Raw genomic sequence first — 105,000 nt, 5'->3', positions numbered from 1 at the left:
CTGTCCTGGGAGTGTTTGATGGGGACAGTGTAAAGGGAGCTTTACTCTGTATCTAACCCTGTGCTGTCCCTGTCCCTGGGAGTGTTTGATGGGGACAGTGTAGAGGGAGCTTTACTCTTTATCTAACCCTGTGCTGTCCCTGTCCTGGGAGTGTTTGATGGGGGGACAGTGTAGAGGAAGCTTTACTCTGTATCTAACCCCGTGCTGTCCCTGTCCTGGGAGTGTTTGATGTGGGGACAGTGTAGAGGGAGCTTTACTCTGTATCTAACCCCGTGCTGTCCCTGTCCCTGGAGTGTTTGATGCGGGGACAGTGTAGAGGGAGCTTTACTCTGTACCTAACCCCCTGCTGGGAGTGGTGGATTCCAACGCTGGCTGGTAAAAACAGAGATGTGATTTTGATCTCCCCCCCACCCCTCCCCGTTTGGCATCGGTGTTCCTGAGGGTAGCGGCTGGATCTACCTTCAAAACACCAGGATATACTCGTTGTGGAAACGGCTTTAAGTGGGGGGTGAGGAAAACAGCTCGGACATTTCCTGAGCGTGCCAGCGGTGTGGAGGAAACGAACACTTTGTACACCCTCGGTCGCACATCTGCCTGGGCTCTGAACGTAGAATCTGCTGGGTCTGTACACAGTCAGTCACGAACAAGGGGCAGAGAATTACAGGCAAACTCTCCTCTGCCTCCTCACAGGAGCTGCACCGTGCTTCGCAATGCCAACTGGCCTCATGCAAACAGGCAACAGGCCACTCTGCCCTTCCAGCATCTCCTAGCCACCGCTACCTTCAGTTTAGCCAAGAAATAATCCCACCATAGGCTCCACTCCGTGTCGTTTCAATTCCCAGACTAGACAGGGAACTTGCTCCCACTGCGTCTGGAAAAGGCATGGATACTCTCTGCACCACTGGCAGCCCTGATGAAGGGCTCCTGCCCGAAACGTCGATTCTCCTGCTCCTCGGATGCTGCCTGACCTTGCTGAGCTTTTCCAGCACCAGTCGAATCGTGGACTCTGCAGCTCAATCCATCACACAGACAAGAGCTGGCGGCTCATATTACGGTAGCACATGACATCGGTACAGCCGGATTTGGAACACCGCACACGGTTCTGGTCACCACATTAACAAAAGGGTGGGGACGCTTCGGAGAGTCCCATAGTGCCCAGGGATGTGCAGGTTAGGGTGGATTGGACGTGGGAAATTGTCCCATAGTGACCAGGGATGTGCAGGTTAGGGTGGATTGGCCATGGGAAATTGTCCCATAGTGCCCAGGGATGTGCAGGTTAGGGTGGGATTGGCCATGGGAAATTGTCCCATAGTGCCCAGGGATGTGCAGGTTAGGGTGGATTGGCCATGGGAAATTGTCCCATATTGCCCAGGGATGTGCAGGTTAGGGAGAATTGGCCGTGGGAAATTGTCCCATAGTGCCCAGGGATGTGCAGGTTAGGGTGGATTGGCCATGGGAAATTGTCCCATAGTGACCAGGGATGTGCAGGTTAGAGTGGATTGGCCATGGGAAATTGTCCCATAGTGCCCAGGGATGTGCAGGTTAGGGTGGATTGGCCATGGGAAATTGTCCCATATTGCCCAGGGATGTGCAGGTTAGGGAGAATTGGCCGTGGGAAATTGTCCCATAGTGCCCAGGGATGTGCAGGTTAGGGTGGATTGGCCATGGGGAATTATCCCATAGTGCCCAGGGATGGGCAGGTTAGGGTGGATTGGCCATGGGGAATTGTCCCATAGTGGCCAGGGATGTGCAGGTTGGGGTGGATTGGCCATGGGAAATTGTCCCATAGTGCCCAGGGATGTGCAGGTTAGGGTGGGATTGGCCATGGGAAATTGTCCCATAGTGTCCAGGGATGTGCAGGTTAGGGTGGATTGGCCATGGGGAAATTATCCCATAGTGCCCAGGGATGTGCAGGTTAGGGTGGATTGGCCATCGGAAATTGTCCCATAGTGCCCAGGGATGTGCAGGTTAGGGTGGATTGGCCATGGGGAAATTATCCCATAGTGCCCAGGGATGTGTAGGTTAGGGTGGATTGGCCATGGGAAATTGTCCCATAGTGTCCAGGGATGTGCAGGTTAGGGTGGATTGGGCATGGGAAATTGTCCCATACTATCCAGGGATGTGCAGATTAGGGTGGATTGGCCATGGGAAATTGTCCCATAGTGCCCAGGATGTGCAGGTTCGGGTGGATTGGCCATGGGAAATTGTCCCATAGTGCCTAGGGATGTGCAGGTTAGGGTGGATTGGCCATGGGAAATTGTCCCATAGTGCCCAGGGATGTGCAGGTTACGGTGGATTGGTCATGGGAAATTGTCCCATAGTGCCCAGGGATGTGCAGGTTAGGGTGGATTGACCGTGAGAAATTGTCCCATAGTGTCCAGGGATGTGCAGGTTAGGGTGGGATTGGTCATGGGAAATTGTCCCATAGTGCCCAGGGATGTGCAGGTTAGGGTGGATTGACCGTGGGAAATTGTCCCATAGTGCCCAGGGATGTGCAGGGTAGGGTGGATTGGCCATGGGGAAATTGTCCCATAGTGCCCAGGGATGTGCAGGGTAGGGTGGGATTGGCCATGGGAAATTGTCCCATAGTGTCCCAGGGATGTGCAGGTTAGGGTGGGATTGGCCATGGGAAATTGTCCCATAGTGTTAGGTATTCGTCAGGGGTAAATAAAGGGTTGGGGAATGTGTCTGAGTGGGTTAGTCTTTGGAGCGTCGCCGTGGATATGTTGGGCCGAAGGGCCTGTTTCCACACTGTAGAGATTCTAATCTCATCTTATTGTCTCTATCGACCGGAGACATCTTGGAAAAGTGTGTGTTCTACTCAGAGCTCATTTCCATTTTATTGACCTGACCTTGCCACAGTGACATGTCGAATATTGAAATGGTTAACGTGGGTAAAGATGGCTCCCTTCTCCTCACGGGTTGGCCGGGCAACCACGATGGGGCGCAGTTTAAAAAGAACGGGAAGGCCGTTGTGTCTGAGTTGGGAAGAAATTATTTTACTCGGGTTGGGGGAGGTGGGTAGTGAATGCTCTACCCAGGGTGGGGTGGGTTGAGCCAGCTGAGTCCTTGAGGATATTTAAGGCAGACATTGCTGTCCCACAGAGTGCATGGTTGGTCAAAGGATGTTGCCAAGGTTGGAGGATCTGAGCTACAGGGAGAGGCTGAACAGGCTGGGGCTGTTTTCCCTGGAGCGTCGGAGGCTGAGGGGTGACCTTATAGAGGTTTATAAAATCATGAGGGGCATGGATAGGGTAAATAGGCAAAGTCTTTTCCCTGGGGTAGGGGAGTCCAGAACTAGAGGGGCATAGGTTTAGGGAGAGAGGGGAAAGGGACCTAAGGGGTAACTTTTTCACCCAGAGGGTGGTACGTGTATGGAATGAGCTGCCAGAGGAAGTGGGGGAGACTGGTACAATGACAGCATTTAAAAGGTGGGTGGGGACATGAATAGGAAGGGGTTAGAGGGCTGGGTGCTGGCAGGTGGGACTAGATTAGGTTAGGATATCTGGGACAGCATGGACGGGTTGGGCCGAAGGGTCTGTTTCCGTGCTGTACATCTCTCTGACTCTAAAAGCACTGAAATTCCCACTCAGCTATATTGCCGGCTCGATGGACAGAATGGCCTCTGCTGGTCCCTTTGCTCGCTTTAGCAGAGTGTATTATTTCTCCCGGTTCCCCAGTCTCTGAAGGAGGTAAGAGGCATTGCTGAACTCGACCCAGGAAACATCATAACCTTGTGTTCACATTTTATAATATTTTATTTCATAATCTATAATTACATTCAGTTACAAAGCAGATCTCTTTACAAATTATTAGAATATATTAAGAAATTACACTTCCGTTTTAACAGTAATAATTAGTTTAAAGTCAACAGGAACCTTTACTCAGTAGGGATCAGGCTGAAGTGTCCAGCCTTATGTGTATCTCATCTACAATAGCGATCAGGGAGAGCTCGATACACGTCAGGGGTAAAGGGAACTGCCTGTCAGGGGGCTACAGCAGGTCACATTCTCAGCTGGACGCCTCACACAGCCAGTGTTCGTACAGGCCGTGAGAGGCAGGAGCTGATTACCTCCCCCCGCCCCCCCAATCTCTCTCTCTCTAGCAGCTGGAGAGCGAGGGGCTTGGGATGGGGATGCTCGTGCAGCAACCGTGTTTGAGAGTTAGCAATGGATGGGGACAGGGTAGAGGGAGCTTTACTGTGTACCTAACCCCGTGCTGTCCCTGTCCTGGGAGTGTTCGAGGTGGGGACAGTGTAGCGGGAGCTTTACTCTGTACCTAACCCCGTGCTGCCCCTGTCCTGTAAGTGTTTGATGGGGGGCAGTGTAGAGGGAGCTTTACTTTGCATCTCACACTGTGCTAAACTGTCCCATAGTGCCCAGGGATGTGCAGGTTAGGGTGGATTGGCCATGGGAAATTGTCCCATAGTGCCCAGGGATGTGCAGGTTAGGGTGGATTGGCCGTGCTAAACTGTCCCATAGTGTCCAGGGATATGCAGGTTAGGGTGGATTGGCCATGGGAAATTGTCCCATAGTGCCCAGGGATGTGCAGGTTAGGGTGGATTGGCCGTGCTAAACTGTCCCATAGTGTCCAGGGATATGCAGGTTAGGGTGGATTGGCCATGGGAAATTGTCCCATAGTGTCCAGGGATGTGCAGGTTAGGGTGGATTGGCCATGGGATTTTGTCCCATAGTGCCCGGGGATGTGCAGGTTAGGGTGGATTGGCCATGGGATTTTGTCCCATAGTGCCCAGGGATGTGCAGGTTAGGGTGGATTGGCCATGGGATTTTGTCCCATAGTGCCCAGGGATGTGCAGGTTAGGGTGGATTGGCCATGGGAAATTGTCCCATAGTGTCCAGGGATGTGCAGGTTAGGGTGGATTGGCCATGGGGAATTGTCCCATAGTGTCCAGGGACATGCAGGTTAGGGTGGATAGGCCATGGGAAATTGTCCCATAGTGCCCAGGGATGTGCAGGTTAGGGTGGGTTGGCCATGGGAAATTGTCCCATATTGCGCAGGGATGTGCAGGTTAGGGTGGATTGGCCATGGGGAATTGTCCCATAGTGCCCAGGGATGTGCAGGTTAGGGTGGGAGTGGCCATGGGAAATTGTCCCATAGTGCCCAGGGATGTGCAGGTTAGGGTGGATTGGCCATGGGAAATTGTCCCATAGTGCCCAGGGATGTGCGGGTTAGCGTGGATTGGCCATGGGAAATTGTCCCATAGTGCCCAGGGATGTGCGGGTTAGGGTGGATTGGCCATGGGAAATTGTCCCATAGTGCCCAGGGATGTGCAGGTTAGGGTGGATTGGCCTTGGGAAATTGTCCCATAGTGTCCAGGGATGTGCAGGTTAGGGTCGATTGGCCATGGGAAATTGTCCCATAGTGCCCAGGGATGTGCAGGTTAGGGTGGGATTGGCCATGGGAAATTGTCCCATAGTGCCCAGGGATGTGCGGGTTAGGGTGGATTGGCCATGGGAAATTGTCCCATAGTGTCCAGGGATGTGCAGGGTAGGGTGGGATTGGCCATGGGGAATTGTCCCATAGTGCCCAGGGATGTGCAGGTTCGGGTGGATTGGCCATGGGAAATTGTCCCATAGTGCCCAGGGATGTGCAGGTTAGGGTGGATTGGCCATGGGAAATTGTCCCATAGTGCCCAGGGATGTGCGGGTTAGGGTGGATTGGCCATGGGAAATTGTCCCATAGTGCCCAGGGATGTGTAGGTTAGGGTGGGATTGGCCATGGGAAATTGTCCCATAGTGCCCAGGGATGTGCAGGTTAGGGTGGATTGGCAATGGGACATTGTCCCATAGTGCCCAGGGATGTGCGGGTTAGGGTGGATTGGCCATGGGAAATTGTCCCATAGTGCCCAGGGATGTGCAGGTTCGGGTGGATTGGCCATGGGAAATTGTCCCATAGTGCCCAGGGATGTGCAGGTTAGGGTGGATTGGCCATGGGAAATTGTCCCATAGTGCCCAGGGATGTGCGGGTTAGGGTGGATTGGCCATGGGAAATTGTCCCATAGTGCCCAGGGATGTGTAGGTTAGGGTGGGATTGGCCATGGGAAATTGTCCCATAGTGCCCAGGGATGTGCAGGTTAGGGTGGATTGGCAATGGGACATTGTCCCATAGTGCCCAGGGATGTGTGGGTTAGGGTGGATTGGCGATGATCAGGAGAAGCCTATCCTCACTGTATCACCCAGTACCTCGTTGTTTATCGATGGTGCCATGTCTCTTTTCAGAAGTTGCTGATAGATTCCTTAGACCTGGTGTTACAGATCACTCCCACTCGGTTTGTGTGAGTGGGATGACATCTCCCTAACTCACCCTCAGGAGATGATTACAGAATGACTGAGGAATGACTACAGTGTTCTCTCTCTCTCTCTCTCTCTCTCTCTCTTTCCCACACACTCCCTTGTCTGTCTCCAAGGATATATTTGGAAACATGATCTTGCGATAAGCGAGTTCTCTCCAGATACGCCCATCCATCACAGCCCCTGGTCTCCCACCCCACACCCTACCCGCACCAACTTCATACACAGTGTCGCCAACACGACAGGGACAGGGACAGCACGGGGTTAGATACAAAGTAAAGCTCCCTCTACACTGTCCCCCAACAACCACTCCCAGGGATAGGGACAGCACGGGGTTAGATACAGAGTAAAGCTCCCTCTACACTGTCCCCCAACAACCACTCCCAGGGATAGGGACAGCACGGGGTTAGATACAGAGTAAAGCTCCCTCTACACTGTCCCCCAACAACCACTCCCAGGGATAGGGACAGCACGGGGTTAGATACAGAGTAAAGCTCTCTCTACACTGTCCCCCCATCAAACACACCCAGGACAGGGACAGCACGGGGTTAGATACAGAGTAAAGCTCCTTCTACACTGTCCCCCCATCAAACACTCCCAGGACAGGGACAGCATGGAGTTAGATACAGAGTAAAGCTCCCTCTACACTGTCCCCCCATCAAACACTCCCAGGACAGGGACAGCACGGGGTTAGATACAGAGTAAAGCTCCCTCTACACTGTCCCCCATCAAACACTCCCAGGGACAGGAACAGCACGGGGTTAGATACAGAGTAAAGCTCCCTCTACACTGCCCCCCCCATTTGTTTCCCTGGTCTTTGTCCCACGATGAACTCAGTCTTCTTTCTGAACGTGTGCCTGACAGACAGTGTCCGTGACCCCTGGTGAACTCTGGGGTTTAGCAGCACAATGGGAATTAATCTCAGCGATGGACTGAAACAAAACTGCTGGGGTCTAAATCCAGACACAACATTAATCAACTCACTTGCAAGCATGCAGGAACAGCAGGAGGCCATTCAGCCTCCTTCACCAGCCTGTCCCTCAGGGGGAACAGCAGGAGGCTATTCAGCCCCCTTCCCCAGCCTGTCACACAGGGGGAACAGCAGGAGGCCAGTCAGCCCCTTCCCCAGCCTGTCACACAGGAGGAACAGCAGGAGGCCATTCAGCCCGTTCCCCAGCCTGTCCCACAGGGGAACAGCAGGGGGCCATTCAGCTCAGTGCATCATTTGGAAGGTGAAACTCCACTTTCTGCTCTTGGGCCTACACCTCCCTGCTACCCTCTCCTTGCCACAATTTACAAACGCAGAGTCCTGGCCCAACAGCTCCCTCCTTGTGGGCCCAGTGGGTGTGGGGTGGGGGGGAGGAGGAAGGGTTGGGGGGGGTTGGTGGTAGGGTGTGGGCGAGGAAGAGGAGGGGAGGACAGTAACAGTCTGTTCCTCAGTTGCCTCCTGCTGACCCCCTGCAATGGAAGGGAGCACACTGGTAACTCCAGTGGGCTTCAGGAGGATCCCAAGGACCTGGGGATCAACCGAATCAGCTCCCTCATCAATCCAATGGGAGGTTCAGCAGAAACATCATTTCCCCCAAAGCGTGTAAGGGGTGCGGAGCCCTCTCCCACTGGGAGCTCGATCACATTGACTAACTGAGAGGGGGTTGGGAGCTGGGAAAGCATGCGAGCCAGTGGCGTTACGCCAAAGAAACTTCCAGAACACTGAGCAGCCAGTGCAGCCCTGCTCCTAACCCGTCACGGGGACATCCGCACACGGAACTGGACTGCAAAGCGAACGTCGCGGTTGGAGCGCAGTTCCACTCTCCGACCAGCAGGTGTGGCTGGAGGCGGATGCCAAGCTGGCATCGCCGTCACTGCTGCCGGCTCTCGACATCTACAGGTGGAGGGGGAACACTGCGACAAAAAAAAAAAGAAACAGCCCTTTTTACGCACCGCCCACCCGGTGAAACATTGGGATCAGCGCTCAAGGGTTTCTGGGTTTTCTCAGACCTGGGAGGGTGACCCACTCCCTTCCAGACAATCCCCCTTGTGGGCCAGTGGCTCACTCCACTCCACCCCAGCATTCCTCCTCCCAAGGTCAGAGGTCGGTTGGCCATCTTCTGGCGGCTGCTAGCCGCGGATTCCCCTCTCTTTGATAGACATTAGGATTTGGGTTGGGTTGGGTTGGGTTGGGTTAGGTTGGATTGAGTTGAGTTGGGTTGGATTGAGTTGAGTTGGGTTGGATTGGGTTGGTTGAGGTTAGCGTTTCGATCAGAGTGGCGCTGGAAAGCCACAGGTCAGGCAGCATCCGAGGAGCAGGGAAATTGACGTTACGGGCAAAAACCCTTCATCATCAGGAATGAGGTTGAGGTTGGGTTGAGTTGGAATGGGTTGGATTGGGTTGGTTTAGGTTGGGTTGGATTGGGTGGGATTAGGTGGAATTGGATTGGGTTGGGTTGAGTTGGGTTGGATGGGATCGGGTTGGGTGGGATTGGGTTGGAGGAGAAACTGAGGGCTGCAGATGCTGGAGATCAGAGCTGAAAATGTGTTGCTGGAAAAGCGCAGCAGGTCAGGCAGCGTCCAAGGAGCAGGAGAATCGACGTTTCGGGCATAAGCCCTTCTTCAGAAAGGATTGGGTTGGGTTGGGTTGGCGGTGTGGGTGGGTTGGGTTGGCGGTGTGGGTGGATGGGTTGGGGGGGGGGCGGGCATGGCCTTGGCAGCGAGGCGTCTTACCTCAGCTGCGCCCCCCTCAGCTGGTTCCGGCGTGCTCGGTTGGACGAGAGGTTGGTCTTCAGTTTGCTGAAGTCACGCACAGAACGCAGCGACCAGTTACTGAGTTCCACCAAGAGATGATGGCCCCAGACCTTCCTATCCCAGTCCTTGGGGGTGTCAACGTTGGGCACCCTGACTGAGGGCACGGGCAGCCCCATGGCCATCGTCAGCTGACTGATCAGCACCACAAAACTCTCCGTCTGCGTGTAGAGCTCCATGATGGCGTCCGGCAGGCGCGGGTACTGCCCACATTCTGGAACGTTGTTCAGGTACAGCCGCAGGTAAGTGCTGAAGATCTTGTAGGCTCGGAAGTTCTGGTTGAGGCGCTCCTGGTCGGAGAGCTCGCTCCAGCGACTGGTGCCCGCCAGGGGGATACCGTCCGTCTCAGATAGGCTCAGGTTACCAGTCACTTTCTCCGTCAACCCCTGGCACTGGTCCTGCGGAACGACAGGAGGGAGGAGAAGGTGGTCAGAGAATGCAAAACAAACCAAATACAGGATGGGCAGGAGCTAGGACCTTTCCAATCCCTCAAATGTGGCTCCCCGTCTTGACCAAAATAGAGTTTCGTATCAGTTGACCAAATTCTCCTTTCTGTTCCTCCCTTTACGCTGTAGTTTGGGTGAGTCGGAGAGAGCTACAGCACCGAAAGAAGCCGTTCAGCCCATCCCACCTATCTACTCTTGTCCCTCTGGCATTTCAAGTTCACATTTGTGCTACCTCTCCCTCACCTCTCGGCAGTTTCCCATCTCTGGGTGAGAAACTTTCTCCTTCATTCCCTTCTAATTCCCTCCCGCCCTCGACCTGAAATCTAAGCCCCCTGGTTATCCACTCCTCTGTCAAGAGCAATTGTTTATTCCTATTCCCCACGCTGTCCATAATCATACACACCTCGATCAGGATCCCCCCCCAACCCCATCAACCATTCCTGCTCTAAAGAAACCAGCCCGAGCTTATCCAGCCTCTCTCTCTCTCTCTGTCACTGAAACACTCCATCCATGGAGGTGCAGTGGACAGCGAAGAGGGTTCCCTCAGATTACAACAGGATCTGGACCAGATGGGCCAATGGGCTGAGAAGTGGCAGATGGAGTTTAATTCAGATAAATGCGAGGTGCTGCATTTTGGGAAAGCAAATCTCAGCAGGACTTATACACTTAATGGTCAGGTCCTAGGGAGTGTTGCTGAATAAAGAGACCTTGGAGTGCAGGTTGATAGCTCCTTGAAAGTGGAGGTGCAGGTCGATAGGACAGTGAAGGCAGCGTTTGGTATGCTTTCCTTTATTGATCAGAGTATTGAGTACAGGAGTTGGGAGGTCATGTTGCGGCTGTACAGGACATTGGTTAGGCCACTGTTGGAATATTGCGTGCAATTCTGGTCTCCTTCCTATCGGAAAGATGTTGTGAAACTTGAAAGGGTTCAGAAAAGATTTACAAGGATGTTGCCAGGGTTGGGGGATCTGAGCTACAGGGAGAGGCTGAACAGGCTGGGGCTGTTTTCCCTGGAGCATCGGAGGCTGAGGGGTGACCTTATAGAGGTTTACAAAATTATGAGGGGCATGGATAGGATAAATAGACAAAGTATTTTCCCTGGGGTGGGGGAGTCCAGAACTAGAGGGGCATAGGTTTAGGGTGAGAGGGGAAAGATATAAAAGAGATCTAAGGGGCAACATTTTCACCCAGAGGGTGGTGCGTGTATGGAATGAGCTGCCAGAGGATGTGGTGGGGGCTGGTACAATGACAGCATTTAAAAGGTGGATGGGGACATGAATAGGAAGGGGTTAGAGGGAGATGGGCCAAGTGCTGGCAAATGGGACTAGATTAGGTTAGGATATCTGGGACAGCATGGAGGGGTTGGGCCAAAGGGTCTGTTTCCGTGCTGTACGTCTCTCTGACTCTAAATGGGACTAGATTAGGTTAGGGTATCTGGGACAGCATGGACGGGTTGGGCCGAAGGGTCTGTTTCCGTGCTGTACATCTCTCTGACTCTAAATGGGACTAGATTAGGTTCGGGTATCTGGGACAGCATGGACGGGTTGGGCCGAAGGGTCTGTTTCCGTGCTGTACATCCCTCTGACTCTATGAATAATATGGGGATCAGTAAATTACAAATCGATTTGAACTTTGATTGAAATTAAACCGATGTGGAGGGGCTGGTGTTGGACTGGGGTGGACCAGGTCTCAAGTCAGCAGGGTATAAGTGCAGCGGGATTAGCTGGAACCACAAGGTTTCGGAGCACTGCCCCTTTGTCAGGTGAAAGTGGACGGTAAGATCGGATGATTGTAGCTGTATGTTTGCGAACGTCACGAGGCAGATGGGAAAGAGGTCAGGGAGGGTCTGCAAAGGGATACAGATGGGGTCGGTGAGCGGGCAACAGAGTTACCAGTAGAGGACGAACGAGGAAGATGTGGGATTCGGTCCCAACGGGAAAAAAACCGGGCCGTGATGAAAACGTGACAGTTGAGTGAACCCGGAGATGCAGCAGGAATTGAGTGGGGCCCTGAACATGGAATCGCTGCAGGTTAACATGGGGGCAACGCAGGAACGGGGTCTCGCTATAATTTACACAAAACAGATCCTCACTTGTGAGACTGTGCGACAAGGATGCGGCATCAGGGGATTGAGAAGGATTGTCCAAAACTGGGGAAGGATTCGTCTTCATTTTCCCAAGGTTACAAGGACGGTGGTGATCACGCAAGTCCCAGAAAAACCACCATCTCCGAACACTGCTCCTTGATGGTTATGCCATCACTGGAACCCACCATTATCAAACTGGGCAGGAGTTTCCTGTTGGCCAGAAACCAAATTGAACTCCTGCAAGAGCAGGGGCAGAGGGTGGGAATCCTGCAGCGAGTAACTCCCCTCCTGACTCCACCCAAAGCCTGTCCAACAAGGCCCAAGGCAGGAGGGTGAGGGAATACTCCCCACTTGCCCCTGGATGGCGGCAGCTCCAACAACACTCAGGAAACTCCACAGAATCCCGGGATAAAACAGCACCCCACCCCCCCCCAGGATTGACCCCACACCCACAAACATCCCCTCACAACCTTCCCCCCACCAACGCTCAGTAGTAGCAGTGTGTACCATCCCGGGATTAAACAGCCCACCCCACCCCCCGGGATTGGGACCACACCCACAAACACCCCCTCACTCCCTTCCCCCCCACCGACGCTCAGTAGAAGCAGTGTTGTATCAGCTACAAGATGCACCGCAGGAAAACCCCACAGACCCTCAGGCAGCACTTTCCAAACCCACGGCCGTTCCACCCAGAAGGACAAGGGGCAGCAGATACATGGGAACCCCACTATACCCCTCCACCCCCGCTGCAGGTTCCCCACCGAGCCCCTCACTTGGAAAGCTATCGCCGTTCCTCCCTGGGACAGAATCCTAGATTCCCTCCCTCAGGGACACTGTGGGTCTACACTACAGCACATGGACTGCAGTGGTTCAAGAAGTCAGCAAAACCCCACCTTCTCAAGGGGGGGCAAACGGGGACAGGAACCATAAATACTGGGCCAGTGATGCCCATGCTTTCCGGGTAAAAGACCACACACACTGTTACTTTAAATAGAGGGGTTTAAATACAATGCCACACTCAAAGTCAACATTAAGCAGAGAAGATCACATTTTTTCTCTGTCAATACGACACAGGGGAGTTTAAGTATATTCCCACACTCACTGTCAATATTACACAGGGGAGTTTAAGTATATTCCCACACTCACTGTCAATATTACACAGGGGAGTTTAAGTATATTCCCGCACTCACTGTCAATATTACACAGGGGAGTTTAAGTGTATTCTCACACTCACTGTCAATATTACACAGGGGAGTTTAAGTATATTCCCGCACTCACTGTCAATATTACACAGGGGAGTTTAAGTGTATTCTCACACTCACTGTCAATATTACACAGGGGAGTTTAAGTATATTCAAACACTCATTGTCAATATTACACAGGGGAGTTAAAGTATATTCACACACTCACTGTCAATATTACACAGGGGAGTTTAAGTGTATTCCCACACTCACTGTCAATATCACACAGGGGAGTTTAAGTGTATTCCCACACTCACTGTCAATATTACACAGGGGAGTTTAAGTGTATTCCCACACTCACTGTCAATTTCACACAGGGGAGTTTAAGTGTATTCCCACACTCACTGTCAATATTACACAGGGGAGTTTAAGTGTATTCCCACACTCACTGTCAATATTACACAGGGGAGTTTAAGTATATTCACACACTCACTGTCAATATTAGACAGGGGAGTTTAAGTGTATTCCCACACTCACTGTCAAAATTACACAGGGGAGTTTAAGTGTATTCCCACACTCACTGTCAATATTACACAGGGGAGTTTAAGTATATTCCCACACTCACTGTCAATATTACACAGGGGAGTTTAAGTATATTCCCACACTCACTGTCAATATTACACAGGGGAGTTTAAGTATATTCCCACAGTCACTGTCAATATTACACAGGGGAGTTTAAGTGTATTCCCACACTCACTGTCAATATTACACAGGGGAGATTAAGTATATTCCCACACTCACTGTCAATATTACACAGGGGAGTTTAAGTGTATTCCCACACTCACTGTCAATATTACACAGGGGAGTTTAAGTATATTCCCGCACTCACTGTCAATATTACACAGGGGAGTTTAAGTGTATTCTCACACTCACTGTCAATATTACACAGGGGAGTTTAAGTATATTCAAACACTCATTGTCAATATTACACAGGGGAGTTAAAGTATATTCACACACTCACTGTCAATATTACACAGGGGAGTTTAAGTGTATTCCCACACTCACTGTCAATATCACACAGGGGAGTTTAAGTGTATTCCCACACTCACTGTCAATATTACACAGGGGAGTTTAAGTGTATTCCCACACTCACTGTCAATTTCACACAGGGGAGTTTAAGTGTATTCCCACACTCACTGTCAATATTACACAGGGGAGTTTAAGTGTATTCCCACACTCACTGTCAATATTACACAGGGGAGTTTAAGTATATTCACACACTCACTGTCAATATTAGACAGGGGAGTTTAAGTGTATTCCCACACTCACTGTCAAAATTACACAGGGGAGTTTAAGTGTATTCCCACACTCACTGTCAATATTACACAGGGGAGTTTAAGTATATTCCCACACTCACTGTCAATATTACACAGGGGAGTTTAAGTATATTCCCACACTCACTGTCAATATTACACAGGGGAGTTTAAGTATATTCCCACAGTCACTGTCAATATTACACAGGGGAGTTTAAGTGTATTCCCACACTCACTGTCAATATTACACAGGGGAGATTAAGTATATTCCCACACTCACTGTCAATATTACACAGGGGAGTTTAAGTGTATTCCCACACTCACTGTCAATATTACACAGGGGAGTTTAAGTGTATTCCCACACTCACTGTCAATATCACACAGGGGAGTTTAAGTGTATTCCCACACTCACTGTCAATATTACACAGGGGAGTTTAAGTGTATTCCCACACTCACTGTCAATATTACACAGGGGAGTTTAAGTATATTCCCACACTCACTGTCAATATTACACTGGGGAGTTTAAGTATATTCCCACACTCACTGTCAATATTACACAGGGGAGTTTAAGTATATTCCCACAGTCACTGTCAATATTACACAGGGGAGTTTAAGTGTATTCCCACACTCACTGTCAATATTACACAGGGGAGATTAAGTATATTCCCACACTCACTGTCAATATTACACAGGGGAGTTTAAGTGTATTCCCACACTCACTGTCAATATTACACAGGGGAGTTTAAGTGTATTCCCACACTCACTGTCAATATCACACAGGGGAGTTTAAGTGTATTCCCACACTCACTGTCAATATTACACAGGGGAGTTTAAGTGTATTCCCACACTCACTGTCAATATTACACAGGGGAGTTTAAGTATATTCCCACACTCACTGTCAATATTACACAGGGGAGTTTAAGTGTATTCCCACACTCACTGTCAATATTACACAGGGGAGTTTAAGTGTATTCCCACACTCACTGTCAATATTACACAGGGGAGTTTAAGTGTATTCCCACACTCAATGTCAATATTACACAGGGGAGTTTAAGTGTATTCCCACACTCACTGTCACTATTACACAGAGGAGTTTAAGTGTATTCCCACACTCACTGTCAATATCACACAGGGGAGTTTAAGCATATTCCCACACTCACTGTAAATATTACACAGGGGAGTTTAAGTATATTCCCACACTCACTGTCAATATCACACAGGAGAGTTTAAGTGTATTCCCACACTCAATGTCAATATTACACATGGGAGTTTAAGTGTATTCCCACACTCACTGTCAATATTACACAGAGGAGTTTAAGTATATTCCCACACTCACTGTGAATATTACACAGGGGAGTTTAAGTGTATTCCCACACTCAATGTCAATATTACACAGGGGAGTTTAAGTGTATTCCCACACTCACTGTCACTATTACACAGAGGAGTTTAAGTGTATTCCCACACTCACTGTCAATATCACACAGGGGAGTTTAAGCATATTCCCACACTCACTGTAAATATTACACAGGGGAGTTTATGTATATTCCCACACTCACTGTCAATATTACACAGGGGAGTTTAAGTGTATTCCCACACTCACTGTCAATATTACACAGGGGAGTTTAAGTGTATTCCCACACTCACTGTCAATATTACACAGGGGAGTTTAAGTATATTCCCACAGTCACTGTCAATATTACACAGGGGAGTTTAAGTGTATTCCCACACTCACTGTCAATATTACACAGGGGAGATTAAGTATATTCCCACACTCACTGTCAATATTACACAGGGGAGTTTAAGTGTATTCCCACACTCACTGTCAATATTACACAGGGGAGTTTAAGTGTATTCCCACACTCACTGTCAATATCACACAGGGGAGTTTAAGTGTATTCCCACACTCACTGTCAATATTACACAGGGGAGTTTAAGTGTATTCCCACACTCACTGTCAATATTACACAGGGGAGTTTAAGTGTATTCCCACACTCACTGTCAATATTACACAGGGGAGTTTAAGTATATTCCCACACTCACTGTCTATATTAAACAGGGGAGTTTAAGTATATTCACACACTCACTGTCAATATTACACAGGGGAGTTCAAGTGTATTCCCACACTCACTGTCAATATTACACAGGGGAGTTTAAGTATATTCCCATACTCACTGTCAATATCACACAGGGGAGTTTAAGTGTATTCCCACACTCACTGTCAATATCACACAGGGGAGTTTAAGTGTATTCCCACACTCACTGTCAATATTACACAGGGGAGTTTAATTATATTCCCACACTCACTGTCAATATTACACAGGGGAGTTTAAGTATATTCCCACACTCTCTGTCAATATTACACAGGGGAGTTTAAGTGTATTCCCACACTCACTGTCAATATTACACAGGGGAGTTTAAGTGTATTCCCACACTCACTGTCAATATTACACAGGGGAGTTTAAGTATATTCCCACAGTCACTGTCAATATTACACAGGGGAGTTTAAGTGTATTCCCACACTCACTGTCAATATTACACAGGGGAGATTAAGTATATTCCCACACTCACTGTCAATATTACACAGGGGAGTTTAAGTGTATTCCCACACTCACTGTCAATATTACACAGGGGAGTTTAAGTGTATTCCCACACTCACTGTCAATATCACACAGGGGAGTTTAAGTGTATTCCCACACTCACTGTCAATATTACACAGGGGAGTTTAAGTGTATTCCCACACTCACTGTCAATATTACACAGGGGAGTTTAAGTATATTCCCACACTCACTGTCAATATTACACAGGGGAGTTTAAGTGTATTCCCACACTCACTGTCAATATCACACAGGAGAGTTTAAGTGTATTCCCACACTCACTGTCAATATTACACAGGGGAGTTTAAGTGTATTCCCACACTCAATGTCAATATTACACAGGGGAGTTTAAGTGTATTCCCACACTCACTGTCACTATTACACAGGGGAGTTTAAGTGTATTCCCACACTCAATGTCAATATTACACAGGGGAGTTTAAGTGTATTCCCACACTCACTGTCACTATTACACAGAGGAGTTTAAGTGTATTCCCACACTCACTGTCAATATCACACAGGGGAGTTTAAGCATATTCCCACACTCACTGTCAATATTACACAGGGGAGTTTAAGTATATTCCCACAGTCACTGTCAATATTACACAGGGGAGTTTAAGTGTATTCCCACACTCACTGTCAATATTACACAGGGGAGATTAAGTATATTCCCACACTCACTGTCAATATTACACAGGGGAGTTTAAGTGTATTCCCACACTCACTGTCAATATTACACAGGGGAGTTTAAGTGTATTCCCACACTCACTGTCAATATCACACAGGGGAGTTTAAGTGTATTCCCACACTCACTGTCAATATTACACAGGGGAGTTTAAGTGTATTCCCACACTCACTGTCAATATTACACAGGGGAGTTTAAGTATATTCCCACACTCACTGTCAATATTACACAGGGGAGTTTAAGTGTATTCCCACACTCACTGTCAATATTACACAGGGGAGTTTAAGTGTATTCACACACTCACTGTCAATATTACACAGGGGAGTTTAAGTGTATTCCCACACTCACTGTCAATATCACACAGGGGAGTTTAAGTGTATTCCCACACTCACTGTCAATATTACACAGGGGAGTTTAAGTGTATTCCCACACTCACTGTCAATATTACACAGGGGAGTTTAAGTATATTCCCACACTCACTGTCAATATTACACAGGGGAGTTTAAGTATATTCCCACACTCACTGTCAATATTACACAGGGGAGTTTAAGTGTATTCCCACACTCACTGTCAATATTACACAGGGGAGTTTAAGTGTATTCCCACACTCACTGTCAATATTACACAGGGGAGTTTAAGTATATTCCCACACTCACTGTCTATATTAAACAGGGGAGTTTAAGTATATTCACACACTCACTGTCAATATTACACAGGGGAGTTCAAGTGTATTCCCACACTCACTGTCAATATTACACAGGGGAGTTTAAGTATATTCCCATACTCACTGTCAATATCACACAGGGGAGTTTAAGTGTATTCCCACACTCACTGTCAATATCACACAGGGGAGTTTAAGTGTATTCCCACACTCACTGTCAATATTACACAGGGGAGTTTAAGTGTATTCCCACACTCACTGTCAATATTACACAGGGGAGTTTAAGTATATTCCCACACTCACTGTCAATATTACACAGGGGAGTTTAAGTGTATTCCCACACTCACTGTCAATATTACACAGGGGAGTTTAAGTGTATTCCCACACTCACTGTCAATATTACACAGGGGAGTTTAAGTATATTCCCACAGTCACTGTCAATATTACACAGGGGAGTTTAAGTGTATTCCCACACTCACTGTCACTACTACACAGGGGAGTTTAAGCATATTCCCACACTCACTGTAAATATTACACAGGGGAGTTTATGTATATTCCCACACTCTCTGTCACTATTACACAGGGGAGTTTAAGTGTATTCCCACACTCACTGTCACTATTACACAGAGGAGTTTAAGTGTATTCCCACACTCACTGTCAATATTACACAGGGGAGTTTAAGCATATTCCCACACTCACTGTCAATATTACACAGGGGGGTTTAAATATATTCCCACACTCACTGTCAATATTACACAGGGGAGTTTAAGTATATTCCCACACTCACTGTCAATATTAAACAGGGGAGTTTTTTGTATATTCCCACACTCAATGTCAATATTACACAGGGGAGTTTAAGCATATTCCCACACTCACTGTCAATATTACACAGGGGAGTTTAAGTATATTCCCACACTCACTGCCAATATTACACAGGGGAGTTTAAGCATATTCCCACACTCACTGTCAATATGACACAGGGGAGTTTAAGTATATTCCCACACTCACTGTCAATATTACACAGGGGAGTTTAAGCATATTCCCACACTCACTGTCAATATTACACAGGGGAGTTTAAGTATATTCCCACACTCACTGTCAATATTACACAGGGGAGTTTAAGTGTATTCCCACATCACTGTCAATATTACACAGGGGAGTTTAAGTGTATTCTCACACTCACTGTCAATATTACACAGGGGAGTTTAAGTGTATTCCCACACTCACTGTCAATATTACACAGGGGAGTTTAAGTGTATTCCCACACTCACTGTCAATATTACACAGGGGAGTTTAAGTCTATTCCCACACTCACTGTCAATATTACACAGGGGAGTTTAAGTATATTCCCACACTCAATGTCAATCTTACACAGGGGAGTTTAAGCATATTCCCACACTCACTGTCAATATTACACAGGGGAGTTTAAGTATATTCCCACACTCACTGTCAATATAACACAGGGGAGTTTAAGCATATTCCCACACTCACTGTCAATATGACACAGGGGAGTTTAAGTATATTCCCACACTCACTGTCAATATTACACAGGGGAGTTTAAGCATATTCCCACACTCACTGTCAATATTACACAGGGGAGTTTAAGTATATTCCCACACTCACTGTCAATATTACACAGGGGAGTTTAAGTGCATTCCCACATCACTGTCAATATTACACAGGGGAGTTTAAGTGTATTCTCACACTCACTGTCAATATTACACAGGGGAGTTTAAGTATATTCCCACACTCACTGTCAATATTACACAGGGGAGTTTAAGTGTATTCCCACACTCACTGTCAATATTACACAGGGGAGTTTAAGTGTATTCCCACACTCACTGTCAATATTACACAGGGGAGTTTAAGTGTATTCCCACACTCACTGTCAATATTACACAGGGGAGTTTAAGTGTATTCCCACACTCAATGTCAATATTACACAGGGGAGTTTAAGTGTATTCCCACACTCACTGTCAATATCACACAGGGGAGTTTAAGTGTATTCCCACACTCACTGTCAATATTACACAGGGGAGTTTAAGTGTATTCCCACACTCACTGTCAATATTACACAGGGGAGTTTAAGTGTATTCCCACACTCACTGTCAATATTACACAGGGGAGTTTAAGTGTATTCCCACACTCAATGTCAATATTACACAGGGGAGTTTAAGTGTATTCCCACACTCACTGTCAATATCACACAGGGGAGTTTAAGTGTATTCCCACACTCACTGTCAATATTACACAGGGGAGTTTAAGCATATTCCCACACTCACTGTCAATATTACACAGGGGAGTTTAAGTATATTCCCACACTCACTGTCAATATTACACAGGGGAGTTTAAGTGTATTCCCACACTCACTGTCAATATTACACAGGGGAGTTTAAGTGTATTCCCACACTCACTGTCAATATTACACAGGGGAGTTTAAGTGTATTCCCACACTCACTGTCAATATTACACAGGGGAGTTTAAGTATATTCCCACACTCACTTTCAATATTACACAGGGGAGTTTAAGTGTATTCCCACACTCACTGTCAATATTACACAGGGGAGTTTAAGTATATTCCCACACTCACTGTCAATAATACACAGGGGAGTTTAAGCATATTCCCACACTCGCTGTCAATATTACACAGGGGAGTTTAAGCATATTCCCACACTCACTGTCAATATTACACAGGGGAGTTTAAGTATATTCCCACACTCACTGTCATTATTACACAGGGGAGTTTAAGTGTATTCCCACATCACTGTCAATATTACACAGGGGAGTTTAAGTGTATTCTCACACTCACTGTCAATATTACACAGGGGAGTTTAAGTATATTCCCACACTCACTGTCAATATTACACAGGGGAGTTTAAGTGTATTCCCACACTCACTGTCAATATTACACAGGGGAGTTTAAGTATATTCCCACACTCACTGTCATTATTACACAGGGGAGTTTAAGTGTATTCCCACATCACTGTCAATATTACACAGGGGAGTTTAAGTGTATTCTCACACTCACTGTCAATATTACACAGGGGAGTTTAAGTGTATTCCCACACTCACTGTCACTATTACACAGGAGAGTTTAAGTGTATTCCCACACTCACTGTCAATATTACACAGGGGAATTGAAGCGTATTCCCACACTCACTGTCACTATTACACAGAGGAGTTTAAGTGTATTCCCACACTCACTGTCAATATTACACAGGGGAGTTTAAGCGTATTCCCACACTCACTGTCAATATTACACAGGGGGGTTTAAGTATATTCCCACACTCACTGTCAATATTACACAGGGGAGTTTAAGCGTATTCCCACACTCACTGTCAATATTACACAGGGTGGTTTAAGTATATTCCCACACTCACTGTCAATATTACACAGGGGAGTTTAAGTGTATTCCCACAGTCACTGTCAATATTACACAGGGGAGTTTAAGCGTATTCCCACACTCACTGTCAATATCACACAGGGGAGTTTAAGTGTATTCCCACACTCACTGTCACTACTACACAGAGGAGTTTAAGTATATTCCCACACTCACTGTCAATATTACACAGGGGAGTTTAAGCGTGTTCCCACACTCACTGTCAATATTACACAGGGGGGTTTAAGTATATTCCCACACTCACTGTCAATATGACACAGGGGAGTTTAAGTATATTCCCACACTCACTGTCAATATTACACAGGGGAGTTTAAGCATATTCCCACACTCACTGTCAATATTACACAGGGGAGTTTAAGTGTATTCCCACACTCACTGTCAATATTACACAGGGGAGTTTAAGTATATTCCCACACTCACTGTCAATATTGCACAGGGGAGATTAAGTATATTCCCACACTCACTGTCAATATTACACAGGGGAGTTTAAATATATTCCCACACTCACTGTCAATATTACACAGGGGAGATTAAGTATATTCCCACACTCACTGTCAATATTACACAGGGGAGTTTAAGTGTATTCCCACACTCACTGTCAATATCACACAGGGGAGTTTAAGTGTATTCCCACACTCACTGTCAATATTACACAGGGGAGTTTAAGTGTATTCCCACACTCACTGTCAATATTACACAGGGGAGTTTAAGTGTATTCCCACACTCACTGTCAATATTACACTTGGGAGTTTAAGTGTATTCCCACACTCACTGTCAATATGACACAGTAGAGTTTAAGTGTATTCCCACACTCACTGTCAATATTACACAGGGGAGTGTAAGTGTATTCCCACACTCACTGTCAATATCACACAGGAAAGTTTAAGTATATTCCCACACTCACTGTCAATATTACACAGGGGAGTTTAAGTATATTCCCACACTCACTGTCAATATTACACAGGGGAGTTTAAGCATATTCCCACACTCACTGTCAATATGACACAGGGGAGTTTAATTATATTCCCACACTCACTGTCAATATTACACAGGGGAGTTTAAGCATATTCCCACACTCACTGTCACTATTACACAGAGGAGTTTAAGTATATTCCCACACTCACTGTCAATATTACACAGGGGAGTTTAAGTGTATTCCCACATCACTGTCAATATTACACAGGGGAGTTTAAGTGTATTCTCACACTCACTGTCAATATTACACAGGGGAGTTTAAGTGTATTCCCACACTCACTGTCAATATTACACAGGGGAGTTTAAGCGTATTCCCACACTCACTGTCAATATTACACAGGGGAGTTTAAGTGTATTCCCACACTCACTGTCACTACTACACAGTGGAGTTTAAGTGTATTCCCACACTCACTGTCAATATTACACAGGGGAGTTTAAGCGTGTTCCCACACTCACTGTCAATATTACACAGGGGGGTTTAAGTATATTCCCACACTCACTGTCAATATGACACAGGGGAGTTTAAGTATATTCCCACACTCACTGTCAATATTACACAGGGGAGTTTAAGCATATTCCCACACTCACTGTCAATATTACACAGGGGAGTTTAAGTGTAGTCCCACACTCACTGTCAATATTACACAGGGGAGTTTAAGTGTATTACCACACTCACTGTCAATATTACACAGGGGAGTTTAAGTGTATTCCCACACTCACTGTCAATATTACACAGGGGAGTTTAAGTATATTCCCACACTCACTGTCACTATTACACAGGGGAGTTTAAGTGTATTCCCACACTCACTGTCAATATTACACAGGGGAGTTGAAGTGTATTCCCACACTCACTGTCAATATTACACAGGGAGTTTAAGTGTATTCCCACACTCACTGTCAATATTACACAGGGGAGTTTAAGTATATTCCCACACTCACTGTCAATATTACACAGGGGAGTTTAAGTGTATTCCCACACTCACTGTCACTATTACACAGAGGAGTTTAAGTGTATTCCCACACTCACTGTCAATATTACACAGGGGAGTTTAAGTGTATTCCCACACTCACTGTCACTATTACACAGGGGAGTTTAAGTGTATTCCCACACTCACTGTCAATATTACACAGGGGAGTTGAAGTGTATTCCCACACTCACTGTCAATATTACACAGGGGAGTTTAAGTGTATTCCCACACTCACTGTCAATATTACACAGGGGAGTTTAAGTATATTCCCACACTCACTGTCTATATTACACAGGAGAGTTTAAGTATATTCACACACTCACTGTCAATATTACACAGGGGAGTTTAAGTGTATTCCCACACTCTCTGTCAATATTACACAGGGGAGTATAAGTGTATTCCCACACTCACTGTCAATATTACACATGGGAGTTTAAGTGTATTCCCACACTCACTGTCAATATCACACAGGAGAGTTTAAGTATATTCCCACACTCACTGTCAATATTACACAGGGGAGTTTAAGTATATTCCCACACTCACTGTCAATATTACACATGGGAGTTTAAGTGTATTCCCACACTCACTGTCAATATCACACAGGAGAGTTTAGGTGTATTCCCACACTCACTGTCAATATTACACAGGGGAGTTTAAGTATATTCCCACACTCACTGTCAATATTACACAGGGGAGTTTAAGTGTATTCCCACACTCACTGTCAATATTACACAGGGGAGTTTAAGTGTATTCCCACACTCACTGTCAATATTACACAGGGGAGTTTAAGTGTATTCCCACACTCACTGTCAATATTACACATGGGAGTTTAAGTGTATTCCCACACTCACTGTCAATATCACACAGGGGAGTTTAAGTGTATTCCCACACTCACTGTCAATATCACACAGGGGTGTTTAATTATATTCCCACACTCACTGTCAATATTACACAGGGGAGTTTAAGTATATTCCCACACTCACTGTCAATATTACACAGGGGAGTTTAAGTGTATTCCCACATCACTGTCAATATTACACAGGGGAGTTTCAGTGTATTCTCACACTCACTGTCAATATTACACAGGGGAGTTTAAGTGTATTCCCACACTCACTGTCAATATGACACAGGGGAGTTTAATTATATTCCCACACTCACTGTCAATATTACACAGGGGAGTTTAAGCATATTCCCACACTCACTGTCACTATTACACAGAGGAGTTTAAGTATATTCCCACACTCACTGTCAATATTACACAGGGGAGTTTAAGTGTATTCCCACACTCACTGTCAATATTACACAGGGGAGTTTAAGTGTATTCCCACACTCACTGTCAATATTACACAGGGGAGTTTAAGTGTATTCCCACACTCACTGTCAATATTACACAGGGGAGTTTAAGCGTATTCCCACACTCACTGTCAATATTACACAGGGGAGTTTAAGTGTATTCCCACACTCACTGTCACTACTACACAGAGGAGTTCAAGTGTATTCCCACACTCACTGTCAATATTACACAGGGGAGTTTAAGCGTGTTCCCACACTCACTGTCAATATTACACAGGGGGGTTTAAGTATATTCCCACACTCACTGTCAATATGACACAGGGGAGTTTAAGTATATTCCCACACTCACTGTCAATATTACACAGGGGAGTTTAAGCATATTCCCACACTCACTGTCAATATTACACAGGGGAGTTTAAGTGTATTCCCACACTCACTGTCAATATTACACAGGGGAGTTTAAGTGTATTCCCACACTCACTGTCAATATTACACAGGGGAGTTTAAGTGTATTCCCACACTCACTGTCAATATTACACAGGGGAGTTTAAGTATATTCCCACACTCACTGTCACTATTACACAGGGGAGTTTAAGTGTATTCCCACACTCACTGTCAATATTACACAGGGGAGTTGAAGTGTATTCCCACACTCACTGTCAATATTACACAGGGATTTTAAGTGTATTCCCACACTCACTGTCAATATTACACAGGGGAGTTTAAGTATATTCCCACACTCACTGTCAATATTACACAGGGGAGTTTAAGTATATTCCCACACTCACTGTCAATATTACACATGGGAGTTTAAGTGTATTCCCACACTCACTGTCAATATTACACAGGGGGGTTAAAGTATATTCCCACACTCACTGTCAATATTACACAGGGGAGTTTAAGTATATTCCCACACTCACTGTCAATATTACACATGGGAGTTTAAGTGTATTCCCACACTCACTGTCAATATCACACAGGAGAGTTTAGGTGTATTCCCACACTCACTGTCAATATTACACAGGGGAGTTTAAGTATATTCCCACACTCACTGTCAATATTACACAGGGGAGTTTAAGTGTATTCCCACACTCACTGTCAATATTACACAGGGGAGTTTAAGTGTATTCCCACACTCACTGTCAATATTACACAGGGGAGTTTCAGTGTATTCTCACACTCACTGTCAATATTACACAGGGGAGTTTAAGTGTATTCCCACACTCACTGTCAATATGACACAGGGGAGTTTAATTATATTCCCACACTCACTGTCAATATTACACAGGGGAGTTTAAGCATATTCCCACACTCACTGTCACTATTACACAGAGGAGTTTAAGTATATTCCCACACTCACTGTCAATATTACACAGGGGAGTTTAAGTGTATTCCCACATCACTGTCAATATTACACAGGGGAGTTTAAGTGTATTCTCACACTCACTGTCAATATTACACAGGGGAGTTTAAGTGTATTCCCACACTCACTGTCAATATTACACAGGGGAGTTTAAGCGTATTCCCACACTCACTGTCAATATTACACAGGGGAGTTTAAGTGTATTCCCACACTCACTGTCACTACTACACAGAGGAGTTCAAGTGTATTCCCACACTCACTGTCAATATTACACAGGGGAGTTTAAGCGTGTTCCCACACTCACTGTCAATATTACACAGGGGGGTTTAAGTATATTCCCACACTCACTGTCAATATGACACAGGGGAGTTTAAGTATATTCCCACACTCACTGTCAATATTACACAGGGGAGTTTAAGCATATTCCCACACTCACTGTCAATATTACACAGGGGAGTTTAAGTGTATTCCCACACTCACTGTCAATATTACACAGGGGAGTTTAAGTGTATTCCCACACTCACTGTCAATATTACACAGGGGAGTTTAAGTGTATTCCCACACTCACTGTCAATATTACACAGGGGAGTTTAAGTATATTCCCACACTCACTGTCACTATTACACAGGGGAGTTTAAGTGTATTCCCACACTCACTGTCAATATTACACAGGGGAGTTGAAGTGTATTCCCACACTCACTGTCAATATTACACAGGGAGTTTAAGTGTATTCCCACACTCACTGTCAATATTACACAGGGGAGTTTAAGTATATTCCCACACTCACTGTCAATATTACACAGGGGAGTTTAAGTGTATTCCCACACTCACTGTCACTATTACACAGAGGAGTTTAAGTGTATTCCCACACTCACTGTCAATATTACACAGGGGAGTTTAAGTGTATTCCCACACTCACTGTCACTATTACACAGGGGAGTTTAAGTGTATTCCCACACTCACTGTCAATATTACACAGGGGAGTTGAAGTGTATTCCCACACTCACTGTCAATATTACACAGGGGAGTTTAAGTGTATTCCCACACTCACTGTCAATATTACACAGGGGAGTTTAAGTATATTCCCACACTCACTGTCTATATTACACAGGAGAGTTTAAGTATATTCACACACTCACTGTCAATATTACACAGGGGAGTTTAAGTGTATTCCCACACTCACTGTCAATATTACACAGGGGAGTATAAGTGTATTCCCACACTCACTGTCAATATTACACATGGGAGTTTAAGTGTATTCCCACACTCACTGTCAATATCACACAGGAGAGTTTAAGTATATTCCCACACTCACTGTCAATATTACACAGGGGAGTTTAAGTATATTCCCACACTCACTGTCAATATTACACATGGGAGTTTAAGTGTATTCCCACACTCACTGTCAATATCACACAGGAGAGTTTAGGTGTATTCCCACACTCACTGTCAATATTACACAGGGGAGTTTAAGTATATTCCCACACTCACTGTCAATATTACACAGGGGAGTTTAAGTGTATTCCCACACTCACTGTCAATATTACACAGGGGAGTTTAAGTGTATTCCCACACTCACTGTCAATATTACACAGGGGAGTTTAAGTATATTCCCACACTCACTGTCAATATTACACAGGGGAGTTTAAGTGTATTCCCACACTCACTGTCAATATCACACAGGGGAGTTTAAGTGTATTCCCACACTCACTGTCAATATCACACAGGGGTGTTTAATTATATTCCCACACTCACTGTCAATATTACACAGGGGAGTTTAAGTATATTCCCACACTCACTGTCAATATTACACAGGGGAGTTTAAGTGTATTCCAACATCACTGTCAATATTACACAGGGGAGTTTCAGTGTATTCTCACACTCACTGTCAATATTACACAGGGGAGTTTAAGTGTATTCCCACACTCACTGTCAATATTACACAGGGGAGTTTAAGTGTATTCCCACACTCACTGTCAATATTACACAGGGGAGTTTAAGTGTATTCTCACACTCACTGTCAATATTACACAGGGTAGTTTAAGTATATTCCCACACTCAATGTCAATATTACACAGGGGAGTTTAAGTGTATTCCCACACTCACTGTCAATATTACACAGGGGAGTTTAAGTGTATTCCCACACTCACTGTCAATATTACACAGGGGAGTTTAAGTATATTCCCACACTCACTGTCTATATTACACAGGGGAGTTTAAGTATATTCACACACTCACTGTCAACATTACACAGGGGAGTTTAAGTGTATTCCCACACTCACTGTCAATATTACACAGGGGAGTTTAAGTATATTCCCACACTCACTGTCTATATTACACAGGGGAGTTTAAGTATATTCACACACTCACTGTCAACATTACACAGGGGAGTTTAAGTATATTCCCACACTCACTGTCAATATTACACAGGGGAGTTTAAGTATATTCCCACACTCACTGTCTATATTACACAGGGGAGTTTAAGTATATTCACACACTCACTGTCAACATTACACAGGGGAGTTTAAGTGTATTCCCACACTCACTGTCAATATTACACAGGGGAGTATAAGTGTATTCCCACACTCACTGTCAATATTACACATGGGAGTTTAAGTGTATTCCCACACTCACTGTCAATATCACACAGGACAGTTTAAGTATATTCCCACACTCACTGTCAATATTACACAGGGGAGTTTAAGTATATTCCCACACTCACTGTCAATATTACACATGGGAGTTTAAGTGTATTCCCACACTCACTGTCAATATCACACAGGAGAGTTTAAGTGTATTCCCACACTCACTGTCAATATTACACAGGGGAGTTTAAGTATATTCCCACACTCACTGTCAATATTACACAGGGGAGATTAAGTATATTCCCACACTCACTGTCAATATAACACAGGGGAGTTTAAGTGTATTCCCACACTCACTGTCAATATCACACAGGGGAGTTTAAGTGTATTCCCACACTCACTGTCAATATTACACAGGGGAGTTTAAGTGTATTCCCACATTCACTGTCAATATTACACAGGGGAGTTTAAGTGTATTCCCACACTCACTGTCAATATTACACATGGGAGTTTAAGTGTATTCCCACACTCACTGTCAATATCACACAGGGGAGTTTAAATGTATTCCCACACTCACTGTCAATATTACACAGGAGAGTTTAAGTATATTCCCACACTCACTGTCAATATTACAGAGGGGAGTGTAAGTGTATTCCCACACTCACTGTCAATATCACACAGGAAAGTTTAAGTATATTCCCACAATCACTGTCAATATTACACAGGGGAGTTTAAGTATATTCCCACACTCACTGTCAATATTACACAGGGGAGTTTAAGTGTATTCCCACACTCACTGTCAATATTACACAGGGGAGTTTAAGTGTATTCCCACACTCAATGTCAATATTACACATGGGAGTTTAAGTGTATTCCCACACTCACTGTGAATATTACACAGGGGAGTTTAAGTGTATTCCCACACTCAATGTCAATATTACACAGGGGAGTTTAAGTGTATTCCCACACTCACTGTCACTATTACACAGAGGAGTTTAAGTATATTCCCACACTCACTGTCAATATCACACAGGGGAGTTAAGCATATTCCCACACTCACTGTAAATATTACACAGGGGACTTTAAGTATATTCCCACACTCACTGTCACTATTACACAGGGGAGTTTAAGTGTATTCCCACACTCACTGTCAATATTACACAGGGGAGTTTAAGTATATTCCCACACTCACTGTCAATATTACACATGGGAGTTTAAGTGTATTCCCACACTCACTGTCAATATTGCACAGGGGAGATTAAGTATATTCCCACACTCACTGTCAATATTACACAGGGGAGTTTAAGTATATTCCCACACTCACTGTCAATATTACACAGGGGAGTTTAAGTGTATTCCCACACTCACTGTCAATATTACACAGGGGAGTTTAAGTGTATTCCCACACTCACTGTCAATATCACACAGGGGAGTTTAAGTGTATTCCCACACTCACTGTCAATATTACACAGGGGAGTTTAAGTGTATTCCCACACTCACTGTCAATATTACACAGGGGAGTTTAAGTGTATTCCCACACTCACTGTCAATATTACACATGGGAGTTTAAGTGTATTCCCACACTCACTGTCAATATGACACAGGAGAGTTTAAGTGTATTCCCACACTCACTGTCAATATTACACATGGGAGTTTAAATGTATTCCCACACTCACTGTCAATATTACACAGGAGAGTTTAAGTATATTCCCACACTCACTGTCAATATTACACAGGGGAGTGTAAGTGTATTCCCACACTCACTGTCAATATCACACAGGAAAGTTTAAGTATATTCCCACACTCACTGTCAATATTACACAGGGGAGTTTAAGTATATTCCCACACTCACTGTCAATATTACACAGGGGAGTGTAAGTGTATTCCCACACTCACTGTCAATATCACACAGGAAAGTTTAAGTATATTCCCACACTCACTGTCAATATTACACAGGGGAGTTTAAGTATATTCCCACACTCACTGTCAATATTACACAGGGGAGTTTAAGTGTATTCCCACACTCACTGTCAATATTACACAGGGGAGTTTAAGTGTATTCCCACACTCAATGTCAATATTACACATGGGAGTTTAAGTGTATTCCCACACTCACTGTCAATATTACACAGAGGAGTTTAAGTATATTCCCACACTCACTGTGAATATTACACAGGGGAGTTTAAGTGTATTCCCACACGCAATGTCAATATTACACAGGGGAGTTTAAGTGTATTGCCACACTCACTGTCACTATTACACAGAGGAGTTGAAGTGTATTCCCACACTCACTGTCAATATCACACAGGGGAGTTTAAGCATATTCCCACACTCACTGTAAATATTACACAGGGGAGTTTAAGTATATTCCCACACTCACTGTCACTATTACACAGGGGAGTTTAAGTGTATTCCCACACTCACTGTCACTATTACACAGAGGAGTTTAAGTGTATTCCCACACTCACTGTCAATATTACACAGGGGAGTTTAAGCATATTCCCACACTCACTGTCAATATTACACAGGGGGGTTTAAATATATTCCCACACTCACTGTCAATATTAAACAGGGGAGTTTTTTGTATATTCCCACACTCAATGTCAATATTAAACAGGGGAGTTTAAGCATATTCCCACACTCACTGTCAATATTACACAGGGGAGTTTAAGTATATTCCCACACTCACTGTCAATATTACACAGGGGAGTTTAAGTGTATTCTCACACTCACTGTCAATATTACACTGGGGAGTTTATGTATATTCCCACACTCACTGTCAATATTACACAGGGGAGTTTAAGCATATTCCCACACACTGTCAATATTAAACAGGGGAGTTTAAGCATATTCCCACACTCACTGTCAATATGACACAGGGGAGTTTAAGTATATTCCCACACTCACTGTCAATATTACACAGGGGAGTTTAAACATATTCCCACACTCACTGTCAATATTACACAGGGGAGTTTAAGTATATTCCCACACTCACTGTCAATATTACACAGGGGAGTTTAAGTGTATTCCCACATCACTGTCAATATTACACAGGGGAGTTTAAGTGTATTCTCACACTCACTGTCAATATTACACAGGTGAGTTTAAGTATATTCCCACACTCACTGTCAATATTACACAGGGGAGTTTAAGTGTATTCCCACACTCACTGTCACTATTACACAGAGGAGTTTAAGTGTATTCCCACAGTCACTGCCAATATTACACAGGGAGTTTAAGTGTATTCCCACACTCACTGTCACTATTACACAGGGGAGTTTAAGTGTATTCCCACACTCACTGTCACTATTACACAGGGGAGTTTAAGTGTATTCCCACACTCACTGTCAATATTACACAGGGGAGTTTAAGTGTATAACCACACTCACTGTCAATATTACACAGGGGAGTTTAAGTGTATTCCCACACTCACTGTCAATATTACACAGGGGAGTTTAAGTGTATAACCACACTCACTGTCAATATTACACAGGGGAGTTTAAGTGTATTCCCACACTCACTGTCAATATTACACAGGGAGTTTAAGTGTATTCCCACACTCACTGTCAATATTACACAGGGGAGTTTAAGTATATTCCCACACTCACTGTCAATATTACACAGGGGAGTTTAAGCATATTCCCACACTCACTGTCAATATCACACAGGGGAGTTTAAGTGTATTCCCACACTCACTGTCAATATTACACAGGGGAGTTTAAGCATATTCCCACACTCACTGTCAATATTACACAGGGGGGTTTAAGTATATTCCCACACTCACTGTCAATATTACACAGGGGAGTTTAAGTGTATTCCCACACTCAATGTCAATATTAAACAGGGGAGTTTAAGCATATTCCCACACTCACTGTCAATTTTCCACAGAGGAGTTTAAGTATATTCGCACACTCACTGTCAATATTACACAGGGGAGTTTAAGCATATTCCCACACTCACTGTCAATATGACACAGGGGAGTTTAAGTATATTCCCACACTCACTGTCAATATTACACAGGGGAGTTTAAGCATATTCCCACACTCACTGTCAATATTACACAGGGGAGTTTAAGTATATTCCCACACTCACTGTCAATATTACACAGGGGAGTTTAAGTGTATTCCCACACTCACTGTCAATATTACACAGGGGAGTTTAAGTATATTCCCACACTCACTGTCAATATTACACAGGGGAGTTTAAGTATATTCCCACACTCACTGTCAATATTACACAGGGGAGTTTAAGTGTATTCCCACACTCACTGTCACTATTACACAGGGGAGTTTAAGTGTATTCCCACACTCACTGTCAATATTACACAGGGGAGTTGAAGTGTATTCCCACACTCACTGTCAATATTACACAGGGAGTTTAAGTGTATTACCACACTCACTGTCAATATTACACAGGGGAGTTTAAGTATATTCCCACACTCACTGTCAATATTACACAGGGGAGTTTAAGTGTATTCCCACACTCACTGTCACTATTACGCAGAGGAGTTTAAGTGTATTCCCACACTCACTGTCAATATTACACAGGAAGTTTAAGTGTATTCCCACACTCACTGTCAATATTACACAGGGGAGTTTAAGTGTATTCCCACACTCACTGTCAATATTACACAGGGGAGTTTAAGTGTATTCCCACACTCACTGTCACTATTACACAGGGGAGTTTAAGTGTATTCCCACACTCACTGTCAACATTACACAGGGGAGTTCAAGTGTATTCCCACACTCACTGTCAATATTACACAGGGGGGTTTAAGTATATTCCCACACTCACTGTCAATATTACACAGGGGAGTTTAAGTATATTCCCACACTCACTGTCAATATTACACAGGGGAGTTTAAGTGTATTCCCACACTCACTGTCAATATTACACAGGGGAGTTTAAGTGTATTCCCACACTCACTGTCACTATTACACAGGGGAGTTTAAGTGTATTCCCACACTCACTGTCAATATTACACAGGGGAGTTGATGTGTATTCCCACACTCACTGTCAATATTACACAGGGAGTTTAAGTGTATTCCCACACTCACTGTCAATATTACACAGAGGAGTTTAAGTATATTCCCACACTCACTGTCAATATTACACAGGGGAGTTTAAGTGTATTCCCACACTCACTGTCACTATTACACAGAGGAGTTTAAGTGTATTCCCACACTCACTGTCAATATTACACAGGGAGTTTAAGTGTATTCCCACACTCACTGTCACTATTACACAGGGGAGTTTAAGTGTATTCCCACACTCACTGTCACTATTACACAGGGGAGTTTAAGTGTATTCCCACACTCACTGTCAATATTACACAGGGGAGTTTAAGTGTATTCCCACACTCACTGTCAATATTACACAGGGGAGTTCAAGTGTATTCCCACACTCACTGTCAATATTACACAGGGGAGTTTAAGTGTATTCCCACACTCACTGTCAATATTACACAGGGAGTTTAAGTGTATTCCCACACTCACTGTCAATATTACACAGGGGAGTTTAAGTATATTCCCACACTCACTGTCAATATTACACAGGGGAGTTTAAGCATATTCCCACACTCACTGTCAATATCACACAGGGGAGTTTAAGTGTATTCCCACACTCACTGTCAATATTACACAGGGGAGTTTAAGCATATTCCCACACTCACTGTCAATATTACACAGGGGGGTTTAAGTATATTCCCACACTCACTGTCAATATTACACAGGGGAGTTTAAGTGTATTCCCACACTCAATGTCAATATTACACAGGGGAGTTTAAGCATATTCCCACACTCACTGTCAATATTACACAGGGGAGTTTAAGTATATTCCCACACTCACTGTCAATATTACACAGGGGAGTTTAAGCATATTCCCACACTCACTGTCAATATGACACAGGGGAGTTTAAGTATATTCCCACACTCACTGTCAATATTACACAGGGAAGTTTAAGCATATTCCCACACTCACTGTCAATATTACACAGGGGAGTTTAAGTATATTCCCACACTCACTGTCAATATTACACAGGGGAGTTTAAGTGTATTCCCACACTCACTGTCAATATTACACAGGGGAGTTTAAGTGTATTCCCACACTCACTGTGAATATTACACAGGGGAGTTTAAGTATATTCCCACACTCACTGTCAATATTACACAGGGGAGTTTAAGTGTATTCCCACACTCACTGTCAATATTACACAGGGGAGTTTAAGTGTATTCCCACACTCACTGTCAATATTACACAGGGGAGTTTAAGTATATTCCCACACTCACTGTCAATATTACACAGGGGAGTTTAAGTGTATTCCCACACTCAATGTCACTATTACACAGGGGAGTTTAAGTGTATTCCCACACTCACTGTCAATATTACACAGGGGAGTTTAAGTGTATTCCCACACTCACTGTCAATATTACACAGGGGAGTTTAAGTGTATTCCCACACTCACTGTCAATATTACACAGGGGAGTTTAAGTGTATTCCCTCACTCAATGTCAATATTACACAGGGGAGTTTAAGTGTATTCCCACACTCACTGTCAATATTACACAGGGGAGTTTAAGTGTATTCCCACACTCAATGTCAATATTACACAGGGGAGTTTAAGTGTATTCCCACACTCACTGTCAATATCACACAGGGGAGTTTAAGTGCATTCCCACACTCACTGTCAATATCACACAGGGGAGTTTAAGTGTATTCCCACACTCACTGTCAATATTACACAGGGGAGTTTAAGTGTATTCCCACACTCACTGTCAATATTACACAGGGGAGTTTAAGCGTATTCCCACACTCACTGTCACTATTACACAGAGGAGTTTAAGTGTATTCCCACACTCACTGTCAATATTACACAGGGGAGTTTAAGCGTATTCCCACACTCACTGTCAATATTACACAGGGGGGTTTAAGTATATTCCCACACTCACTGTCAATATTACACAGGGGGGTTTAAGTATATTCCCACACTCACTGTCAATATTACACAGGGGAGTTTAAGTGTATTCCCACACTCACTGTCAATATTACACAGGGGAGTTTAAGCGTGTTCCCACACTCACTGTCAATATTACACAGGGGGGTTTAAGTATATTCCCACACTCACTGTCAATATTACACAGGGGAGTTTAAGCATATTCCCACACTCACTGTCAATATTACACAGGGGAGTTTAAGTATATTCCCACACTCACTGTCAATATTACACAGGGGAGTTTAAGTGTATTCCCACACTCACTGTCAATATTACACAGGGGAGTTTAAGTGTATTCCCACACTCACTGTCAATATTACACAGGGGAGTTTAAGTATATTCCCACACTCACTGTCAATATTACACAGGGTAGTTTAAGTGTATTCCCACACTCACTGTCAATATTACACAGGGGAGTTTAAGTGTATTCCCACACTCACTGTCACTATTACACAGGGGAGTTTAAGTGTATTCCCACACTCACTGTCAATATTACACAGGGGAGTTGATGTGTATTCCCACACTCACTGTCAATATTACACAGGGAGTTTAAGTGTATTCCCACACTCACTGTCAATATTACACAGGGGAGTTTAAGTATATTCCCACACTCACTGTCAATATTACACAGGGGAGTTTAAGTGTATTCCCACACTCACTGTCACTATTACACAGAGGAGTTTAATTGTATTCCCACACTCACTGCCAATATTACACAGGGAGTTTAAGTGTATTCCCACACTCACTGTCACTATTACACAGGGGAGTTTAAGTGTATTCCCACACTCACTGTCACTATTACACAGGGGAGTTTAAGTGTATTCCCACACTCACTGTCAATATTACACAGGGGAGTTTAAGTGTATTCCCACACTCACTGTCAATATTACACAGGGGAGTTTAAGTGTATAACCACACTCACTGTCAATATTACACAGGGGAGTTTAAGTGTATTCCCACACTCACTGTCAATATTACACAGGGAGTTTAAGTGTATTCCCACACTCACTGTCAATATTACACAGGGGAGTTTAAGTATATTCCCACACTCACTGTCAATATTACACAGGGGAGTTTAAGCATATTCCCACACTCACTGTCAATATCACACAGGGGAGTTTAAGTGTATTCCCACACTCACTGTCAATATTACACAGGGGAGTTTAAGCATATTCCCACACTCACTGTCAATATTACACAGGGGGGTTTAAGTATATTCCCACACTCACTGTCAATATTACACAGGGGAGTTTAGGTGTATTCCCACACTCAATGTCAATATTACACAGGGGAGTTTAAGCATATTCCCACACTCACTGTCAATTTTCCACAGGGGAGTTTAAGTATATTCCCACACTCACTGTCAATATTACACAGGGGAGTTTAAGCATATTCCCACACTCACTGTCAATATGACACAGGGGAGTTTAAGTATATTCCCACACTCACTGTCAATATTACACAGGGGAGTTTAAGTATATTCCCACACTCACTGTCAATATTACACAGGGGAGTTTAAGTGTATTCCCACACTCACTGTGAATATTACACAGGGGAGTTTAAGTATATTCCCACACTCACTGTCAATATTACACAGGGGAGTTTAAGTGTATTCCCACACTCACTGTCAATATTACACAGGGGAGTTTAAGTGTATTCCCACACTCACTGTCACTATTACACAGGGGAGTTTAAGTGTATTCCCACACTCACTGTCAATATTACACAGGGGAGTTGAAGTGTATTCCCACACTCACTGTCAATATCACACAGGGGAGTTTAAGTGTATTCCCACACTCACTGTCAATATTACACAGGGGAGTTTAAGCATATTCCCACACTCACTGTCAATATTACACAGGGGGGTTTAAGTATATTCCCACACTCACAGTCAATATTACACAGGGGAGTTTAAGTGTATTCCCACACTCACTGTCAATATTACACAGGGGAGTTTAAGTGTATTCCCACACTCACTGTCAATATTACACAGGGGAGTTTAAGCATATTCCCACACTCACTGTCAATATCACACAGGGGAGTTTAAGTGTATTCCCACACTCACTGTTAATATTACACAGGGGAGTTTAAGCATATTCCCACACTCACTGTCAATATTACACAGGGGGGTTTAAGTATATTCCCACACTCACTGTCAATATTACACAGGGGAGTTTAAGTGTATTCCCACACTCACTGTCAATATTACACAGGGGAGTTTAAGCATATTCCCACACTCACTGTCAATTTTCCACAGGGGAGTTTCAGTATATTCCCACACTCACTGTCAATATTACACAGGGGAGTTTAAGCATATTCCCACACTCACTGTCAATATGACACAGGGGAGTTTAAGTATATTCCCACACTCACTGTCAATATTACACAGGGGAGTTTAAGTATATTCCCACACTCACTGTCAATATTACACAGGGGAGTTTAAGTGTATTCCCACACTCACTGTCAATATTACACAGGGGAGTTTAAGTGTATTCCCACACTCACTGTGAATATTACACAGGGGAGTTTAAGTATATTCCCACACTCACTGTCAATATTACACAGGGGAGTTTAAGTGTATTCCCACACTCACTGTCAATATTACACAGGGGAGTTTAAGTGTATTCCCACACTCACTGTCACTATTACACAGGGGAGTTTAAGTGTATTCCCACACTCACTGTCAATATTACACAGGGGAGTTGAAGTGTATTCCCACACTCACTGTCAATATTACACAGGGAGTTTAAGTGTATTACCACACTCACTGTCAATATTACACAGGGGAGTTTAAGTATATTCCCACACTCACTGTCAATATTACACAGGGGAGTTTAAGTGTATTCCCACACTCAATGTCAATATTACACAGGGGAGTTTAAGCATATTCCCACACTCACTGTCAATTTTCCACAGGGGAGTTTAAGTATATTCCCACACTCACTGTCAATATTACACAGGGGAGTTTAAGCATATTCCCACACTCACTGTCAATATGACACAGGGGAGTTTAAGTATATTCCCACACTCACTGTCAATATTACACAGGGGAGTTTAAGTATATTCCCACACTCACTGTCAATATTACACAGGGGAGTTTAAGTGTATTCCCACACTCACTGTCAATATTACACAGGGGAGTTTAAGTGTATTCCCACACTCACTGTGAATATTACACAGGGGAGTTTAAGTATATTCCCACACTCACTGTCAATATTACACAGGGGAGTTTAAGTGTATTCCCACACTCACTGTCAATATTACACAGGGGAGTTTAAGTGTATTCCCACACTCACTGTCACTATTACACAGGGGAGTTTAAGTGTATTCCCACACTCACTGTCAATATTACACAGGGGAGTTGAAGTGTATTCCCACACTCACTGTCAATATTACACAGGGAGTTTAAGTGTATTACCACACTCACTGTCAATATTACACAGGGGAGTTTAAGTATATTCCCACACTCACTGTCAATATTACACAGGGGAGTTTAAGTGTATTCCCACACTCACTGTCACTATTACACAGAGGAGTTTAAGTGTATTCCCACACTCACTGTCAATATTACACAGGAAGTTTAAGTGTATTCCCACACTCACTGTCAATATTACACAGGGGAGTTTAAGTGTATTCCCACACTCACTGTCACTATTACACAGGGGAGTTTAAGTGTATTCCCACACTCACTGTCAATATTACACAGGGGAGTTTAAGCATATTCCCACACTCACTGTCAATATTACACAGGGGGGTTTAAGTATATTCCCACACTCACAGTCAATATTACACAGGGGAGTTTAAGTGTATTCCCACACTCACTGTCAATATTACACAGGGGAGTTTAAGTGTATTCCCACACTCACTGTCAATATTACACAGGGGAGTTTAAGCATATTCCCACACTCACTGTCAATATCACACAGGGGAGTTTAAGTGTATTCCCACACTCACTGTTAATATTACACAGGGGAGTTTAAGCATATTCCCACACTCACTGTCAATATTACACAGGGGGGTTTAAGTATATTCCCACACTCACTGTCAATATTACACAGGGGAGTTTAAGTGTATTCCCACACTCACTGTCAATATTACACAGGGGAGTTTAAGCATATTCCCACACTCACTGTCAATTTTCCACAGGGGAGTTTCAGTATATTCCCACACTCACTGTCAATATTACACAGGGGAGTTTAAGCATATTCCCACACTCACTGTCAATATTACACAGGGGGGTTTAAGTATATTCCCACACTCACTGTCAATATTACACAGGGGAGTTTAAGTGTATTCCCACACTCACTGTCAATATTACACAGGGGAGTTTAAGCGTATTCCCACACTCACTGTCAATATTACACAGGGGGGTTTAAGTATATTCCCACACTCACTGTCAATATTACACAGGGGAGTTTAAGTGTATTCCCACACTCACTGTCAATATTACACAGGGGAGTTTAAGTATATTCCCACACTCACTGTCAATATTACACAGGGGAGTTTAAGTGTATTCCCACACTCACTGTCAATATTACCCAGGGGAGTTTAAGTGTATTCCCACACTCACTGTCAATATTACACAGGGGAGTTTAAGTATATTCCCACACTCACTGTCAATATTACACAGGGGAGTTTAAGTGTATTCCCACACTCACTGTCAATATTACACAGGGGAGTTTAAGTGTATTCCCACACTCACTGTCACTATTACACAGGGGAGTTTAAGTGTATTCCCACACTCACTGTCAATATTACACAGGGGAGTTGATGTGTATTCCCACACTCACTGTCAATATTACACAGGGAGTTTAAGTGTATTCCCACACTCACTGTCAATATTACACAGGGGAGTTTAAGTATATTCCCACACTCACTGTCAATATTACACAGGGGAGTTTAAGTGTATTCCCACACTCACTGTCACTATTACACAGAGGAGTTTAAGTGTATTCCCACACTCACTGTCAATATTACACAGGGAGTTTAAGTGTATTCCCACACTCACTGTCACTATTACACAGGGGAGTTTAAGTGTATTCCCACACTCACTGTCACTATTACACAGGGGAGTTTAAGTGTATTCCCACACTCACTGTCAATATTACACAGGGGAGTTTAAGTGTATTCCCACACTCACTGTCAATATTACACAGGGGAGTTTAAGTGTATTCCCACACTCACTGTCAATATTACACAGGGGAGTTTAAGCATATTCCCACACTCACTGTCAATATCACACAGGGGAGTTTAAGTGTATTCCCACACTCACTGTCAATATTACACAGGGGAGTTTAAGCATATTCCCACACTCACTGTCAATATTACACAGGGGGGTTTAAGTATATTCCCACACTCACTGTCAATATTACACAGGGGAGTTTAAGTGTATTCCCACACTCAATGTCAATATTACACAGGGGAGTTTAAGCATATTCCCACACTCACTGTCAATATTACACAGGGGAGTTTAAGTATATTCCCACACTCACTGTCAATATTACACAGGGGAGTTTAAGCATATTCCCACACTCACTGTCAATATGACACAGGGGAGTTTACGTATATTCCCACACTCACTGTCAATATTACACAGGGAAGTTTAAGCATATTCCCACACTCACTGTCAATATTACACAGGGGAGTTTAAGTATATTCCCACACTCACTGTCAATATTACACAGGGGAGTTTAAGTGTATTCCCACACTCACTGTCAATATTACACAGGGGAGTTTAAGTGTATTCCCACACTCACTGTGAATATTACACAGGGGAGTTTAAGTATATTCCCACACTCACTGTCAATATTACACAGGGGAGTTTAAGTGTATTCCCACACTCACTGTCAATATTACACAGGGGAGTTTAAGTGTATTCCCACACTCACTGTCAATATTACACAGGGGAGTTTAAGTGTATTCTCACACTCACTGTCAATATTACACAGGGGAGTTTAAGTGTATTCCCACACTCACTGTCAATGGTACACAGGGGAGTATAAGTGTATTCCCACACTCACAGTCAATATTACACAGGGGAGATGAAGAGTATTCCCACACTCGCTGTCAATATTACACAGGGGAGTTTAAGTGTATTCCCACACTCACTGTCAATATTACACAGGGGAGTTTAAGTGTATTCCCACACTCACTGTCAATATTACACAGGGGAGTTTAAGTGTATTCCCACACTCACTGTCAATATTACACAGGGGAGTTTAAGTATATTCCCACACTCACTGTCAATATTACACAGGGGAGTTTAAGTGTATTCCCAAACTCAATGTCAATATTACACAGGGGAGTTTAAGTATATTCCCACACTCACTGTCAATATTACACAGGGGAGTTTAAGTGTATTCCCACACTCAATGTCAATATTACACAAGGGAGATTAAGTGTATTCCCACACTCGCTGTCAATATTACACAAGGGAGTTTAAGTGTATTCCCACACTCACTGTCAATGTTACACAGGGGAGTATAAGTGTATTCCCACACTCACTGTCAAAATTACACAGGGGAGTTTAAGTATATTCCCACACTCACTGTCAATATTACACAGGGGAGTTTAAGTGTATACCCACACTCACTGTCAATATTACACAGGGGAGTTTAAGTGTATTCCCACACTCACTGTCAATATTACACAGGGGAGTTTAAGTGTATTCCCACACTCAATGTCAATATTACACAAGGGAGATTAAGTGTATTCCCACACTCGCTGTCAATATTACACAGAGGAGTTTAAGTGTATTCCCACACTCACTGTCAATATTACACAGGGGAGTTTAAGTGTATTCCCACACTCACTGTCAATATTACACAGGGGAGTTTAAGTGTATTCCCACACTCACTGTCAATATTACACAGGGGGGTTTAAGTATATTCCTGCACTCACTGTCAATATTACACAGGGGAGTTTAAGTGTATTCCCACACTGAATGTCAATATTACACAGGGGAGTTTAAGCATATTCCCACACTCACTGTCAATATTACACAGGGGAGTTTAAGTATATTCCCACACTCACTGTCAATATGACACAGGGGAGTTTAAGTATATTCCCACACTCACTGTCAATATTACACAGGGGAGTTTAAGTATATTCCCACACTCACTGTCAATATTACACAGGGGAGTTTAAGTATATTCCCACACTCACTGTCAATATTACACAGGGGAGTTTAAGTGTATTCCCACACTCACTGTCAATATTACACAGGGGAGTTTAAGTGTATTCCCACACTCACTGTCAATATTACACAGGGGAGTTTAAGTATATTCCCACACTCACTGTCAATATTACACAGGGGAGTTTAAGTGTATTCCCACACTCACTGTCAATATTACACAGGGGAGTTTAAGTGTATTCCCACACTCACTGTCACTATTACACAGGGGAGTTTAAGTGTATTCCCACACTCACTGTCAATATTACACAGGGGAGTTGAAGTGTATTCCCACACTCACTGTCAATATTACACAGGGAGTGTAAGTGTATTCCCACCCTCACTGTCAATATTACACAGGGGAGTTTAAGTATATTCCCACACTCACTGTCAATATTACACAGGGGAGTTTAAGTGTATTCCCACACACACTGTCACTATTACACAGAGGAGTTTAAGTGTATTCCCACACTCACTGTCAATATTACACAGGGAGTTTAAGTGTGTTCCCACACTCACTGTCAATATTACACAGGGGAGTTTAAGTGTATTCCCACACTCACTGTCACTATTACACAGGGGAGTTTAAGTGTATTCCCACACTCACTGTCAATATTACACAGGGGAGTTTAAGTGTATTCCCACACTCACTGTCAATATTACACAGGGGAGTTTAAGTGTATTCCCACACTCACTGTCAATGTTACACAGGGGAGTATAAGTGTATTCCCACACTCACTGTCAATATTACACAGGGGAGTTTAAGTATATTCCCACACTCACTGTCAATATTACACAGGGGAGTTTAAGTGTATTCCCACACTCACTGTCAATATTACACAGGGGAGTTTAATTGTATTCCCACACTCACTGTCAATATTACACAGGGGAGTTTAAGTGTATTCCCACACTCAATGTCAATATTACACAAGGGAGATTAAGTGTATTCCCACACTCGCTGTCAATATTACACAGGGGAGTTTAAGTGTATTCCCACACTCACTGTCAATATTACACAGGGGAGTTTAAGTGTATTCCCACACTCACTGTCAATATTACACAGGGGAGTTTAAGTGTATTCCCACACTCACTGTCAATATTACACAGGGGAGTTTAAGTGTATTCCCACACTCACTGTAAATATTACACAGGGAAGTTTAAGTGTATTCCCACACTCACTGTCAATATTACACAGGGGTGTTTAAGTATATTCCCACACTCACTGTCAATATCACACCGGGGAGTTTAAGTGTATTCCCACACTCACTGTCAATATCACACAGGGGGGTTAAAGTATATTCCCACACTCACTGTCAATATTACACAGGGGAGTTTAAGTGTATTCCCACACTCACTGTCAATATTACACAGAGGAGTTTAAGTGTATTCCCACAATCACTGTCAATTGTACACAGGGGAGTTTAAGTGTATTCCCACACTCACTGTCAATATTACACAGTGGAGTTGAAGTGTATTCCCACACTCACTGTCAATATTACACAGGGGAGTTTAAGCGTATTCCCACACTCACTGTCAATATTACACAGGGGAGTTTAAGTGTATTCCCACACTCACTGTCAATATTACACAGGGGAGTTTAAGTATATTCCCACACTCACTGTCAATATTACACAGGGGAGTTTAAGTGTATTCCCACACTCACTGTCAATATTACACAGGGGAGTTTAAGTATATTCCCACACTCACTGTCAATATTACACAGGGGAGTTTAAGTGTATTCCCACACACACTGTCACTATTACACAGAGGAGTTTAAGTGTATTCCCACACTCACTGTCAATATTACACAGGGAGTTTAAGTGTGTTCCCACACTCACTGTCAATATTACACAGGGGAGTTTAAGTGTATTCCCACACTCACTGTCACTATTACACAGGGGAGTTTAAGTGTATTCCCACACTCACTGTCAATATTACACAGGGGAGTTTAAGTGTATTCCCACACTCACTGTCAATATTACACAGGGGAGTTTAAGTGTATTCCCACACTCACTGTCAATGTTGCACAGGGGAGTATAAGTGTATTCCCACACTCACTGTCAATATTACACAGGGGAGTTTAAGTCTATTCCCACACTCACTGTCAATATTACACAGGGGAGTTTAAGTGTATTCCCACACTCACTGTCAATATTACACAGGGGAGTTTAATTGTATTCCCACACTCACTGTCAATATTACACAGGGGAGTTTAAGTGTATTCCCACACTCAATGTCAATATTACACAAGGGAGATTAAGTGTATTCCCACACTCGCTGTCAATATTACACAGGGGAGTTTAAGTGTATTCCCACACTCACTGTCAATATTACACAGGGGAGTTTAAGTGTATTCCCACACTCACTGTCAATATTACACAGGGGAGTTTAAGTGTATTCCCACACTCACTGTCAATATTACACAGGGGAGTTTAAGTGTATTCCCACACTAACTGTAAATATTACACAGGGAAGTTTAAGTGTATTCCCACACTCACTGTCAATATTACACAGGGGTGTTTAAGTATATTCCCACACTCACTGTCAATATCACACCGGGGAGTTTAAGTGTATTCCCACACTCACTGTCAATATCACACAGGGGGGTTAAAGTATATTCCCACACTCACTGTCAATATTACACAGGGGAGTTTAAGTGTATTCCCACACTCACTGTCAATATTACACAGAGGAGTTTAAGTGTATTCCCACAATCACTGTCAATTGTACACAGGGGAGTTTAAGTGTATTCCCACACTCACTGTCAATATTACACAGGGGAGTTTAAGTGTATTCCCACACTCAATGTCAATATTACACAAGGGAGATTAAGTGTATTCCCACACTCGCTGTCAATATTACACAGGGTAGTTTAAGTATATTCCCGCACTCACTGTCAATATTACACAGGGGAGTTTAAGTGTATTCCCACACTCACTGTCAATATCACACAAGGGAGTTTAAGTATATTCCCACACTCGCTGTCAATATTACACAGGGGAGTTTAAGTATATTCCCGCACTCACTGTCAATATTACACAGGGGAGTTTAAGTGTATTCCCACACTCACTGTCAATATCACACAAGGGAGTTTAAGTATATTCCCACACTCGCTGTCAATATCACACAGGGGAGTTTAAGTATATTCCCGCACTCACTGTCAATATTACACAGGGGAGTTTAAGTATATTCCCACACTCACTGTCAATATTACACAGGGAGTTTAAGTATATTCCCGCACTCGCTGTCAATATTACACAGGGGAGTTTAAGTATATTCCCGCACTCACTCTCAATATTACACAGGGGAGTTTAAGTGTATTCCCACACTCACTGTCAATATCACACAAGGGAGTTTAAGTATATTCCCGCACTCACTGTCAATATTACACAGGGGAGTTTAAGTATATTCCCACACTCACTATCAATATTACACAGGGGAGTTTAAGTATATTCCCACACACACTGTCAATATTACACAGGGGAGTTTAAGCCTATTCCCACACTCACTGTCACTATTACACTGGGGAGTTTAAGTATATTCCCACACTCACTGTCAATATTACACAGGGGAGTTTAAGTATATTCCCACACTCACTGTCAATATTACACAGGGGAGTTTAAGCCTATTCCCACACTCACTGTCACTATTACACTGGGGAGTTTAAGTATATTCCCACACTCACTGTCAATGTTACACAGGGGAGTTTAAGTATATTCCCACACTCACTGTCAATATTACACAGGGGAGTTTAAGTATATTCCCACACTCACTGTCAATGTTACACAGGGGAGTTTAAGCCTATTCCCACACTCACTGTCACTATTACACTGGGGAGTTTAAGTATATTCCCACACTCACTGTCAATATTACACTGGGGAGTTTAAGTATATTCCCACACTCACTGTCAATGTTACACAGGGGAGTTTAAGTATATTCCCACACTCACTGTCAATATTACACAGGGGAGTTTAAGTGCATTCACACACTCACTGTCAATATTACACAGGGGAGTTTAAGTGTATTCCCACACTCTCTGTCAATATTACACAGGGGAGTTTAAGCGATTTCCAAACTCACTGTCAATATTACACAGGGGAGTTTAAGTGTATTCCCACACTCGCTGTCAATATCACACAGGGGAGATTAAGTGTATTCCCACACTCACTGTTAATATTACACAGGGGAGTTTAAGTGTCTTCCCACACTCACTGTCAATATTACACAGGGGGGTTTAAGTGTATTCCCACACTCACTGTCAATATTACACAGGGGAGTTTAAGTGTATTCCCACACTCACTGTCTATATTACACAGGGGAGTGTAAGTGTATTCCCACATTCACTGTCAATATTACACAGGGGAGTTTAAGTGTATTCCCACACTCTCTGTCAATATTGCACAGGGGAGTTTAAGTGTATTCTCACACTCACTGTCAATATTACACAGGGGAGTTTAAGTATATTCCCACACTCACTGTCAATATTACACAGGGGAGTTTAAGTATATTCCGACACTCACTGTCAATATTACACAGGGGAGTTTAAGTATATTCCCACACTCACTGTCAATATTACACATGGGAGTTTAAGTGTATTCCCACACTCACTGTCAATATTACACAGGGGAGTTTAAGTGTATTCCCACACTCACTGTCAATATTACACAGGGGAGTTTAAGTATATTCCCACACTCACTGTCACTATTACACAAGGGAGTTTAAGTTTATTCCCGCACTCACTGTCAATATCACACAAGGGAGTTTAAGTATATTCCCGCACTCGCTGTCAATATTACACAGGGGAGTTTAAGTATATTCCCGCACTCACTGTCAATATTACACAGGGGAGTTTAAGTGTATTCCCACACTCACTGTCAATATCACACAAGGGAGTTTAAGTATATTCCCACACTCGCTGTCAATATCACACAGGGGAGTTTAAGTATATTCCCGCACTCACTGTCAATATTACACAGGGGAGTTTAAGTATATTCCCACACTCACTATCAATATTACACAGGGGAGTTTAAGTATATTCCCACACACACTGTCAATATTACACAGGGGAGTTTAAGCCTATTCCCACACTCACTGTCACTATTACACTGGGGAGTTTAAGTATATTCCCACACTCACTGTCAATGTTACACAGGGGAGTTTAAGTATATTCCCGCACTCACTGTCAATATTACACAGGGGAGTTTAAGTGTATTCCCACACTCACTTTCAATATCACACAAGGGAGTTTAAGTATATTCCCGCACTCGCTGTCAATATTACACAGGGGAGTTTAAGCATATTCCCGCACTCACTGTCAATATCACACTGGGGAGTTTAAGTATATTCCCACACTCACTGTCAATATTACACAGGGGAGTTTAAGTATATTCCCACACTCACTGTCAATATTACACAGGGGAGTTTAAGTATATTCCCACACTCACTGTCAATATTACACAGGGGAGTTTAAGTATATTCCCACACTCACTGTCAATATTACACAGGGGAGTTTAAGTGTATTCCACACTCACTGTCAATATTACACAGGGGAGTTTAAGTGTATTCCCACACTCACTGTCAATATTACACAGGGGAGTTTAAGTATATTCCCACACTCACTGTCAATATTACACAGGGGAGTTTAAGTATATTCCCACACTCACTGTCAATATTACACAGGGGAGTTTAAGTATATTCCCACACTCACTTTCAATATTACACAGGGGAGTTTAAGTGTATTTCACACTCACTGTCAATATTACACAGGGGAGTTTAAGTGTATTCCCACACTCAATGTCAATATTTCAGAGGGGAGTTTAAGTATATTCCCACACTCACTGTCAATATTACACAGGGGAGTTTAAGTGTATTCCCACACTCACTGTCAATATTACACAGGGGAGTTTAAGTGTATTCCCACACTCACTGTCAATATTACACAGGGGAGTTTAAGTATATTCCCACACTCACTGTCAATATTACACAGGGGAGTTTAAGTGTATTCCCACACTCACTGTCAATATTACACAGGGGAGTTTAAGTGTATTCCCACACTCACTGTCAATATTACACAGGGGAGTTTAAGTGCATTCACACACTCACTGTCAATATTACACAGGGGAGTTTAAGTGTATTCCCACACTCCCTGTCAATATTACACTGGGGAGTTTAAGCGATTTCCAAACTCACTGTCAATATTACACAGTGGAGTTTAAGTGTATTCCCACACTCGCTGTCAATATCACACAGGGGAGATTAAGTGTATTCCCACACTCACTGTTAATATTACACAGGGGAGTTTAAGTGTATTCCCACACTCACTGTCAATATTACACAGGGGAGTTTAAGTGTATTCCCACATTCACTGTCAATATTACACAGGGGAGTTTAAGTGTATTCCCACACTCACTGTCTATATTACACAGGGGAGTGTAAGTGTATTCCCACATTCACTGTCAATATTACACAGGGGAGTTTAAGTGTATTCCCACATTCACTGTCAATATTACACAGGGGAGTTTAAGTGTATTCCCACACTCTCTGTCAATATTGCACAGGGGAGTTTAAGTGTATTCTCACACTCACTGTCAATATTACACAGGGGAGTTTAAGTATATTCCCACACTCACTGTCAATATTACACAGGGGAGTTTAAGTATATTCCGACACTCACTGTCAATATTACACAGGGGAGTTTAAGTATATTCCCACACTCACTGTCAATATTACACATGGGAGTTTAAGTGTATTCCCACACTCACTGTCAATATTACACAGGGGAGTTTAAGTGTATTCCCACACTCACTGTCAATATTACACAGGGGAGTTTAAGTATATTCCCACACTCACTGTCACTATTACACAAGGGAGTTTAAGTTTATTCCCGCACTCACTGTCAATATCACACAAGGGAGTTTAAGTATATTCCCGCACTCGCTGTCAATATTACACAGGGGAGTTTAAGTATATTCCCGCACTCACTGTCAATATTACACAGGGGAGTTTAAGTGTATTCCCACACTCACTGTCAATATCACACAAGGGAGTTTAAGTATATTCCCACACTCGCTGTCAATATCACACAGGGGAGTTTAAGTATATTCCCGCACTCACTGTCAATATTACACAGGGGAGTTTAAGTATATTCCCACACTCACTATCAATATTACACAGGGGAGTTTAAGTATATTCCCACACACACTGTCAATATTACACAGGGGAGTTTAAGCCTATTCCCACACTCACTGTCACTATTACACTGGGGAGTTTAAGTATATTCCCACACTCACTGTCAATGTTACACAGGGGAGTTTAAGTATATTCCCACACTCACTGTCAATATTACACAGGGGAGTTTAAGTGTATTCCCACACTCACTGTCAATATTACACAGGGGAGTTCAAGTGTATTCCCAGACTCACTGTCAATATTACACAGGGGAGTTTAAGTATATTCCCACACTCACTGTCAATATTACACAGGGGAGTTTAAGTATATTCCCACACTCACTGTCAATATTACACAGGGGAGTTTAAGTGTATTCCACACTCACTGTCAATATTACACAGGGGAGTTTAAGTGTATTCCCACACTCACTGTCAATATTACACAGGGGAGTTTAAGTATATTCCCACACTCACTGTCAATATTACACAGGGGAGTTTAAGTATATTCCCACACTCACTGTCAATATTACACAGGGGAGTTTAAGCGTATTCCACACTCACTGTCAATATTACACAGGGGAGTTTAAGTGTATTCCCACACTCACTGTCAATATTACACAGGGGAGTTTAAGTGTATTCCCACACTCACTGTCAATATTACATAGGGGAGTTTAAGTATATTCCCACACTCACTGTCTATATTACACAGGGGAGTTTTCGTGTATTCCCACACTCACTGTCTATATTACACAGGGGAGTTTAAGTGTATTCCCACACTCACTGTCAATATTACACAGGGGAGTTTAAGTGTATTCCCACACTCACTGTCAATATTACACAGGGGAGTTTAAGTGTATTCCCACACTCACTGTCAATATCACACAGGGGAGTTTAAGTGTATTCCCACACTCACTGTCAATATTACACAGGGGAGTTTAAGTGTATTCCCACACTCACTGTCAATATTACACAGGGGAGTTTAAGTGTATTCCCACACTCACTGTCAATATTACACAGGGGAGTTTAAGTGTATTCCCACACTCACTGTCAATATTACACAGGGGAGTTTAAGTGTATTCCCACACTCTCTGTCAATATTGCACAGGGGAGTTTAAGTGTATTCTCACACTCACTGTCAATATTACACAGGGGAGTTTAAGTATATTCCCACACTCACTGTCAATATTACACAGGGGAGTTTAAGTATATTCCCACACTCACTGTCAATATTACACAGGGGAGTTTAAGCATATTCCCACACTCACTGTCAATATCACACAGGGGAGTTTAAGTGTATTCCCACACTCACTGTCAATATTACACAGGGGAGTTTAAGTGTATTCCCACACTCACTGTCAATATCACACAGGGGAGTTTAAGTGTATTCCCACACTCACTGTCAATATTACACAGGGGAGTTTAAGTGTATTCCCACACTCACTGTCAATATTACACAGGGGAGATTAAGTGTATTCCCACACTCACTGTTAATATTACACAGGGGAGTTTAAGTGTATTCCCACACTCACTGTCAATATTACACAGGGGAGTTTAAGTGTATTCCCACACTCACTGTCAATATTGAACAGGGGAGTTTAAGTGTATTCCCACACTCACTGTCAATATTGAACAGGGGAGTTTAAGTGTATTCCCACATTCACTGTCAATATTACACAGGGGAGTTTAAGTGTATTCCCACACTCACTGTCTATATTACACAGGGGAGTGTAAGTGTATTCCCACACTCACTGTCAATATTACAAAGTGGAGTTTAAGTATATTCCCACACTCACTGTCAATATCACACAGGGGAGTTTAAGTGTATTCCCACACTCACTGTCAATATTACACAGGGGAGTTTAAGTGTATTCCCACACTCACTGTCAATATCACACAGGGGAGTTTAAGTGTATTCCCACACTCACTGTCAATATTACACAGGGGAGTTTAAGTATATTCCGACACTCACTGTCAATATTACACAGGGGAGTTTAAGTATATTCCCACACTCACTGTCAATATTACACAGGGGATTTAAGTGTATTCCCACACTCACTGTCAATAGCACACAGGGGAGTTTAAGTATATTCCCACACTCACAGTCAATATTACACAGGGGAGTTTAAGTGTATTCCCACACTCACTGTCAATATTACACAGGGGATTTAAGTGTATTCCCACACTCACTGTCAATATCACACAGGGGAGTTTTCGTGTATTCCGACACTCACTGTCTATATTACACAGGGGAGTTTAAGTATATTCCCACACTCACTGTCAATATTACACAGGGGAGCTTAAGTATATTCCCACACTCACTGTCAATATTACACAGGGGAGTTTAAGTGTATTCCCACACTCACTGTCAATATTACACAGGGGAGTTTAAGTGTATTCCCACACTCACTGTCAATATCACACAGGGGAGTTTAAGTATATTCCCGCACTCACTGTCAATATTACACAGGGGAGTTTAAGAATATTCCCACACTCACTGTCAATATCACACAGGGGAGTTTAAGTATATTCCCGCACTCACTGTCAATATTACACAAGGGTTTTTAAGTATATTCCCGCACTCACTGTCAATATTACACAGGGGAGTTTAAGTATATTCCCACACTCACTTTCAATATCACACAAGGGAGTTTAAGTATATTCCCGCACTCGCTGTCAATATTACACAGGGGAGTTTAAGTGTATTCCCACACTCACTGTCAATATCACACAAGGGAGTTTAAGTATATTCCCGCACTCACTGTCAATATTACACAGGGGAGTTTAAGTGTATTCCCACACTCACTATCAATATTACACAGGGGAGTTTAAGTATATTCCCACACACACTGTCAATATTACACAGGGGAGTTTAAGCCTATTCCCACACTCACTGTCACTATTACACTGGGGAGTTTAAGTATATTCCCACACTCACTGTCAATATTACACAGGGGAGTTTAAGTATATTCCCACACTCACTGTCAATATTACACAGGGGAGTTTAAGCCTATTCCCACACTCACTGTCACTATTACACTGGGGAGTTTAAGTATATTCCCACACTCACTGTCAATGTTACACAGGGGAGTTTAAGTGTATTCCCACACTCACTGTCAATATTACACAGGGGAGTTTAAGTGTATTCCCACACTCGCTGTCAATATTACACAGGGGAGTTTAAGCCTATTCCCACACTCACTGTCACTATTACACTGGGGAGTTTAAGTATATTCCCACACTCACTGTCAATATTACACAGGGGAGTTTTAGCCTATTCCCACACTCACTATCAATATTACACAGGGGAGTTTAAGTATATTCCCACACACACTGTCAATATTACACAGGGGAGTTTAAGCCTATTCCCACACTCACTGTCAATATTACACAGGGGAGTTTAAGTATATTCCCACACTCACTGTCAATATTACACAGGGGAGTTTAAGTGTATTCCCACACTCACTGTCAATATTACACAGGGGAGTTTAAGTATATTCCCACACTCACTGTCAATATTACACAGGGGAGTTTTAGTGTATTCCCACACTCACTGTCTATGTTACACAGGGGAGTTTAAGTGTATTCCCACACTCACTGTCTATATTACACAGGGGAGTTTAAGTGTATTCCCGCACTCACTGTCAATATCACACAGGGGAGTTTAAGTTTATTCCCACACTCACTGTCAATATTTAACAGGGGAGTTTAAGTATATTCCCGCACTCACTGTCAATTTCACACAGGGGAGTTTAAGTGTATTCCCACACTCACTGTCAATATTACACAGGGGAGTTTAAGTATATTCCCACACTCACTGTCAATATTACACAGGGGAGTTTAAGTACATTCCCACACTCACTGTCAATATTACATAGGGGAGTTTAAGTATAATCCAACACTCACTGTCAATATTACACAGGGGAGTTGAAGTATATTCCCGCACTCACTGTCAATATTACACAGGGGAGTTTAAGTATATTCCCGCACTCACTGTCAATATCACACAGGGGAGTTTAAGTGTATTCCCACACTCACTGTCAATATTACACAGGGGAGTTGAAGTATATTCCCGCACTCACTGTCAATATTACACAGGGGAGTTTAAGTATATTCCCGCACTCACTGTCAATATCACACAGGGGAGTTTAAGTGTATTCCCACACTCACTGTCAATATTACACAGGGGAGTTGAAGTATATTCCCGCACTCACTGTCAATATTACACAGGGGAGTTTAAGTGTATTCCCACACTCACTGTTAATATTACACAGGGGAGTTTAAGTGTATTCCCACACTCACTGTCAATATTACACAGGGGAGTTTAAGTGTATTCCCACACTCACTGTCAATATTACACAGGGGAGTTTAAGTATATTCCCGCACTCACTGTCAATATCACACAGGGGAGTTTAAGTGTATTCCCACAATCACTGTCAATATCACACAGGGGAGTTTAAGTGTATTCCCACACTCACTGTCAATATTACACAGGGAGTTTAAGTGTATTCCCACACTCACTGTCAATATTACACAGGGGAGTTTAAGTGTATTCCCACACTCACTTTCAATATTACACAGGGGAGTTTAAGTGTATTCCCACACTCACTGTCAATATTACACAGGGGAGTTTAAGTGTATTCCCACACTCACTGTCAATATTACACAGGGGAGTTTAAGTACATTCCCACACTCACTTTCAATATTACACAGGGGAGTTTAAGTGTATTCCCACACTCACTGTCAATATTACACAGGGGAGTTTAAGTGTATTCCCACACTCACTGTCAATATTACACAGGGGAGTTTAAGTACATTCCCACACTCACTGTCAATATTACACAGGGGAGTTTAAGTATATTCCCGCACTCACTGTCAATATTACACAGGGGAGTTTAAGTGTATTCCCACACTCACTGTCAATATCACACAGGGGAGTTTATGTATATTCCCACACTCACTGTCAATATTACACAGGGGAGTTTAAGTGTATTCCCACACTCACTGTCAATATTACACAGGGGAGTTTAAGTGTATTCCCACACTCACTGTCAATATTACACAGGGGAGTTTAAGTATATTCCCACACTCACTGTCAATATCACACAGGGGAGTTTAAGTATATTCCCACACTCACTGTCAATATTACACAGGGGAGTTTAAGTGTATTCCCACACTCACTGTCAATATTACACAGGGGAGTTTAAGTATATTCCCACACTCACTGTCAATATTACACAGGGGAGTTTAAGTATATTCCCACACTCACTGTCAATATCACACAGGGGATTTTAAGTATATTCCCACACTCACTGTCAATATTACACAGGGGAGTTTAAGTCTATTCCCACACTCACTGTCAATATTACACAGGGGAGTTTAAGTGTATTCCCACACTCACTGTCAATATCACACAGGGGAGTTTAAGTATATTCACGCACTCACTGTCAATATTACACAGGGGAGTTTAAGTGTATTCCCACACTCACTGTCAATATTACACAGGGGAGTTTAAGTGTATTCCCACATTCACTGTCAATATCACACAGGGGAGTTTAAGTATATTCCCACACCCACTGTCAATATCACACAGGGGAGTTTAAGTGTATTCCCACACTCACTGTCAATATTACACAGGGGAGTTTAAGTGTATTCCCACACTCACTGTCAATATTACACAGGGGAGTTTAAGTGTATTCCCACACTCACTGTCTATATTACACAGGGGAGTTGAAGTGTATTCCCACACTCACTGTCAATATTAAACAGGGGAGTTTAAGTGTATTCCCACACTCACTGTCAATATTACACAGGGGAGTTTAAGTGTATTCCCACACTCACTGTCAATATTACACAGGGGAGTTTAAGTGTGTTCCAACACTCATCTTCAATATTACACAGGGGAGTTTAAGTATATTCCCACACTCACTGTCAATTTACACAGGGGAGATTAAGTGTGTTCCAACACTCACTGTCAATATTACACAGGGGAGTTTAAGTTTATTCCCACACTCACTGTCAATATTACACAGGGGAGTTTAAGGGTATTCCCACACTCACTGTCAATATTACACAGGGCAGATTAAGTGTATTCCCACACTCACTGTCAATATTACACAGGGGAGTTTAAGTGTGTTCCAACACTCACTGTCAATTTTACACAGGGAAGTTTAAGTGTATTCCCACACTCACTGTCAATATTACACAAGGGAGTTTAAGTGTATTCCCACAATCACTGTCAATTTTACACAGGGAAGTTTAAGTGTATTCCCACACTCACTGTCAATATTACACAGGGGAGTTTAAGTATATTCCCACAGTCACTGTCTATGTTACACAGGGGAGTTTAAGTGTATTCCCACACTCACTGTCTATATTACACAGGGGAGTTTAAGTGTATTCCCACACTCACTGTCAATATTACACAGGGGAGTTTAAGTGTATTCCCACACTCACTGTCAATATTACACAGGGGAGTTTAAGTGTATTCCCACACTCACTGTCAATATTACACAGGGGAGTTTAAGTGTATTCCCACACTCACTGTCAATATTACACAGGGGAGTTTAAGTACATTCCCACACTCACTGTCAATATTACACAGGGGAGTTTAAGTACATTCCCACACTCACTGTCAATATTACACAGGGGAGTTTAAGTATATTCCCACACTCACTGTCAATATTACACAGGGGAGTTTAAGTGTATTCCCACACTCACTGTCAATATTACACAGGGGAGTTTAAGTACATTCCCACACTCACTGTCAATATTACACAGGGGAGTTTAAGTATATTCCCGCACTCACTGTCAATATTACACAGGGGAGTTTAAGTGTATTCCCGCACTCACTGTCAATATCACACAGGGGAGTTTGTGTATATTCCCACACCCACTGTCAATATTACACAGGGGAGTTTAAGTGTATTCCCACACTCACTGTCAATATTACACAGGGGAGTTTAAGTATATTCCCACACTCACTGTCAATATCACACAGGGGAGTTTAAGTATATTCCCACACTCACTGTCAATATTACACAGGGGAGTTTAAGTGTATTCCCACACTCACTGTCAATATTACACAGGGGAGTTTAAGTATATTCCCACACTCACTGTCAATATTACACAGGGGAGTTTAAGTATATTCCCACACTCACTGTCAATATCACACAGGGGATTTTAAGTATATTCCCACACTCACTGTCAATATTACACAGGGGAGTTTAAGTCTATTCCCACACTCACTGTCAATATTACACAGGGGAGTTTAAGTGTATTCCCACACTCACTGTCAATATCACACAGGGGAGTTTAAGTATATTCACGCACTCACTGTCAATATTACACAGGGGAGTTTAAGTGTATTCCCACACTCACTGTCAATATTACACAGGGGAGTTTAAGTGTATTCCCACATTCACTGTCAATATCACACAGGGGAGTTTAAGTATATTCCCACACCCACTGTCAATATCACACAGGGGAGTTTAAGTGTATTCCCACACTCACTGTCAATATTACACAGGGGAGTTTAAGTGTATTCCCACACTCACTGTCAATATTACACAGGGGAGTTTAAGTGTATTCCCACACTCACTGTCTATATTACACAGGGGAGTTGAAGTGTATTCCCACACTCACTGTCAATATTAAACAGGGGAGTTTAAGTGTATTCCCACACTCACTGTCAATATTACACAGGGGAGTTTAAGTGTATTCCCACACTCACTGTCAATATTACACAGGGGAGTTTAAGTGTGTTCCAACACTCATCTTCAATATTACACAGGGGAGTTTAAGTATATTCCCACACTCACTGTCAATTTACACAGGGGAGTTTAAGTGTGTTCCAACACTCACTGTCAATATTACACAGGGGAGTTTAAGTTTATTCCCACACTCACTGTCAATATTACACAGGGGAGTTTAAGGGTATTCCCACACTCACTGTCAATATTACACAGGGCAGATTAAGTGTATTCCCACACTCACTGTCAATATTACACAGGGGAGTTTAAGTGTGTTCCAACACTCACTGTCAATTTTACACAGGGAAGTTTAAGTGTATTCCCACACTCACTGTCAATATTACACAAGGGAGTTTAAGTGTATTCCCACAATCACTGTCAATTTTACACAGGGAAGTTTAAGTGTATTCCCACACTCACTGTCAATATTACACAGGGGAGTTTAAGTATATTCCCACAGTCACTGTCTATGTTACACAGGGGAGTTTAAGTGTATTCCCACACTCACTGTCTATATTACACAGGGGAGTTTAAGTGTATTCCCGCACTCACTGTCAATATCACACAGGGGAGTTTAAGTGTATTCCCACACTCACTGTCAATATTTAACAGGGGAGTTTAAGTATATTCCCGCACTCACTGTCAATATCACACAGGGGAGTTGAAGTATATTCCCGCACTCACTGTCAATATTACACAGGGGAGTTTAAGTGTATTCCCACACTCACTGTCAATATTACACAGGGGAGTTTAAGTATATTCCCGCACTCACTGTCAATATCACACAGGGGAGTTTAAGTGTATTCCCACACTCACTGTCAATATTACACAGGGAGTTTAAGTGTATTCCCACACTCACTGTCAATATTACACAGGGGAGTTTAAGTGTATTCCCACACTCACTGTCAATATTACACAGGGGAGTTTAAGTGTATTCCCACACTCACTGTCAATATTACACAGGGGAGTTTAAGTGTTTTCCCACACTCACTGTCAATATTACACAGGGGAGTTTAAGTACATTCCCACACTCACTGTCAATATTACACAGGGGAGTTTAAGTACATTCCCACACTCACTGTCAATATTACACAGGGGAGTTTAAGTGTATTCCCACACTCACTGTCAATATTACACAGGGGAGTTTAAGTACATTCCCACACTAACTGTCAATATTACACAGGGGAGTTTAAGTATATTCCCACACTCACTGTCAATATTACACAGGGGAGTTTAAGTACATTCCCACACTCACTGTCAATATTACACAGGGGAGTTTAAGTATATTCCCGCACTCACTGTCAATATCACACAGGGGAGTTTAAGTGTATTCCCACACTCACTGTCAATATCACACAGGGGAGTTTAAGTGTATTCCCACACTCACTGTCAATATTACACAGGGAGTTTAAGTGTATTCCCACACTCACTGTCAATATTACACAGGGGAGTTTAAGTGTATTCCCACACTCACTGTCAATATTACACAGGGGAGTTTAAGTGTATTCCCACACTCACTGTCAATATTACACAGGGGAGTTGAAGTATATTCCCACACTCACTGTCAATATCACACAGTGGAGTTGATGTGTATTCCCACACTCACTGTCAATATTACACAGGGGAGTTTAAGTATATTCCCACACTCACTGTCAATATCACACAGGGGAGTTTAAGTGTATTCCCACACTCACTGTCAATATTACACAGGGGAGTTTAAGCCTATTCCCGCACTCACTGTCATTATCACACAGGGGAGTTTAAGTGTATTCCCACACTCACTGTCAATATTACACAGGGGAGTTGAAGTATATTCCCGCACCCACTGTCAATATCACACAGGGGAGTTTAAGTGTATTCCCACACTCACTGTCAATATTACACAGGGGAGTTTAAGTGTATTCCCACACTCACTGTCAATATTACACAGGGGAGTTTAAGTGTATTCCCACACTCACTGTCAATATTACACAGGGGAGTTTAAGTATATTCCCGCACTCACTGTCAATATCACACAGGGGAGTTTAAGTGTATTCCCACACTCACTGTCAATATCACACAGGGGAGTTTAAGTATATTCACGCACTCACTGTCAATATTACACAGGGGAGTTTAAGTGTATTCCCACACTCACTGTCAATATTACACAGGGGAGTTTAAGTGTATTCCCACATTCACTGTCAATATCACACAGGGGAGTTTAAGTATATTCCCACACCCACTGTCAATATCACACAGGGGAGTTTAAGTGTATTCCCACACTCATTGTCAATATTACACAGGGGAGTTTAAGTGTATTCCCACACTCACTGTCAATATTACACAGGGGAGTTTAAGTGTATTCCCACACTCACTGTCTATATTACACAGGGGAGTTTAAGTGTATTCCCACATTCACTGTCAATATCACACAGGGGAGTTTAAGTATATTCCCACACCCACTGTCAATATCACACAGGGGAGTTTAAGTGTATTCCCACACTCACTGTCAATATTACACAGGGGAGTTTAAGGGTATTCCCACACTCACTGTCAATATTACACAGGGCAGATTAAGTGTATTCCCACACTCACTGTCAATATTACACAGGGGAGTTTAAGTGTGTTCCAACACTCACTGTCAATTTTACACAGGGAAGTTTAAGTGTATTCCCACACTCACTGTCAATATTACACAAGGGAGTTTAAGTGTATTCCCACAATCACTGTCAATTTTACACAGGGAAGTTTAAGTGTATTCCCACACTCACTGTCAATATTACACAGGGGAGTTTAAGTATATTCCCACAGTCACTGTCTATGTTACACAGGGGAGTTTAAGTGTATTCCCACACTCACTGTCTATATTACACAGGGGAGTTTAAGTGTATTCCCGCACTCACTGTAAATATCACACAGGGGAGTTTAAGTGTATTCCCACACTCACTGTCAATATTTAACAGGGGAGTTTAAGTATATTCCCGCACTCACTGTCAATTTCACACAGGGGAGTTTAAGTGTATTCCCACACTCACTGTCAATATTACACAGGGGAGTTTAAGTATATTCCCACACTCACTGTCAATATTACACAGGGGAGTTTAAGTACATTCCCACACTCACTGTCAATATTACACAGGGGAGTTTAAGTATAATCCAACACTCACTGTCAATATTCCACAGGGGAGTTGAAGTATATTCCCGCACTCACTGTCAATATTACACAGGGGAGTTTAAGTATATTCCCGCACTCACTGTCAATATCACACAGGGGAGTTTAAGTGTATTCCCACACTCACTGTCAATATTACACAGGGGAGTTGAAGTATATTCCCGCACTCACTGTCAATATTACACAGGGGAGTTTAAGTGTATTCCCACACTCACTGTCAATATTACACAGGGGAGTTTAAGTATATTCCCGCACTCACTGTCAATATCACACAGGGGAGTTTAAGTGTATTCCCACACTCACTGTCAATATTACACAGGGAGTTTAAGTGTATTCCCACACTCACTGTCAATATTACACAGGGGAGTTTAAGTGTATTCCCACACTCACTGTCAATATTACACAGGGGAGTTTAACTGTATTCCCACACTCACTGTCAATATTACACAGGGGAGTTTAAGTGTATTCCCACACTCACTGTCAATATTACACAGGGGAGTTTAAGTACATTCCCACACTCACTGTCAATATTACACAGGGGAGTTTAAGTACATTCCCACACTCACTGTCAATATTACACAGGGGAGTTTAAGTGTATTCCCACACTCACTGTCAATATTACACAGGGGAGTTTAAGTACATTCCCACACTAACTGTCAATATTACACAGGGGAGTTTAAGTATATTCCCACACTCACTGTCAATATTACACAGGGGAGTTTAAGTACATTCCCACACTCACTGTCAATATTACACAGGGGAGTTTAAGTATATTCCCGCACTCACTGTCAATATCACACAGGGGAGTTTAAGTGTATTCCCACACTCACTGTCAATATCACACAGGGGAGTTTAAGTGTATTCCCACACTCACTGTCAATATTACACAGGGGAGTTTAAGTGTATTCCCACATTCACTGTCAATATCACACAGGGGAGTTTAAGTATATTCCCACACCCACTGTCAATATCACACAGGGGAGTTTAAGTGTATTCCCACACTCATTGTCAATATTACACAGGGGAGTTTAAGTGTATTCCCACACTCACTGTCAATATTACACAGGGGAGTTTAAGTGTATTCCCACACTCACTGTCTATATTACACAGGGGAGTTTAAGTGTATTCCCACACTCACTGTCAATATTAAACAGGGGAGTTTAAGTGTATTCCCACACTCACTGTCAATATTACACAGGGGAGTTTAAGTGTATTCCCACACTCACTGTCAATATTACACAGGGGAGTTTAAGTGTGTTCCAACACTCATCTTCAATATTACACAGGGGAGTTTAAGTATATTCCCACACTCACTGTCAATTTACACAGGGGAGTTTAAGTGTGTTCCAACACTCACTGTCAATATTACACAGGGGAGTTTAAGTTTATTCCCACACTCACTGTCAATATTACACAGGGGAGTTTAAGGGTATTCCCACACTCACTGTCAATATTACACAGGGCAGATTAAGTGTATTCCCACACTCACTGTCAATATTACACAGGGGAGTTTAAGTGTGTTCCAACACTCACTGTCAATTTTACACAGGGAAGTTTAAGTGTATTCCCACACTCACTGTCAATATTACACAAGGGAGTTTAAGTGTATTCCCACAATCACTGTCAATTTTACACAGGGAAGTTTAAGTGTATTCCCACACTCACTGTCAATATTACACAGGGGAGTTTAAGTGTATTCCCACAATCACTGTCAATTTTACACAGGGGAGTTTAAGTGTATTCCCACACTCACTGTCAATATTACACAGGGAGGTTTAAGTGTATTCCCACACTCACTGTCAATTTTACACAGGGAAGTTTAAGTATATTCCCACACTCACTGTCAATATTACACAGGGGAGTTTAAGTGTATTCCCACACTCACTGTCAATATTACACTGGGGAGTTTAAGTATATTCCCACACTCACTGTCTATATAACACAGGGGAGTTTACTTATATATTCCCACACTCACTGTCAATATTACACAGGGGAGTTTAAGTGTATTCCCAAACTCGCTGTCAATATCACACAGGGGAGTTTAAGTATATTCCCACACTCACTGTCAATATCACACAGGGGAGTTTAAGCCTATTCCCACACTCACTGTCAATATTACACAGGGGAGTTTAAGTGTATTCCCACACTCACTGTCAATATTACACAGGGGAGTTTAAGTGTATTCCCACACTCACTGTCAATATCACACAGGGGAGTTTAAGTATATTCCCGCACTCACTGTCAATATTTCACAGGGGAGTTTAAGTGTATGCCCACACTCACTGTCAATATTACACAAGGGAGTTTAAGTGTGTTCCAACACTCACTGTCAATTTTACACAGGGGAGTTTAAGTGTATTCCCACACTCACTGTCAATATTACACAGGAAAGTTTAAGTGTATTCCCACACTCACTGTCAATATTACACAGGGGAGTTTAAGTATATTCCCACACTCACTGTCAATATTACACAGGAAAGTTTAAGTGTATTCCCACACTCACTGTCAATTTTACACAGGGAAGTTTAAGTATATTCCCACACTCACTGTCAATATTACACAGGAAAGTTTAAGTGTATTCCCACACTCACTGTCAATATTACACAGGGGAGTTTAAGTATATTCCCACACTCACTGTCAATATTACACAGGAAAGTTTAAGTGTATTCCCACACTCACTGTCAATTTTACACAGGGAAGTTTAAGTATATTCCCACACTCACTGTCAATATTACACAGGGGAGTTTAAGTGTATTCCCACACTCACTGTCAATATTACACTGGGGAGTTTAAGTATATTCCCACACTCACTGTCTATATAACACAGGGGAGTTTAAGTATATTCCCACACTCACTGTCAATATTACACAGGGGAGTTTAAGTGTATTCCCACACTCACTGTCAATATTACACAAGGGAGTTTAAGTATATTCCCACACTCACTGTCAATATTACACAGGGGAGTTTAAGTGTATTCCCAAACTCGCTGTCAATATCACACAGGGGAGTTTAAGTATATTCCCACACTCACTGTCAATATCACACAGGGGAGTTTAAGCCTATTCCCACACTCACTGTCAATATTACACAGGGGAGTTTAAGTGTATTCCCACACTCACTGTCAATATTACACAGGGGAGTTTAAGTGTATTCCCACACTCACTGTCAATATCACACAGGGGAGTTTAAGTATATTCCCACACTCACTGTCAATATTTCACAGGGGAGTTTAAGTGTATGCCCACACTCACTGTCAATATTACACAAGGGAGTTTAAGTGTATTCCCACAATCACTGTCAATTTTACACAGGGAAGTTTAAGTGTATTCCCACACTCACTGTCAATATTACACAGGGGAGTTTAAGTGTACTCCCACAATCACTGTCAATTTTACACAGGGAAGTTTAAGTGTATTCCTACACTCACTGTCAATATTACACAGGGAAGTTTAAGTGTATTCCCACACTCACTGTCAATTTTACACAGGGAAGTTTAAGTATATTCCCACACTCACTGTCAATATTACACAGGGGAGTTTAAGTGTATTCCCAAACTCGCTGTCAATATTACACAGGGGAGTTTAAGTATATTCCCACACTCACTGTCAATATCACACAGGGGATTTTAAGCCTATTCCCACACTCACTGTCAATATTACACAGGGGAGTTTAAGTGTATTCCCACACTCACTGTCAATATTACACAGGGGAGTTTAAGTGTATTCCCACACTCACTGTCAATATCACACAGGGGAGTTTAAGTATATTCCCGCACTCACTGTCAATATTACACAGGGGAGTTTAAGTATATTCCCGCACTCACTGTCAATATCACACAGGGGAGTTTAAGTGTATTCCCACACTCACTGTCAATATTACACAGGGGAGTTTAAGTATATTCCCACACTCACTGTCAATATTACACAGGGGAGTTCAAGTGTATTCCCACACTCACTGTCAATATTACACAGGGGAGTTTAAGTCTATTCCCACACTCACTGTCTATATTACACAGGGGAGTTTAAGTGTATTCCCACACTCACTGTCAATATTACACAGGGGAGTTGAAGTATATTCCCGCACTCACTGTCAATATTACACAGGGGTGTTTAAGTATATTCCCACAGTCACTGTCAATATTACACAGGGGAGTTTAAGTATATTCCCACACTCACTGTCAATATTACACATGGGAGTTTAAGTGTATTCCCACACTCACTGTCAATATTACACAGGGGAGTTTAAGTATATTCCCGCACTCACTGTCAATATCACACAGGGGAGTTTAAGTGTATTCCCACACTCACTGTCATTATTACACAGGGGAGTTTAAGTGTATTCCCACACTCACTGTCAATATTACACAGGGGAGTTTAAGTGTATTCCCACACTCACTGTCAATATTACACAGGGGAGTTTAAGTATATTCCCACACTCACTGTCAATATTACACAGGGGAGTTTAAGTGTATTCCTACACTCACTGTCAATATTACACAGGGGAGTTTAAGTGTATTCCCACACTCACTGTCAATATTAAACAGGGGAGTTTACGTGTATTCCCACACTCACTGTCAATATTACACAGGGGAGTTTAAGTGTATTCCCACACTCACTGTCAATATCACACAGGGGAGTTTAAGTGTATTCCCACACTCACTGTCAATATTAAGCAGGGGAGTTTAAGTGTATTCCCACACTCACTGTCAATATTAAACAGGGGAGTTTAAGTGTATTCCCACACTCACTGTCAATATTAAGCAGGGGAGTTTAAGTGTATTCCCACACTCACTGTCAATATTACACAGGGGAGTTTAAGTGTATTCCCACACTCACTGTCAATATTACACAGGGGAGTTTAAGTGTATTCCCGCACTCACTGTCAATATTACACAGGGGAGTTTAAGTGTATTCCCACACTCACTGTCAATATTTCACAGGGGAGTTTAAGTGTATTCCCACACTCACTGTCAATATTAAACAGGGGAGTTTAAGTGTATTCCCACACTCACTGTCAATATTACACAGGGGAGTTTAAGTGTATTCCCACACTCACTGTCAATATCACACAGGGGAGTTTAAGTATATTCCCGCACTCACTGTCAATATTACACAGGGGAGTTTAAGTACATTCCCACACTCACTGTCAATATTACACAGGGGAGTTTAAGTACATTCCCACACTCACTGTCAATATTACACTGGGGAGTTTAAGTGTATTCCTACACTCACTGTCAATATTACACAGGGGAGTTTAAGTGTATTCCCACACTCACTGTCAATATCACACAGGGGAGTTTAAGTACATTCCCACACTCACTGTCAATATTACACAGGGGAGTTTAAGTATATTCCCACACTCACTGTCAATATTACACAGGGGAGTTGAAGTATATTCCCGCACTCACTGTCAATATTACACAGGGGAGTTTAAGTATATTCCCGCACTCACTGTCAATATCACACAGGGGGGTTTAAGTGTTTTCCCACACTCACTGTCAATATTACACAGGGGAGTTTAAGTGTTTTCCCACACTCACTGTCAATATTCCACAGGGGAGTTTAAGTGTATTCCCACACTCACTGTCAATATTACACAGGGGAGTTTAAGTGTATTCCCACACTCACTGTCAATATTACACAGGGGAGTGGAAGTACATTCCCACACCCACTGTCAATATTACACAGGGGAGTTTAAGTGTATTCCCACACTCACTGTCACTATTACACAGGGGAGTTTAAGTGTATTCCCACACTCACTGTCAATATTACACAGGGGAGTGGAAGTACAATCCCACACTCACTGTCAATATTACACAGGGGAGTTTAAGTGTATTCCCACACTCACTGTCACTATTACACAGGGGAGTTTAAGTACATTCCCACACTCACTGTCAATATTACACAGGGGAGTTTAAGTGTATTCCCACACTCACTGTCAATATTACACAGGGGAGTTGAAGTATATTCCCGCACTCACTGTCAATATCACACAGGGGAGTTTAAGTGTATTCCCACACTCACTGTCAATATTTAACAGGGGAGTTTAAGTATATTCCCGCATTCACTGTCAATTTCACACAGGGGAGTTTAAGTGTATTCCCACACTCACTGTCAATATTACACAGGGGAGTTTAAGTATATTCCCACACTCACTGTCAATATTACACAGGGGAGTTTAAGTACATTCCCACACTCACTGTCAATATTACACAGGGGAGTTTAAGTATATTCCCACACTCACTGTCAATATTACACAGGGGAGTTTAAGTGTATTCCCACACTCACTGTCAATATTAAACAGGGGAGTTTACGTGTATTCCCACACTCACTGTCAATATTACACAGGGGAGTTTAAGTGTATTCCCACACTCACTGTCAATATTAAACAGGGGAGTTTAAGTGTATTCCCACACTCACTGTCAATATTAAGCAGGGGAGTTTAAGTGTATTCCCACACTCACTGTCAATATTACACAGGGGAGTTTAAGTGTATTCCCACACTCACTGTCAATATTACACAGGGGAGTTTAAGTGTATTCCCGCACTCACTGTCAATATTACACAGGGGAGTTTAAGTGTATTCCCACACTCACTGTCAATATTACACAGGGGAGTTTAAGTGTATTTCCACACTCACTGTCAATATTACACAGGGGAGTTTAAGTGTATTCCCACACTCACTGTCAATATTTCACAGGGGAGTTTAAGTGTATTCCCACACTCACTGTCAATATTAAACAGGGGAGTTTAAGTGTATTCCCACACTCACTGTCAATATTACACAGGGGAGTTTAAGTGTATTCCCACACTCACTGTCAATATCACACAGGGGAGTTTAAGTATATTCCCGCACTCACTGTCAATATTACACAGGGGAGTTTAAGTACATTCCCACACTCACTGTCAATATTACACAGGGGAGTTTAAGTACATTCCCACACTCACTGTCAATATTACACTGGGGAGTTTAAGTGTATTCCTACACTCACTGTCAATATTACACAGGGGAGTTTAAGTGTATTCCCACACTCACTGTCAATATCACACAGGGGAGTTTAAGTACATTCCCACACTCACTGTCAATATTACACAGGGGAGTTTAAGTATATTCCCACACTCACTGTCAATATTACACAGGGGAGTTGAAGTATATTCCCGCACTCACTGTCAATATTACACAGGGGAGTTTAAGTATATTCCCGCACTCACTGTCAATATCACACAGGGGGGTTTAAGTGTTTTCCCACACTCACTGTCAATATTACACAGGGGAGTTTAAGTGTTTTCCCACACTCACTGTCAATATTACACAGGGGAGTTTAAGTGTATTCCCACACTCACTGTCAATATTACACAGGGGAGTTTAAGTGTATTCCCACACTCACTGTCAATATTACACAGGGGAGTGGAAGTACATTCCCACACCCACTGTCAATATTACACAGGGGAGTTTAAGTGTATTCCCACACTCACTGTCACTATTACACAGGGGAGTTTAAGTGTATTCCCACACTCACTGTCAATATTACACAGGGGAGTGGAAGTACAATCCCACACTCACTGTCAATATTACACAGGGGAGTTTAAGTGTATTCCCACACTCACTGTCACTATTACACAGGGGAGTTTAAGTACATTCCCACACTCACTGTCAATATTACACAGGGGAGTTTAAGTGTATTCCCACACTCACTGTCAATATTACACAGGGGAGTTGAAGTATATTCCCGCACTCACTGTCAATATCACACAGGGGAGTTTAAGTGTATTCCCACACTCACTGTCAATATTACACAGGGGAGTTTAAGTGTATTCCCACACTCACTGTCAATATCACACAGGGGAGTTTAAGTGTATTCCCACACTCACTGTCAATATTACACAGGGAGTTTAAGTGTATTCCCACACTCACTGTCAATATTACACAGGGGAGTTTAAGTGTATTCCCACACTCACTGTCAATATTACACAGGGGGGTTTAAGTGTATTCCCACACTCACTGTCAATATTACACAGGGGAGTTGAAGTATATTCCCACACTCACTGTCAATATTACACAGGGGAGTTGAAGTATATTCCCGCACTCACTGTCAATATCACACAGGGGAGTTTAAGTATATTCCCACACTCACTGTCAATATTACACAGGGGAGTTTAAGTATATTCCCACACTCACTGTCAATATCACACAGGGGAGTTTAAGTATATTCCCACACTCACTGTCAATATTACACAGGGGAGTTTAAGTGTATTCCCACACTCACTGTCAATATCACACAGGGGAGTTTAAGTGTATTCCCACACTCACTGTCAATATTACACAGGGGAGTTTAAGTATATTCCCGCACTTATTGTCAATATTACACAGGGGAGTTTAAGTATATTCCCACACTCACTGTCAATATCACACAGGGGAGTTTAAGTACATTCCCACACTCACTGTCAATATTACACAGGGGAGTTTAAGTATATTCCCACACTCACTGTCAATATTACACAGTGGAGTTGAAGTGTATTCCCACACTCACTGTCAATATTACACAGGGGAGTTTAAGTATATTCCCACACTCACTGTCAATATCACACAGGGGAGTTTAAGTGTATTCCCACACTCACTGTCAATATTACACAGGGGAGTTTAAGTGTATTCCCACACTCACTGTCAATATTACACAGGGGAGTGGAAGTACATTCCCACACTCACTGTCAATATTACACAGGGGAGTTTAAGTGTATTCCCACACTCACTGTCACTATTACACAGGGGAGTTTAAGTGTATTCCCACACTCACTGTCAATATTACACAGGGGAGTGGAAGTACATTCCCACACTCACTGTCAATATTACACAGGGGAGTTTAAGTGTATTCCCACACTCACTGTCACTATTACACAGGGGAGTTTAAGTACATTCCCACACTCACTGTCAATATTACACAGGGGAGTTTAAGTGTATTCCCACACTCACTGTCAATATTACACAGGGGAGTTGAAGTATATTCCCGCACTCACTGTCAATATCACACAGGGGAGTTTAAGTGTATTCCCACACTCACTGTCAATATTTAACAGGGGAGTTTAAGTATATTCCCGCACTCACTGTCAATTTCACACAGGGGAGTTTAAGTGTATTCCCACACTCACTGTCAATATTACACAGGGGAGTTTAAGTATATTCCCACACTCACTGTCAATATTACACAGGGGAGTTTAAGTACATTCCCACACTCACTGTCAATATTACACAGGGGAGTTTAAGTATATTCCCACACTCACTGTCAATATTACACAGGGGAGTTGAAGTATATTCCCGCACTCACTGTCAATATTACACAGGGGAGTTTAAGTATATTCCCGCACTCACTGTCAATATCACACAGGGGAGTTTAAGTGTATTCCCACACTCACTGTCAATATTACACAGGGGAGTTGAAGTATATTCCCGCACTCACTGTCAATATTACACAGGGGAGTTTAAGTGTATTCCCACACTCACTGTCAATATTACACAGGGGAGTTTAAGTATATTCCCGCACTCACTGTCAATATCACACAGGGGAGTTTAAGTGTTTTCCCACACTCACTGTCAATATTACACAGGGGAGTTTAAGTACATTCCCACACTCACTGTCAATATTACACAGGGGAGTTTAAGTATATTCCCGCACTCACTGTCAATATCACACAGGGGAGTTTAAGTGTTTTCCCACACTCACTGTCAATATTACACAGGGGAGTTTAAGTACATTCCCACACTCACTGTCAATATTACACAGGGGAGTTTAAGTATATTCCCGCACTCACTGTCAATATTACACAGGGGAGTTTAAGTGTATTCCCACACTCACTGTCAATATTACACAGGGGAGTTTAAGTACATTCCCACACTCACTGTCAATATTACACAGGGGAGTTTAAGTATATTCCCGCACTCACTGTCAATATTACACAGGGGAGTTTAAGTGTATTCCCACACTCACTGTCAATATCACACAGGGGAGTTTATGTATATTCCCACACTCACTGTCTATATTACACAGGGGAGTTGAAGTATATTCCCGCACTCACTGTCAATATCACACAGGGGAGTTTAAGTGTATTCCCACACTCACTGTCAATATTACACAGGGGGGTTTAAGTATATTCCCGCACTCACTGTCAATATTACACAGGGGAGTTTAAGTGTATTCCCACACTCACTGTCAATATTACACAGGGGAGTTTAAGTATATTCCCACACTCACTGTCAATATTACACAGGGGAGTGGAAGTATATTCCCGCACTCACTGTCAATATTACACAGGGGAGTTTAAGTATATTCCCGCACTCACTGTCAATATTACACAGGGGAGTTTAAGTGTATTCCCACACTCACTGTCAATATTACACAGGGGAGTTTAAGTATATTCCCACACTCACTGTCAATATTACACAGGGGAGTGGAAGTATATTCCCACACTCACTGTCAATATTACACAGGGGAGTTTTAGTGTATTCCCACACTCACTGTCAATATTACACAGGGGAGTTTAAGTATATTCCCACACTCACTGTCAATATTACACAGGGGAGTTTAAGTATATTCCCACACTCACTGTCAATATTACACAGGGGAGTTTAAGTGTTTTCCCACACTCACTGTCAATATTACACAGGGGAGTTTAAGTATATTCCCACACTCACTGTCAATATTACACAGGGGAGTTTAAGTGTATTCCCACACTCACTGTCACTATTACACGGGGGAGTTTAAGTGTTTTCCCACACTCACTGTCACTATTACACAGGGGAGTTTAAGTATATTCCCACACTCACTGTCAATATTACACAGGGGAGTTTAAGTGTTTTCCCACACTCACTGTCACTATTACACGGGGGAGTTTAAGTGTTTTCCCACACTCACTGTCACTATTACACAGGGGAGTTTAAGTATATTCCCACACTCACTGTCAATATTACACAGGGGAGATTAAGTGTATTCCCACACTCACTGTCAATATTACACAGGGGAGTTTAAGTATATTCCCACACTCACTGTCAATATTTCACAGGGGAGTTTAAGTGTATTCCCACACTCACTGTCAATATTACACAGGGGAGTTTAAGTATATTCCCGCACTCACTGTCAATATCACACAGGGGAGTTTAAGTGTTTTCCCACACTCACTGTCAATATTACACAGGGGAGTTTAAGTACATTCCCACACTCACTGTCAATATTACACAGGGGAGTTTAAGTATATTCCCGCACTCACTGTCAATATTACACAGGGGAGTTTAAGTGTATTCCCACACTCACTGTCAATATTACACAGGGGAGTTTAAGTACATTCCCACACTCACTGTCAATATTACACAGGGGAGTTTAAGTATATTCCCGCACTCACTGTCAATATTACACAGGGGAGTTTAAGTGTATTCCCACACTCACTGTCAATATCACACAGGGGAGTTTATGTATATTCCCACACTCACTGTCAATATTACACAGGGGAGTTGAAGTATATTCCCGCACTCACTGTCAATATCACACAGGGGAGTTTATGTGTATTCCCACACTCACTGTCAATATTACACAGGGGAGTTTAAGTATATTCCCACACTCACTGTCAATATTACACAGGGGAGTGGAAGTATATTCCCGCACTCACTGTCAATATTACACAGGGGAGTTTAAGTATATTCCCACACTCACTGTCAATATCACACAGGGGAGTTTAAGTGTATTCCCACACTCACTGTCAATATTACACAGGGGAGTTTAAGTGTATTCCCACACTCACTGTCAATATTACACAGGGGAGTTTAAGTGTTTTCCCACACTCACTGTCACTGTTACACAGGGGAGTTTAAGTGTTTTCCCACACTCACTGTCACTATTACACAGGGGAGTTTAAGTATATTCCCACACTCACTGTCAATATTACACAGGGGAGTTTAAGTGTATTCCCACACTCACTGTCAATATTACACAGGGGAGTTTAAGTATATTCCCACACTCACTGTCAATATTACACAGGGGAGTTTAAGTATATTCCCACACTCACTGTCAATATTACACAGGGGAGTTTAAGTGTTTTCCCACACTCACTGTCAATATTACACAGGGGAGTTTAAGTATATTCCCACACTCACTGTCAATATTACACAGGGGAGTTTAAGTGTATTCCCACACTCACTGTCACTATTACACGGGGGAGTTTAAGTGTTTTCCCACACTCACTGTCACTATTACACAGGGGAGTTTAAGTATATTCCCACACTCACTGTCAATATTACACAGGGGAGTTTAAGTGTTTTCCCACACTCACTGTCACTATTACACAGGGGAGTTTAAGTGTTTTCCCACACTCACTGTCACTATTACACAGGGGAGTTTAAGTATATTCCCACACTCACTGTCAATATTACACAGGGGAGTTTAAGTGTATTCCCACACTCACTGTCAATATTACACAGGGGAGTTTAAGTATATTCCCACACTCACTGTCAATATTTCACAGGGGAGTTTAAGTGTATTCCCACACTCACTGTCACTATTACACAGGGGAGTTTAAGTATATTCCCACACTCACTGTCAATATTACACAGGGGAGTTTAAGTATATTCCCACACTCACTGTCAATATTACACAGGGGAGTTTAAGTATATTCCCACACTCACTGTCAATATTACACAGGGGAGTTTAAGTATATTCCCACACTCACTGTCAATATTACACAGGGGAGTTTAAGTGTTTTCCCACACTCACTGTCACTATTACACAGGGGAGTTTAAGTGTTTTCCCACACTCACTGTCACTATTACACAGGGGAGTTTAAATATATTCCCACACTCACTGTCAATATTACACAGGGGAGTTTAAGTGTATTCCCACACTCACTGTCAATATTACACAGGGGAGTTTAAGTATATTCCCACACTCACTGTCAATATTTCACAGGGGAGTTTAAGTGTATTCCCACACTCACTGTCAATATTACACAGGGGAGTTTAAGTATATTCCCACACTCACTGTCAATATTACACAGGGGAGTTTAAGTATATTCCCACACTCACTGTCAATATTACACAGGGGAGTTTAAGTATATTCCCACACTCACTGTCAATATTACACAGGGGAGTTTAAGTGTTTTCCCACACTCACTGTCACTATTACACAGGGGAGTTTAAGTGTTTTCCCACACTCACTGTCACTATTACACAGGGGAGTTTAAGTATATTCCCACACTCACTGTCAATATTACACAGGGGAGTTTAAGTGTATTCCCACACTCACTGTCAATATTACACAGGGGAGTTTAAGTATATTCCCACACTCACTGTCAATATTACACAGAGGTTGAAATAACATTCCCAAATCGGAATGAAAGTTGATGACCTTGTTCCCGGCACTGCTGGTGAGAACTTGAGGGTGAGAGCTCGGGGAATAAGGCTGTGAATACTCACGTATAACCTGAGTGTGTACTCGGCCTTGGGGCGAAGATTCTTGGCCAGCTGAATGCATTTCGTTAAATCTTCGCTCAGCATGTTCCTGCGAACCCGGGCTGTCCCCAGCAACGGCCGTGCTCCCATTGCCATTGCCATTGTCTGGCTCCTCTCTCAGAAGCGTTTTGCTGATATCCCCTGGGGTGGGGAGAGCTGGAAATCTTTGTGTGTGTGTGTGGCTGTGTACCTATGTGTGTGTCTCTTTCTTGTATGGTGTAACTGTGTGTGTATCTGTGTGTGTGTGTTTCTCTGTGTGCTGTAACTGTGTGTAGGTCTCTGTGTATGTTTCTCTGTGTGCTGTAACTGTGTGTAGGTCTCTGTGTATGTTTCTCTGTGTGCTGTAACTGTGTGTAGGTCTCTGTGTATGTTTCTCTGTGTGCTGTAACTGTGTGTAGGTCTCTGCGTATGTTTCTCTGTGTGCTGTAACTGTGTGTGGGTATCTGTGTGTGTTTCTCTGTGTGCTGTAACTGTGTGTAGGTCTCTGCGTATGTTTCTCTGTGTGCTGTAACTGTGTGTGGGTATCTGTGTGTGTTTCTCTGTGTGCTGTAACTGTGTGTGGGTATCTGCGTGTGTTTCTCTGTCTGCTGTAACTGTGTGTGGGTATCTGTGTGTTTCTCTGTGTGCTGTAACTGTGTGTGGGTATCTGCGTGTGTTTCTCTGTGTGCTGTAACTGTGTGTGGGTATCTGCGTGTGTTTCTCTGTGTGCTGTAACTGTGTGTGGGTATCTGTGTGTGTTTCTCTGTATGCTGTAACTGTGTGTGGGTATCTGTGTGTGTTTCTCTGTATGCTCTAACTGTGTGTGTGTCTGTGGGGACCTATGTGCCTGTATGTGTGTGTCTGCGTCTCTCTGTCTACCTGTGCGTCTGTGTGTTTTCTAACTGTGTCTGTCTCTGTATGTGTGTCTGTGTGTGTTGTAATTGTGTGTGTGTGTTTGTCCAGCCGAGCTGTCTGTCTGTGTGTGTGTGGGTGTGTGTGTGAGCCCTGTCTCTGTTTATAAGTGCAGGGAGGTTGAACAAGTGATTGCTTTTGGAAAGTTTGCATGCGAGAAACTTAGTGAATGAAAGTGGGAAGCGACCCTTTCACTTTTCACCAGCCACAGGACACATTCTTGCGCTGATGCTTTGAATTCCATTAATTCCCACCCCCACCGATGATATCATCCAGCCATCTGCAAATCCCGGAGCACGGAGCCCAGAAAGCTGGATTGGTTTCCCACTCAACCCGGAGAAAGATCCAAATGGTTTTCACACCCCACACACGCTGCAGGCTCTGACCAACACTGTTACTAACCTTCCAGCTCGCAACACTTCCAACCCGGGGGGGGGGGGGGATAGAAATCTCCACTCAGCATCCAGTCCCAACTGACCCGCCGCTGACAATCACAGCATTCCCCCCCACCCCACAGCATGGCAGAGTCCATTCGGCCCGTCGAATCCACACGTACTCCTCCGAAGGGCATCCCACCCGGACCCAACCCCTGACCCCAGCAATTTCCCATGGCCAACCCCACCCTAACCTGCACATCCCTGGGCTCTATGGGACAATTTCCCATGGCCAATCCACCCTAACCTGCACATCCCTGGGACACTATGGGACAATTTCCCATGGCCAACCCACCCTAACCTGCACATCCCTGGGACACTATGGGACAATTTCCCATGGTCAACCCCACCCTAACCTGCACATCCCTGGGCACTATGGGACAATTTCCCATGGCCAATCCACCCTAACCTGCACATCCCTGGGCACTATGGGACAATGTCCCCACGGCCAGTCCACCCTAACCTGCACATCCCTGGGACACTATGGGACAATTTCCCACGGCCAATCCACCCTAACCTGCACATCCCTGGGCACTATGGGACAATTTCCCAAGGCCAATCCACCCTAACCTGCACATCCCTGGGCACTATGGGACAATTTCCCATGGCCAACCCCATCCTAACCTGCACATCCCTGGGCACTATGGGACAATTTCCCATGGCCTAACCACCCTAACCTGCACATCCCTGGGCACTATGGGACAATTTCCCATGGCCAATCCACCCTAACCTGCACATCCCTGGGCACTATGGGACAATTTCCCATGGCCTAACCACCCTAACCTACACATCCCTGGGCACTATGGGACAATTTCCCATGGCCAACCCCACCCTAACCTGCACATCCCTGGGCACTGTGGGACAATTTCCCATGGCCAATCCACCCTAACCTGCACATCCCTGGGCACTATGGGACAATTTCCCATGGCCAACCCCACCCTAACCTGCACATCCCTGGGCACTATGGGACAATTTCCCATGGCCAACCCCACCCTAACCTGCACATCCCTGGACACTATGGGACAATTTCCCATGGCCAACCCCACCCTAACCTGCACATCCCTGGGCACTATGGGACAATTTCCCATGGCCAATCCCACCCTAACCGGTACATCCCTGGGCACTATGGGACAATTTCCCACGGCCAATCCCACCCTAACCTGCACATCCCTGGGCACTATGGGACAATTTCCCATGGCCACTCCGGCCTAACCTGCACATCCCTGGGCACTATGGGACAATTTCCCATGGCCAATCCACCCTAACCTGCACATCCCTGGACAGTATGGGACAATTTCCCATGGCCAACCCCACCCTAACCTGCACATCCCTGGGCACTATGGGACAATTTCCCATGGCCAATCCATCCTAACCTGCACAACACTGGACACTATGGGACAATGTCCCATGGCCAATCCACCCTAACCTGCACATCCCTGGGCACTATGGGACAATTTCCCACGGCCAATCCCACCCTAACCTGCACATCCCTGGGCACTATGGGACAATTTCCCATGGCTAATCCACCCTAACCTGCACATCCCTGGGCACTATGGGACAATTTCCCATGGCCAATCCACCCTAACCTGCACATCCCTGGACACTATGGGACAATTTCCCATGGCCAATCCACTCTAACCTGCACATCCCTGGGCACTATGGGACAATTTCCCATGGCCAATCCCACCCTAACCTGCATATCTTTGGACTAGGGGAGGAAACCTGTGCACCCGGATGAAACCCACACATCCATGGGGGGAGAATTTGCAAACTCCGCACAGACAGTTGCCCTAGGGTGGGATTGAATGTGGGACCCTGGCTAACCACTGAGTCACCGTGCCCCCCCACTTTGCGTGAGAATCTGAAACTGGGGATAAGAGATTACAAATACGGTGGCTGGGTGTGGGGAGCCCACTGAAAATGGAGATGAGGAAGCAGGCCTTATTCCCTGAGAGGTTTGAGAGACTTTGTACTCCCTTCCTCAAAAGAAAGTGGATACAGATTTGTTGAATAAATTCAAAGTAGATTCTGGTTTACCAAGGGACGAAAGCTGATCGGGGTATGCAGGAGATCAGGTCGATATCACATGGGCCAAGATATAATTGAATGCAGGGACCGTTTCAAAGGGCACCCTCTTCTTTCTTGGCCGTATGTTCATGAGGACAATACACGATATTCTATGCAATGCCATTAACTAATCCCGAAACAGGTGAAGGTTTGGGTAGCAGATTAGGCTCAGACAACCTATGGGCAACACTATACCGCACTGGGAGTCACTGTGTACAGTTCCGGTCTCTGTATCACACTGGGAGTCACTGTGTACAGTTCCAGTCTCTGTATCACACTGGGAGTCACTGTGTACAGTTCCGGTCTCTGTATCACACTGGGAGTCACTGTGTACAGTTCCGGTCTCTGTATCACACTGGGAGTCACTGTGTACAGTTCCGGTCTCTGTATCACACTGGGAGTCACTGTGTACAGTTCCGGTCTCTGTATCACACTGGGAGTCACTGTGTACAGTTCCGGTCTCTGTATCGCACTGGGAGTCACTGTGTACAGTTCCGGTCTCTGTATCGCACTGGGAGTCACTGTGTACAGTTCCTGTCTCTGTATCACACTGGGAGTCACTGTGTACAGTTCCGGTCTCTGTATCACACTGGGAGTCACTGTGTACAGTTCCGGTCTCTGTATCACACTGAGAGACACTGTGTACAGTTCCGGTCTCTGTATCACACTGGGAGTCACTGTGTACAGTTCCGGTCTCTGTATCACACTGGGAGTCACTGTGTACAGTTCCGGTCTCTGTATCACACTGAGAGACACTGTGTACAGTTCCAATCTCTGTATCACACTGGGAGTCACTGTGTACAGTTCCTGTCTCTGTATCGCACTGGGAGTCACTGTGTACAGTTCCGGTCTCTGTATCACACTGGGAGTCACTGTGTACAGTTCCTGTCTCTGTATCACACTGGGAGTCACTGTGTACAGTTCCTGTCTCTGTATCACACTGGGAGTCACTGTGTACAGTTCCGGTCTCTGTATCACACTGGGAGTCACTGTGTACAGTTCCGGTCTCTGTATCACACTGAGAGACACTGTGTACAGTTCCAATCTCTGTATCACACTGGGAGTCACTGTGTACAGTTCCGGTCTCTGTATCGCACTGGGAGTCACTGTGTACAGTTCCGGTCTCTGTATCACACTGGGAGTCACTGTGTACAGTTCCGGTCTCTGTATCACACTGGGAGTCACCGTGTACAGTTCCGGTCTCTGTATCACACTGGGAGTCACCGTGTACAGTTCCGGTCTCTGTATCACACTGAGAGTCACCGTGTACAGTTCCGGTCTCTGTATCACACTGAGAGTCACTGTGTACAGTTCCTGTCTCTGTATCACACTGGGAGTCACTGTGTACAGTTCCGGTCTCTGTATCACACTGAGAGTCACTGTGTATAGTTCCGGTCTCTGTATCACACTGGGAGTCACTGTGTACAGTTCCAGTCTCTGTATCGCACTGGGAGTCACTGTGTACAGTTCCGGTCTCTGTATCACACTGGGAGTCACTGTGTACAGTTCCTGTCTCTGTATCACACTGGGAGTCACTGTGTACAGTTCCGGTCTCTGTATCGCACTGGGAGACACTGTGTACAGTTCCAGTCTCTGTATCACACTGGGAGTCACTGTGTACAGTTCCGGTCTCTGTATCGCACTGGGAGTCACTGTGTACAGTTCCGGTCTCTGTATCACACTGGGACTCACTGTGTACAGTTCCGGTCTCTGTATCGCACTGGGAGTCACTGTGTACAGTTCCGGTCTCTGTATCACACTGGGAGTCACTGTGTACAGTTCCTGTCTCTGTATCACACTGGGAGTCACTGTGTACAGTTCCTGTCTCTGTATCACACTGGGAGTCACTGTGTACAGTTCCGGTCTCTGTATCACACTGAGAGTCACTGTGTACAGTTCCGGTCTCTGTATCATACTGGGAGTCATTGTGTACAGTTCCAGTCTCTGTATCACACTGGGAGTCACTGTGTACAGTTCCGGTCTCTGTATCACACTGGGAGTCACTGTGTACAGTTCCGGTCTCTGTATCGCACTGGGAGTCACTGTGTACAGTTCCTGTCTCTGTATCACACTGGGAGTCACTGTGTACAGTTCCGGTCTCTGTATCATACTGGGAGTCACTGTGTACAGTTCCTGTCTCTGTATCACACTGGGAGTCACTGTGTACAGTTCCTGTCTCTGTATCACACTGGGAGTCACTGTGTACAGTTCCGGTCTCTGTATCACACTGAGAGTCACTGTGTACAGTTCCGGTCTCTGTATCATACTAGGAGTCACTGTGTACAGTTCCGGTCTCTGTATCACACTGGGACTCACTGTGTACAGTTCCGGTCTCTGTATCATACTAGGAGTCACTGTGTACAGTTCCGGTCTCTGTATCGCACTGGGAGTCACTGTGTACAGTTCCTGTCTCTGTATCACACTGGGAGTCACTGTGTACAGTTCCGGTCTCTGTATCATACTGGGAGTCACTGTGTACAGTTCCTGTCTCTGTATCACACTGGGAGTCACTGTGTAGAGTTCCAGTCTCTATATCACACTGGGAGTCACTGTGTACAGTTCCTGTCTCTGTATCACACTGGGAGTCACTGTGTACAGTTCCGGTCTCTGTATCACACTGGGAGTCACTGTGTACAGTTCCGGTCTCTGTATCACACTGGGAGTCACTGTGTACAGTTCCTGTCTCTGTATCGCACTGGGAGTCACTGTGTACAGTTCCGGTCTCTGTATCACACTGGGAGTCACTGTGTACAGTTCCGGTCTCTGTATCACACTGGGAGTCACTGTGTACAGTTCCTGTCTCTGTATCGCACTGGGAGTCACTGTGTACAGTTCCGGTCTCTGTATCACACTGGGAGTCACTGTGTACAGTTCCGGTCTCTGTATCACACTGGGAGTCACTGTGTACAGTTCCTGTCTCTGTATCGCACTGGGAGTCACTGTGTACAGTTCCGGTCACTGTATCACACTGGGAGTCACTGTGTACAGTTCCGGTCTCTGTATCACACTGGGAGTCACTGTGTACAGTTCCGGTCTCTGTATCACACTGGGAGTCACTGTGTACAGTTCCGGTCTCTGTATCACACTGAGAGTCACTGTGTACAGTTCCAGTCTCTGTATCACACTGGGAGTCACTGTGTACAGTTCCGGTCTCTGTATCGCAATGGGAGTCACTGTGTACAGTTCCGGTCTCTGTATCACACTGGGAGACACTGTGTACAGTTCCTGTCTCTGTATCACACTGGGAGTCACTGTGTACAGTTCCGGTCTCTGTATCACACTGGGAGTCACTGTGTACAGTTCCAGTCTCTGTATCACACTGGGAGTCACTGTGTACAGTTCCGGTCTCTGTATCACACTGGGAGTCACTGTGTACAGTTCCGGTCTCTGTATCACACTGGGAGTCACTGTGTACAGTTCCGGTCTCTGTATCGCACTGGGAGTCACTGTGTACAGTTCCTGTCTCTGTATCGCACTGGGAGTCACTGTGTACAGTTCCGGTCTCTGTATCACACTGGGAGTCACTGTGTACAGTTCCAGTCTCTGTATCACACTGGGAGTCACTGTGTACAGTTCCGGTCTCTGTATTGCACTGGGAGACACTGTGTACAGTTCCAGTCTCTGTATCACACTGGGAGTCACTGTGTACAGTTCCGGTCTCTGTATCACACTGGGAGTCACTGTGTACAGTTCCGGTCTCTGTATCTCACTGGGAGTCACTGTGTATAGTTGGGTGCTGAAAGTCTTGTTATGAGAATAATCTGTGTTTATAGCAATCCTTGGTGCTGGCTGGGGGAGAGGAACAGAGCAGAATCCTCGCCTCTAGTGTGATGTTTCTTCAGATGGGTTATGTTGTTGAAGCTGGTAAGCAAGTTGACATTGACACATCCGTATGAATTATTCAAGGCAATGACGCAGGCCTGACGGGATCGTCATGGTGATTTTCCCCACTGCAGGACTGAAGGGGAGCATTATTGCAAAACTTGGCTACGGAAATCCGAGGGGATTTGAAGAAATGTTTCTGTCTTCGGAGAGCGTCAGAAAGTGAAACTTGAATTCTCAGGCTGTGGTGGAGATAAATACTGTTGACGCGTTTAAAGGGAAGATAGAAAAACCCACTGGGAGAGAAGGAGGCAGTGATGGGGTCAGATGGAAACGGGGGTGACTGCTGAGACAAGGTCAGGTGGTGCAGGAACACCACACTTGTCTGATGCAGGCCATGTCAAACGCCTGTGACATAAATGTAAACAAATTAGGACGAGCTAGCAATCGACAAAAGGAAAAAACCCTGATATTGGAGCGATCCCAACTGATCCTGTGCCTCTCTGACACTGCAGCACTCTGCAAACACCCTCTGTCTCTGGGACACTCTGCAAACACCCTCTGTCTCTGGGACACTCTGCACAGACCCTCTGTCTCTGGGACACTCTGCACAGACCCTCTGTCTCTGGGATACTCTGCAAACACCCTCTGTCTCTGGGACACTCTGCACAGACCCTCTGTCTCTGGGATACTCTGCAAACACCCTCTGTCTCTGGGATACTCTGCACAGACCCTCTGTCTCAGGGACACTCTATACAGACCCTCTGTCTCAGGGAAACTCTGCACAGACCCTCTGTCTCTGGGACACTCTATACAGACCCTCTGTCTCTGGGATACTCTGCACAGACTCTCTGTCTCTGGGACACTCTATTCAAACCCTCTGTCTCTGGGATACTCTGCACAGACCCTCTGTCTCTGGGACACTCTGCACAGACCCTCTGTCTCTGGGACACTCTATACAAACCCTCTGTCTCTTGGAAACTCTGCACAGACCCTCTGTCTCTGGCTCACTCTGCAAACACCCTCTGTCTCTGGGACACTCTATACAGACCCTCGGTCTCTGGGAAACTCTGCACAGACCCTCTGTCTCTGGGACACTCTGCACAGACCCTCTGTCTCTGGGACACTCTATACAGACCCTCTGTCTCTGGGACACTCTATACAAACCCTCTGTCTCTGGGAAACTCCGCACAGACCCTCTGTCTCATGGTGGGAGAGCACTTTGGTGACATTGACCACAACTGCCTCACACTTAGCATAGCCTTGGAGAGAGAAAGGAGCAGTTACCGAGGGAAGAGATTTAATTAGGGAAAAGGAAATTATGACGCTATCAGACAGGAGTTGGGAAGTACAGACTGGGAGCAATTGTTCCACAGAAAGGGCGCAGCAGACACACGTGGAGAACGTTTAAGGAGCAGTTGTTGCGAGTGATGCACAAATTTGTTCCTCTGAGGCAGGTAAAAAGGGGTAAGATTAAGGAGCATTAGATGATGAGAACAGAGGAGCTTCTCATCAAAAGGAAGAAGGCAGCTTATGTAAGGTGGAGGAAGCAAGGATCTAGCACAGCTTTAGAGGATTACAAGCTTCCTAGAAAGGAGCTCAGAAATGGACTGAGGAGAGCCAGGAGGGGGCACGAGAAAGGCTTGGCAAGACGGATTAGGGAGAACCCAAAGGCATTTTACTCCCTGACAATAAGAGACCAGTCAGTCTCACGTCTGTGCTCAGCAAAGTTTTGGAAATAATTCTGAGGGATGGGATTGATGACTGTTTAGAAAAGCATAGTGTGATTAAACGTAGTCAACATGGCTTTGTGAGGGACAGGTCATGCCTCACAAATCTTATTGAGTTCTTTGAGGAGGTGACGAGACAGGTCGATGAAGGTAGAGCAGTGGATGTGGTGTATATGGACTTCAGCAAGACATTTGATAAGGTTCCCCATGGTAGGCTCATTCATAAAGTCAGGAAGTATGGGATACAGGGAGATTTGGCTATCTGGATTCAGAATTGGCTGGCTGACAGAAGGCAGAGAGCGTTTGTAGATGGAAAGTATTCTGCCTGGAGGTCAGTGTTGAGCGGGGTCCCGCAGGGCTCTGTCCTTGGGCCTCTGCTCTTTGTAGTTTTTATAAATGACTTGGATGAGGAGGCTGAGGGGTGGGTTGGTAAATTTGCAGATGACACAAAGGTTGAGGGTGCCGTAGATAGTATCGAGGGCTACTGCAGGCTGCAGCGGGACATTGACAGGATGCAGAGCTGGGCTGAGAAATGGCAGATGGAGTTCAACCTGGATAAATGTGAAGTGATGCATTTTGGAAGGTCAAACTCGAATGCTGAATATAGGATTAGAGACAGGATTCTTGGCAGTGTGGAGGAACAGAGGGATCTGGGTGTTCAAGTACATAGATCCCTCAAAGTTGCCGCCCACATGCATAGGGTTGTTAAGAAAGCAGATGGTGTTTTCGCTTTCAATAAGATTAGATTCCCTACAGTGTGGAAACAGGCCCTTCAGTCCAAATGGTCCATACCAACCCACCGAAGAGTAACCCACCCAGACCCATTACCCTCTGACACATGCACCTAACACTTTGGCAATTTCCCATGGCCAATCCCACCCTAACCTGCACATCCCTGGACACTATCGGACAATTTCCCATGGCCAATCCACCCTAACCTGCACATCCCTGGGCACTATGGGACAATTTCCCATGGCCAATCCACCCTAACCTGCACATCCCTGGGCACTATGGGACAATTTCCAACGGCCAATCCACCCTAATCTGCACATCCCTGGACACTATGGGACAATTTCCCCATGGCCAATCCACCCTAACCTGCACATCCCTGGGCACTATGGGACAATTTCCCACGGCCAATTCACCCTAACCTGCACATCCCTGGGCACTATGGGACAATTTCCCATGGCCAATCCACCCTAACCTGCACATCCCTGGACACTATGGGACAATTTCCCATGGCCAATCCACCCTAACCTGCACATCCCTGGACACTATGGGACAATTTCCCATGGCCAATCCACCCTAACCTGCACATCCCTGGACACTATGGGACAATTTCCCATGCCCAGTCCACCCTAACCTGCACATCCCTGTAAGTAATCCACACAGTTTCCACACTGTAAGTAATCTAATCTAATCTAATCTAATCCCTGGAGACTATGGGACAATTTCCAGTGGCCAGTCCAGCCTAACCTGCACATCCCTGGGCACTATGGAGCAACTTACCATGTATGATATCTCTCAGGGAATCTATGATATCCCTCTGGGATTGTGTGATATCTCTCAGGGATTGTATGATATCTCTCAGGGATTCTGTGATAACTCTCAGGGATTGTATGATATCTCTCAGGGATTGTATGATATCTCTCAGGGATTCTGTGATATCTCTCAGGGATTGTATGATATCTCTCAGGGATTCTATGATATCCCTCAGGGATTGTATGATATCTCTCAGAGATTCTGTGATAACTCTCAGGGATTGTATGATATCTCTCAGGGATTCTATGAATACTCTCAGGGATTCTGTGATATCTCTCAGGGATTCTGTGATATCTCTCAGGGATTCAGTGATATCTCTCAGGGATTGTATGATATCTCTCAGGGATTGTATGATATCTCTCAGGGAATCTATGATATCCCTCTGCGATTGTATGATATCTCTCAGGAATTGTATGATATCCCTCAGGGATTGTATGATATCTCTCAGGGATTCTGTGATACCTCTCAGGGATTGTATGATATCTCTCAGGGAATCTATGATATCCCTCTGGGATTGTATGATATCTCTCAGGGATTGTATGATATCCCTCAGGGATTGTATGATATCTCTCAGGGATTCTGTGATATCTCTCAGGGATTGTATGATATCTCTCAGGGATTCTGTGATATCCCTCAGGGATTGTATGATATCTCTCAGGGATTCTGTGATATCTCTCAGGGATTGTATGATATCTCTCAGGGATTCTGTGATATCTCTCAGGGATTATATGATATCTCTCAGGGATTGTGTGATATCTCAGGGATTGTATGATATCTCTCAGGAATTCTGTGATATCTCTCAGGGATTGTATGATATCTCTCAGGGATTCTGTGATATCTCTCAGGGATTGTATGATATCTCTCAGGGATTCTGTGATATCTCTCAGGGATTGTATGATACCTCTCAGGGATTGTATGATATCTCTCAGGGATTCTGTGATACCTCTCAGGGATTCTGTGATACCTCTCAGGGATTGTATGATATCTCTCAGGGATTGTATGATACCTTTCAGGGATTGTATGATATCTCTCAGGGATTGTATAATATCTCTCAGGGATTCTGTGATATCTCTCAGGGATTGTATGATACCTTTCAGGGATTGTATGATATCTCTCAGGGATTGTATGATATCTCTCAGGGATTCTGTGATATCTCTCAGGGATTGTATGATATCTCTCAGGGATTCTGTGATATCTCTCAGGGATTGTATGATATCTCTCAGGGATTCTGTGATATCTCTCAGGGATTGTATGATACCTCTCAGGGATTGTATGATATCTCTCAGGGATTCTGTGATACCTCTCAGGGATTCTGTGATACCTCTCAGGGATTGTATGATATCTCTCAGGGATTGTATGATACCTTTCAGGGATTGTATGATATCTCTCAGGGATTGTATGATATCTCTCAGGGATTGTATAATATCTCTCAGGGATTCTGTGATATCTCTCAGGGATTGTATGATACCTTTCAGGGATTGTATGATATCTCTCAGGGATTGTATGATACCTTTCAGGGATTGTATGATATCTGTCAGGGATTGTATGATATCTCTCAGGGATTGTATGATACCTCTCAGGGATTGTATGATATCTCTCAGGGATTGTATGATATCTCTCAGGGATTCTGTGATACCTCTCAGGGATTGTATGATATCTCTCAGGGAATCTATGATATCCCTCTGGGATTGTATGATATCTCTCAGGGATTGTATGATATCCCTCAGGGATTGTATGATATCTCTCAGGGATTCTGTGATATCTCTCAGGGATTGTATGATATCTCTCAGGGATTCTGTGATATCCCTCAGGGATTGTATGATATCTCTCAGGGATTCTGTGATATCTCTCAGGGATTGTATGATATCTCTCAGGGATTCTGTGATATCTCTCAGGGATTATATGATATCTCTCAGGGATTGTGTGATATCTCAGGGATTGTATGATATCTCTCAGGAATTCTGTGATATCTCTCAGGGATTGTATGATATCTCTCAGGGATTCTGTGATATCTCTCAGGGATTGTATGATATCTCTCAGGGATTCTGTGATATCTCTCAGGGATTGTATGATACCTCTCAGGGATTGTATGATATCTCTCAGGGATTCTGTGATACCTCTCAGGGATTCTGTGATACCTCTCAGGGATTGTATGATATCTCTCAGGGATTGTATGATACCTTTCAGGGATTGTATGATATCTCTCAGGGATTGTATAATATCTCTCAGGGATTCTGTGATATCTCTCAGGGATTGTATGATACCTTTCAGGGATTGTATGATATCTCTCAGGGATTGTATGATATCTCTCAGGGATTCTGTGATATCTCTCAGGGATTGTATGATATCTCTCAGGGATTCTGTGATATCTCTCAGGGATTGTATGATATCTCTCAGGGATTCTGTGATATCTCTCAGGGATTGTATGATACCTCTCAGGGATTGTATGATATCTCTCAGGGATTCTGTGATACCTCTCAGGGATTCTGTGATACCTCTCAGGGATTGTATGATATCTCTCAGGGATTGTATGATACCTTTCAGGGATTGTATGATATCTCTCAGGGATTGTATGATATCTCTCAGGGATTGTATAATATCTCTCAGGGATTCTGTGATATCTCTCAGGGATTGTATGATACCTTTCAGGGATTGTATGATATCTCTCAGGGATTGTATGATACCTTTCAGGGATTGTATGATATCTGTCAGGGATTGTATGATATCTCTCAGGGATTGTATGATACCTCTCAGGGATTCTGTGATATCTCTCAGGGATTGTATGATGCCTCTCAGGGATTCTGTGATATCTCTCAGGGATTGTATGATACCTCTCAGGGATTCTGTGATACCTCTCAGGGATTCTGTGATATCTCTCAGGGATTGTATGATATCTCTCAGGGATTGTATGATACCTCTCAGGGATTCTGTGATATCTCTCAGGGATTGTATGATACCTTTCAGGGATTGTATGATACCTCTCAGGGATTGTATGATATCTCTCAGAGATTCTGTGATACCTCTCAGGGATTCTATGATATCTCTCAGGGATTCTATGATATCTCTCAGGGATTGTATGATATCTCTCAGGGATTGTATGATATCTCTCAGGGATTGTATGATATCTCTCAGGGATTCTGTGATATCTCTCAGGGATTGTATGATATCTCTCAGGGATTGTATGATATCTCTCAGGGATTGTATGATATCTCTCAGGGATTCTGTGATATCTCTCAGGGATTGTATGATACCTTTCAGGGATTGTATGATACCTCTCAGGGATTCTGTGATATCTCTCAGGGATTGTATGATACCTCTCAGGGATTCTCTGATACCTCTCAGGGATTGTATGATATCCCTCAGAGATTCTGTGATACCTCTCAGGGATTGTATGATATCTCTCAGGGATTCTGTGATATCTCTCAGGGATTGTATGATACCTTTCAGGGATTGTATGATATCTGTCAGGGATTGTATGATATCTCTCAGGGATTGTATGATACCTCTCAGGGATTCTGTGATATCTCTCAGGGATTGTATGATATCTCTCAGGGATTCTGTGATATCTCTCAGGGATTGTATGATATCTCTCAGGGATTCTGTGATACCTCTCAGGGATTCTGTGATACCTCTCAGGGATTCTGTGATACCTCTCAGGGATTGTATGATATCTCTCAGGGATTGTATGATACCTCTCAGGGATTGTATGATACCTCTCAGGGATTGTGTGATATCTCTCAGGGATTGTATGATATCCCTCAGAGATTCTGTGATACCTCTCAGGGATTGTATGATATCCCTCAGGGATTCTGTGATACCTCTCAGGGATTGTATGATATCTCTCAGGGATTCTGTGATACCTCTCAGGGATTCTATGATATCTCTCAGGGATTGTATGATATCTCTCAGGGATTGTATGATACCTTTCAGGGATTCTGTGATATCTCTCAGGGATTGTATGATACCTTTCAGGGATTCTGTGATATCTCTCAGGGATTGTATGATATCTCTCAGGGATTGTATGATACCTCTCAGGGATTGTATGATATCTCTCAGGGATTCTGTGATACCTCTCAGGGATTGTATGATACCTCTCAGGGATTCTGTGATATCCCTCAGGGATTGTATGATATCTCTCAGGGATTGTATGATATCTCTCAGGGATTCTATGATACCTCTCAGGGATTGTATGATATCTCTCAGGGATTCTCTGATATCTCTCAGGGATTGTATGATATCTCTCAGGGATTCTGTGATATCTCTCAGGGATTGAATGATACCTCTCAGGGATTCTGTGATATCTCTCAGGGATTGTATGATATCTCTCAGGGATTCTGTGATATCTCTCAGGGATTGAATGATACCTCTCAGGGATTCTGTGATATCTCTCAGGGATTGTATGATATCTCTCAGGGATTGTATGATACCTTTCAGGGATTGTATGATACCTCTCAGGGATTCTGTGATATCTCTCAGGGATTCTATGATATCTCTCAGGGATTCTGTGATATCTCTCAGGGATTCTGTGATATCTCTCAGGGATTGTATGATATCTCTCAGGGATTCTGTGATATCTCTCAGGGATTGTATGATACCTCTCAGGGATTGTATGATATCTCTCAGGGCTTCTGTGATATCTCTCAGGGATTGTATGATATCTCTCAGGGATTCTGTGATATCTCTCAGGGATTGTATGATACCTCTCAGGGATTGTATGATATCTCTCAGGGCTTCTGTGATATCTCTCAGGGATTGTATGATATCTCTCAGGGATTCTGTGATACCTCTCAGGGATTGTATGATATCTCTCAGGGATTCTGTGATATCTCTCAGGGATTCTGTGATACCTCTCAGGGATTGTATGATATCTCTCAGGGCTTCTGTGATATCTCTCAGGGATTGTATGATACCTCTCAGGGATTGTATGATATCCCTCAGGGATTCTGTGATACCTCTCAGGGATTGTATGATATCTCTCAGGGATTCTGTGATACCTCTCAGGGATTGTATGATACCTCTCAGGGATTGTATGATATCTCTCAGGGATTGTATGATATCTCTCAGGGATTGTATGATATCTCTCAGGGATTGTATGATATCTCTCAGGGATTGTATGATATCCCTCAGGGATTCTGTGATATCTCTCAGGGATTGTATGATACCTCTCAGGGATTGTATGATATCCCTCAGGGATTCTGTGATATCTCTCAGGGATTGTATGATATCTCTCAGGGATTGTATGATATCTCTCAGGGATTGTATGATATCTCTCAGGGATTCTGTGATATCTCTCAGGGATTGTATGATACCTCTCAGGGATTGTATGATATCTCTCAGGGATTCTGTGATATCTCTCAGGGATTGTATGATATCTCTCAGGGATTCTGTGACATCTCTCAGGGATTGTATGATACCTCTCAGGGATTCTGTGATATCTCTCAGGGATTCTGTGATATCTCTCAGGGATTGTATGATACCTCCCAGGGATTCTGTGATATCTGTCAGGGATTGTATGATACCTCTCAGGGATTCTGTGATATCTCTCAGGGATTCTGTGATATCTCTCAGGGATTGTATGATACCTCTCAGGGATTGTATGATATCTCTCAGGGCTTCTGTGATATCTCTCAGGGATTGTATGATACCTCTCAGGGATTGTATGATATCTCTCAGGGCTTCTGTGATATCTCTCAGGGATTGTATGATATCTCTCAGGGCTTCTGTGATATCTCTCAGGGATTGTATGATACCTCTCAGGGATTCTGTGATATCTCTCAGGGATTGTATGATACCTCTCAGGGAAACTGTGATATCTGTCAGGGTTTCTGTGATATCTCTCAGGGATTGTATGATAGCCCTCCCTATCTGCCCCAGTGCCATCATTGTGCAGCCAGAGCAGAATTTCCATTCTTTCCTCTTAGATTCAGCTCAATGCTGCGGTGGAATCTGTCAGTGCGGCGATCCAACGGCTAATTTACGAGGCTCCTCAGACTTACAGTGTGTATGTCTAGCATCCCACCCCCCCGCCATCACTTCCCCACCTCCTCTCGTAGTTCAACGTGTCGTTACGGGTCACCCCCTTTCAAACTTCAAACGCATTTGGGGACAGGCATCAGTGCGCATGCCCCAGGAAGTGGGGAGCTCAGCGTTGGCCATCACATCCTCAGGCTGGCATCCCGTCAGCTATCAATGTCGGGGGCAGGGTTGTGACGTCAAACATGACCGTTTGGCAAATGCTCAAGGTTTCCTCACAGGCTGGATACGTTAGGGAAACAGGAACAGCATGTCATGTCTCTGATAACACGCCGTATCGGAGCAAAGATGTGGGGTAGCAGCAAACAAGCGAGTGAGCTGGCAACAGGACAGCAGTCAGGATCCCTGGGGACACGGCTGGAGGGTTACGAAAGGTTATTACGCTGCTCCTGTCCAGACACTGTCAAGATGCAGCGACAGAGATGGGTACAGCGCCCCAGCACGGACGGTATTACAGCGCCCCAGCACGGACGGTATTACAGCGCCCCAAAACGGACGGTATTACAGCGCCCCGACACGGGCGGTATTACAGCGCCCCAACACGGACGGTATTACAGCGCCCCAACACGGACGGTATTACAGCGCCCCAACACGGACGGTATTACACACCCCAACACGGATGGTATTACAGCGCCCCAACACGGACGGTATTACACACCCCAACACGGACGGTATTACACACCCCAACACGGACGGGATTACAGCGCCCCGAAACGGACAGTATTACACACCCCAACACGGACGGGATTACAGCGCCCCAACACGGACGGTATTACAGCGCCCCGACACGGACGGTATTACAGCGCCCCGACACGGACGGTATTACAGCGCCCCAACACGGACGGTATTACAGGGCCCAAACACGGACGGTATTACAGCGCCCCAACACGGACGGTATTACAGCGCCCCGACACGGACGGTATTACAGCGCCCCAACACGGACGGTGTTACAGCGCACCGACACGGACGGTATTACAGCGCCCCAACACGGACAGTATTACAGCGCCCCAACACGGACGGTATTACAGCGCCCCGACACGGACGGTATTACAGCGCCCCAACACGGACGGTATTACAGGGCCCAAACACGGACGGTATTACAGCGCCCCAACACGGACGGTATTACAGCGCCCCAACACGGACGGTATTACAGCGCCCCAACATGGACGGTGTTACAGCGCCCCGACACGGACGGTATTACAGCGCCCCGACACGGACGGTATTACAGCGCCCCGACACGGACGGTATTACAGCGCCCCAACACGGACGGTATTACAGGGCCCAAACACGGACGGTATTACAGCGCCCCAACACGGACGGTATTACAGCGCCCCAACACGGACGGTATTACAGCGCCCCAACACGGACGGTATTACACACCCCGACACGGACGGTATTACAGCGCCCCAACACGGACGGTATTACAGCGCCCCAACACGGACGGTATTACAGCGCCCCGACACGGACGGTATTACAGCGCCCCAACACGGACAGTATTACAGGGCCCAAACACGGACGGTATTACAGCGCCCCAACACGGACGGTATTACAGCGCCCCAACACGGACGGTATTACAGCGCCCCAACACGGACGGTATTACACACCCCGACACGGACGGTATTACAGCGCCCCGACACGGACGGTATTACAGCGCCCCAACACGGACGGTATTACAGCGCCCCAACACGGACGGTATTACAGGGCCCAAACACGGACGGTATTACAGCACCCCGACACGGACGGTATTACAGCGCCCCAACACGGACGGTATTACAGCGCCCCAACACGGACGGTATTACACACCCCGACACGGACGGTATTACAGCGCCCCGACACGGACGGTATTACAGCGCCCCAACACGGACGGTATTACAGCGCCCCAACACGGACGGTATTACACACCCCAACACGGACGGTATTACAGCGCCCCGACACGGACGGTATTACAGCGCCCCAACACGGACGGTGTTACAGCGCCCCAACACGGACGGTATTACAGCGCCCCAACACGGACGGTGTTACAGCGCCCCAACACGGACGGTGTTACAGCGCCCCAACACGGACGGTATTACAGCGCCCCAACACGGACGGTGTTACAGCGCCCCAACACGGACGGTATTACACACCCCGACACGGACGGTATTACAGCGCCCCAACACGGACGGTATTACACACCCCGACATGGACGGTATTACAGCGCCCCAACACGGACGGTATTACAGCGCCCCAACACGGACGGTATTACAGCGCCCCAACACGGACGGTATTACAGCGCCCCAACACGGACGGTGTTACAGCGCCCCAACACGGACGGTATTACACACCCCGACACGGACGGTATTACAGCGCCCCAACACGGACGGTATTACACACCCCGACATGGACGGTATTACAGCGCCCCAACACGGACGGTATTACAGCGCCCCAACACGGACGGTATTACAGCGCCCCAACACGGACGGTATTACACACCCCGACATGGACGGTATTACAGCGCCCCAACACGGACGGTATTACAGCGCCCCAACACGGACGGTATTACAGGGCCCAAACACGGACGGTATTACAGTGCCCCAACACGGATGGTATTACAGCGCCCCGACACGGACGGTATTACAGCGCCCCAACACAGACGGTGTTACACATCCCGACACGGACGGTGTTACACACCCTGACATGGACGGTATTACAGCGCCCGACACAGACGGCGTTACACACCTCGACACGGACGGTATTACACACCCCGACACAGACGGTATTACACACCCGACACGGACGGTATTACACACCCCGACACGGATGGTATTACACATCCCGAAATGGACGGTATTACACACCCCAACACAGACGGTATTACACACCCCGACATAAAGGGTATTACATATCCCAACACGAACGGTATTACACACCCCGACACGGATGGTATTATAGCGCCCCGACACAGACGGTATTACACACCTGACACGGACGGTATTACACACCCCGACACGGATGGTATTACGCACCCCGACACGGATGGTATTACGCACCCCGACACGGATGGTATTACACACCCCGACACGGACGGTATTACACACCCCGACACGGACGATATTACACACCCCGACACGGACGGTATTACACACCCCGACACGGATGGTATTACACGCCCTGACACGGACAGTAATACACACACCGACACGGACAGTATTACACACCCTGATACGGATGGTATTACACACCCCGACACCAACGGTATTACACACCCCGACATGGACGGTATTACACACCCCGACACGGATGGTATTACACACCCCGACACGGACTGTTTACAGCGCCCCGACATGGATGGTATTACACGCCCTGACACGGACAGTAATACACACACCGACACGGACAGTATTACACACCCTGATACGGACGGTATTACACACCCCGACCTGGACGGTATTACACAACCTGACACGGATGGAAATACACACCCTGACACAGAGGGTATTACACACCCCAACATGGACGGTATTACACACCCCGACATGGACGGTATTACAGCACCCTGATATGGACGGTATTACAGCACCCTGATATGGACGGTATTAAAGCGCCCCAACATGGACGGATTTACAGCGCCCTGACATGGACGGTGTTACACACCCCGACACGGACGGTATTACACACCCCGACACGGACGGTATTACACACCCCGACACGGACGGTGTTACACACCCCGACACGGACGGTATTACACACACCGACACGGACGGTATTACACACACCGACACGGACGGTATTACACACCCCGACACGGACGGTGATACACACCCCGACACGGACGGTGATACACACCCCGACACGGACGGTATTACACACCCCGACACGGACGGTGTTACACACCCCGACACGGACGGTGTTACACACCCCGACACGGACGGTGTTACACACCCCGACACGGACGGTATTACACACCCCGACACGGACGGTATTACACACCCCGACACGGACGGTGATACACACCCCGACACGGACGGTATTACACACCCCGACACGGACGGTATTACACACCCCGACACGGACGGTATTACACACCCCGACACGGACGGTGATACACACCCCGACACGGACGGTGATACACACCCCGACACGGACGGTATTACACACCCCGACACGGACGGTGATACACACCCCGACACGGACGGTATTACACACCCCGACACGGACGGTGATACACACCCCGACACGGACGGTGATACACACCCCGACACGGACGGTGATACACACCCCGACACGGACGGTATTACACACCCCGACACGGACGGTGTTACACACCCCGACACGGACGGTGATACACACCCCGACACGGACGGTGTTACACACCCCGACACGGACGGTGATACACACCCCGACACGGACGGTGTTACACACCCCGACACGGACGGTGATACACACCCCGACACGGACGGTGTTACACACCCCGACACGGACGGTGTTACACACCCCGACACGGACGGTGTTACACACCCCGACACGGACGGTGTTACACACCCCGACACGGACGGTATTACACACCCCGACACGGACGGTGATACACACCCCGACACGGACGGTGATACACACCCCGACACGGACGGTGATACACACCCCGACACGGACGGTGTTACACACCCCGACACGGACGGTGATACACACCCCGACACGGACGGTGATACACACCCCGACACGGACGGTATTACACACCCCGACACGGACGGTGATACACACCCCGACACGGACGGTGTTACACACCCCGACACGGACGGTGTTACACACCCCGACACGGACGGTGATACACACCCCGACACGGACGGTGTTACACACCCCGACACGGACGGTGATACACACCCCGACACGGACGGTGATACACACCCCGACACGGACGGTATTACACACCCCGACACGGACGGTGATACACACCCCGACACGGACGGTGTTACACACCCCGACACGGACGGTGATACACACCCCGACACGGACGGTGATACACACCCCGACACGGACGGTGATACACACCCCGACACGGACGGTGTTACACACCCCGACACGGACGGTATTACACACCCCGACACGGACGGTGATACACACCCCGACACGGACGGTGTTACACACCCCGACACGGACGGTGATACACACCCCGACACGGACGGTATTACACACCCCGACACGGACGGTATTACACACCCCGACACGGACGGTGTTACACACCCCGACACGGACGGTGTTACACACCCCGACACGGACGGTATTACACACCCCGACACGGACGGTATTACACACCCCGACACGGACGGTGTTACACACCCCGACACGGACGGTGTTACACACCCCGACACGGACGGTATTACACACCCCGACACGGACGGTATTACACACCCCGACACGGACGGTGATACACACCCCGACACGGACGGTATTACACACCCCGACACGGACGGTGATACACACCCCGACACGGACGGTATTACACACCCCGACACGGACGGTGATACACACCCCGACACGGACGGTGATACACACCCCGACACGGACGGTATTACACACCCCGACACGGACGGTGTTACACACCCCGACACGGACGGTGATACACACCCCGACACGGACGGTATTACACACCCCGACACGGACGGTGTTACACACCCCGACACGGACGGTATTACACACCCCGACACGGACGGTATTACACACCCCGACACGGACGGTGATACACACCCCGACACGGACGGTATTACACACCCCGACACGGACGGTGATACACACCCCGACACGGACGGTATTACACACCCCGACACGGACGGTGATACACACCCCGACACGGACGGTGATACACACCCCGACACGGACGGTGATACACACCCCGACACGGACGGTGATACACACCCCGACACGGACGGTGTTACACACCCCGACACGGACGGTGTTACACACCCCGACACGGACGGTATTACACACCCCGACACGGACGGTATTACACACCCCGACACGGACGGTGTTACACACCCCGACACGGACGGTGTTACACACCCCGACACGGACGGTGATACACACCCCGACACGGACGGTATTACACACCCCGACACGGACGGTGATACACACCCCGACACGGACGGTGTTACACACCCCGACACGGACGGTATTACACACCCCGACACGGACGGTGATACACACCCCGACACGGACGGTATTACACACCCCGACACGGACGGTGATACACACCCCGACACGGACGGTATTACACACCCCGACACGGACGGTGATACACACCCCGACACGGACGGTGATACACACCCCGACACGGACGGTATTACACACCCCGACACGGACGGTGATACACACCCCGACACGGACGGTGATACACACCCCGACACGGACGGTATTACACACCCCGACACGGACGGTGTTACACACCCCGACACGGACGGTGATACACACCCCGACACGGACGGTATTACACACCCCGACACGGACGGTGATACACACCCCGACACGGACGGTGATACACACCCCGACACGGACGGTGATACACACCCCGACACGGACGGTGTTACACACCCCGACACGGACGGTATTACACACCCCGACACGGACGGTGATACACACCCCGACACGGACGGTGATACACACCCCGACACGGACGGTGTTACACACCCCGACACGGACGGTGATACACACCCCGACACGGACGGTGATACACACCCCGACACGGACGGTGTTACACACCCCGACACGGACGGTGTTACACACCCCGACACGGACGGTGATACACACCCCGACACGGACGGTGATACACACCCCGACACGGACGGTATTACACACCCCGACACGGACGGTATTACACACCCCGACACGGACGGTGATACACACCCCGACACGGACGGTATTACACACCCCGACACGGACGGTGTTACACACCCCGACACGGACGGTATTACACACCCCGACACGGACGGTATTACACACCCCGACACGGACGGTATTACACACCCCGACACGGACGGTGATACACACCCCGACACGGACGGTGATACACACCCCGACACGGACGGTGATTACACACCCCGACACGGACGGTGATTACACACCCCGACACGGACGGTGATTACACACCCCGACACGGACGGTGATACACACCCCGACACGGACGGTATTACACACCCCGACACGGACGGTATTACACACCCCGACACGGACGGTGATACACACCCCGACACGGACGGTATTACACACCCCGACACGGACGGTGTTACACACCCCGACACGGACGGTATTACACACCCCGACACGGACGGTATTACACACCCCGACACGGACGGTATTACACACCCCGACACGGACGGTGATACACACCCCGACACGGACGGTGATACACACCCCGACACGGACGGTGTTACACACCCCGACACGGACGGTATTACACACCCCGACACGGACGGTGATACACACCCCGACACGGACGGTGTTACACACCCCCCGACACGGACGGTGTTACACACCCCGACACGGACGGTATTACACACCCCGACACGGACGGTGATACACACCCCGACACGGACGGTATTACACACCCCGACACGGACGGTGATACACACCCCGACACGGACGGTGTTACACACCCCGACACGGACGGTGTTACACACCCCGACACGGACGGTGATACACACCCCGACACGGACGGTGTTACACACCCCGACACGGACGGTATTACACACCCCGACACGGACGGTGATACACACCCCGACACGGACGGTATTACACACCCCGACACGGACGGTGATACACACCCCGACACGGACGGTGATACACACCCCGACACGGACGGTGTTACACACCCCGACACGGACGGTATTACACACCCCGACACGGACGGTGATACACACCCCGACACGGACGGTGTTACACACCCCGACACGGACGGTATTACACACCCCGACACGGACGGTGATACACACCCCGACACGGACGGTGTTACACACCCCGACACGGACGGTGATACACACCTCCGACACGGACGGTGATACACACCCCGACACGGACGGTGATACACACCCCGACACGGACGGTGATACACACCCCGACACGGACGGTATTACACACCCCGACACGGACGGTGATTACACACCCCGACACGGACGGTATTACACACCCCGACACGGACGGTATTACACACCCCGACACGGACGGTGTTACACACCCCGACACGGACGGTGATACACACCCCGACACGGACGGTGATACACACCCCGACACGGACGGTATTACACACCCCGACACGGACGGTATTACACACCCCGACACGGACGGTGATACACACCCCGACACGGACGGTGATACACACCCGACACGGACGGTATTACACACCCCGACACGGACGGTGATTACACACCCCGACACGGACGGTGATTACACACCCCGACACGGACGGTGTTACACACCCCCGACACGGACGGTGATACACACCCCGACACGGACGGTGATACACACCCCGACACGGACGGTATTACACACCCCGACACGGACGGTGTTACACACCCCGACACGGACGGTATTACACACCCCGACACGGACGGTATACACACCCCGACACGGACGGTGATACACACCCCGACCGGACGGTGATACACACCCCGACACGGACGGTATTACACACCCCGACACGGACGGTGATACACACCCCGACACGGACGGTGATTACACACCCCGACACGGACGGTGTTACACACCCCGACACGGACGGTGATACACACCCCGACACGGACGGTGTTACACACCCCGACACGGACGGTATTACACACCCCGACACGGACGGTGATACACACCCCGACACGGACGGTGATACACACCCCGACACGGACGGTGATACACACCCCGACACGGACGGTGATACACACCCCGACACGGACGGTGATACACACCCCGACACGGACGGTGATACACACCCCGACACGGACGGTGATACACACCCCGACACGGACGGTATTACACACCCCGACACGGACGGTGATACACACCCCGACACGGACGGTGATACACACCCCGACACGGACGGTGATTACACACCCCGACACGGACGGTATTACACACCCCGACACGGACGGTGATTACACACCCCGACACGGACGGTGATTACACACCCCGACACGGACGGTGATTACACACCCCGACACGGACGGTGATACACACCCCGACACGGACGGTATTACACACCCCGACACGGACGGTGTTACACACCCCGACACGGACGGTGATTACACACCCCGACACGGACGGTGATACACACCCCGACACGGACGGTATTACACACCCCGACACGGACGGTGATACACACCCCGACACGGACGGTGATACACACCCCGACACGGACGGTGATACACACCCCGACACGGACGGTGTTACACACCCCGACACGGACGGTATTACACACCCCGACACGGACGGTGATACACACCCCGACACGGACGGTGTTACACACCCCGACACGGACGGTGATACACACCCCGACACGGACGGTGATTACACACCCCGACACGGACGGTGTTACACACCCCGACACGGACGGTGATACACACCCCGACACGGACGGTGATACACACCCCGACACGGACGGTATTACACACCCCGACACGGACGGTGATACACACCCCGACACGGACGGTGTTACACACCCCGACACGGACGGTGATACACACCCCGACACGGACGGTGATACACACCCCGACACGGACGGTATTACACACCCCGACACGGACGGTATTACACACCCCGACACGGACGGTGATACACACCCCGACACGGACGGTGATACACACCCCGACACGGACGGTGATACACACCCCGACACGGACGGTGATTACACACCCCGACACGGACGGTATTACACACCCCGACACGGACGGTGATACACACCCCGACACGGACGGTGATTACACACCCCGACACGGACGGTGATACACACCCCGACACGGACGGTGATACACACCCCGACACGGACGGTATTACACACCCCGACACGGACGGTGTTACACACCCCGACACGGACGGTGATTACACACCCCGACACGGACGGTGTTACACACCCCGACACGGACGGTGTTACACACCCCGACACGGACGGTGATACACACCCCGACACGGACGGTGATACACACCCCGACACGGACGGTGTTACACACCCCGACACGGACGGTGATTACACACCCCGACACGGACGGTGATACACACCCCGACACGGACGGTGATACACACCCCGACACGGACGGTGTTACACACCCCGACACGGACGGTGATTACACACCCCGACACGGACGGTGATACACACCCCGACACGGACGGTGATACACACCCCGACACGGACGGTATTACACACCCCGACACGGACGGTGATACACACCCCGACACGGACGGTGATACACACCCCGACACGGACGGTGATACACACCCCGACACGGACGGTGTTACACACCCCGACACGGACGGTATTACACACCCCGACACGGACGGTGATACACACCCCGACACGGACGGTGATACACACCCCGACACGGACGGTGATACACACCCCGACACGGACGGTGATTACACACCCCGACACGGACGGTGATTACACACCCCGACACGGACGGTGTTACACACCCCGACACGGACGGTGATACACACCCCGACACGGACGGTATTACACACCCCGACACGGACGGTGATACACACCCCGACACGGACGGTGATACACACCCCGACACGGACGGTATTACACACCCCGACACGGACGGTGATACACACCCCGACACGGACGGTGATACACACCCCGACACGGACGGTGTTACACACCCCGACACGGACGGTGATTACACACCCCGACACGGACGGTGATTACACACCCCGACACGGACGGTATTACACACCCCGACACGGACGGTGATTACACACCCCGACACGGACGGTGATACACACCCCGACACGGACGGTGATACACACCCCGACACGGACGGTGTTACACACCCCGACACGGACGGTGATTACACACCCCGACACGGACGGTGATACACACCCCGACACGGACGGTGATACACACCCCGACACGGACGGTGATACACACCCCGACACGGACGGTGATACACACCCCGACACGGACGGTGATTACACACCCCGACACGGACGGTATTACACACCCCGACACGGACGGTGATACACACCCCGACACGGACGGTGATACACACCCCGACACGGACGGTATTACACACCCCGACACGGACGGTGATACACACCCCGACACGGACGGTGATACACACCCGCACGACCCCCGACACGGACGGTGTGATACACACCCCGACACGGACGGTGATACACACCCCGACACGGACGGTGATACACACCCCGACACGGACGGTGATACACACCCCGACACGGACGGTGATTACACACCCCGACACGGACGGTGATACACACCCCGACACGGACGGTGATACACACCCCGACACGGACGGTATTACACACCCCGACACGGACGGTGATACACACCCCGACACGGACGGTGATACACACCCCGACACGGACGGTGATACACACCCCGACACGGACGGTGATACACACCCCGACACGGACGGTGATACACACCCCGACACGGACGGTGATACACACCCCGACACGGACGGTGATACACACCCCGACACGGACGGTGATTACACACCCCGACACGGACGGTGATACACACCCCGACACGGACGGTGTTACACACCCCGACACGGACGGTGTTACACACCCCGACACGGACGGTGATACACACCCCGACACGGACGGTGATACACACCCCGACACGGACGGTGTTACACACCCCGACACGGACGGTGATTACACACCCCGACACGGACGGTGATACACACCCCGACACGGACGGTGATACACACCCCGACACGGACGGTGATACACACCCCGACACGGACGGTGATTACACACCCCGACACGGACGGTATTACACACCCCGACACGGACGGTGATTACACACCCCGACACGGACGGTGATACACACCCCGACACGGACGGTGATACACACCCCGACACGGACGGTGTTACACACCCCGACACGGACGGTATTACACACCCCGACACGGACGGTGATACACACCCCGACACGGACGGTGATACACACCCCGACACGGACGGTGATACACACCCCGACACGGACGGTGATACACACCCCGACACGGACGGTGATACACACCCCGACACGGACGGTGATACACACCCCGACACGGACGGTGATACACACCCCGACACGGACGGTGATACACACCCCGACACGGACGGTGTTACACACCCCGACACGGACGGTGATACACACCCCGACACGGACGGTGATACACACCCCGACACGGACGGTATTACACACCCCGACACGGACGGTGATACACACCCCGACACGGACGGTGATACACACCCCGACACGGACGGTGTTACACACCCCGACACGGACGGTATTACACACCCCGACACGGACGGTGATACACACCCCGACACGGACGGTGATTACACACCCCGACACGGACGGTGATTACACACCCCGACACGGACGGTGTTACACACCCCGACACGGACGGTATTACACACCCCGACACGGACGGTGTTACACACCCCGACACGGACGGTGATTACACACCCCGACACGGACGGTGATTACACACCCCGACACGGACGGTGATTACACACCCCGACACGGACGGTATTACACACCCCGACACGGACGGTGATACACACCCCGACACGGACGGTGATACACACCCCGACACGGACGGTGATACACACCCCGACACGGACGGTGATACACACCCCGACACGGACGGTGATACACACCCCGACACGGACGGTGTTACACACCCCGACACGGACGGTGATACACACCCCGACACGGACGGTGATACACACCCCGACACGGACGGTATTACACACCCCGACACGGACGGTGATACACACCCCGACACGGACGGTGATACACACCCCGACACGGACGGTGATACACACCCCGACACGGACGGTGATACACACCCCGACACGGACGGTGATACACACCCCGACACGGACGGTGATACACACCCCGACACGGACGGTGATACACACCCCGACACGGACGGTGATACACACCCCGACACGGACGGTGATACACACCCCGACACGGACGGTATTACACACCCCGACACGGACGGTGATACACACCCCGACACGGACGGTGATACACACCCCGACACGGACGGTGATACACACCCCGACACGGACGGTGATTACACACCCCGACACGGACGGTGATACACACCCCGACACGGACGGTGTTACACACCCCGACACGGACGGTGTTACACACCCCGACACGGACGGTGATACACACCCCGACACGGACGGTGATACACACCCCGACACGGACGGTATTACACACCCCGACACGGACGGTGATACACACCCCGACACGGACGGTGATACACACCCCGACACGGACGGTAGTTACACACCCCGACACGGACGGTGATACACACCCCGACACGGACGGTGATACACACCCCGACACGGACGGTATTACACACCCCGACACGGACGGTGATACACACCCCGACACGGACGGTGATACACACCCCGACACGGACGGTGTTACACACCCCGACACGGACGGTGATACACACCCCGACACGGACGGTGATACACACCCCCGACACGGACGGTATTACACACCCCGACACGGACGGTGATACACACCCCGACACGGACGGTATTACACACCCCGACACGGACGGTGATACACACCCCGACACGGACGGTGATACACACCCCGACACGGACGGTGATTACACACCCCGACACGGACGGTGTTACACACCCCGACACGGACGGTGATACACACCCCGACACGGACGGTGATACACACCCCGACACGGACGGTGATACACACCCCGACACGGACGGTATTACACACCCCGACACGGACGGTGATTACACACCCCGACACGGACGGTGATACACACCCCGACACGGACGGTGATTACACACCCCGACACGGACGGTGATACACACCCCGACACGGACGGTGTTACACACCCCGACACGGACGGTGATACACACCCCGAC

At 45.9% G+C, this 105,000-nt stretch overlaps 1 protein-coding gene across 2 annotated transcripts; it reads right to left on the bottom strand.

Moving 5' to 3' along the window:
* Positions 1-5,562: 5,562 nt before the first annotated feature.
* On the bottom strand, positions 5,563-75,467 carry LOC122546273 (ciliary neurotrophic factor-like). 2 transcript variants are annotated; one of them, XR_015753901.1, is made up of 3 exons: positions 74,337-75,467; positions 7,381-9,508; positions 5,563-7,331 (listed from the first exon to the last, which is right to left on the bottom strand). XR_015753901.1 is itself a non-coding variant. In XM_087981551.1 (2 exons), the coding sequence occupies exons 1-2, from the start codon at positions 74,472-74,474 to the stop codon at positions 9,029-9,031; spliced, it is 618 nt and encodes a 205-aa protein (XP_087837677.1). In that variant the 5' UTR covers positions 74,475-75,467; the 3' UTR covers positions 5,563-9,028. The 2 variants fall into 2 exon arrangements, 1 of the variants encoding a protein (XP_087837677.1); XM_087981551.1 differs by having other exon boundaries at positions 5,563-9,508.
* Between the last annotated feature and the right edge of the window lie 29,533 nt (positions 75,468-105,000).

Source organism: Chiloscyllium plagiosum, unplaced genomic scaffold (assembly GCF_037043375.1).
Source record: "Chiloscyllium plagiosum isolate Xiang-an unplaced genomic scaffold, Cpla_swu_hap1 HiC_scaffold_40, whole genome shotgun sequence".
NCBI classification, from domain to species: Eukaryota; Metazoa; Chordata; class Chondrichthyes; order Orectolobiformes; family Hemiscylliidae; genus Chiloscyllium; species Chiloscyllium plagiosum.
Note: the sequence above shows the minus strand (reverse complement) of the source record. Positions and strands in the feature narration are given on the sequence as shown.

Excerpts from the sequence above, each read along its gene's own strand:
- LOC122546273 (XM_087981551.1), bottom strand. The coding sequence starts at position 74,474 with ATGGCAATGGCAATGGGAGCACGGCCGTTGCTGGGGACAGCCCGGGTT. Across the intron at positions 9,509-74,336 it reads AGTACACACTCAGGTTATAC|GACCAGTGCCAGGGGTTGAC; the intron begins GTGAGTATTCAC and ends GTCGTTCCGCAG.